The sequence below is a fragment of the Scyliorhinus canicula genome, chromosome 13 (assembly GCF_902713615.1).
Source record: "Scyliorhinus canicula chromosome 13, sScyCan1.1, whole genome shotgun sequence".
In the NCBI taxonomy this organism is placed as follows: domain Eukaryota; kingdom Metazoa; phylum Chordata; class Chondrichthyes; order Carcharhiniformes; family Scyliorhinidae; genus Scyliorhinus; species Scyliorhinus canicula.
Genome location: NC_052158.1, coordinates 11,205,761 through 11,327,656, shown reverse-complemented (window position 1 = coordinate 11,327,656; position 121,896 = coordinate 11,205,761). Strand labels below are relative to the sequence as shown.

At 48.1% G+C, this 121,896-nt stretch overlaps 3 protein-coding genes, 2 long non-coding RNA genes and 1 pseudogene across 6 annotated transcripts; 4 read left to right on the top strand and 2 right to left on the bottom strand.

The window, feature by feature from the left end:
• Positions 1 to 525: 525 nt before the first annotated feature.
• Positions 526 to 8,857, top strand: LOC119975751. Its single transcript, XR_005462793.1, has 2 exons — positions 526 to 686; positions 8,734 to 8,857. It is a non-coding gene; the product is annotated as an uncharacterized LOC119975751 (long non-coding RNA).
• Positions 8,858 to 12,505: 3,648 nt separating this feature from the next.
• LOC119976477 lies at positions 12,506 to 45,503 on the top strand (annotated as a pseudogene).
• Positions 45,504 to 46,370: 867 nt separating this feature from the next.
• On the top strand, positions 46,371 to 52,465 carry LOC119975747. The gene is made up of 2 exons (XR_005462788.1): positions 46,371 to 46,601; positions 52,112 to 52,465. It is a non-coding gene; the product is annotated as an uncharacterized LOC119975747 (long non-coding RNA).
• Positions 52,466 to 60,629: 8,164 nt separating this feature from the next.
• LOC119975739 (zinc-binding protein A33-like) lies at positions 60,630 to 69,673 on the top strand. The gene is made up of 6 exons (XM_038815567.1): positions 60,630 to 62,077; positions 62,164 to 62,259; positions 62,353 to 62,586; positions 63,639 to 63,661; positions 64,968 to 65,083; positions 68,889 to 69,673. Exons 1-6 carry the CDS (start codon positions 61,670 to 61,672, stop codon positions 69,437 to 69,439), a joined length of 1,428 nt encoding a protein of 475 aa, XP_038671495.1. The 5' UTR covers positions 60,630 to 61,669; the 3' UTR covers positions 69,440 to 69,673.
• Positions 69,674 to 96,112: 26,439 nt separating this feature from the next.
• LOC119975731 (zinc-binding protein A33-like) lies at positions 96,113 to 100,525 on the bottom strand. 2 transcript variants are annotated; one of them, XM_038815557.1, is made up of 6 exons: positions 100,087 to 100,525; positions 99,303 to 99,398; positions 98,978 to 99,211; positions 97,741 to 97,763; positions 97,528 to 97,643; positions 96,113 to 96,870 (listed from the first exon to the last, which is right to left on the bottom strand). In XM_038815557.1, exons 1-6 carry the CDS (start codon positions 100,492 to 100,494, stop codon positions 96,311 to 96,313), a joined length of 1,437 nt encoding a protein of 478 aa, XP_038671485.1. In that variant the 5' UTR covers positions 100,495 to 100,525; the 3' UTR covers positions 96,113 to 96,310. The 2 variants fall into 2 exon arrangements, with proteins under 2 accessions (XP_038671485.1, XP_038671486.1); XM_038815558.1 differs by lacking the exon at positions 99,303 to 99,398.
• An 11,002-nt stretch (positions 100,526 to 111,527) lies between these two features.
• LOC119975738 (zinc-binding protein A33-like) lies at positions 111,528 to 117,965 on the bottom strand. Its single transcript, XM_038815566.1, has 6 exons — positions 117,352 to 117,965; positions 117,169 to 117,264; positions 116,842 to 117,075; positions 114,671 to 114,693; positions 113,542 to 113,657; positions 111,528 to 112,201 (listed from the first exon to the last, which is right to left on the bottom strand). Exons 1-6 carry the CDS (start codon positions 117,757 to 117,759, stop codon positions 111,651 to 111,653), a joined length of 1,428 nt encoding a protein of 475 aa, XP_038671494.1. The 5' UTR covers positions 117,760 to 117,965; the 3' UTR covers positions 111,528 to 111,650.
• Between the last annotated feature and the right edge of the window lie 3,931 nt (positions 117,966 to 121,896).

Genomic DNA, 121,896 nt, shown 5'->3' with positions numbered 1-121,896 from the left:
CCAAGAAGCAGAAATACAACATGTTGTTTGTCTGTCACTGAGTCAGGGAGGCGGGTTTCCGGGGAATCTGGAAGCGGATTGGCCAGTGTCCCTGTCACTCAGAGTGATGGAGGCCGGTTTCCGGGCACTATGGAAGCGGATTAGTTGGAGCTCCTGTCACTCAGTAAGTGAGGAGGGTTTCTGCGGATATGAGAAGCCCATTGGTCGCCCGTCCTGTCACTCAGAGTGAGGGAGGCGAGTTTCCCTGTAGTGCGGAAGTGGATTGGTCAAAGTGCCACTCAATGAGGGACCGAGAACCGAGCGTGGTATCGGAAGTGGATTGGTCAGTTAGTCGATCACTCACAATAGGGGAGGAGGGTTTCTTGGAATGTTAATAGCTGATTGGTCAAACGGCCTGTCGCTCAGAGGGAGGGACGCGGGCCGATGATTGAGGAAGTGGATTGGCCGGAGCTCCTGTCACCCAGCGTGAAGAGGCGGGTTTCCGGTGAATGAGGAGCGGATTGGCCGGAACTCCTGTCACTCAGAGTGACGACGCCCTGTTCCTGGCAGTAGAAGTCAGTGAGGTCAGTGAAAGTCAGACTTCACCACAGCCTGAAGCCCCCACCCAGCAAGAGCGGTTACTGGGAGATCAGATTGGGAGTCGACAATGGGAGAAGGAGGAATTGTCCACCCGGTAACAGGCCCAGGTAAGAGGGGCTTCCTTTTCATTGAGGCTGGGTAGGGGTGGGGAAGGGAGAATGTCTTTCTCACAAGACCTGAATCATAAAGAACACATTCTTTAGGAGTTTTCACTGCCCTGAACTGTATAGAATATTGTGTCAGAACAATTCTGTGTCTTTTGCACTCATGGAGCTTTTTAAAAACAAATGAAGAAATACAATAGACAGAATCAGCCTGAGAAAGTGGACTCACATTTTTTGCTGTTGGTTGTTCAACCTCCACTAAAGGCTCTATGTCTGTGACATGAAACAGACTGGAACTCAAATTAAACAACACGTTTGATTTGTGCCCCTAGTTTAAGTTGTCCTCAGTGACCCTAATTTGGAACCTTTAGCCAGGATCCCCACTCCAAATAGTGATCCAGTGTCTTGCTGTCAAGTGCACTGTTATGGATTTAAAGTCATTTAAGGTTATGGATTTAAAGGATTTAAAGGATTTAAAGTGAAAGCTTGGTGTTCAGAAAGAGCGCCCCACCTCCCCACAGCACTAACGTTGCAGCCAGCACATGCTCTCTCTGTGCATGGAAGCCCAAAATATCAACTGTAGCTTCTTCCTTCAAGCCTGCAATTCTGGTGTCTGATTGATCGAGAATTGACGGTCCACCTCTAACATGATGGTCCACCTCTAACATGACATCTGCCAATGACTGCTATCCTCCACCTTAAAGGCGATAACCTCCCCTCTAACGATCATTCAGTGTGTCCCATAGCGTAGATGGGGGAAATCGCTTCACTCCTATTAAAGCTCAGATATTCCTCGGTGACAGGGAAAACAGAGAGTTGTGATCAAGAGCTTTTTTAAGGTTTGGAGGAAGGTTTGTTTTGTGGAGATCTCCAGGGATCTGTGTTGGGACCCTTGCTCTTTCTGATATATATGTTAACGACCAAGACACAAGTGTCCAAGGCTTGATTTCATAATTGAGAGATGAAACAAACATTTGAATCATTGCCGACTGTGATGAGGATAGTCTTGAACTTCAAAAGGAACATTGACACGTTGGATTGGGCAGACAAGTGGCAAATTAAGTTCAATTCAGAGAAGTGTGAAGTGATTCACCAATGAACTGGTGAACTGGTCCATGTAAGTAAGTGATTGAACCTGCCAGGACATGTTTGAAAGAGCAGTTCAGAACTGATTTTGAAATTAAGAAGTTCTAAACTGGGGGCATGCCGACTTTAATAAGATCAGAAATGATTTGGTCAGAGTGGATTTGGACTGGACACATGTGGCGCTAGGGTGGCGGCCGTCATGGAGAGCACCAGGGCCTTTGCGGCCGCGAGGTCGAGGGCGACCCCTTCCAGCAGTCGTTGCCGGATGGGGTCCGATGCAATGCCTGTAACGAAGGCATCGCGCATGAGTAAATCAGAATGTTCCGCGGCTGTGAGGGCCCGGCAGTCGCAGTCTCGTACCAGAGGTATAAGGGCCCTCCAGAAGTCCTCAATCGACTCACCCGGCTGCTGGACGCGAGTAGAAAGTTGATGCCTCGCAAACAGGGTGTTCGTCGATGGTGCATAATTCTCCTTGAGCAGTTCCATAGCTGCGGTGTAGTCGGTCGCATCTCGAATGAGCGGAAAGACGCTGGAGCTAAGTCTGGAGTACAGGAGTTGCTTTTTCTGAGCCTCCGTCGGGGGAGGGTCCGCTGAAGAGATGTAGGCCTCGAAGACTGCGAGCCAGTGATCAAAGTCTTTTCTGGCGTGAGGCGAATGTGGATCCAGCTGCAGATGGTCAGGCTTGACTCTGATGTCCATGGTGACTGGGAAATCGTACAGCAATAAATTGTGGCGCTAACAATTATACTCAAAGCCGAGAGACTAGTACAATAGAGGCTTTATTGCTGTACGATGTTGTCCCTCCATCCGCAACTGTAGACTGAGGGTCTGAGCAGCTCTCATACATTTATACATAAGCTCCCTGTGGGCGGAGCTAGCCGGCAGGGGCTGACCGGAGGAACCTGTATTACAGGTACAGGCATACATCCCCCTACTGCAGTACACATAACTACAGTGGTTATCTCACCACAACACATTTAGATTAATCTGTGACTGAACAGCGGAATACATTCAAGAAGGAAATAGGGAGAGTGCAGGGCCAACATGTTCCAACAAAGAAAAAGGGTGGAACCAACAAATCCAGTGAATAATTGTACCAGATTGACAAATCCAGTGAACGCTGGATCTCGAGGGATGTACGGCTTTGGGTAAAAAGAAAAAGGGAGGCTTATGGTAGGTAGCGAGGGCTCAGAACAGCAGAAGTCCTCAAGACATGTAGAATGTGCAAGAGGGAACTTTATAAGTGAGAGAATATGAAAGGATAGTGGCAGGTTAAAAAAAAAAGGAAAATCATTAGTTGCTTACAACTCCATTAAGGATACAAGGGTAAATCGGGCCTATTAAGGACCAGAATGGTAATTTGGGTGTGGAGCGGGAGGACATAGGTAGGGTTCTAAATGAAAACTTTGTGTCAGTGTTTGCCAGTGAAAGTGACATTGTGGGTACAGAAATCAGGGAGAACGACTGTGATTAAAATCAAAGAAGTTGACATAGATTCTGAGTGGTCTGGCAGACTTATAAATTGGCAAATATCCAGAGCCAGATGAAATGTATCCCAGACTTTTGAATGAGGCAAGGGAGGAAATAGGGTCGCTGGCAATAATTTTCAATTCTGCTCTGGCAACAGGAGAGGTGCCAGAGGACTGGAGGGTAGTCAATGTGGTCCCATTATTCACCAAGGGAGGAATGGATAAACCAGGAAACTACAGACCAGCCAGTCTAACGTATTGGAGGTAATCCTTGAGAGACAGAATCAATCTGTATTTGGAGAGGTAGGAATTAATCAAGAAAGTCAGCATGGTTTTGTTAAGGGGAGTTCATGTCTGACCAATTTGACAGAAATTTTCATAGAGGGCAATACATTTGATGTAATCTACTTGGACTTCAGCAAGGACTTTGATAAGATTCCACATGGGAGACTGATCCCGAAGGTAAGAACCCATGGGATCCAAGGAAATTTGGCAATTTTAATCCAGAATTGGCTGAGTGGCAGGAAGCAGAGGATGATGGGCGAGGGGTATTTTCCTGACTGGAAGCCTGTGTCCAGTAGGGTCTGAAGGGATCAGTGTTGGGCCGTTGCTGTTTGTGGTTTGCATATACATTGAGACTTGAATGTAGGAGGGTTGATCAGTAAGTTTGCGGATGATACGGAAATTAGTGAGGCAGTAATTAGTGAGAAGGACAGCCTTAGATTACAGGAGGATATAGATGGACTGGTCAGATGGGCTGATCAGTGGCAAATGGAGTTCAATCCGGATAAGTGTGAGGTGATGCACTTGGGGAGAACAAACAAGGCTACAGGATAAATGGCAGGACCCTGGGAAGTACTGAGGATCAGAAGGCCCTTGGTGTGCATGTACACCAGTTTCTTAAGGTAGGTGGATACAGTGGTTAAGAAGGCATATGGTATATTTGCCTTTATTAGCTGAGGTGTAGAGCAGCGTTTTTCAAACTTTTTTTCCCGAGGACCCATTTTTACCAACCGGCCAACCTTCGCGACCCATGCCGGCTGACCTTCGCGACCCACCATTTTCTCTTCTCTTTCATGCGAGAAGTGAGCCTGCTCGGTCTCATTTACTTGTTTACTGCTGACAAAATGGAGGAATTGCGCTCAAAGCATGTGACATCGACGTTCGGTGGGGGGGTGACCTGCTGTCTGCCTCCCTTCAGGCATGAAGATTACATTGAATTGAAAAAAAATTCTTCTCCTGCGTCTCACTGTAGGCACAGTGGTTAGCATTGCTGCCTCACAGCTCGGGCTCAATTTCCCCCTTGGGTGACTGTCTATCTGGAGTTTGCCCTTTCTCCCTGAGTCTGCATGGGTTTCCTCCGGGTGCTCCGGTTTCCTCCCACAGTCCAAAGAGGTGCAGGTTAGGTGGATTGGCCATGATAAATTGCCCTTAGTGTCCAAAGATTAGTTGCGGTTATGGGAATAGAGCGGGTGCTTGGGTTTAAGATTACGTGGGGTGCTGTTTCCAAGGGCCGGTGCAGACTCGATATGCCGAATGGCCTCCTTACGCACTGTAAATTCAGTGGAATGTGAAGATACAAAATGATTCAAACGTGTTTTACGAAGAGATGATGGATCAGGTGAAGGGAGATTGAGGAACAGGTTCTCGTATCTCATTACATGCTGCAGAAACCCGTGTGACATAGGAAATATCTGTGAACAGGCTGCAAAATCTTGACTGTTAGATAAGCAGATATATGCCCATTTACGTTTTGGCACACTTGATTTGAATTCTAAAGCTCGTTGTTCCAAATATTAACCTCTAATTTTTCAAACATGGTAATGGAAGAAATCCAAGGGAGAGATAGGATTTATCTCCTGCCTCATTGTTCAAGTTTTCAATTGATATTGATCATACTGATAATGATTAAAACAATATTGGCTCCAGCTTAATTTACTTTCCACATTTACAATATTAATAGCCCGTGTCCAACAATCCAAAAATCCAGGATAAGGGCCGGATTCTCCGACCCCACTCCCCCCGCTGAGACACAGAATCCCCAGGGCGGGGGGGGGGGGGGGGGGGGGGGGGTCGCGAATCCCACCCTGATGCCGGCTGCCTTATTCTCCGGCGCTGTTTTTTGAGCAGCGGCGGAATTCCCACCATGCCGTTCGGGGGCTGTTGACAGTATCCCCGTCCAGCGATTCTCCCGGCCCCGATGGACCGAGTGGCCGTGTAGTTTTGGCCGGTCCCACTGGCGTGAATTCCTCACCTCACGCACGGCGGGACCTGGCAGGTGAGCATGCGAGGGCGGTCCTGGGGGGATCCGACCCGGGGGGAGGGGGCCCCCACGGTCGCCTTGCCTGCGATCGGAGCCTACCGATCCTGCGGGCAGACTGTTTCCGTGGGGGCCGCCTTTCCTCCATGCCGGCCCCCAGGCAATATGGCAGAGCCCTACAGGGGCCCGGCGCGGAGAAGAGAACCCCTGCGTATGCGCGGAAATACTTTGGCTGACTTTCGCATGTGCGGAAATACGTCGGCCGATCTGCGCATGCGCAGAAATACGCCAACCGGTCTGCGCATGCGCAGAAATACGACAACCGGTCTGCGCATGCACAGAAATACGCCGGCCGTTCCGCGCTTGCGCGAGATCATGCCTGCACTTCGGCAGTGGCTGGAGCAGCGGGGATGACTCTGGCAGCAACCTAGCCCCCTAGAAAGGTGAGAATTCCTCACCTTGGGGGGCCATTGACACTGGAGTCATTGGCGCCGGTTTTCCCGCCGACGTGGGGACATAGCCCCATTTTCACAGAATCCCGCCCAAGGTGTGTAAAACAGTTCTGGTCACTGTTCCGCACAGCAGACTCGCAGCAGATCCATTTAGAAACATCTTTGCCAAAACTGTGGGTGTGCTCCGTGGGCAATAACTACAGCCTTGAGTCAGCAACTTAATGTCCATCCAGGACTGCGATACAATCTATTTTAACAATAACGGCACTCTATTTGTTGAACTCGAATTTGAATTCCAGTCTGCTATGTCTGCACAAAAGCCGCAATGGAACATTTTAAAACTGCCCCAGTGAGTCCGTTTTCATTGTGTGTTTCATTATAAATACTGGTGACACATTTGAAGTATCTGTTAATCAGATGCAAGATACTCGAAATATGTCTCTGCTGTGATTATAGTTGGAAAGCTAATTCCCTATTTTTTTCTTCATATATTTAGAGTGCCCAATTCATTTTTTTCCAACTAAGGGGCAATTTAGCTTGGCCATTCCACCTTGCCTGCACATCTTTGGGTGGTTTGGGGGCGAAACCCACGCAAACATGGGGAGAATGTGGAAACTCCACATAGACAGTGACCCACACTGGTCCCGAACCCGAAATGGACCGACCCGAAACCACCTGCGGGTCGCCACCCCGACTTTGAAAATACCTGGTGGAGAGTTTAAGAGCAGGGAGGTTATGCTGGAACTGTATAAAACGTTGATTAGGCCACAGTTCGAGTATTGTGTGCAGTTCTGGAATCCACATTGCAGAAGGGATGTGATTGCACTGGAAAGGGTGCAGAGGAGATTTACCAGCCTGTTGCCTGGGCTGGAGAGTTTTAGCTATGAAGAGAGATTGGGTAGACTGGGGTTGTTTTCCTTGGAATGGAGGGGACTGAGGGGGAATGTAACTGAGATGTATAAAATTATGAAGGGGATGGGTGGAGTGGACAGGAAGTAACTTTTTCCCTTGGTTGAGAGATCAATGACCAGGGGGCAGAGCTTTAAGGTAATTGGCAGAAGGTTCAAAGGGGATGTGAGGAAAACCTTTCCACCCAGAGGGTGGTGCGAGTCTGGAACTCACTGCCTTAAAACGTGGTGGAGACAGAGACCCTCATAACATTGAAAAAGTATTTAGATGTGCAGTTGTGATGCCAACAGCAATGTCGACACAAGGAGAACACTCAGGACCCTGTTAACCGTGTTCACGTCAGTGGTGAGCTGTTAACTGAGCTTCTTGAAGTTGTAGCTTATAAAATCCATTAGTGATTGACTGTGGGAGAGGACAGACTATCTTCACTGGTCATCCTGATGGTGGGAAATGATGTGACTCCAGTATCTTGGTGAACAAGGTTTTATTTTTATCATTATCGTTATTTATTAGTTCAGTGTTTACTGTTTAGATTATTTCCCACTTAGCTGCAATATTATTCTTATTCTTTATAATTTAGATAAACTTCTGAGATTAGTTTTATTTCTGAAACATTCACTAAATATTCCTACAAACGTCAAAATAAAAATTTCTCCTGAAAGAACAGCAGCGGGAGGTATTTAACCCTCAAACCTGTTCTGTCTTTCAATGAGACATTGGCTGAGCTACGATCTAACTCCAGATACTCACCTTTCCCATTAACCTTTGCTTGACAAACATCTCTCTATCTCGGATTTGAAACTCAATTCGATCCAGCATCAGTTGCCATCTGGGGAAGGGAGTTGCAGACTTCGACCACCCTCTTTAACTTGAAATATTTCCTCATTTCACTCCTGTGAGGTCTGGCTCTCATTTCCAGAATAATCTCCATCATTTCTTACTTTAAGAATTCTAACAACACCAGGTTAAAGTCCAACAGGTTTGTTTCAAATCACTCGGAGCACTGCTGCTGGGAGCACTGTTCCAAAAGCTAGTGATTTGAATCAAACCTTTTGGACTTTAACCTGATGTTGTAAGACTTCTTACTGTGCTCACCGCAGTCCAATGCTGGCATCTCCACATCATTTCTTACTTTGTCATTTACTCCTTCCTGCTCCTCCAGTACCTTTTGTCATTTATCTTCAATGTGCACAGACCTGTCTTCAGGTAACTAACTCCATCATCATTCCCACACATCACTACCCAGAGCCAGAATCAGCCTGCACCTTCCCAACTCCATCTTTATCCTAACCACGTTCTCTGGGATCTGAATTCCACCTTCTCTGTGACTGGGTCTCTGCATTGGCTATCAGTGTTTGATTTAATGCAATTATGGGACAGGCTCAAGGGGCTGAATGGCCTCCTGAAAGTTCCTGTACACATTACTGTGCCTTTATCACTGGCTTTACAAGTGTTCTTCCTGGTGTCAGTACATCCTCTATTATTTTCTGTGTTTGGTTTTCCCCAGCACTTATTTCTGTTTCTTGCTGACCCTGTGCCTGTCGGTAAAAATCCCTGTCACAGTTCTCCAGTGATTCACCCTCAATATTGAGCACCAGCCCGTCCACTTCACTGAACCTTTACTCGATTATTCCCGTGTTATTTACTCGCCTTTTCTAATTAGCTTTTCAATCGCTTCCTTCCATTAATTCACATCCACTCCTGTCTTAAGACCCAAAACTTTCCCTTCAGCTTCTTAGCAACTGAGATCAGCAATTTGCTGAACATTTTACGATTGACTCTCTTTCACGCTACAAAGTGAAGGATTTTTTACTCTATTTGTGGACGGCCATCAGTTTACTGTGTGTTAACATTTGTGTTTTTGTTTATTTCAGCAGAGTACATCTGACGGCACGTTCTCCAAAAATAACTGAGCAATATTATAAAGTAACAGATTGAAGTGTTTGTTTTATTTTCTGTTATTAAATATGCTGGAGCTGTGAGGCCAGAATTTCTCCATCAGTCTGATGTCTGTGGCTGACTGATATATTTTCACCAATAGGAAGGATTCCGGTGTCACAGGTTTGGTTTAGGGAAATCCATCCTATCACACAGACAAAATCTTTAGAGGGGAGGGAAATGTGAGATTCGGTTTCGTCTGCTGGGAAGCAAAGAACAAAGTTTCTTTCACCGCTCCTGGGGTCGCTGAGCTGATTTGAGATCAGTGAGATCCCTCCAATTCCGGTTCTGTGCTGAAGTGTGGAGTGGGATCGATCCCACTTTCTTCTCACTCAGTGATAAGGCCGCTGCCGCTGAACCACAACTGACACCGACCACTGGAGCCCAGGCGGTGTCCCACCGGTTTCTGGAATGTTTTTCTGCCCAGCAGGACTGGGGAGATGATGCGATGGATTTCCTGTTGTGGCCAGTTCCTCCCAGACAATTCCATAACAAAGGAAGAAGAGTAAAAGACTGCGGGAGCTGGGAATCTGAAATAAAAACAAAAATGCTGGAAATACTCAGCAAGTCAGGCAGCATCTGTGGAGACAAATAGAATTAATGTTTCAGCTTTCAGAACTCTGATGAAGGGTCATGTTGAAAAATGTGGCATTTTTTCCATCCGCAGCCTGTGGATGCTGGGACAATTGGAGCTTCCCAGAGTATCAAGGGTTATGGAGCTGAGGTGGGCAAATGGAGTTGGGATAAACTCAATCATAATTCACATTAAAGGTGGAAATAAATTGAGGGACAGAACGGCCCACTTTGTTCCTATCTGTCTCTGACCAGCTCAGTCCTTCTGGTGAGATATTAAACCAAGGCTGCGTCTGCCTCGAGTGGGTGCTTCAGATTCCATGGTTAGGAGGAGCAGGGGAGTTCTGGTGTCCTCGACAACAGTCTTCCCTCAACCACCATCACAGCACCAGGGACCCGGGTTCGATTCCCAGCTTGGGACACTGTGTGGAGTTTGCACGTTCTCCCGGTGTCTATGTGGGCTTCCTCCGGGTGCTCTGGCTTCCTCCTACAAGTTCCGAAATACGTGCTTGTTTGTTGAATTGGACATTCTGAATTCTCCTTCAGTTTGGCGCTTAGGAAATTTTCACAGTAACTTTGTTGCAGTGTTGATGTAAGCCTAATACTAATAAAGATTAATTAAAAAGAGGTGTTGACTTCTCATTTATCTGGTTATCGGTCTGTGGGATCTTGCTGTGTATAAAGTTGCTGCTGCATTTTCCTATTTATTGGCGGCTCCCGTACTTGTGAGTAATTCATTGCAGGTGTCGTAATTTTCAGGGATGTGTAAGAAACTCTGAGCTCAAGTCTTTCCTTATTACAGAGAGCACCGCTGCCACCTGCTGACAGAATGTCGGTGCTGCAGGAAATAATTCCCCATTAAAAACAGCCCGAGAAATGGGGAGTGTCTTTGAAGGTTCACAGACACGATGGGCCGAATGGTCTCTTTCCATTGTGATATCACATTGTGATTGTTGCGTCGCAGATTCGGATCGGATCAAATCCACATTTTCAGTTGATTTCAGCTGCAGAGAACAGAGCGCGAGGAGCCCGAGACAGAGCGCGGGAAGAAGCGCGCCTCTGATTGGAGGATCAGAAAGCGTCATTGGGGGGGCGGGCTCTACTCAGCACTGCATCACGTGGTGGGAAGCGGGCGCGCGAGTGGGGGAGGGGAGCGCGGGAAAGGCCTCGGAGCCCCGGGCTGCAGAAAGTGACAATGTCCCAAATTCAGCTGATTCAGGTTTCTCACCACATTCTGTCATCCTGAGTCCCACTGATTCACCAGCTCCATTCAAACATTACACACACTGATACACACCCACCCTGCAATATTGCATTGTGCTCTTCATCTTCTTATTCCTCACATCATTCCTGCCCAAAACACACAGGAAACATCTGCAAATTATCACCAAGTTTAGTTATCAGGCGGCTGTTTTACGGCCCGAAAGTTGACCATTAAAGACACAAAAACGAAAAAATACTGGAAAACCTCAGCAGGTTTAACAGCCTCTGTGGAGAGAGAAGAGAGCTAACGTTTCGAGTCTGGGTGACTGTCAAAGCTGGAGAGAACTGGAAATAGGGTCAGATTTATACAGTTGTGAGTGTGGCGGTGTGGGACTGGATAGAGGGCCTGTGATAGAATCATAGAATTTACAGTGCAGAAGGAGGCCATTCAGCCCATCGAGTCTGCACCGGCTCTTGGAAAGAGCACTCTATCCCAGTAACCCCACCTAACCATTTTGAACATGAAGGGCAATTTAGCATGTCCAATCCACCTAACCTGCACATGTTTGGACTGTGGTAGGAAACCAGAACACCCGGAGAAACCCACGCAAACGGGGAGAACGTGCAGGCTCCGTACAGACCCAAGTCAGGAATCGAACCTGGGACACGAGCTGTGAAGCAACTGTGCTTGCTACTGTGCTGCCCCGAGGTGGAGATTGAAAACGATGCTGTGGACAGGAAGTCAAAGATAATGTAAATGGAGGTGATCGAGGCTAAGAAGGACTGATAGTGGCACAGAAAGAGATTAGAATGTGTTAGTTCCAGAACAAAGGTGAGCAGTGTGTCAAAGACCAACTGGGAACCGGGAACAGATGGCCCAAGTGCGGTGGGGAGAGAGGGGGACAATGATGAGGGATAAACTGATGAATAGAAGAAATGAAAATAAATGGATAGAAATAAAAATGGGGTAAAGGAGAGAAATTACAACCTGAAGTTGTTGAACTCAACATTAAGTCCGGAAGGCTGTGCAGAGGGAGTACAATTGACCAGCTATTCGACTGCAGAATACTTCACCTTCATTCTCTTGAGAGACCAGACAAAGACTTTGGAGTTAATAAAAAGACTTTATTTTTCAAGCAATAGCGAGGATTTTCGGCATTCCCATTCGGACACCAAAAGCCCTAATTTAATGATAGTACTAATCATTTGTTACTATTTATCTATGTTGAATTATGACTCGATTAAGGTTAGATGGTGCAGAGTATATAAAAATAATTAAGCAATCATATTCAAGGTCCACATACTTAATTAAACTATCCAATCATTACAAAGGCACGATGTTGTCTCGAAATGAGTAAATATCGGGAGTCCATTATCTGGGGTGTTGCCATCATTCATGTTTTCTCCCTATTGCTACCAGCAGACATACTGGGCCATCACAATGGTTCTTTGTTACACATTGCAGAATAGAGCTTGAATTGTAACAGGCAGTTTCTCTGCCTGAAACTGACCTCTCAATGATACATTGTGTGCTTGTAATATCTGTTACACTTTTCAGACACAGTCTGATTTGAAGAATTCAGCTTCCTCAGTATTGAGGATCTGTGCATCCCGTTAAACGCCTCCTTCATTGGTTGGATGTCAACGGTTAATTTGCTGTTGTGTGGAGGCTCTAAGCTGTGACAAGCACTCACTGTATAATGTTCCGATTCTGAGCAGCATTCTGCAGTGCTTACATATGTGAGGCCCTCCTTCAGGGTTATGTATTCTGTAGACCCGGCTCGGTAAACCCAGCCCCATTTCTCTGTCCCCATTGATTCAAATCTATAACTGTCCTCAAAGATCCCGTTAGCTGCGCCTTCCTGTGGAACAGTCATGATGAATTTTATAGCTCCTTTCTCTGTGCCCCACCTGGCCGAGTGACCACAATTCATGTCTGTATCGGTGGATGGTAAGAAAATGTAATTTGTCCAGGGAGACAAATAAATATCGGGGAATAGTCCCGAATCTGAAATCCTCGATGTGTGAACGAACCCCCACAGCAGGTCTCAGGCCAGGCCTGTGTCTCCACAGCTTTAACTACCCTGGAGCTGTTTGGTTCAGTGTCTGTAAGAGCTTCACCCTGGAAATCTATGGCGGTCAGTGCGGACTCGGTCCCATAAGGTCCAAACCATAGCCCCTTCCTGACTTCTCGAGACCCCCTAGAGGAGGAGCTGTTCAGTTTGAATAATTGGACTGAGTTGATGACCGAGTCTGCACTTCCAAATATTCCCCAATATCTCCCAGGGTGATTATTGTATGATTTATTTGGGATTCCGGTGCAGTCCGGCAGGTGTAACCCTCAATGAGTCCCTGGATCTGGACTGTATCCATTCTATAGCTTTGGGGTGGTCGCTGCATTTGGAATGTAACATTTCCAAAAACCCAGAAACATCTACCCATAAGGACAGCATTGTCACATCATGTAGTAAACTTTTAGCCTTCCCAATCCTTGCTAACCCAACTGGGGGAAGCTCGACCATTTCTGGACATTGGGTAGGTTTTTGATCGCCACACGTGCTAAGATTATAACATTTAACATCAATACAATCCAGTCGATCTATTACCTGAGGACATCATTCCTGACAATAAAGACCATCTAGTCCGGCTTCCCACACAAAAGGGAGAAGATGGCTCCATCCGGCCGTTATGTTTAATCGAGGATCGACCAACAAATATGATCCATCCGATTCCGGGACATCACATGAATATGTCCATAAGCCTAGTCCTATTTGAGTCAGATATTCCTTTAAGACCAAAGTTACAAAGAGCACAGCTGCCACCTGCTGACCGAATGTCGGTGCTGCAGGAAAGAATTCCCCATTAAAAACAGCCCGAGAAATGGGGAGTGTCTTTGAAGGTTCACACACACGATGGGCCGAATACTCTCTTTCCATTGTGACATCATATTGTGATTGTTGCGTCACTGAGAATCGGATCAGATCCACATTTTCAAAGTTGATTTCAGCTAAAGTGAACCTTTCAGCGAGGAGCCCGAGACAGACAGATCGCAGGAAGAAGCGAGACTCTGATTGGAGGCTCAGAAAGCGTGAGAGGGGGAGGGGCTCAACTGAGCACAGCGTCACGTGGTGGGAAGCGCGCGCGAGTGGGGGATTGAAGCGCGGGAAAGGCCTCGGAGCCCCGGCTTCAGAAAGTGACAATGTCACAAATTCAGCTGATTCAGGTTTCTCACCACATTCTGTCATCCTGAGTCCCACTGATTCACCAGCTCCATTAAAACATTACACACACTGATTGACACCCACACTGCAACATTACATTGTGCTCTTCATCTTCTTATTCCTCTGTTCACATCATTCCTGCCCAAAACACACAGGAAACATCTACAAATTATCACCAAGTTTAGTTCACAGGCGGCTGACAAAAATACTGGACAATCTCAGCAGGTTTGACTGCATTTGTGGAGAGATAAGGGAGCAAATGTTTCGAGTTTGAATGAGATTTGTCAAAGCTGGAGAACTGGAAATAGGGTCAGATTTATACTGTTGTCGTGGTGGTGCGGCGGGGGGGGGGGGGGGGGGGGTGATGTGAGGATTGACAAAGATTTTTGGACAGAAAGCCTAAGGGAATGTGAATGGGGGTGATCAGGGTAAGAAGGGTTCTGATATTGACACATAAAGAGCTTCGAATGTTTTAATGGCCGAACAAATGTAAGCAGTGTGTCAAAGGACAACTTGGAACAGGGACCAGATGGCCGAAGTGGCGTGGGGGTGGGGGAAAGGGGGACAATGGTGAGGGAAAAACAGATCAATGGAAGAAATGAAAATAAATCAATAAAAATGTGGTAAAGGTGGAGGAGAGAGTTCACAGTCTGAAGTTGTTGAACTCAATGTTAAGTCCAGAGTGCTGTAACGTGCCTAATCCACAAGAACCATCTTCCCAGGAATCAGCTGACAACATTCCTTGTAGTCACCCGAAGGGTCATATCTCCTTCCTTCAATAAGGAGACCAGAACTGTACACGTATTTCAGGTGTAGTGTGGGCTCTCTATATTTGCGGACAGATTCCCGTTGTAAATATTCACCCAGAAGCAGCGACAAACCAGGACTGCAGCAGACTTTCCCAAAGCAGAGATTTGATACCAAGACTGCGAGCGATCCGATCCGATTCCTGGGTTCCCCAATCACTTGTTTTCTCCCATTCCTGTACTTAAATCGTTCTGTTGGTGCAAAAATGCCCAGAGGTCAATCAGATTGATTTTTCGTAGCGCAATCCAGAAACAGCTTCGGCATTTATCAACTCTGACACAGGAATAGGTGATCCTAATGAATAGACATTTGTCACAACATTCTGTATATTAAGGTGACAGTTTATAACTGATCTTTCTCAATGATGGTCATCAAACATACAATCAAATCATGGGATTGAATTGAGTCAGCATTGAAAATGTGGATTTGATCCGATCCGAATCTCAGTGACGCAACAATCACAATATGATGTCACAATGGAAAGAGACCATTCGGCCCATCGTGTCTGTGAACCTTCAAAGACACTCCCCATTTCTCGGGCTGTTTTTAATGGGGAATTCTTTCCTGCAGCACCGACATTCTGTCAGCAGGTGGCAGCCGTGCTCTTTATAACTGTGGAAGATTTGAGTTTATATGAAAACGCAGCAAATATTTTACTCACATAAACAACACACAAAGTAATAATGACACGAATGACCAGTCAGTCTCTCTTCGGTGGTGCTTGCTGAAAGTTGGAGTGAAGGGAAGGGGGTGGTTGGTGGGGGAATGTGGGGTGGTTGCTGGTGTAGTCCAGGAGACCGGGAAAAGTCAGAACAGAATATTGTCGTGGCTGGAAATCCGAAATAAACACAGAAAATGCTGGAAATGCAGGTCAGGCAGCATCGGTAGAGAAAGAAACAGAGTTAGAGTTTCAGGTAGTTTATTACTTAGTTACACCCAACACATACAGAACATTTCATTACAAACACAGACGGTGTAAAACCTGATCTTTAACCTCCACCATTCTCACGGTGTAAAGTTCCAAACACTCCTTCCAAATTAAACACTGATTAATTTATATTTATTTCAATTAAATATCCTGTATTTGCTGCTCAGGACGTGTCTCCTCTACCCTGGGGAAATTAAACAAAGCCTGGGTGAGTGTTTCACAGACACCTCCATTCAGACTGTAAGTATGATCGTGAGATCCCACTCACCAGTGATTTTAATTCTCTACCTTCCACCCACTCTGACCGTTCTGTCCTTGGCCAGCTGCAGTGTTCCAATAAAGTTCTGATGTGGAGATGCCGGCGTTGGACTGGGGTGAGCACAGTAAGAAGTCTTACAACACCAGGTTAAAGTCCAACAGGTTTGTTTCAAACACGAGCTTTCGGAGCACGGCTCCTTCTTCAGGTGATTCCAATAAAGTTCAACACAAACTCAAGGAACAGAACCTCATCTTCCCACTGGGCACTTTACAGCCTTCTGAGTTCAACAATTTTAGATCACAATCTCTGCTCCCATTCTCCATTTGTTCATTTAGTTGGTTTATTTACTTTTCACCTGTTTTCTAAATTACTTTACTTTGTATTCGTGAGGCTGCTAATGTGTCCTTTACACCCTCTCTCGTCACATCTTTTATTTTCTCACTTGTCCTTTACCACTCCCTCTGGCCTTTCACTGTGAAACCTTTAGGGCGCGATTCTCCGCACCCGCGAAAAATCGCGAAACTGTCGTAAAAAACTGGCGCGTTTTACGACGGTCGGGAAGGGTCCATTTCCCGACGTATTCACTTCCGGGAAATGGGCTAGTAACGCGGCCGCGTCAATCACGTGCGCGATGACGACGGAACGCGGCGACGACACGATCACGCCCACGTGACGCCGCCCGACGCCGTAAAAAGGCGTGGGTGAGCACAGAATCTGTCGGCCATGATGTCGGAGTCCAGGAGAGCTGCACCTCGTTTTGTGGAGGCCGATGTCGAGACTCTGCTCGATGCCGTCGAGCAGAGGAGGGGCATCATCCGCCCGCGGAGAGGGCATCGCCAACCTGCCAGTGCGGTACGCCAGGCCTGGCGTGAGGTGGCCGCTGCCGTCAGTGCTGTGGGGCAGACCCCTCGCTCTGCAGAGCAGTGCCGGAAAAAGCTACACGACCTCACCAGGGCTGCCAGGGTAAGTGCCAAGAAGGTGCCCCCTGGTCACAACCATCCCTCCCCCCCCCCCCCCCTTTACCTAATCACCCACCTCCCCCCCCCCCCCGGCACGGGGGGTGGAGGGGGATTGGGCCAGAGTTATTTGAGGATGGTTCACAAAGTTGTCACAGACCCAGCGCTCTGGCCCCGTGGAGAGATGCAATCGTCTTATGACAACTTGACCCCCAAACTGTGCCAGTATCTGAACGGCCTGCTGATACCTGCCGTATTGTAATGATCTACCTATGTACCCTCCCCCAACAGGCCAGGTCCGCTCACAACAACCGTGAGCGGCACAAGACTGGAGGGGGTTCGCCCAACCTGCACCCCCTCACCACCTTTGAGCAGAGGGCACTGGACCTTGTTGGGGGGTCTGCCACCCGGGATGTCGTGCTATGCGAGGTTGGCAGATCTGCAGCAAGTGAGACAACCCTCCTTGACAAACACCCACCCCTCCCCCATCCTCTGTCCCTTCACACACCCTGCCCACTGGGATACGTCCCCCATCCTCTGTCCCTTCACACGCTGCCCACTGGGACCGTCCAGCGGCCTGCCGAGCAAATCTAAATAACCCGTCTCATTCTCTTCCCTAGGACGTGATGCCGAATGACCAGGGCCGTCTGGCTGCAGACGGACACAGGCATCTGCCGCCACCTCACCCGGAGCCGCACAACAGAGGGTGCCCGATCAGCGGGCAGCCCCATCCTCCCCAACCCAATCTGCGGATCAGGACGCCCAGAGGGTGGCGAGAACACAACCCCCGGAAATGGCCAGGGATAACCCTCCGGACTCTGAGCGGCCCCACACCATTGAGGAGGCGCTAAATTGCGACAACATCGGGCTTGCGGCACTGCTATCTCCCACAACATCCATCATCCCAGAGACACTCACCCAGGCGGGCCTATTTAGTGATGAGTCTCCTGGGTCACAGTCTGGTTCGCACATCACAGCTGAGCAGGTACAGCAGGTGGAGGTCGGAGCAACCGAGGGCCCGGACTCGCGGAGGCCAGACCAGGCCCAGGATGCAGCTGGCTCCCAGACGTTTTCGGAGTTCCTGGAGTTTCTCAACCCACCCGCACAGCCGATGCCTCAAGAAACCCAGGGAAACAACGACGGGATGAGGGCTTCCTTCCAGACTCTGCAGACGCTGTTAGAGGAGTCGAACAGCGTCCATGAGCAGGGAGTGGTGCCGCTCATGGCAGAAACCCAGTCCGACACGCACGGATGGCATCCGCGGTGGAGGCAATGGGTCAGGTTATGCAAGGCATTGGGGTTAATATGCACGCGTCATCCTCGGCCCTGGACAGGGTTGCCCTCTCACAGGCAGCAATGTGCCAGAGGCAAAACGACATTGCCGGCGCCCTGCATGCCTTGGCCCAGTCTCACCAGGTCATTGGCCAGTCGCAGCAGTCAGTCGCCGAGAGCATCAACCGCCTGACACATGTGCTGGATGGCGTCGTGCACACACAGGTTGAGATCGCACAGTCCCTGGCGGGAATGTCTAACTCCCTGGACTCCGTCTCTGCAAACCTTCGGATCCTGGTGGATACCGTTGCAGGCCTCCAGGACTGGCAGCGCCAGATGTCGGTGGTGCGACGGGGCACCTCCCCGCTCGCACCTCTGTCCCAAAGTGAGGCCCGGGGGCCACCGGGCTCCCCGAGGGAGGAGGAGGTTTCGGGGCCCATCCCATTAAGTCCATCACGGGACGTCCCGGAATTCTCGGCCTCCCCCCGTCCCATCCCTGGTGCATCGGGTGGGCAGCAGGCAGAGCAGGGTGACACAATGTCACCCGAGACACCCGCAGAGCAGCCTGGCCCATCAAGGCCGGGTCGCCCCAGGAAACGCTTGGCCAAGGAGAAACGAGTCGAGGATGGCGATTCGCAGCAATCCTCATCCACTCCTGCTGTATCATCTGGGGAATCACGTAGATGTAGTGGTAGGGCCCGTAAGGCAACTAAGATAGACACTGAGTAAGTTGGCACGGGTGAAGGGCACAGTTTAGTTGTAGGGGCTAGGGCACCTGTAAATAATTGTTAACATTAAACGCACTGTTCCACCTTACTTGTAATACCGTGTGATTGTTCCACAGCCACAGGATTTGTGATGGTGACCAAGTGTCGCTGGGGTTGACGAGTGGTGAAACTTCGGTGCCGGGTGTGCAGTCCCTGCCCCCCCCCCCCCCCCAACACCTCCCACAGCTAGCCCACGCGGGCACGTGATGGAGTGTCAGTGACGATCTCAGCGGCCACCAAGGTGGATGGTTCAGCTATTGCCATGGGTCAGACTCTCTCTAATGATTCTGAGCTCACAGCTCATCGCAGAGCGAGCTGTCATCATTCCACATGGCACTGATCACACCCACTGACACAGCCATCAATGTTGTGCCATATCGTCTGGACCCAGTGGAAAGGGTGATGTCGAAGTGGAGCAGGGTACACTGAGAGGGGGTGGGGGGGTTGTGGTGGTGGAAGTTGTGTGTTGACCCTCTGCACGACTAGCAGGTGGTGGTTTGGTGTTCAGCGGGGACGTCACATGCGATGCGTGAACCGTGCTGCCACCAAAGCGTCGCGTGCCCGCCGTCCTCGCCGGGTCTGTCGTGCCGCCTCCTGGACATCACCAGCACCTGGGTCGTGTCTGCGTGCTGCGCCCGCCACTCCACCAGCCTCCTCCTCCTCCCTCTCCTCCTCCTCCTCCTCCTCCTCCTCTGTGCTGGCACCACTGCCACTGGATTCTCCCTCCGCCTCCTGCAGCAGGTCATCTCCCCTCTGCATCGCGATGTTGTGCAGCGCACAGCAGACCACTACAATGCGAGCGACCCTTTCGGCCTGGTACTGCAGGGCCCCTCCGGAGCGGCCCAGGCACCTGAATCTCATCTTCAGGAGGCCAAGGCAGCGCTCCACCACACCCCTGGTTGCTGCATGGGCCTCATTGTATCGTGTTTCCACATTGGTCTGAGGCCTCCGTATAGGCGTCATCAGCCAAGACCTCAGTGGTAACCCCTGTCGCCTAGCAACCAGCCCCTCAGCCGGGGGGGGACGTCCCTCAAACATCGCAGGGATGAACGACTGCGCCAGTATGTAGGAGTCATGCACACGCCCTGGGAACCTTGCAGAGACGTTCATGATCCTCATGTGGGGGGTCGCATACCACCTGGATATTCATGGAGTATGTCCCCCTCCTGTTTGTGAACACATCCCTGTCCCCTGCAGGCGGGCGCATGGGGACGTGAACACAATCGATTGCCCCCTGCACCCTAGGTATCCCGGCCACGCTGGCAAATCCATGAGCTCGTGAGTCTTGACTTGCTTGGTCCTCGGGAAAGGTGATGTAGCGGTCCGCGATGGCGTCGGTCACATCCCGGATACACCTGTGGACCGATGACTGGGAGATCCCGGAGACACCCCCGCTCGGAGACTGGAAGGAGCCGGTAGCATAGAAGTTAAGAGCGACCGGCACCTTGATGGCAACCGGGATCGCGTGTCCTCCCCCCGTTCCACGTGGGGCGAGGTGCGACAGGAGTTAGCAGATATGTATCACCGTCTGCCTACTCAGCCGGAGTCTCCTCCTGCAGATGATGTCCGTCATTGTTAGGAAAGAGACCCGGACACGGTACACCCTCGGCCTTGGTCGTCGCCTCTGGCGCCGTGGCTGCACCCTCACTCTCTCCTCTTCCTCTGCCTCCTCCTCCTCCTCCTCCCCATGATGCTCGACGACTGGCAACTCCTCGGCCCTTCCCTCTGCTGCTGCAGCTGGCCCTGCATCCACTGCGGGTTGTGGCTGTGGATGCTGCTGCATCGCCAAATGCAGTACAGCGGCCCCAACCACTGCGCAGAACATAGGCGTTCTGTTCACATACATTGTGCTAACCTACAGAAGGGTGGTGGGGGCAGAGAAACGGGACATGTTAGACGGAGGTTAGTCGACACCTCGGTAGCTGCCTGCCACGGGATACCTGTGTGTCCCGGTGGCCTGGTCGCGCTGCTGACACGCGGGCAGCCTAACCCCTGGTCACTTTCTGCATCCAACGGCCAGTAAACTATGTCCTCCTCACGGGTGCGTCAGTGGCCTGTGGCCGTAAGCCACAGGGCAACCAGCGGCCGTGTCCTCGTGACCGGCAAGCCATGGCATGGTGGCAGACATTTTGTTACGGGGTTGGACGGCTCACTCGCTCACTCTCTACCTAACACCCCCCACTCCCACTGCCCCCCCATCTCCCCCGCTCCTCCCCCGTCTCCCCCACTCCCCCCCCACTCCCCCCCTCCCCCCCACTGCCCCTCCATCCCCCCCCACTCCCCCCGTCCCCCCCACTCCCCCCCGTACCCCCCCCACTGAACCCCCGTCCCCCCCACTCCCCCCCGTCCCCCCCACTTCCCCCCGTTCCCCCCCACTGACCCCCCGTCTCCCCACTCCCCCCTCTGTCTCCCCCACTGCCCCTCCCGTCTCCCCCACTGCCCCCTCCGTCTCCCCCACTCCCCCCCCCCCCGTCTCCCCCACTGCCCCCTCCGTCTCCCCCACTGACCCCGCTCTGGACCTCCCCTCCCGTTCTCAGGGATGTCTTCTCCGTTGTGACCAGACTCGAGCGGTGCGCTGAGCGGTGCGCTGAGCGGTGTGCTGAGCGGTGCGCTGAGCGGTGCGCTGAGCGGTGCGCTGAGCGGTCCGCTCACCTCCTCCAAGCTGTCGTCAGCCAGCCCGACTGGTTGACGAACTTAAATAGCAGGTGTGTTTCACGCCGTGCAAACAGGGCGCGATGATGTCGGGACTTCGGCCCATCCGGGCCGGTGAATAGCGGGGGGGGGGGCTATTAGTGGCGAATCTGGTCGTGTCGGGGGCGGGAAGGAGGCGTTTGTCGGGAATGGCGACTCCGAGATTTTGCGGGGTTCGAAGAATAGCGGGAGGGCGTCGGAACAGCGTCGCCGTAAAAATTTGCGATGCCCGCTATTCTCCGAACCGTCGTGAGTCCGGAGAATCGCGCCCACAATCTGTCCTGTTCTCCACCCTATTACAGACGTTCCCTTTTGTACTTTCCATCCTCCCCCTTTCACTTTCTCAACATCTATAAGATTACCATCTACCCTCACCCTAACAGTAACTCCCTTCACTTCCTCAAAATATCTGACATTGTCATGTAATCTTCATCCTCACCCTAACCCTCATCCTCACTCTGGCCCGAAACCTAATCCTCACCCTGACACTAGTCCCAATATCTCTAACTTTTCTCCTTTTCTCTGATGAAAGGTCCCAGTCTGAAACATAAACTCTGTTTCTCTCTCCACAGATGCTGCCGGATCTGCTGAGTATTTACAGTATTTTCTGTTCTTGTTTCAGATTTCCAGCATCCACCGTGTTTGATTTTTGTTCTCCCTCCCTCTCCCCCACTGACATATGCCCACGAAACTTCCCTCTTCAACTACTTCCCTCTGAACATTAAACCTGTTTGTCCTTTGTGCTCCTGTAAGTGTATCAAAACTGAGGTTTATGAGTTTATGTTTTAAGACTGTGTCTTTAATTTAGGGCAAGGTGAAGGGGGTCATACAACCTATTCTGAAGTGTCTTTGACACCAGCCCTGGGTGAGGTGTCCTTAATGATTAATGTGAGCCCAGAATTGTTTAGTTAGGAAACAGCTGGAGGTAATTTCAGCAGCGCCTGTGTTTACAGCTGTTAGACTGTCAGCCATAGAACATAGAACATTACAGCGAGGTACAGGCCCTTCGGTCCTCGATGTTGCGCCGTCCTGTGAACCCCCTCTAAAGTCCCTCTACACTATTCCCTTATCGTCCATATGCCTATCCAATGACCATTTGAATGCGTTTAGTGTTGGCGAGTCCACTAAAGTTGCAGGCAGGGCATTCCACGCCCTTACTACTCTCTGAGTAAATAACCTACCTCTGACATCTGTCCTATATCTATCTCCCCTCAATTGAAAGCTATGTCCCCGGTATTGAGAATATCAGGTTGTAAACAGCGATACTTTAAGCTGTTCACTTAATTCCAAAATGAACAGAGAAAGAACATTTCTAAGGACATGTTGATCAGCATCTATTCTTGGATACAAGGCTAGTGTGATTCATGTTGCCATGGTTAGACAGTGGGAGAGGGAGATTCCAAAGGAAACCATTCTGGGATCTGCTTGCCTGGCTTTAGTAAATTTCAGTGAATCCCACAGACAGTGGAGTCTGTCGGGATCTGGGTGATCGGGAGCAGCGTGAAAAGTCCATCTGGTTAAACACAGGAATGTTGGTGGGAATTCGGAGTCGGATTGAAATTCATATGGATTTGAAACGAGGCTGGAGAGAATCTCTCTGTCTCGCACAAAGGTGCTCCCTGTGAAAGGCAGTTCTGGGATTAAAAAGTACACAAATGGGAAAGGGAAAATAAGGGGAAAAACCCTCAGGATCTAAGGATAATTTGGAATATTCCAGGAGAATTCAACGTTTATCTCAGGGACAGTGTAAAGTCCAATCAGTAAGTCAGATATTCAGTTCTGTTCAAATTAAGAGGGGAAAGTTCTTCTGTGATTTAAAATAAAAGTTGCGCACAATAGTCAAAGTTAAAAAACAGTCGACAGGATATAGAGCGGTATATTTTAGTAAATACAAAAAAATTCTCAGATACAATCTCCTGATCACTCGGTGAAGTTGTTCAGGCGAGTCAGCAGCACAATAACATTGAAACTGAAAGCAGTTTGAATCAGGAAGTGCTGAGTGTGAACATGGCTCTCAGACAGCAGGTCCAGAGTTTGACCGAGGAGACAATTTGTCCCATTTGTCTCGATTTCTTCACTGATCCGGTAACACTGGATTGTGGACACAACTTCTGTCGCTCTTGTATCACCCGGTTTTGGAAAAATAAGGAGGTAAACCCCTGCCCGGAGTGTAGGGAGGAGTTTCCGCAAAGAAACCTCAGGATAAATCGGGCCTTAGGGAATTTGGCCGAGACAGCTCGAAAATTAAAGCTGAATCCGAAAGAGAAGGAAAGTTAACTTCACTGTGAGGAACATCAGGAAGAACTGAAGCTGTTTTGTGAAACTGACAAGAAATTGATCTGTCTGATTTGTAGAGATTCGCGGGTCCACAAATCTCACAACTTCCTGCCGATAAAAGAAGCTGTTGAAATCTACAAGGTAAAAGGGAAAACAATTTGTAAGTTGATAGTTTTGTCCCACTTCTTGCTCTAAAACTTTAATTCTGTGGATTTTCTCTCCCAATCCCAGGATCGGCTGAAATCTTCCTCAGATTCTCTCACAGAGAAGAAATCGGCGGTTCTACAAACGGAACTGAAACAGAAAGGGAAGATTTCTGAAGTTAGGGTAAGGTCTCCCTGTGCTGATTTTCTGGGATCTCGGTTAGTTTTATTCCCTTTATCGCTGGACATTAATTATGTTTCACATTTCATTTGGTAGGAACAGTCGAGCAGTCTGCAGACCCACATCACATCCGAGTTCAGTAAAATGCACCAGATTCTCACTGAGAAAGAGCAGCGTTTACTCAGAGATCTCAGGGGAGAAGAGGAGAGGATTCTAGAAACAATGGAGAAAAACCTTCGAGAGATTCAGAAGAATTTAAATTCTATTGAGGAGAAACTCTCAAAGCTGCAGAAACAGATGGAGCAAAAAGACGAGCTGATATTTCTGAAGGTGAGGGAATATATTGCGGGTCAGTTCAGTGAAACGTCAGTCACAAAATAACTGAAAACTGTGAAATAAATATAAAATTTACTGAAAGAAATACAGAATTAAACTGAAATTGTTTCCCACCCTGAACGGTTCTGCTGTTGTCCCTAAACGAACGGCTCCCACACGTTGTGCAGATTCCCGGGAATAACTGTAGTCTCCTGAGAATGAATTTTCTTGATTTTCACGCTTCCTTTGTTTTGCCCAAATTTAATTGTTTACTGGAACTCCCATTGTAATCCGATTCCAGTTCCATGCTGTGAGTGTGTGGGTGTGTCTGGTTCGGTGTGTGAGTCACTGTGTCTGTGAGCGGGACTGATGCTCTGTTCCAGTTTATTTGACTCTCCACAATCTTCCTTCCAAGATCCATCACTTTCCACTTCCGTGTGAAATCCCATCTGCTCTGAGTCTGCTCATTTCACCAGTCTGCCTAACTCCTCCTGAAATCTGTTACTGTCATCCTCACTGTTCCTTGTTCATTTCTTTCAGGAGGAAGCTTGTCGGAAGAGAAGGTAGGACATATTCTTGACTGATACTCTGCAGAGCTGTCTTTTAAAAAGCCTCAGAATGAGTTCATATTTTTTATTATTTACTGAAACTGCAGTTTGGTAAAATAACTCAGTAAAGTGTTCTTATGGTTTTATTTATTGATTGTTGTCACAACTTTAAATGGTCGCCCATCGGGCCATGAAAACTCGGCCTATAGTTCACTGACGAGTATTTTATAACTATCTTTATGGCCGTGATTAAACAGTATTAGATTTTCTGTAACTGTTCTACAATATTATATCAATGACAAGATGTACAAATTATTATTATTATTGTGCAAAATTAAAGCACATGGGATTGGGGGAAATATATTGAGGTGGATTGAAAACTGGTTGGCAAAGAGGAGACAAAAGGTAGGAATTAATGGGTCCTTTTCAAATTAGCAGGCAGTAACTAGTGGGGTGTGTCATGAGAATGTCACTTTAAGAAATGTCTGTCTGCTCATGTTACTGCAGTGATGTCAGAGTGTGGGTGGAGCTGAGCTCTGGCTCTACTTTTTAGTTTCACTTTGAGAAAAGCTTGTGTCTGTGTTTATTTGGTTTCATTTTTCGGTGTTGGAGCTGAAGCCAGACAAAGCAGGTGTACTGCTGTTCTTTCTGCCATGAAAATACTATCTCTTGATCTTTGGTGAATTCAGAATTATAAATGTTCTCAGTAGTGAATGTAAACCTGATGTGTTAAAGGGTGTTTCTTTTGTCTTCTGGATGTTGCTTGGGAAGTTATTAAGGATTACTCAGTGTTGTATTCTTTGGGGATTGTATTTAAATTGATGGTTGCTAAGATGTTCACTGTATGTTTTAAAACGTTTAACTTGAGTTCATAGAATAAACATTGCTTTGCTTTTAAAAAATACTTTTCAATTTCTGCTGCAGCACACCTGTAGAGTGGGCCGTGTGTGCTCCCCATACCACAATCTATTAAAAGTTGTGGGTCAGTTGTGAACTCCATGATACACTTTGGGGTTCTCTAAACCCTGGCCCATAATAGGTGCCACATCGATCGGTGCTGGGACCCCAGATATTCACAATATATATTAATGATTTGGATGGGGGAACAAAATGAAACATCTCAAAGTTTGCAGATGATACCAAGTTAGGTGGGAGAGTATTTAGAACATAGAACAGTACAGAACAGGCCCTTCGGCCCTCGATGTTGTGCCGAGCAATGATCACCCTACTTAAACCCACGTAACCCGTATACCCGTAACCCAACAATCCCCCCCATTAACCTTACACTACGGGCAATTTATCACGGCCAATCCACCTAACCCGCACATCTTTGGACAGTGGGAGGAAACCGGAGCACCCGGAGGAAACCCACGCACACACGGGGAGGACGTGCGGACTCCACACAGACAGTGACCCAGCCGGGAATCGAACCTGGGACCCTGGAGCTGTGAAGCATTGATGCTAACCACCATGCTACCGTGAGGCCCCTTTTTTTTTATACCCGTAACCCAACAGCCCCCCCCCCTTAACCTTAGAGTGAACTGTGATAAGGATGCAGGGATCCAACAGCATGATCTGGACATAATTTGAATACCTGTGATGTTATTCAGCTTGGAAGCAAAACAGGAAGGCAGATTACTACCTGAATGGTTGTAAATTGGGAGAGGGGAGTGTGCAGTGGGATTTGGGTGTCCTTGTGCACCAGTCGCTGAAGGTAAGCATGCAGGTGCAGCAGGCGGTAAAGAAGGCTAATGGCTCCTACAGGCCGATATCCTTACTGAATGTGGACACCAAACTGCTGGCCAAAATTTTGTCCTCCAGGGTTGAGGATTGTGTTCCGGATGTTACTGGAGAGGACCAGACGGGGTTTGTTAAGGGTAGGCAGTTGGTGGCCAATATAAGAAGGTGATGAAACGTGATCATGATGCCCCAAAAGGTAGGAAGGTGGAAGTAGTGATTGCAATGGATGTAGAGAAGGCTTTTGATCGGGCAGAATGGGATTATCTGTGGGAGGCACTGGGAAGGTTCGGATTTGGGCGGGGCTTTATTGACTGGGTCAGGTTTCTGTATCAGGCGCCTGTGGCAACTGTACGGACGGATAGGACAACATTGGACTATTTTAGACTGCACCATTCTGTTGTTTACGCTAGCCATAGAGCCCCTGGCAATTGCACTGTGGGGCTCAAGGGGCTGGCAGGGGTTGGTCTGGGGAGGGTGGGGGGCGAGGGGGGGGGGGGTGCGTGGAGCACAGAGCTCTATACAGACGACCTGCTTCTGTATGTATCGGACCCAATAGAGGGATGGAAGAACTCATGAGGATTCCAGGGGAATTTGGCCGGTTTTTGGGGTATAAGCTAAATATGGGGAAAGTGATATGTTTGCGGTCCAGGCGAGTGGACAGGAGAAGCGATTAGGGGAGCTGCCGTTTAGATTAGTTTGGGGAAGCATTCGGTATCTAGGCATTCAAGTGGCGCGGGAATGGGACCGGCTGCATAAATTAAATCTGGCCCGACTAATACACCAAATTAAGGACAAATTTCGGAGATGGGACGGGTTTCTGTTGTCACGAGCTGTGAAGGTGCAGACGGTGAAGATGACGGTCCTCCCAAGATTCCTGTTTGTGTTTCAGTGTCTCCCCATCTTTATTCCGCGATCCTTTTTTAAACGGGTCAACAAAGTGATCTCTGGCTTTGTCTGGGCGGGTGAGACCCCGCGAGTAAGGAAGGTAATGCTTGAGCGGAGTCGGGGGGAGGGCGGGCTGGTGCTGCCAAATTTTAGTAACTAATCCTGGGCGGTGAATATAGCCATGATCAGGAAGTGGGTGGTGGGAGGCTCGGCATGGGAGCGTATGGAGGAGGCTTCATGCAAGGGCACCAGTCTGGGAACTGTGCCCCTGCTGTTCAGGCCGGCACGGTACTCCACCAGCCACGTGGTGGTAGCGCCCCTGAGAGTCTGGGGGCAATGGAGGGGACACGTGGGAGCAGATGGAGCATCAGTCTGCTCCCGAATCTGTAATAATCACCGGTTTGCTCCAGGAAGTATGGATGGAGGGTTCCGGATATGGCAGAGAGCATTGAGAGGATGGGGGATATGTTTATGGAGGGGATGTTTCCATGTGTGAGGGCGCTGGAGGAGAAGTTTGGGTTGGCGAGGGGAAACAAATTCAGGTACGGGACTTCCTACATAGACAGGTGTCAATCTTCCCACTCCTACCACCAAGGGGGATTCAGGACAGGGTAGTTTCCAGAGGGTGGGTAGGAGAAGGGAGCATCTCTGACATTTACAAGGAATTTATGGGGCCAGAGGAGACGCAGACCGAGGAGCTGAAGTGCAAGTGGGAGGAGGAGCTGGGAGGAGAAATAGAGGATGGTCTATGGGCGGATGCTTTGAGTAGAGTCAACGCATCCACAACATGTGCCAGGCTCAGCCTGATACAATTCAAGGTCGTTCACCGGAGTCACATGACAGTGGCCCAGATGAGCAGATTCTTTGGGGTGGAAGACAGGTGTGAAAAGTGTGTGGGAGGACCAGCGAACCATGTCCACATGTTCTGGGCATGTCCGAAGCTTAGGGGAATTTGGCAGGGGTTTGCAGATGTCATGTCCACAGTGTTAAAAACAAGGGTGGCACCAAGTCCAGAGGTGGCGATTTTCAGGGTGTCTGAAGACCCAGGAATCCAGGAGAAGAAAGAGGCAGGCGTTCTGGCCTTTGCTTCCCTGGTAGCCCAGAGATGGATACTATTAGCTTGGAGGGACTCAAAGTCCCCGAAGTCGGAGACCTGGCTATCGAACATGGCTAGCTTTCTCAGTTTGGAGAAAAGCAAGTTTGCCTTGAGAGGGTCACTGTTAGGGTTCGCCCGGAGGTGGCAGCCGTTCGTCAAGTTCATAGTGGAAAACTAATCATCAGCAGAGGGAGCGGGGTGTTTGGTTTATCTTAGAGTAGGGGGTTAATAAAGGATGGACATGCAAAGGAGCGAGACGGCTTTTGCACTGTATTTATAGTTTCATATACATTGTTTATTTTGTTGTTGTCATACCAAAAATACCTCAATTAAATGTTTATTTTTAAAAAAGAAGGTAAATGGTATGTTGGCCTTCATTGCGAGAGGTTTCGAGTATAGAGGCAGGGATGTGTTGCAATTATACAGGGCCTTGGTGAGGCAACACCCAGAGTATTGTGTGCAGTTTTAGTCTCCTTTGCTGAGGAAGGATGTTGTTGCTCTCGAGGGAGTGCAGCGAAGGTTTACCAGACTGATTCCAGGGATGGCGGGACTCTCATATGAGGAGAGATTGACTAGGTTGGGATTGTTCTGACTGGAGTTTAGAAGAATTACGGGTATCTCAGAGAGACTTCTAAAATTCTAACAGGACTAGACAGGGTTGATGCAGGGAAGATGTTACCAACGATGAGTGTGTCCAGAACCAGGGGTCACAGTCTGAGGATTCAGGGTAAACTATTTTGGAGAGAGATGAGAAGACATTTCTATACCCAAAGGGTAGTGAGCCTGTGGAATTCATTACCACAGGAAGTAGTTGATGCTAAATCATTGAATATGTTCAAGAAGCTGCTAGATATAGCACTCGGGGAGAATGGGATCAAAGGCTATGGGGAGAAGCAGGATTAGGCTATTGAGTTGGATGACCAGCCATGATCGTGATGATTGGCGGAGCAGGCTCGAAGGGTCCAAAGGCCTCCTCCTGCTCCTACCTTCTATGTATCTATGTCAGGCAAATAATACAACCCGGTTCCCAGGCTGGAAGTGATCACTTGCCTGATGTTGATTGTTAGTGTTTGTGACCTTCCGACTGACCCTGAGAGAGCCGCACGGTCCATGTATCCAAGGAGTCATCCATGTCCCTGCATGGAGCCTGAGCAACCCAAGAAAGTCAGACGTTAAAGTGGGAACGAGTTCTATTTTTATTCTATAACATAAACTGACTCTGTGTCCTTAACAACCACAACAGCAAAGACCTGTCTTTATATAGCGCCTTTAATGTGATGCAAAGTCTAAAGGAGGTTCACAGGAGCGTTAACAAGCACAAATTGACACAGAGACACAGGAACTATTAATACAGATGGCAGATTTTAGAGAGAGTGTTGTTGTATCTTTCCAATTCAGATACTTCAACCAGCTCCTTAATTAAAGTTTACCCAGATGTCTTCATTTATGAGCAGAACAAAGTATGGACATGGATATAATGCAACACACTTTATTAAATAAACTGTAAATTACCTACTGTACATACAAGAAACACCCAGGATACGACTAATTACCCGCAAAGGTGGTTTGGTAAGTTGTAGATCCGATCCCTGAGTCCCTCTGATTCCTCTTTGCAAAGGTGATTCTCGCTGGCTGTTTCTTGCTTCCTTTTGGTCTGGTCAGGGTCACCTCACACACCGAGTCTTTGCTTCGAGTCTTTGCTTCGAGTCTTTGCTTCGAGTCTTTGCTTTGAGTCTTTGCTTCGAGTCTTTGCTTCGAGTCTTTGCTTTGAGTCTTTGCGTCGAGTCTTTGCTGCTAGTCTTTTGCTTCTGGTGTCTCTGCGATGCCTACTTTTAACCCTCTCCCTGCCTTTCTAGAAACTTCTCTGGCTTCCGGCCAATGAGGTCTCGGGAGGGGGTACCAACAGCCAATGGTCCGGTTGATGATCTTTTGACAGGTCACTTGAGCACATCCCAGGTGTCCCATCTCTGGTGGTGTGGACTGCACTTGACCATTTCCATATGAGATAACAGTGGATACTCTCTAGATATAGTATAAACAGAAAGTCTAGCTAGATCTAGACTTCGAACAACAGACTTCCTGAGGTTTAGATATAGAATTTACAGTGCAGAAGGAGGCCATTCGGCCCATCGAGTCTGCACCGGCTCTTGGAAAGAGCACCCTACCCCCTATCAACACCTCCACCCTATCCCCATAATTCAGTAACCCCACCCAAGACTAACGGCAATTTTGGACACTAAGGGTAATTTATCATGGCCAATCCACCTAACCCGCACATCTTTGGACTGTGGGAGGAAACCGGAGAACCCGGAGGAAACCCACGCACACACGGGGAGTATATGCAGACTCCGCACAGACAGTGACCCAAGCCGGAATCGAACCTGGGACCCTGGAGCTGTGAAGCGATTGTGCTATCCACAATGCTACCGTGCTGCCCCGTCTGACTGCAGTATGTTTTTAAAATGACCACATTCCCGCCTCTTGATCCAGTGAGCGTCAGCGAACCGGATTACACAATCCTTACAAACCATCTGAATGAGCATGTCCCCTGAATCCGGGTTTTACAGTATTATCCCTAATCCACAATAATCACAACAAATTGAAATGAGCTAAAATAATTTTCAAAATTAAGAAACAACACATCAATGTTTCTTGATTGTCGAGTCTTTCCTGATGTCGGATGGTCCTTGCCGAATCCAGGTGTTGTAGGAATGCCTTCTTCCACCGGACATATTCAGACGATGGGATACACTATCATAAGTATGAGTTCTGTAACGTCCAGCTGTGACAGAATGTGGTTCTGGGGGATCAAGTTAACACCGGTTAATTCTTATTAATATCTGATTCTCTTTTCCCTTTTATTTAATAGAATGTCGGATGACCCTTTTGGTTTTTAAAAATAACCAAAGAAATGAGTAAATTAATAATAAAGGCCCAATAATCATATGAAGTGTTAGTCAGTAATCAGGACCATTACATTTTTCACCCCACAACCAAACTGTGGTGCGTTTGGAGATCATGGAAACAATACAATGTGGGCGGATAAAAGCACTTTCCAATTGGCTGATGCGTGGAGTGGGCGGATAAAACTATTTACAATTTGGATCGTGATGTCCTGATTCCTCCTCAGCGGAGGGAACCTACATGGGTCGACTTCGGCTGCCGGGTACCCGCTGCGTTATCACCTCTGGTAGTGAGTGCAGGGTCAAGCGGTTCTGTGGGTCTCTGTACCAGGGACGCCATAGCATGTGACCTTTCCTGGTTTCCCGGAGTCCTTTTGGTTGAGATCCCCTCAAACGAGGCCTTCTTCCTGACGTCCGGTGAATCGGAGCTGGGACCGGGCGAGTCGGAATCTATTTTGGAGGTATTGGGTGGAAGTTCGATTCCTGGAGTACAGGGTGTGGGTTAAGAGGTTCTGGGGGCTCGAAGATCCCCTCTAGTGTGACGTGGTGTTGGTGGAAGTTCTGCTGCGAGCCAAGTGCCTTCATCTGGTTGATATGATACCATCCGGCTTTCTTGGGGCCCACCAATCCTTCATTTCCAGAGGGGCTGGCTTCATCTGTCACCGGATAGGGTCCAACGTATCTGGGGGATAAGAAGGTGCCTGGTTGGAAAACTCGGAGCATTGCCTTTTGTCCCACCTTGTACTCAACAGAATTTACTTTCCCATCGAAGTAGGCCTTGCTCTGCTGATTCCGTTTGCCCACCTAAATCCCTGCTGCCTGTTTTGCTGTCTGTAACTTTTGTATTATCCCTTTGATGGCATTCTTCTGGGTGAGGGCCCTGACTTCGGGCCCTGATAAATCCAACCCCAATAGAGGTTCAATTCCCCGCATCGGTCGACCGGTCATTAAGACGTGGGAAGTGAAACCGGTGGAACTAGACACAGTGTTTCTCACTGTCATGAGGACAAATAACAGGACTTTTATTCCAGGAATGGTTGTTCTACTAAACGGTCTTGCGGATCTTTCAGAGTGCGGTTCATTCTCTCTACGATGCCACTGGATTGGGGGCAGTATGCTATGTGGAATTGCTGATTTACTCCAAATAGTCCCATCACCCGCTGCATTACCTGGGCTGGAAGTGAGTGCCCTGGTCGGAGTCAATGCTGCGGGGCAGACTCCACCTAATGAATATGTGATGCTCTAGGATGTCAGCCATGACCTTGGCAGTGTTGGTGCGGGTTGGAAAAGCCTCTACCCACTTGCTAAATGTACCCACAATGACCAGGATGTACCTGTCCGCCCCTGTACTGGGTGGTAGAGGACCGATGTAGTCAATTAGGAGGTTTGTCCAGGGCCTCTCTACTGGGCGGGTGTGCCTGAGTTCTGCCTTTTGGGCATATTTATCAGGGTTAATTTGGGCGCAGATGATACAATTGTTGACAGAATGTCGCACATCCTGTTCTAGCGCCGGCCACCAGCACAATCCTAGGATTTGTTCGCTTGTGGCCCCCCACTCGCTGATGACCCTGGACATCATGATTTTGGAAAATAATTTGATTTTCTGGTGGGAACCGCGTATCTGCCATCCTTGAGGACTGGCCCGTCCTGGACGGTGATGGCGCTCCTCCATTTGTCAAAGGGGGTGGGATATACCTCTTCCTGAATCTATTTCAGGCCCAAGTCACTGCTTTGGGCCTGTTTCAGGTCTTCGACCTTGGTCTGACTGACACTAACAGCTTCAGTTTGGCTGATCCACCGCTCTGACATTCCCAACTGGGAGGTGCAGTGGTGGGCCTTGACTTTTATTATTCCATACTGTCTGCCTTGGGTGGTCTGGAGAATGAATCTCAATAGTGGGGCTGATGGCAGAGGCTTTCCATCCGCCGAGATAAATCCCCTTGCTGCCCAGAGGGACATAAAATCCCTTAAACTGTTGCAGACATACACACTATCTGAATGTATGCCTGCTGGCGTGGGAAACAGGTCGGGGTGGCTGACTATGTAAGCTGTTGCTGAGAGCTCTGCAGCCTGGGTACCCATGTGTGCAGGAAGTTTTCAGGCTATCTCCCTCAGGGGCTTGCTTTTGTGGTCTCCACATAGATGCTGCATCCCGTTTTCCTGTTTCCGTCCTCCACCATGGAGGATCCATCGACATAAATCTTTAAGCTGTTCTGAGTCTGTGTGGCTTCCCTGCTTCCTCCACCCATTTACTGCAGGAATCAGGTATTTGTGAGGCTCCCCCTCTATACGCTATGTTGTCTGCCAGGAAGGTGGAGGTGCCGGTATGTTTCACTACAATGTCCTGGCCTTGGAGGATAAGTGTCCACCTTGCTATCCTGTTCTGGCTGACTGCCCCGTCCTTTACCCGCCTGTTCAGCAGCAATTGTATCGGGGTATGTTCAGTGAGGATGGTGAGGGGATTTAGGGTGACTATGTAATTAAACGATGTCCTGCCCAAAAGACCGATAGTCAGTGTTTCTCACATATTGTGAAGCTGTGTTCCCCCGATGTTAACATGCGGGGAGCGGAGGTTACTGGGCCCAGTCGTCCGTGCAGTTTTTGGAGGAGCACGGTGGCTAGTGTGCTGTCAGTGGGCCCTACTTCAAGAGCAAAGGGGAGTTCAGGGTTGGGTATCTGTAAGGCAGGGGTTTGTGCAAGGGATTGTTTGAGGTCTGAGACTGCTTGTGTGTGTCGCACAGTCCAGACCCATGGGGTGATTTTTCATTAGAGTTGGGACAGGGGAGCGGCTTTAGTGGCGAAACCGTTGATATAGTTTCGGCAGTACCCACCAAGCCTAAAAACGGGCGTAGCGAGCTCATGTCCTTTGGTAAGGGAAGGTGTGTTACAGACTTGATTCGCTTCCTTTCTACCTCATGCTTTCCCTCAGTCACTGCTGTACCCAAGTAAGAGACCTGTGGTCTCATGATCTGGGCATTCTTGGGATTTACCTTCAACCCTAATGTAGTGAGGAGGTTCAGCAGTTCCTCCAATAATCCGAGATGTTCCCCTCTTGTTTCAGTCTGTTAGAGGAGATCATCTACGTATTGTACCAATCATTCTGGTTTGGAGAATCCCTCCAAGCCCTTTGCTAAGTGCTGGTGAAATATGAAGGGGGAGTTATGAAAACCTTGTGGTGACAGGTCCAGGTGTACTGTTGTCCCTGGAATGTACCCAATTATTTTTTATTTTCCAATTAAGGGGCAATTTAGCGTGGCCAATCCACCTAACCTGCACATCTTTGGGTTGTGGGGGTGAAACCCACGCAGACACGGGGAGAATGTGCAAACTCCACACAGACAGTGACCCAGGGCCGGGATTCGAACCCAGGTCCTCAGCGCCGTAGGCAGCAATGCTAACCACTGTGCCACCGTGCCGCCCTTGTCCCTGGAATGTGGAGGCAAATTTGTATTGACAGTGTTGATCTAAGGGAATTGACCAGAAGCCATTACTGATGTCCAAAACTGTGAAAAATTGAGCGTGTGGGGCTTGTTTCATCATGGCTTCTGGACTGGTCGCCACTGTGGAGGCTGAGATGGGGGCGTTCTGATTTAGGGCTTGATAATCAATGGTGAGCCTCCAGGAACCGTCCGGTTTCCTTCCTGGCAATATGAGGGAATTGTTAATGGAAGCAACAGGGCGCAGGACTCCTTGTGTTAACAAACTGTTAATGACCTTGGCCACTTCCCCTTCGACTTGCTTTGGGGTTTAGGGTCAGGACCTTCTATGATTACTTCCCCTGTTATTCGGCCGCAGTCATGTCTGTGACTGGCGAATGCCTGTGTGTGTTTGGCTAATATACCCTGTGCTTCAGGGTCCTCCGTCATTGCTGTGGGGCTGATCTATAATTCTCCAAAAGATTTGGTCGATGTATCTGTCGGTGGCCACCTTGACTGTGGACCGCGGGTAGCCGGCATGCGCCATATACAAGAATTTGTCGGGTCGAATGATAAACTGCATTTTCTCATCAGATCAGATCCCAGTATATGTTCAGCTTCGGGCTGGAGTTTCACTAAGATGGCGGGATGGTGACGTACCAGGTTTCCTGATCGAAATTCTAGCAGATCAATTTCCGCACCCTCCTGTGGGTGGCCTGTAAAACTGTTTAATATGATTGTATTCCAGATATGCCATGTGCAGTTGAGGTCTCGGGATGTGTTTAGAGCAGTGCAGGATCCACTCTGTGTCCCAAAGGAACTCAGCGAGGTGGACTCCAACCTCTCCTTGTACTAGGGGTCTCCCTACACTATCCCATTTGGTGTTACACACCCAAGTGGGTGAGGCCGGGCACCGTCATGCTTCAGGTCCGTGTTCTAATTGGGGATAAAGGTTAAAGGGGATGTTGCAGTTTTCCAGCGAGGTTATGGTGGCTTGTCGGGCCAGTCCTTCGAGGGGCAAGGGTTGGGGTCCATCATTGGGGAATCACTGAGACGGTCGTGTGGGATCAGGGGTTACGGGGAGAAGGCAGGAGAATGGGGATGAGAAAATATCAGACATGATTGAATGGCGGAGCAAACTCGATGGGCCGAATGGCCTAATTCTGCTCTGATGTCTAATGGTCTTATGGTAGTTGGTTGGTGCCCTACAGTCACGGGCGAAATGGTTGGGTTGCCCACAGTTGTAACAATGTACTTGTGGGCCTCTGGGCTCAGCTGTATATGGTACCCTGCATCTGGGGTTGGGCGTATGTCCTGTGTGGGCTTGTGGTTCCCTGTGTCGGTGATCAGCAGGGTATATGGCGGCGGGTAGTTGTGGTTTACTGGTCCCCTGATTCTACCTCACCCCACATTTCGCTACACCGGGCTGGGATTTCAGTTGGGGCAGATGGGATTCATTTTTAATTTTGGGGTGTTCATCTATTTGACTCCCAAGCGCGAGTCATTTTCCGGATAGCCCAGGTCTCATTGTGTGGATCGTCTTCAGGGTCGTAATTCTCGCATGCTTTGCGACTGGTGTGCGTGGCATGGGCTATCAAGGTCCGGATCCATGTGGATGGGTGATGTGGATCTAATTAGGCTCTGTTTAGTGAACCGGAAACCCCAATAAACTGGTTCCACAGCCGAATTGCAAACGCTGTCGGATGTTCCCCTTGCTTTTGCTGACAATTGTTGAGGCCGTTCGCTCGGTCGTCTCTATTGCATCCTATGGCAGTCAGAACAGCCGCCTTCATTTGGGGCAAGGTTCCCCCTGCTACATTTTGGGGATTGGGTCGGGCAGAGCGGATTGCGGGACTTAGGCACAGGAGGATGAGCTTGACCTCCTCTGCCTCGTCTGACCCATTTAGGACACGGTATTGGCCGATGTTCTCGAAAGGAGCGTTTGTGTCCCCGGTGGGTTCGAACACCCTAATCGCTTTTGCAATGTCAGTGAGCTGAGTCACCGTGTAGGGCGCTATGTAGGTGACATTGGGGTTCTGTCCGTCCTGTCTGCGGGTGGTGACTGGATTCATTGGGATGGGGGTCGTTTCCGGGGCCTGTTCAGGAGGTGCGGTTGGTTCTACCTCTTGGAACGCGGAAGGGGCCCCCCAGTCGGCAGTGGGCCTTGCCGACGCATAGTCAGAGGCATCCTCTTCTAGTTGCTGCCATTCTACCCCTGGGTCACTGTCCCTGGAATTTGTGGTGAAGGTGCACATTACTCCTGTAACTGCCAATTGGGACTGTAATCTGCCTATCCCACACAGGCATTTGGTATGGTCCACAGCGCGGCTCCTGTTTTCTTTCCCTGTTCGGTGTAAGACTTTTACTGCAGCCTGCGGGTCGCTGCATTTTAATTTCAGTTCCTCTCATTGGGTAATCGCGGCATCTTTCTCACCGATAGCGCGCTGTGTTTATTGATGGGCCTTGTCACACTGGGCCTGGTATTCACTCATATGTATGAGGTTGACACGGTTCTGCTCCTCTCTCATTGCTACATCGGCTTCTAGCTGGTGGATGCATCCAGCAGTGCCCACTAGGTCCTGCTGTAATCTTATTATTTGGCTATCCTTGTGTTCTTTAATTTGATTAAATTTACGACGACCGACCACAACAGTGGCCATCACCAGCAACAACCCCAAAGAAGGAAGGAAGAGCAGAAGCTGAGTATGACTCCAGCAATATTCTCCTTAGGATCCCAGATCTGGTTTAGGGGTTTCTCCCCACTGTACCCATTTGGGCCATTTACTGTTTTTATATGCATGGAGGACATCAACCAACTCGGCACGACTGGCCATCACTATTCTGCTAGAATTTGGTGGGGGTGGAGGGAGAAAACAATCGGGATAAGGGTCTGGTTTCCATTAAATTCCCGCCCACAAAGTTCTTTCAAGTCCCGCAACTATCCTAGATCTTTTCCAAAGTTTGTACTCCTCACGTTCCAGACTCCTGGTTTATGGCCCAATCAGCTGGTCGAAACTGTATTAGTCCTTCACTCTCTTACGACTGGCCATTAGGTGGGACAATCTGTCCTCTTATTTCAGGCTCAGACAGAGTGTTGGAGAATACTGGGTTGAAGGTGACTTTGGAGCAACGTATCGCTTCTTATCGAAGGACTGTCTGAGGTGCCATAATGTCCAATTCAGAAACTTCAACCAGCTCTTTAATTAAAGTTTACCCAGATGTCTTCATTTATGACTGGAACAAAGTACGGACATGGATATAATGCAACACACTTTATTAAATAAACCATAAATTACCCACTGTACAAACAAGAAACACCCAGGATTCGACTATATTACCCGAAAAGGTGGTTTGGTAAGTTGTAGATCCGATCCCTGAGTCCCTCTGGTTCCTCTTTGCAAAGGTGATTCTCGCTGGCTGTTTCTTGCTTCCTTTTGGCCTGGTCAGGGTCACCTCACACACCCAGTCTTTGCTTCGACTCTTTGCTCTGAGTCTTTGCTTCGAGTCTTTGCTGCTAGTCCTTTGCTTCTGGTGTCTCTGAGATGCCTACTTTTATTCCCCTCCCTGCCTTTCCAGAAACTTTTCTGGCTTCGAGCCAATGAGATCTCGGGAGCGGGTCCCAGCAGCCAATGGGCCGCTTGATGACTGTTTGATAGGCCACCTGAGCCCGCCCCAGGTGTCCCATCTCTGGTGGTGTGGGCTGCACATGACCTGCTCCCATATAAGGTAACAGTGGATACTCTCGGTATCGGAAAGACTGGCTCGATCTGGGCTACGAACAACAGACTTCCTGAGGTTTGACTGCAGTATGAGTTTAAAATGACCACAGTGTTTAAGGAACAAAGAGAGACAGAGAGACGGAGAGGATCAGGGAGGGAATTCTAGAGCTCAGGACCTCGGCAGCTGAAGGTCCAGCTCCCAATGGGGGAGTGACTAAAATCAGAGATATTCAAGATGCCAGTAGAGGAGAGCAGGATTCTCGGCGGGTTGGGGGCTCAGTTATTAAGGGTTGAACATTAAGTTCCAGATATTTTAAACCTTTGTCTTTGTTCCACAAACTTTGTTTGTAAAACAGCAAGTGGACAGGCTAAATGTTTCTCTTCTCCTGTGATTTGTGATATCCCGGTAACTAATCTGTTATCAGACTGTGAACCTTTTTCAGGACATGGGGGTTTCCATTCTCTGCCTTTGAATTTCCAAGTTATCCCTTTCTCAGTTATAGAAACGTGATTAATATTTCACTTTCTACATTTTCTCGACCATCAAAAATGCTGAAAACAATTACATACATTGTAAAATCTTCTAACAGAGAAATTTATTGCATTTTTTTAACATACAGGATTAGTGAGGACTCTCTCTCACTCTCAGTATCTGCTGCCGCCCTGTCTATCGGAAAGTTCAAAGGCCCTTTACAGTACACAGCCTGGAGAGAAATGATCAACTCCATTAACCCCGGTAAAACTCTCCTATTCATTTTCCTGATTTTAAATCCAGTTGTGAAGGGACTAAAGGGTCTCCAAGGTCCCAGATTAAATATTCACTTTGCCGGTTGTTAATCCTCAGGAGCCTCTCCATTCTCATATTTTACTCTCTGTGGGTTCCTCTGGGTGAGTGTCTGAAGCCATCAGCACCGTGTGTCAAAGCAGTGAAGGGATCTGTATAACCAGAGGAATAGAGCACCAATCTCAGGATGGGAAACCCAATTTGTAGAGGAGACTGGACTGGTCCCGTCTGTCATTCTGGGGAACATTTTTTATCATTGTTTATCGGGAAGACATTCAGACATTAGAGAGCAAGTGTTAAACGGCAGAGAATCTGGTTGGTGGATTTGGACACCTTCATCAAGAGGAGGGGCTGCAGAAACTGTGAGTCTGCACTGGATAAGGGAGGGAGTGTGGTGATCTTATTGAAATGTTCAAGGTTCAAAACAGAAGGGAGAATGTAAAAATGTAAGAGTCCAGATCAAAGTAGGTATAGTTTTAAATCTAGAATAGGGAGTTTGGATTGAGTGAGGTTGATTTATTGAGTGACTCCATTGATGGAGCAGGTAGTGAACCAGTGAACGCTGGCCGCCCAGTGGGACATGGCGGACTTGCACCTCGGAGTGGCACCAGAAATGAAGGAACTCCTGAGATCGCGCAGGCCCGCGGGTCCATGACGCACGGTCGCTCCCCTGGCCGTCCATGAAGGCCCACGGTGAACGATCCCCCCGCCCCCCACCAGGGCGGCTGTGGACTGAGTCCGCAGCCACCACCGGACGTTCCCCTCGGCCGATAGGTGGTTAGAACCACGCTGTTGGGCACTCGGCCAATTTTTCACGGAGAATCGTGGTGGGGCCTCTGTCAATGGCCTCCTACCCGCGCTGCGTAGTTCGCACGCGAGAGACTCCCGAGCGATTGTCCAGGGACCGGAGAATCGTGGAACCTGAGCCGGTGCCGATTTCAGTGTTAACGGCCATTCTGCTCCCCGCGCCGATCACGATTTCGTCGTAGAGGCTCAGAGAATCCCACCCATGAGGTTGGATTCTCCGCAACACCGCTCCGAAATTGCGAAAAGCGATCGGCCGGTGAATTGCCTCTGATACCTAAACCGGCTTTGATGCTGGTTTGGCGTCGATTTCCGATTCTCCGGTCACCCCAAAATGACGGATTCGCAATAGGTGCCTCGACAACCGATTCTCCGGGGCCTGAGCGATTCTGCGGCCTGGATGGGCCGAAGTCCCGACGGCGTGGTTCTAACCACGTGTAAAAAATCACAATGCCGGCGTGCTGGCTGATGCGGCGGTGGGAGGAGGTAGGAGTTGGCGCGGGGGGACTGCGAGCTCCCGTAACGGGCACCGGCCGTGATTCCTGCAGGGGCAGAGGGGAAGGGGGAGGAAAACAGGCCAAGCAGTCGGGGAGCCTCCGACATGACAGGGTGGTGTTCACGCAACGGGCGCCATTATGGCGGCCATCCTGGTGCCCACCCACCCTGGTGCCCCTGGGTTAACGCAGAGTTAACGGCCGTATGGGTAGGTGCCCACCCCCTCCCTGGCCACCCAACCCAACCCAACCGGCGACACCCACAGGGGGACCACCCCGGGCCACACCGACGGCAGCCCCCAGTGAGGCAGTGCCATCAAACAGTGGCCCTGGCAGCGGGGATGGGCACCAGCAGCGGGCACCGACGGGGCCGGGGTGGGGGACATGTGTGGCTAGGCTGCGCGGTGCCAACCGGGGCCACCATGTAGCCCAAGGTACCTGGCTGTGCATGGGTGTATGGCCATGGTAACATTGTGTCCCCTCACCCCCTGCAGATCAGAATGTTCGGGCACCACCCAGCGACGCTGGCCGCCGTGGCGGGGCCGCTGCCCTGCATGCAGCCCTGTGGCAGCGTCAGCCCAGGCGGCTCAGAGAGGTGGCGGAGGCCACAGCAGAGGAGCGGGCTGCAGTGGGGCTGGTACCAGCCACTCAGGCTGGAGGACCGCCTGCCCGACAGGCCGAGGAGGAACAGGACGAGGGGGAGGAGGAGGAGGGGATGGGGCGATGGGTAGGAGGGGGAGGAACGGGACGAGGGGGAGGAGGAGGAGGAACGGGACGAGGGGGAGGAGGAGGAGGAACGGGAGGAGGGGGAGGAACAGGACGAGGGGGAGGAGGGGGAGGAGGAGGAACGGGACGAGGGGGAGGAGGAGGAGGAACAGGATGAGGGGGAGGAGGAGGAGGAACGGGATGAGGGGAAGGAGGAGGAGGAACGGGACGAAGGGGAGGAAGAGGAATGGGACGAGGGGGAGGAGGAGGAGGAACGGGACAAGGGGGAGGAGGAGGAGGAACGGGATGAGGGGGAGGAGGAGGAGGAGTTGGTGGTGACCTGCACCCGTGCCAACTTAACTGGTGTCTATTTTTCTGGCCTTGCGGGCCCTAACACTATGTCCAGGTGAACTGGGTCCCCGTTGGCCGGCGTCTTCTGGACAAACCGGACCTGGATGGGCCCGGCCCCTGCTCAGGTGTCCCAGGTGGCATGGTACCGCCAGGTTCTGCCCGCTGCCCACCAGATACGCCAGGGACAGGAGGGGGGAGTCCGAGGTGCTATTGTGATCAGGCACCTCCCCTGCAGGAGTCACCAGCACGGGCCTCATCACCTCCTCCTCCCTCGGGGTGCCCAATGGCCCCTGGGCTTCTCTCTGGGACTGAGGGGGCAAGGGGAGCTACCCCCTGAAGCTCCCCCGCCACCTGGCACTGCCACTCCTGGAGGCCCGCTCTGGTCTCGACCATGTCTGCATGCTGGAGGCCAAGGAGCACAGGGAGTGGACCATCTCCCTCTGGGACTGGGCCACCTCCCTCTGTGTCTCTGCCATGTTGGTCAGTGCCTGGGCAATGCTGCTGACGTTCCCAGCCATGGCCTGCTGTGACTGGGCCATGCTCAGGAACGCCGCTGCAATTTCCAGGTGGCTCTGGGACATGGTCATCTGTGGGGCAGCAAACCCTGTCCTGGGCCTTGGCCAGCGCCTGCACAGAATGCCCCAGGCCTTGGGCATCGCCGATCCATAGTCCAAACCATCGCCCCAATGCCTCCACTGCGGACGCCACCCATGGAGTGTTGGCCGGGGTGACAGGCATGGTCGGCACCACCTCCTGCTCCTGCACGCGGTTGGACTCCTCCACCTGCGCCTGCAGGTGTTGGATGCTCACCGACATCCCCTCATGTAGTCCCTGGCTCTGTGACTGCATCTCCACTATCAATGGGACTGTCTGTTCCAGAAGCCCCAGACCAGACTGGACGGCAGCTCGCCCCTGGGGTCGGCCCTCCGACCGTCCTCCCCCCTCGGTTGCTCCGACCTCCACCTGCTGTACCGGGTCAGCTGCGTGCTGAGCACCAGAGAGTGTCCCAGGAGCCTCTTCACTAACATGGCCAACCGAGGTGAGTGTCTCTGGGATGGTGGAGGGTGTTGGAGACGCTGTGACGGAAGTCAGTGTCATCCTCCGACCCGACCTCCTAAACTTTCTTTCTCATCCCATCTTGTACATTCTCTCCCCCACTCTCTCTCTTACCCTCCCATTTCCCTCCCACCTTCCTACTGTTGCCAACACCCCCTCTCTCTTTTTCACACTTTCCAACTTTTGCATTCATTCCTCTGCACTCTCTCTCTCACCCTCACACTCTCCCTGCTAACCTGCTGTCTCTACTCCTCCACCTCAGTCTCTCACACCCTCCTACACTCCCTGTCACTTCCTGTTCTCCCTGCCACACCCTCTATTTCTCAACCCTCTCCCAATCTCTCTGTAATCCGGCTTCCACACTCTCAAACCCTCCAGCTTTCCGTCACCCACTTCTGCCTCACTTTCACTCCATTCTCACACTCCCTCTCTCCTTTCCTGCTCTCTCCCGTCACCCACTCCCTGGCTCTGCTGCTCTGATTTCTCTCCTCTGACCCCTCCCCCTCCCTCACTATCCTCTCCCTCACCTACCCCGTTTGCCCCTCTCTACCCCTCCCTCTCTCTTCCCTCCCCCTCCCTCTCTAAATCACTGACTGTGTTATTTTAACTTTCCCCCAGCTCCAGCCTCTCTGACTCTGGATCTGAACACAGCGAATCCCGGGCTCATCCTGCCTGAGGACCGGACCAGTGTGAGACTCGGAGACAAACGGCAGCCGCTCCCTGACACCCCGGAGAGGTTTGATATCTGGGAATGTGTCCTGGGATCAGAGGGATTCACATCAGGGAGACATTACTGGGAGGTGGGGGTCGGGGGGAAGACTCAGTGGTGGCTGGGAGTGGCCCGAGAGTCTGTGAACAGGAAATGGGGAATCTCCCTGAACCCTGAGTCTGGATTCTGGATTTTGTGGCTGATTCCCGGATCTGGTTATTTTGCCGCCACCTCCCCCTCACTGACCCCCCTCACCCTGAGTGTGAATCCCGGGAAGATCGGGGTTTTCCTGGACTATGAGGGGGGACAGGTGTCATTTTACAATGCGGACAACATGTCCCATCTCCACACTTTCACCCACACTTTCACTGAGAGAATCTTTCCCATCTTCTTTCCGGGATTGAATAATGCCGGGAAAAACTCGGCCCCGCTGACAATCTGCGGGATTAAAGGTCACTAACAGATCCATCCCATAATTTCACACAATCTCCCTGCCTCCTGCCAGCTGCAAACTGCTGGGTGTGGGTCTCAGTCACAGGGGGTGCGGATGGTTCAAATGGTTCCTGAGCTCAGGGTGATTACAGCTGAGTGACAATAATGTTTTGGTCATTTTGTTTTTTGTTTCCTTTCTCGGTGAGGATCAACAAACACGCGGTAACTTTTCCAGTGAATCCTGAAAAATTGATTAAAATCCCCAAGATAATGGAGAATAATCAAAGCGCAGAGACAATGGAGAATTAAAACACAGACAGAAATAAACTCAGGGTCTCAGAGACCCAGGTGGGAAATTGAACGTTAAGAGGGGCAGGGAAGAGGAACTCGGGTGAGATTGATCACCAATGGCAAGGAAATGACAAAGAGAAAATCCAAGAGCAGGAAAATTAAATAATACCCAGGGAAGTACAAAGGAAAATTCAAAATCAAATAGAAGCAAAATCAATCGGGAACAGGCAGGAGAATCAGAAACACTCACAAACCAGGGGTTGGAAATGAACAAAACATTCGACAACCTGAAGTGTTTAAAGGTGTGGAGGGAGAAACCAGGTTAACATTCCGGGTATAAACCCTGTATGGGAACTGGGAACTGAAAGATCAGCAAGGACCTCTGTAGAGCTGGGGGAAAGAAGGAGGGAGAGAGAAGAAACAAATAGCAGCTCAATTGTAGAGAGGAACTTACTGGGAAGAATGAGCTGTGAACTGCAGGAAGCCGGTGACCTTCCTGCCTGTAATGTTGCTCCACAGGCGGAAGGTGGCGATAGATCACCGTGTTTGAGATGAATCAGTTCAGTGATTCTCAAACTGGGGTCGGGGAGTCTTTCCAGGGGATCCAGGAAATAATTTCTCCAGAGAGAAAGGGAGAGAGTGATAGAGAAACACAAGAGAGGAAATGAAATGAAACAATCTTAACTATTGCACTTTGTCTAAATTCCGAGGAGTTAGTGTTCGTTCTGCATTGAGCAGCTGTCAATATTTCCACCCCAAGCCTCCCGAATCCTCTCCCTTCTTCACGGTGATGGACATTTCACTGTCATGGTTTCCAGCGGTGAGTCTCACATTGACTTTCAGTAGGAGGGGAGGGGAGGGGAGGTGGGAGACCAGCTGCTGCTGTGATACTCGCTGTCTTCAGTTTGGGCTCAGGCAGTGAGTAAGTGCCGTGATCGAGCTGCCCGGCCTGCTGAGTATTTCCATCATTCTCTGTTTATATTAATCTCCAGTTGGTTTGTTTCTTGTAATTGTGATAAATCTGTCAGTTTGACTCACTTCAAACTCTCACCGTGTTTCAATAATGCAGCTTCCTTGTGTGATTAAATAACACTGACAAACTGGACTGGGTTTGTACAGGTCTGTAAATATTGTCCAGAATGTCATGTTCCAATGGGTAATCTGTAATAAAATTGGAATATAGGAAAATCGTGTTTCTGGGAGTTTTTATTTTACATTAAAACAGGAAGCTGCCTTGAGACAGTTTAAAGATGTAAATGATGTGACACTGCTGTGAACACGGATTCGACAGTCTGTCTGTATTGAACATGATGTGTGAATTGATGGGGTTTGTGAGACATTAACAGATTATGTTTAACCAGATGAAAAGCAGTTCAGTTGCTGCACTAGAATGTTAGTGGAGTCTCAGTTATCATTTATCTCTGGTTTGTCGGCTGTCTCATCACTGTCCACATCAGAGAAATAATCCTGATATCACTACGTAGTATGTAATTATTTGTTTTATTAAAACATTATTAATGTTTTCTGTAAATGGAACCTGTTCATATTGTGGTTATTATATAGAATTATAATTTGTAAAATGATTCTTTAAACAACACAAAACAATCTGAGAACCACTGGAATAGAAACAGTTTTTCTCAAAGTTTACACAGTTCATCATTAAATCCAAGAAGCAGAAACTCAACATGTTGTTTCTGTCGTCACTGAGCGTCCAGAGAATAGGTAAGCGGATTGGCCGGTGGGCCTGTCACTCAGAGTGAGGGAGGCGGGTTTCCGGGCACTAGGAATGCTGATTGGGTAACTTCCAGTCACTCAGCAGGTGAGGCGGGTTTATTTGGATTGGAGAAGCGCATTGGTTGCACGTCCTGTCACTCACAGTGACGGAGGCGGGTTTCCGGATTATGCGGAAGTGGATTGGTCACAATGCCACTCACACAGTTAAACTGAGCGTGGTACCGGAAGTGGATCGCTCAGTCATTCTGCCGCTTATAATGAGGGAGGAGGGTTTTCTGGCAACGTAGAAGTCCATTGGCTAACCGACCTGTCACTCAGAGCGCGGAAGGCGGGTTCCAGGCAGATGGGGAAACGAATTGGTCGGAGCTCCTGTCACTCAGAGTGATGACGCCCTGTTGCTGGCAGTAGAGGTCAGTGTGAGGTCAGTGAAAGTCAGACCTCACCACAGCCTGAAGGACCCACCCAGCAAGAGCGGTTACTGGGCGATCAGATTGGGAGCCGACAATGGGAGAAGGAGGAATTGTCCACCCGGTCACAGGCCCAGGTAAGAGGGGCTTCCTTTTCATTGAGGCTGTGTGGGGTTTGGGGGGTGGGGGAATGTCTTTCTCACAACACCTGAATCAAAAAGAACACATTCTTTAGGAGTTTTCACTGCCCTGAACTGTGCAGAATATTGTGTCAGAACAATTCAGTGTCTTTTACACTCATGAAGTTTGAGGCAAAATTCTCCTTGAAACGAAATTAAGAAATACAGTGGACAGAATTAGCCTGAGAATGTGGATTCAAATTATTTTCTGTTGTTTTTTGTTCCACCTCCACTAAAGGCTCAATGTCTGTGACATGAAACAGACTGATTGCAACTCGGGAAACCCAAATATGATTTTTCCTGAGCTGATGTAATACAGTTAGACTCAGTATCACTCGTTTGAGATTGGGAACATTTTGCCATGATCCCTGCTCCTAATAGTGATTCAGTGCCTTGCTGTCAAGTGCCCTGTAATGGACTTAAAAAACATGGTGTTCATGAAGAGCACCCCTCCTGCCCCCTACCGCGAGCATTAATGTTGCAGCCAGCGCACTGCCCTCGCTGTGCAGAGAAGCCCAAACTCCCTTCTTGCTCCTTGCCAGCAATTCTGGTGTCTGATTGATTGAGTATTGGCGGTCCACCTCTAAGGTGGTGTCCGCCAGCCTCCACCTCCCTGTACCTTACCCTCTAACGATTAGCTTCAGTGTCCCATAGCGTAGAAAGGGAAATCTCTTCACTTCTTTTAAAGCTTAAATATTCCTCGATTACAGTGAAAGCAGAGAGTTGTGATCAATGTCTTTTTTATGTTTGGAGGAATGTTTTTAGTGGAGTTCTTCAGGGGTGGTGGGACCCTTGCTATTTCTGATATATATGTTAATGACTGAGACACTAGTGTCCAGGGCTTGATTTCATAATTTAGAGATAAAACAAAGATTTGAATCATTGCTGACTGTGGTGAGGATAGTCTTAACCTTCAAAAGGAACATTGATATATTTGATTGGGCAGACTAAGTGGCAAATTAAGTTCAATTCCGAAAAGTATGAAGTAAATCATTTTGTTAAGAATCATCATAGAATTTACAGTGCAGAAGGAGGCCATTCGGCCCATCGAATCCGCACCGGCCCTTCGAAAGAGCAGCCTACCTAAGGCCATACCTCCATGCTATCCCCACACCTCCACCCTATCCCACCTGTCCTTTTTTAGACACCAAGGGCAATTTAGCATAGCCAATCCATCTGACCTTCACATCTTTGGACTGTGGGAGGAAACCGGAGCACCGGGAGGAAACCCACAAATATAGAGACACAGTCTAAACCAAAGGGAGAAACTGTGAAGGAGGTATAGGAACAAAGGGTCCTTGGTGTCCATGTAAGTGAGTGGTTGAAGCTGCCAGGACATGTTTGAAAGAGCAGTTAAGAAATTATTTTGAAATCAAAGTTCTAAACTGGGGACAGGCCAACTTTAATAAGATCAGAAATGATTTGTTCAGAGTGGACTTGGACTGGACATGTTTAGATTAATCTGTGACTGAACAGTGGGACACATTCAAGAAGGAAATAGGGAGAGTGCAGGGCCAACATGTTCTAACAATGAAAAAGGGTAAACCCTGGATCTCGAGGGACATAGAATTAATCTGTATTTGGAGAGGCCTTGGGTAAAAAAAAAAAGGGAGGCTTATGACAGATAGTGAGAGCTCAGAACAGCAGCACCGTCAAGGTGTACAGAATGTGCAAAAAGGATCTTTATAGGTGAAAGAATATGAAAGGATAGTCGCAGGTAAAATAAAGGAGAAGTCTGAGTTGCTTGACAAGTCCATTTAAGGGTAAAAGGGTAACTAGGGAAAGAATTAAGGCCCAGAATGGTAATTTGTGTGTGGAGCGGGAGGACATAGGGAGGGTTCTAAATGAAAACTTTGTGTCAGTGAAAGTGGTACTGAAATCAGGGAGAACGACTATGATTAAAATCAAAGAAGTTAACATTGATTCTGAGTGGTCTGGCAGACTTATAAATTGGCAAATATCCGGAGCCAGATGAAATGTATCCCAGACTTTTGAATGAGGCAAAAGAGGAAATACCGGCACTGGCAATAATTTTCAATTCTGCTCTGGCAACAGGAGAGGTGCCAGAGGACTGGAGGATAGTCAATGTGGTACCATTATTCACCAAGGGAGGAATGGATAAACCAGGAAACTACAGACCAGCCAGTCTAACATATTGGAGGTAATTCTGAGAGGCAGAATTAATCTGTATTTGGAGAGGTAGGAATTAATCAAGAAAGTCAGCATGGTTTTGTTAAGGGGAGGTCATGTCTGACCAACTTGATTGAATTTTTCAAAGAGGGCAATACATCTGACGTAATCGACTTGGACTTCAGCGAGGACTTTGATAAGATTCCAGATGGGCGACTGGTAATAAAGACAGCACAGGAATAGGCCCTTCGGCCCTCCAAGCTGTGCCGACCATGGTACCTGCCTAAACTAAAACTTAGGGAGTCCGTATCCTTCCATTCCCACCCTTTCATATATTTGTCTCAATGTCCCTTAAATGCCACTATCGTACCTGCTCTCACCACCTCCCCAGGCAGCGCATTCCATGTATTAACCACCCTCTGTGTAAAAAAAACTTGCCTCGGACATTTGATCTAAACTTTTCCCCACGCACTTTAAAACCTGTGTCCCCGAGTACTTGACTCTCCTACCCCAGAAAAGAGCATCTGACTATCCACTCTGACCATGCCACTCATAATCTTGTCGACATCTATCAGGTCGCCTCTCAACCTCCGTCATTCCAGTGAGAGCAGACCGAGTTCATCTAACCTCTCCTCATACCTAATGCGCTCCATACCAGGCAACATCCTAGTAAACCGCTTCTGTGCCTTCTCCAAAGCATCCACATCCTTCTGGTAGTGTGGCGACCAGAATTGTCCACAATATTCCAAGTGAGGCCTAACTAAGGTCCTGTACAGCTACAACATGACTTGCCAATTTTTATATTGAAAGCCCCGACCAATGAAGGCCAGCATGCCGTATGCCTTCTTCACCACTTTATCCACGTGCGTTGGCACTTCCAGTGATCGCTGGACATGCACGCCCGGATCTCTCTGCCTGTCAGTACTCGCAAGAGTTCTACCATTTATTGTGTAAGAACCCATGAGATACAAGGACATTTTGCAAATTTAATCCAGAATTGGCTGAGTGGCAGGAAGCAGAGGATGATGGGCGAGGGGTATTTTCCTGACTGGAAGCCTGTGTCCAGTAGGGTCTGAAGGGATCAGTGTTGCGGCCGTTGCTGTTTGTGGTTTACAGATAGATTTAGACTTGAATGTAGGAGGGTTGATCAGTAAGTTTGCGGATGATACGGAAATTAGTGGGGCAGTAATTAGTGAGAAGGATAGCCTTAGATTACAAGAGGATATAGATGGACTGGTTAGATGGGCTGATCAGTGGCAAATGGAGTTTAATCCGGATAACTGTGAGGTGATGCACTTGGGCAGAACAAACAAGGCCACTGAATACAGGATGAATGGCAGGACCCTGGGATGTACTGAGGATCAGAGGGCCCTTGGTCTGCATGTACACCAGTTTCGTAAGGTAGGAGGGCAGGTGGATACAGTGGTTAAGAAGGCATATGGTATATTTGCCTTTATCTGGCGAAGTTTAGAGTTTAATTGGCAGGGACACCATGCTGGAACTGTATAAAATGTTGATTAGGCCACAGTTAGAGTATTATCTGCAGTTCTGAAATCCACATTGTAGAAGGGATGTGATCACACTGGAAAGCATGCAGAGGAGATTTGCCAGCCTGTTGCCTGGGCTGGGGAGTTTCAGCTATGAAGAGAGATTGGATAGACTGGGGTTGTTTTCCTTGGAATAGAGGGAACTCGGGGGGGGGGGGGGGGGGGGGGGGGGGACGTAATTGAGATGTATAAAATAATGAAGGGGATGGCTGGATTGGACAGGAGCACCTTTTTCCCTTGGTTGAGGGATCAATGACCAGGGGGCAGAGCTTTAAGGTAATTGGCAGAAGGTTCAAAGGGGATGTGAGGAAAACCTTTCCACCCAGAGGATGGTGAGAGTATGGAACTCACTGCCTGAAAATGTGGTGGAGACAGAGACCCTCATAACATTGAAAAAGTATTTAGATGTGCAGTTGTGATGCCAACAGCAATGTCGACACAAGGGGAACACTCAGGACCCTGTTAACTGTATTCACGTCAGTGGTGAGCTGTTAACGGAGCTTCTTGAAGTTGTAGCTGATAAAATTCATCAGTGATCGACTGTGGGAGAGGACAGACTATCTTCACTGCTCTTCCTGTCTGTGGAAAATGATGTGACTCCAGTATCTTGGCGAACAAGGTTTCATTTTTATCATTATCGTTATTTATTAGTTCAGTGTTTACTGTTTAGATTATTTGCCACTGAGCTGCAATGTTATTCTTATGAGTCTTTCGAATTTAAATAATAAACTTCTGAGATTAGTTTTATGTCTGAAACTTTCCCTAAATATTCCTACAAACAACTCAAAGGGCATCAAAATACAAATTTCTCCTGAAAGAACACAAGAACAGCAGCGGGAGGTATTTAACCCTCAAACCTGTTCTGTCTTTCAGTGAGACATTGGCTGAACTACGATCTAACTCCAGATACTCGCCTTTCCCATTAACCTTTGCTTGACAAACATCTCTCTATCTCGGATTTGAAACTCAATTTGGTCCAGCATCAGATGCCATCTGGGGAAGGGAGTTGCAGATTTCTACCACCCTCTTTAACTTGAAATATTTCCTCATTTCTCTCCTGTGGTCTGGCTCTCATTTCCAGAATAATTCCCATCATTTCTTCCTTTGTCATTTACTCGTTCAGCTGTACAGGACCTTAGTACCTTTTGTCATTTATCTTCAATCACGACCCACAGCCGGAATCTCCCTGCACTTCCCAACTCCACCTTTATCCTAACCACATTCTCTGGGTTCTGAACTATCACCTTCTCCACGACTGGGTCTCTTGATTTAATGGAGTTATGGGACAGGCTCAAGGGGCTGAATGGCCTCCTCCTGTTCCTGTAGTTTCACATTGTTGTGCCTTTCTCACTGTCTTTACAAGTGTTCTTCCTGGTGTCAGTACATCCTCTATTATTTTCTGTGTTTGGTTTTCCCCGGCATCTATTTCTGTTTCTTGCTGACCCTGTGCCTGTCGGTAAAAATCCCTGTCACAGTTCTCCAGTGATTCACCCTCAATATCGAGCACCAGCCCATCCACTTCACTGAACCTTTACTCGATTATTCCTGTATTAGTCACTCACCTTTTCTAATTAGCTTTCCAATCGCTTCCTTCCATTAATTCACATCCACTCCTGTCCAAGACCCAAAACTTTCCCTTCAGGTTCGTGGCAGCTGAGATCAGTAATTTCCTGAACATTTTACTGTTGACTCTCGTCTTCTTTCACGCTGGAAAGTCGAGGATTTTTTACTCCATTTGTGGACGGCCATCAGTTTACTGTGTGTTAACATTTGTGTTTTTGTTTATTTCAGTAGAGTACATCCGACGGCACGTTCTCCAAAAATATCTGAGCAACATTATTAAGTAACAGATTGAAGTATTTGTTTTATTTTGTTATTAAATATTTCATATCTACATAATTAGTGAAGAAGACTACCAGCCAATCCCAGCAGAAGGCAGTCTGTCTCTGGGAACATTTAAAGGATGCACCCAGGATGGAGAATGGAGACGTGTCAGAGACCTTCTCAAACCCGGTACCGAGATCTTTTCCTGTTTTCTTATTTCACCCAGAAACTCAAGTGTCTGCATCTATTGAATATCAGACAAGAATGTAAATATTATTCCTACTAACTTAAAATGAGAAATAAATGAAATGGTGGCTTTTATTTATCTGATTCATGGATTTGAATGTAAATAATAATGAAAAATGTTTCAGAAAGAAGAGAGGAAAGAAACATTTTGCTCTCGGCGATCAATCAGTCAGCACAGTGAAGGTTCACTCGATTGGTTCCTGCTCTGAGACGGTTGTCCTGTGATAATAGGCTGAGTAAATTGGGCCGAAACTCTCTGGAGTTTAGAAGAATGAGAGATGATCTCACTGAAACATACAGGATTCTGGGCTGGGAATCTCGATCATTGGGAAACAGTCTCAGGATAAGGGGAAAGTCATTTAGGATTGAGATGTGGAACAGAAAAACATACAAATCAGGAGTCGGCCATTCAGCCCCTCAAACCTGTTCTGTCATTCGATGAGATTGTGACTGATCTGATTGTGGCCTTAACTCCACATTCCTGCCTGTGTCCGATTATCCTTTTGCTCCCTTGTCTATCTATTTCTGTCTTTAAAATATTCAATGTCTCTGCTTCCACTGCTCTCTCGGGAAGAGAGTTTCAAAGACGAGCGACCCTCTGAGAAAATGTTTCTCCTCGTCTCAGTCCAAAATGGAAGACCCCTTATTTTTAAACTGTCCAGAGTGAAAGTCGCTCCCCTGAGTGTAAACATCTTTTCACCATCCTCCTCGTTATGTCCCCTCAGGATCTTATCTTATTCAATAGGTTCACCTCTCAATCTTCTCATTTTCAGTGGATACAGGTCGAACCTCCACAGAATCCCTACAGTGCAGAAGGAGGCCATTTGGCCCAGCGCGCTTGCACCAAACGTCCGAAAGAGCAGCTAACCTCGGCCCATTCCTCTGCCCCATCCCTGTAACCCCACCTAACCTGCACATTGTCAGACACTTAGCACAGCAAATCCACCTAACCACATCGTCAGACACTTAACACAGCAAATCCACCTAACCTGCACATCATCAGATGCTGAACATAGCAAATCCACCAAACCTGTACATCTTTGAAATGTGGCAGGAACCCGGAGGAAACCCCCGCAGCCACTGGGTGAACGTGCAAACTCCACACACAGTCACCAAAGGCTGGAATGGAACCTGGGTCCCTGGTGTTGTGAGGCAACAGTGCTAACCACTGTGCCAAGATGCCTCCTTGTTTATCCTTTCCTCCCAAGATATCCACCTGGCCCCGCAAATCACAACCAACCCAATCCCACGTAGCCGTCCACCACAACACACTTGTATTACTAAAGAGTAAGAAATGGATTTGAAGGGTGTGTAACATGAGAAAAGTTGAAAACATTTGATAACTAATTGAAGTAAATCAGACAGGAATGATTCACCTGTGGAATGTGTTTATAAAACCTACAGGAGAGAGAGAGATGAGAGATACGAGGACAGAATTTCTCCAACAATCTGATCTCAGTGGTTGACTGATACATTTTCACCAAAAGGAAGGATTATGGTGTTGAGTGCTCAGTGGTGGAGTTTCCCCACCGCCTGTCCTTTCCCACCGTTAGGTCCTGGTGAGGCTTCTGGGATGTGATTACACATCAAACCCTCTTTTCAGAGTAAATGCTGCTTCTGTTTTATACTTTAATAATGGGGCTCGGCAGTAAAGGTGTTTGCACTGATTCATCTCAAACACGGTGATTATCCACTTCCTTCCGACTGTGGAACAACATTACAGGACCCTTTGTACATCAATGTTTCCCAATCTGTCACCATTTCAATAATTATCTGCCATTCCGTTTTTCCTACTGAAGTGGATAGCTTCACACTTATCCACATTATACTGCAGCTGCCATGTATTTGCCCACTCACTCAACTTGTCCAAATCGCCTTGAAGCCTCTTAACATCCTCCTCACCACTCACATTCCCACCATGTTCTGTGTTGTCAACAAACATGGAAATATCACATTTGGTTCTTCATTGGGCTGACCTAAAGAAATGCATCATAGACGTCAACGCTTGGGAGCTTTGCTCAGGCGACTTGGAGGAAGCTTCTGATTGACGGGAAACAATTCTTCGAGAACACCCAACGCCAAGAGGGGACCTGGAAGAGGAGCCGGAGAAAGGAATACCACCGATCTAGAGTCCAAGGACTGATACCACTTCCTGGAAACACCTGCTAATTGTAGTTGAAGATGCGGCTCCAGGATCGGGCTCTTCAGCCACTCAAGGACCCACAGAACCGATGACCAGTAACACAAAGAGTTTCTTAGGTGGATAATCATATTCGTTACCGAGTAATTACTTAAGATATATTGTGAATATCTGGGTCCAAGCACTGATCCCTGTGCCACCTCACAGTCACCGCCTGTCACTCCAAAAAAAGACCCATTTATTTCTGCTCTCTGTTTGCTGTCTGCTGACCCATTCTCAATTCATGTCAATGTTAACCCGAATCCCATGTCCTTTAATTTTGCACATTAACCTCTTATGCGGGACTAGATCAAAAACTTTCTGAGAAGCCAAATTCACCACATCCACTGGTTCTCCTTCACCTATTCTGCAGGTTACATCCTCAACAAATCCAGGAGGTTTGTCAAATATTATTTCCTTTTCAGATATCCATCTGTCGAATTTCGTTGATATTTTCGAAGTGTCCTGTTACATCCTTTATAATAGACTCGAGCATTTTACCTGCTGCTTTCGTACAGCAGCAACTCCAGTTGCGTGATTTCCCAATGAATTTCACTGCAATATTTGGGGAATTATAGCAATAACTAATCTGATTAAATAATTTGAGTGTCTCACACAGGAACATAAACCTAGCACAGTGTGAGAGGGAAACAGTGTTTGCGAAAAGAGGAACTGAACCCAATCGGGGCGGGCTGAGCTCCAAGAAATGTTGACAGTGGAGAGAGACAGACAGACAGAGGGAGGAGGTGGGGATGGGCGGGATTGAGATTCCATTCCATTTTTCTCCGGTCTAAACTTGCTGCCGATTACAAACCCTCTGGGAAACTCGGTGTGAAATCCAGGTGCAGAAACTGAATTGGGTTCATGACAGCAGCCGCTCACATTAAAACACAAAGTACTATAAATGTCAAGGAGATATTTTAGATTACTGGGACTGAGACGATGTTGGAGGGATTTAACCTGTGAGCTTCGAACTTATTTACGAGTCAGAAACATTTGCATTTGGGAGCACCTTACACCACTCTCTGACGTTCCAAAGTGCACGAAGGACCAGGTCTGATGTGTAGTCACAGGTTAGATTTCGGGAAATCAGCCATGATCTGATTGAATGGCGGGGCAGGCTCGAAGGTCTGAATTGCCGACTTATTCTCCTAATTCCTGTGTTCTTACGTTCTGATGAAATATTCATGTCTCACAGACAAAATCTTTAGAGGGGAGGGAATTGTGAGATTCGGTTTTATCTGCTGGGAAGGAAAAAACAAACCGCTTCTGGGGTCGCTGAGCTGATTTGAGATCAGCGAGATCCCTCCAATTCCGGTTATGTGCTGAAGTGTGGAGTGGGATCGATCCCACTCTCTTCTCACTCAGCAATAAGGGCGCTGCCTCTGAACTACAACTGACACCCACCACTGGAACCCAGGCAATTTCCCACCTGGTTTCTGAAATGTTTCACTGCCCAGCAGGACTGGGGAGATGATGTGATGGTGGCACAGTGGTTGGCTCCAGAGACCCGGGTTCTATTCCAGCCACAGGTGACAATGGGTTTCCTCCCGGTGCTCCGGTTTCCTCCCACAGTCCAGAGATGTGCAGGTTAGGTGGATTAGCTGTGATAAATTACCGCTGAGTGTCTAAAGGGTGAGGTGGGGTTGCTGTGTTATGGGGATAGGGTGGAGGCTTTGATTTAAGTTGGTTGCACTGTCCAAGGGCCAATGCAGCCTCGATGGACCGAATGGCCTCCTTCTGCACATAGGGATTCTATGACAACTCTATAACACAGGAACAAGAAGGTTGCGGCATAGTGATATTGTCACTGGACTAGTAAACCAGAGACCCAGAATAATGCTCTGGGGACCCGGGTTCAAATCCTGCCATTGTAGATGATAACAATATGGAATTTAAAAAGTCTAATGATGACCATAAAACCATTGTCGATTGTCAGAAGAACTCATCTGGTTTACTCATCTGGCGTCCTTACCTGGTCTGGTCGACATATGACTCCAGACCCACAGCAATGTGGTTGACTATTAACTGCCCCTTCAAGGGCAATTAGGGATGGGCAATAAATGCTGAAATGGCCAGCGACACCCACGTCCCATGAACGAATGAAAAGTAAATTGCTGCGGGAGCTGGAAATCTGAAATAAAAACAAAAATGCTGGAAATACTCAGCAGGTCAGGCAACACCTGTGGAGAGAAATAGAATTAATGTTTCAGGTTTCAGAAAAAGGTCATCTCGACTTTTAGTATAGGGAAAATGTGGAACTCTCTCCACTCCCAGTCTGTGGATGCTGGGACAATTGGAGCTTCCCAGAGTAACAACGGTTATGGAGCTAATGAGGGTAAATGGAGTTGGGATAAATTCAACTATGATCTACTCTAAAGGTGCAAAAGAATCGAGGGGCTGAATGGCCCACTCCTGTTCCTATCGTCCTCTCACCAACTCGGTCCTTTAGGTAAGATAGTAATCCAAGGGCACTTCTGGCTCAAGTGGGCATTTCAGATTCCACGTGAAAAGTGAGTTCTCCCGATGTCTTGGACAACATTCCTCTCTCAACCAGCATAACCAAAGAGGGGTTCACTTTTTATGTATCTGTTTGTCGCTCTGTGGGATATTGCTGTGTATAAAGTTGCACCTGCATTTTCTTGTCTGTTGGCGGCTCCTGTACTTGTGAGTAATTCATTGCGGCTGCAGTAAGTTTCTGGGATGTGTTGCGACTTGCGAACTCAAGTATTTCATCGTTACAAAGAGCACCGCTGCCACCTGCTGACGGAATGTCGGTGCTGCAGGAAAGAATTCCCCATTAAAAACAGTCCGAGAAATGGGGAGTGTCTTTGAAGGTTCACAGACACGATGGGTCGAATGGTCTCTTTCCATTGTGACATCACATTGTGATTGTTGCGTCACTGAGATTCGGATCGGATCAAATCCACATTTTCAAAGTTGATTTCAGCTGAAAATTGTTCCCTAAGAGAATGAATAGATTCAACATTTGTTCCCCGGAGTTCAAATAAAACACTTTAACTTCTTACGGGGTTTGACCCAGGGTAGGTGCTGGAAGGATGGATCCTCTGGCTGGAGTTTCCAGAACTAGGGACTTTAGCAGCTTGATGGTAATGTTCCTGGAGAAATAATCCAGACTCTAACCAATGGAGAGTTTCCCCCTGATTGCCATTGAGTTGGGTTTTGCTGGGGCTCCTTGATGCCGCACTGGGTGAAATGCTGCCTTGATGTTCAGGGCAGCCACTCTCACTCCACCTCTGGAATTCAGCTCTTTGCTCCGGCTCGGGCAGATGTTCAGTTTGGCTTCCTCCAGGAGCACCGGGCTCCAGACCTCATTGCATCCTTGGTGCAAACTCTCAGGAGGCCATGGGATGGAGTCAAACTGGACATCCCATTAGAAACTGTTGGCCTCAAATAAAAGGAAGAGTTCAATTAGCGCCCAGGATGCGGCTCCGGGCGGCTGAGCGGGGAAAGCGCCGGCCGCGCGCTGACCTCCAAGCCCAAGGTCAGAGCATGAGCGGCCCGAAACAGAGAGAGCGCGGGAAGAAGCGCGGCTCTGATTGGAGGATCAGACAGCGTCAGCGGGGATGGGGGAGGGGGGGGGGGCGTACTCAGCACAGCATCACATGGTGGGAAGCGCGCGCGCGAGTGGGGGAGGGGAGCGCGGGAAGGGCCTCGGAGCCCCGGGCCTCAGAAAGTGACAATGTCCCAAATTCAGCTGATTCAGGTTTCTCACCACATTCTGTCATCCTGAGTCCCACTGATTCACCAGCTCCATTCAAACATTACACACACTGATACACACCCACACTGCTACATTACATTGTGCTCTTCATCTTCTTATTCCTCTGTTCACATCATTCCTGTCCAAAACACACAGGAACCTTCTCCAAATTATCACCAAGTTTAGTTGTCAGGCGGGTTTTAGAAGCAGAACCAGGGGTTCCTGAAAGGCATTTAAACAGACATTAATGGAAAAGCAGAACATGTCTGGTAGCAACTGTGGAGAGAGAAAGGGATTAACTGCGTGGAATTCATTTTACGGGATGTACGTGTGGATGCATTGGCACATTGCTAATTACCCTTGAGAAGGTGATGGTGAACGGACCTGTTGAACCACTGCAGTCCATGTGGTGTGTGTAGAGAGGACGTTCCAGGGTTTTGACCCAGCAACACTGAAGTAACGAATATATACCCCCAAGTGATGATGGTGAATGATTTGAACGGGAAATTCCAGATGGTGGTGTAACCATGTGTTAGCTTTGGAGTGGTCGTGGATTCTGTCTACGTAGAGCTAGTGAATTTATTCAGTGCATGGTGTCGATGGTGCAAGGAAGGAATGTTAATGCAAGGGATAACAATCAAGCAAACTGCTTTGCACAGGGTCCAACATCTTGAGAGTTATTGGAGTTGCATCCTGCATGTGCAGAACATTCAATCATGGTCCTGAACTGTGTCTTGGAGATTGTGAACAGGTTTTGGGCAATTGGGAGGTAGGTTATTCATTTCTAACCTGTGACCTGCTCGTGTAGCCACAGTATTGATGTGGCTGGTCCAGTTCAGTTCCTCGTCAATTATGTTACCCAGGGGTTGATAGAGAGGGATTCAGCGATGGTAATGCCATTGAATGTCAAGGTGTGATGGTTAGATTCTCTCTTGTTGGAGATGGGCATTGCCTGGTACTTTTGTGTCATGTTACTTGACATTTGTCAGCCCAAGCCTGGAAATTCTCCTGGTCGTGTTGTATTTGAAGATGAACGGCTGAACATTCAGCAGTGAACATCCCCACTTCCGACCTTCTGATGGAAGGAAGGTCATTGATAAAGCAGCTGAAGATAGTTGGGTCTGTGATACTACCCTGAGGACTCCCTGCAGATATGTCCTGGAATTCGATGATTGGCCCCCAACATCACAACCATCTTCCTTTGAGTTGGTGTGACTCGAAACAATTGAAGGTTTTCCTCCTATTTCCAGTGACTCCAGTTTTGCAAGGTTGATGGCACACTTGGTTAAATGTTTCCTGGATGTTAAGGGCAGTCACTCTCACCTTTGGAATTGAGCACTTTTGTCCATGTTTGAACCAAGGCTGGAATGAGGTTCGGTGCTGAGTGGTGCTGGCGGAACCCAGAAACAGCGTCAGTAGCTGCTCATTGCTTAGCAAGTGCATCTTGATAAGTGCTGTTGATGACCCCTTCCATCTCTTCACTGATGATGAACAGACCATGTGGCCGATAAATGGTTTGGTTGGATTTGTCCTGCATTTTATGTACAGGACATACTCTGACAATTTTCCATATTGCCGGGTTGATTCCAATGTTGTGGCTGTACTGGAGCAGCTTGGCTCGGGACACACAAATCCGCAGTAATTCTGGTGCCCAAACCCTCGGTAATTTTGCTGCAATAGTGGAAGGGCCTCTGCAGTTTCCTGTGCCTTTACCCTTTTTTTGATGAAATAAAATGAATGAAAATCGCTTATTGTCACGAGTAGGCTTCAATGAAGTTACTGTGAAAAGCCCCTAGTCGCCACATTCCGGCGCCTGTCCGGGGAGGGTGGTACGGGAATCGAACCGTGCTGCTTTAAAAGCCAGCGATTTAGCCTGGTGAGCTAAACCAGCCCCATGATGTCGCATGGACTGACTCGAGCCACATATTTCCTGATCCTGATATGGACAGAGAGCTGTGATATGGACAGAGAGCTGTGATATGGACAGAGAGCTGTGATATGGACAGAGCTGTGATATGGACAGAGAGCTGTGGTATGGACAGAGAGCTGTGATATGGACAGAGAGCTGTGGTATGGACAGAGCTGTGATATGGACAGAGAGCTGCGATATTGGCAGAGAGCTGTGATATGGACAGAGAGCTGTGATATGGACAGAGCGCTGTGATATGGACAGAGAGCTGTGATATGGACAGAGAGCTGTGGTATGGAAGAGAGCTGTGATGTGGACAGAGAGCTGTGATATGGATAGAGAGCTGTGATGTGGATAGAGAGCTGTGATATGGACAGAGCGCTGTGATATGGACAGAGAGCTGTGAAATGGACAGAGAGCTGTGATATGGATAGAGAGCTGTGATATGGACAGAGAGCTGTGGTATGGAAGAGAGCTGTGATATGGAAGAGAGCTGTGATATGGACAGAGAGCTGTGTTATGGACAGAGCGCTGTGATATGGACAGAGAGCTGTGATATGGACAGAGAGCTGTGATATGGACAGAGCGCTGTGATATGGACAGAGAGCTGTGATATGGACAGAGCGCTGTGATATGGACAGAGAGCTGTGATGTGGACATATGCACATATGTGCAGGCTGGAGACTGCGAACAATGAAGCAGGCGCATCCCACCCTCTCCAAATGCTTTCTGTAGCTCTGGGAGGACCCGGCCTCGGCAGAAAATCAGCTGCATCATTTCTCCTCTGTAAACACACATTCCAGAAACAAGGAGACGACCGTCTCTCCCTCAGGGCTCCATGTCAGCTGTGACACATTGGGTAGTGCTCTCACATCGGAGTCAGGAAGTGGCGGGATCCAGTCTCGGTACTTCATGTATATTGAGGCGCGATGGGACGGCCCGGATTGGTGGAATGCGTTATAAAAAAGAGCTTTACTTTCCAGCAAATAAAACGAACCTCCCAGGTCCAGCCCCTTTAAAGATCTCCCTGTGGTTGTCATCCAAAATAACACATTGACATTTGTATTGTTTTGTGTTTTAGGGCGAACGCCACAGTCATTAACATTCTGAATTGTTTCACCAGAGGTTTTGTAATCGGCAGCGAGTTCAGACTGGAGGAAAATGCATGGGATTCTTGATCCCGCCCATCTCCGCCTCCTCCCTCTCGCCACTGTCAACATTCCCTGCATCCCAACTCGCCCCCGACAGTGTTCAATTATTTCACTCCGGACTCTAACCCTGTTTATGTTCACACAGCGCTAGGTTTAATCAATCCGTGTGAATGACATGAGGACAGAGATTACTTTATAATAATAGTTCCTGAATATTGCCGTGAACGTCATCGGGAAATCGCGGAACTGAAGATGTTCAGGGATCAGTAACATCCAAAGTTAAACGTCTTTGAATCAGGAAGTGCTGAGTGTGAACATGGCTCTCAGGCAGCAGGTCCAGAGTTTGACAGAGGAGACAATTTGTCCCATTTGCCTTGATTTCTTCATCGAGCCGGTTTCACTGGATTGTGGACACAGCTTCTGCCGCTCCTGTATCTCCCAGTGTTGGGAAAGGGAGATAAACTCCTGTCCGGAATGTAGAGAGGAGTTTCCGGAAAAAAACCTCAGGATAAATCGGGCCTTAGCGAATCTGACCGAGAAAGCACGAAAGTTAACCATTAATCCGAAAGAGAAGGAAAGTAAACTTCACTGTGAGGAACATCAGGAAGAACTGAAGCTGTTTTGTGAAACTGACAAGAAATTGATCTGTCTGATTTGTAGAGATTCGCGGGAACACAGAGAGCACCGCTTCCTGCCGATTAAAGAAGCTGCTGAAATCTACAAGGTAAAAAAGGAAATATAGCCTGATAGTTTAATAACATTATCATAGGCTAACACTTACGTTCTGTGATTTTTCTCTCCCAATCCCAGGATCAGCTGAAATCTTCCTTAGATTCTCTCACAGTGAAGAAATCGGCGGTTCTACAAACGGAACAGAAACAGAAAGGAAAGATTTCTGAAATTAGGGTAAGGTCTCCCTGTGCTGATTTTCTGGGATCTCGGTTAGTTTTGTTCCCTTTATCGCGGGAGATTAATTATGTTTCACATTTCATTTGGTAGGAACAGTCGAGCAGTCTGCAGACCCACATCACATCCGAGTTCAGTAAAATGCACCAGATTCTCACTGAGAAAGAGCAGCGTTTACTCAGAGATCTCAGGGAGGAAGAGGAGAGGATTCTAGAACCAATGGAGAAAAACCTTCGAGAGATTCAGGAGAATTTAAATTCTATTGAGGAGAAACTCTCAAAGTTGCAGAAACAGATGGAGCAAAAAGACGAGCTGATATTTCTGAAGGTGAGGGAATATATTGCGGGTCAGTTCAGTGAAACTTCAGTCACAACGTAACTGACGATAATTGTGAAATAAACGCAGAATTTACTGATAAATTAGAGAGAGGATGGAGCATCTCCATCTCTGTTCCGTGGAATTTTCCCGTGTTACTGAAATAATCTGCTTCCACCCTGTCTGCAGATTCCCGGGAATACCTGCCACCTCCTGGGAGTTAATTTTCTTGATCTTGACGCTTGGTTTGTGATTATTTTTGTGTTTCTCAAGTGTAATTTTCTCCTGGAACTCCCATTGTAATCCAGTTCCATTTTGTGAGGGTGTGGGTGGGTCTGGTACGGTGTGTGAGAGTCACTGTGTCTGTGAGCGGGACTGATGCTCAGTTCCAGTTTATTTGACTCTCCACAATCTTCCTTCCAAAATCCATCACTTTCCACTTCCGTGTGAAATCTCATCTGCTCTGAGTCTGCTCATTTCACCAGCCTGTCTAACTCCTCCTGAAATGTGTGCAGTGCTGGTCACCTCATTACAGAGAGGATGTAATTGGATCAGAGAGGGTGGAAAGGAGATTTACGAGGAAGTTGCCAAGACTGGGAAATTCCAGCTGTGAGGAAAAATTGGATAGGCTGGGCTTGTTCTCCCTGGATCAAAGGAGGCCGAGGACAGATTTGGTTGAGATGTAAAAAACTGTGAGGGGCCTGGATAGAGTGGCTGGGAAGGGCAGGGAGGGTGAATGATTCGGGGAATAGATTTAAAGTGATTGGTACAAAGTTGGGAGATGAGGAAAAGCGTTTTCGCCCAGAGGGCTTTGGTGATGTGGAACTCACTACCTGAAAGGGGAGGAGAGGCAGAAACCCTCAACTCATTTAAAAGGGGTCTGGATATTCACCTCAAGGTGCCGGAAGCTGAGGGCTACGGACCAAATGCTGGAAAGTGGGGTGAGGCCGGGTGGCTCCATTCTCGGACAGGATGGACCGAGTGGCCTCTTTCTGTGCAGTAAACTTTCTCTGATTCTAAATCTGTTCCTATAAACCTCAATGTTCTGGATTTCTTTCTTTCAGGGGGAAGTTTGTTGGAAGAGAAGGTAGGACATGTTCTTTACTGAAATTCTGCACGGTTTGTTAAAATAACTCAGAAGGTTTGTTCTGGATTTCTTGTCCAGTTACTGTCACAACATTGAAGGATTATTCATCGAGAGGCAGTAACTCGGCTTCTGGTTTAACTCATGTTTTAGTTTGATGACAAACTTTATAGCAACCACTCGATTAAATTTGTGTTCAATTGCAAGATGCCATGCAGTCCTGAGATGCTCACTTGCAGGTTGCTGTTAGTGTGGCTGTGACCTTCCGACTGACCCTGAGAGATTCACACCATCCATGTTTCCATAGTGTCGACCATCCGTGTCCCTGCAAGACTCTTCACCAACCCGAGACAGTCAGATGTTAAAGGGGGAGTGGGTTTTGTTTTAATCCCAGTCTAGAATCTTGATCCGTATTCTTAACAACACAACAGCAACATTTTATGAAAATTTTTATATAAACTAAAATCTTCACGCAAGGAGGTATCATAATAATAATCTTTATTATTGTCATGAGTAGGCTTACATTACCTGCAATGAAGTTACTGTGAAAATCCCCTAGTCACCACACTCCGACGCATGTTTGGGGACACAGAGGGAGAATTTAGAATGTCAAAATTACATAACAGCACGTCTTTTGGGAATTGTAGGAGGAAGCCGGAGCACCCACAAAGGCATGGAAAGAACGTGCTGACTGCACACAGACCCAAGTCGAGAATTGAACCCGGGTCCCTGGTGCTGTGAAGCAACAGTGCTAACCACTGTCCGACTGTCATATTGATATCAATGACATGGGAACGTTGAAAAACATCTGAAAAGAGGAAAGAGGGATAGAGGCAGAAAGGTTGAGGGAGGGAATTCTAGAGCTCAGGATCTTGGCAGCTGAATGTCCAGTTTCCAGAGGTGGAGCGACTAAAATCAGGAATATTCCTGATGCCAAAAGTAGAGGAGAGCAGACTCCTGGAGAGTTGTGGTGTTCCCGGCAATTTTTTAGATGTTTCAGCTTTTGTCTTTGTTCTCTAAACTTGTTTGTCAAACAGCAAGTGGACAGGCTAAATGTTTGTCTTCTCCTGTGATTTGTGATATCCCGGTAACTAATCTGTTATCAGACTGTGAACCTTTTTCAGGACATGGGGGTTTCCATTCTCTGCCTTTGAATTTCCAAGTTTAATTTGCTGAGTTACAAATTATAGAATCAAGTTTCACTTTCTACCATGTCCTGTCTCAGGGCAAAATACTGAAATACATTAAATCTCTTCTGAACGGTTCTAATAAGGACGAATTAATAACTTCAGCTGTTTAATTCTTATAGGATTAGTGATGACGTGCTGATATTTTCAGCGGAAGATGCTGCCCTGTCTATCGGAAAGTTCAAAGGCCCTTTACAGTACACAGCGTGGAGAGAAATGATAGACTCCATTAACCCCGGTAAAACTCTTTTATTCATTTTCCTGATTTTAAATCCACTTGTGACGGAACTAAAGGGTCTCCCAGGTTCCAGATTAAATATTTACTTTGCCGGTTGTTATTCCTCGGGAGCCGCTCCATTCTCATATTTTACTCTCTGTGGGTTCCTCTGGGTGAGGTTGAATTGGACTCCTTGGTCACGGGGAGGTGACTCTGTCCTGGAAAACGGAGGGCTCCAGAGGACTTATCAAAATATCCAAGATTCAAACTGTACAGAGAACATAAACATTCATAGTTTCCACACAGTAACAGAGTTTGCAACAATGAAGGAATAAACATGAAATTTAGAAAAGAGTGAGTGACAGCAGCTTGGATTGGGTGAGGTTAATTTTTTGAGTCACCTCATTGATGAAGCAGATATTGAACCAGTGAACTCACTGTTCACGCTATAAATTTGCTCAGAGGCCTAGTCCATTCTGAGGCTTGAGCTACAGGGCAACTTTCCTGGACAATTTTTCACGTGATTCTTGTGTAGAAAAGTGCTGGGTGGACTTTGTTGCGTGGTTATGGTGGGTGGGTGGGAGGGATGGTGGTGGTTGTAGACAGAAAATCTGATGATCCTCCATTGACGGGTTGCGGTAGCATGGTCATCATGAGATTATAAGAAATAGAAGCAGAAGTAGGCCATTCGACCCAATGAACCAACCTTTCCAATGGATAAGATCTAACTATCTAACTGTCGCCTGAAATCCAACTTTTTCTTGTCCCCTATAACCCTTAACTCTCTTGTCAATGAAAAATCCAGCTGACTCAGACTGACTATTTACAATTAACTTGTCTCGACTGCTCTCTGTGGAAGAGAATTCCAAAGGTTAACATTGCTCTGAGAGAAGGAATTCCTACCCAGCTTTGTGTTAAAAGAGTCAGACTCCTAATTTATAAACTACGTCTCCTGGTTCTAGATTCCCCACAAGAGGAAATATCCTCCCAGCATTTATCTGACAAGCTCTCTCCATATATGTAACCCAAGGCCAGGATTGAACCCGGATGCTCTGAGCTGTGACTCAGAATAGATCATAAATATTTCAGGCCCAAGTATGGACCTTGCTGCACTCCACTACATACAGTTTACAAACCTGAAAATAACGTATTTATCCTAACTGTCTGTTTCCTGTTAATTAACCAAAATACCATCAATGCCATTATATCATCCCCAACACCATAACCTCTTATTTTCTGCAGTAACGTTTTAGGTGACACTGTGGGCATAATTTACTGAAATACGGACAGAGTCCCATAGCGAGCAGATTTAGCCATCTGTTTCCCAGTGGTTGCAACACCGAAAACCATCCCGCTAACCAACACCCATCCGATTTATAGCCAATGGCCATATGGGTAAATACGGGGCCTCAGCAGGGAACACGCGGCCGAGGCCCCAGTAAAGCCCGCTTGCTGCACTGATGAGCTCCACTCACTGGAATTCTCATGGTGTCCCACTCTCTCGAGCTCCTGATACAACCCCCAATCCCCAACTCACTGTAAGGGGGTCTCCTGGGCCCCTGCCCCCCCCCCCCCCCCCCCGCACCTGCACAGTGCACCCAAACCCTGTGGGCCAATCACTGTCGTGTGAAGTACCAGCTTGTCACTGCCCATGTCCCTGTCAGTTGGCAGTGCAGCCTGGACACCACAGCAGTGGCAGGCTTCTACCCAGGTGGCACTGTCAGGATGCCAGGCTGGCAGTGCCAGTGTGCCATCCTGGCCAGAGGGCAAGCACCTGGGAGCTTCCGATCCCCTGGGAGACCTCCCACAGTGCCTTTCCATTCGTTCCCCAGTTGTGGAGACTGAACAGCGCTCACCTGAAGTCTCCCAGGTGAAGGAGATAGATCCCAATCTCTTGGTTACCTTGGGGAACCGCATAATAGTGAAACTATCTGGCTTGCCCTAATGTACAGATTTGCCAAAAATTGATCTCACCCACAATGCGCGGGCTTCATATTGCAATGTCTTGCGAGATCCTATTGGACCTCGTGAGGTGTACGGAGTTGTGTAAACTCGGGAACAAGGCCAGTTGGCAAATATTGGCTCATTGTGCAGTGGGGCTCGGCTTTATTGGTACAGCGTGGCTGGTAGATCGCGATCTTTGTCAAATCCCTTTTAGAAATCAAGATACACTACATTTACTGGTTTTACATTTTCCATTCTCTTGATACATCATCAAAGGTCTCTAATAAATTAGTCAATCAAAGTCTCCCTTTCACAAAACCATGTTGTCTCTGCCTGATAGAATTATGATATTTTAAATGTCCTACCAATACCATTCAAATAATGATTCCCAGCATTTTCCCAATGACAAAGGTCAGACTTTAGTTTACTGATTTCTGCCTCCCTCCTTTCTTGGACATTCATTTGTGGCTTTCCAATCTGCCGACACCTTTCCAGAATCTGGGGAATTTTGGAAAATGGCAAAAAATTCATCCACTATCTCTGCAGCTTTTCCAGTTAGACCCTCGGAACCCAGGTCACCAGGTGGCAAAGTGGTTAGCACTGCTGCCTCACAGCGCCAGGGACCCGGGATTGATTCTGGCTTTGGGTGAATCACTGTATGGAGTTTGCATGTTCTCCCCGTATCTGTGTGGGTTTTCTTCTGGTGCTGCAGTTTCTTTTCACAGTCCAAAGATATGCAGGCTAGATGGATTAACGATGCTATGTTGCTGCTTCATGTCTAAACACATAAACGCAGCACGGTAGCATAATTGTTTCACAGCTCCACAGTCCCAGGATCGATTCCCGGCAGGTTCACTGTCTGTGTGGAGTCTGCATGTTCTCCCCGTGTGTGCGTGGGTTTCCTCTGGGTGCTCCTGTTTCCTCCCACAGTCCAAAGATGTGCAGGTTAGGTGGATTGGCAATGCTAAATTGACCTTAAGTGTCCAAAAAGGTTAAGTGGGGGTTACGGGAATAGGGTAGATAAATGGGCTTGAGTAGGGTGCTCTTTGTAAGGGCCACTGCAGACTTGATGGGCCGAATGGCCTCCTTCTGCATTGTAAATTCTATGTCATTCTATGTAACACGTGCAGGTTAGTTGGAAAGGTGATGATCGACGTGCTGGACTAGGGGGATCGGGCGAGGAAGGTCGATGCAGATTCAATGGGCCGAATGGCTTTCTTCTGCACTGTAAGGATTCTATGAAGGTTCATATCAGCCTTTACTCCCTTGAGTTTTCCTATGACTTTTTCTTTCGTGATGGTAGTTGTTTCAAATTCCTCTCTCATTTTCCACCGTTACATTCTTACTGTTCTTGGGTTTTATTTGTGCATTTCACTGTGAAGAATACTTCTGGATTTGTTTATTGTAACGTGTACCAAGGTAAAGCGAAAAGTATTTTTCTGTGAGCAGCTCAACTTGTTCCAAGCTTCTGCCATTTCATGGTTTCCCATTATTAAACCCCCAGTGTTACCCTTTAAGCACTTACTTTTTTAGATTGCTTTCAAGTTTTCGCTCACACCCTTAATTTCCCCCTCCTTTTTTAAAGTCATCACTGGCTGGTTTCTAAATGTTTCCAAATGTTCTGGCTCACCATTAATCTTTGTGCATTGTACATCTTGCCCTTAAATGTTTAACCCCCTTAGGTGGAGCACTTTGCTTATTGAGTCTTTCTTTCTCAATGGGATAGATCATTGTGGAATGGTGTGAAATGCCGCTGTTTCTCTACCATTTTACCTCTAACTTATTTTTCCAGTCCACGTTGGCTTCATTTAAGTTTAAGGCATTAATATCACCCCAAACCTGCCTCTCTAAATATTGAATGTGTTTGTTTAACTTTTCCCAGCTCCAGCCTCTCTGACTCTGGATCCGAACACAGCGAATCCCCGGCTCATCCTGTCTGAGAACCTGGCCAGTGTGAGACTCAGAAACAAACGGCAGCTGCTACCTGTCACCCCGGAGAGGTTTGATCCCTCTGGTTGTGTCCTGGGATCAGAGGGATTCACATCAGGGAGACATTACTGGGAGGTGAAGGTGGTGAAGAAGACTCGGTGGGGTCTGGGAGTGGCCCGAGAATCTGTGGACAGGAAAAGGAGAATCTATCCAAGCCCAAAGTTTGGATTCTGGATTGTGGGGCTGATTCCTGGAATTGGTTACTTAGCCTCCACCTCCCCCTCTGAGACCCCCCTCAACCTGAATGTCAATCCCCGGAAGATCGGGGTTTTCCTGGACTATGAGGGGGGACAGGTGTCATTTTACAATGCGGACAACATGTCCCATCTCCATACTTTCATCGACACTTTCACTGAGAGAATCTTTCCCTTCTTCAGTCCAGGATTGAATGACGACAGGAAAAACTCCACCCCGCTGACTATCTGCGGGATTAAAGGTCATTGACAGATCCATCCCATAATTTCACACCATCTCTCTGCCTTCTACCAGCTGTAACCTGTTCATATTCTGGTTATTATATAGAGTTATAATTTACATTGGAGGCTCCATGATTACATTTGTGAAATGATTTTTCAAACAAAACAATCTGAGAACCACTGGAATAGAAACAGTTTTTCTCAAAGTTTACACAGTTCATCATTAAATCCAAGAAGCAGAAACTTAATATGTTGTTTGTGTCATCACTGAGTGAGGGGGCGGGTGTCCGGCGAATGGGGAAGGGGATTGGCCCGAGAATCTCTCACAGACTGTGGGAGGCAGGTTTCCGGTGAATGAGGAAGGGGATTGGTTGGAGCTCCTGTCACTCAGAGTGATGACGCCCTTTTACTGCAGCAGAGGTCAGTGTGAGGTCAGTGAAAGTGAGACCTCACCACAGCCTGAAGGCCCCACCCAGCAAGAGCGGTTACTGGGAGATCAGATTGGGAGCCGACACTGGGAGAAGGAGGAATTGTCCACCCGGTAACAGGCCCAGGTAAGAGGGGCTTCCTTTTCATTGAGGGTGTGTGGGGGTGGGGAAGGGGGAATGTCTTTCTCACAAGACCTGAATCATAAAGAACACATTAGATGTTTGCACTGCAGCATCACTGCGCCATCGCCTTCAGCCTTGGTTGGAGTTTGCCCAATCTCCGGGTGCCCTAGTTTCCTCCCGTCTGCAGATTTGATGGATTGGCCATGCTAAATTGTCCCTTAGTGTCTGAAAGGTTAGGTGGGGTTACTGGGTTGGTGCAGATTGTAGTGATTCTATGATTCTTTATAATATTTATGTTTATTGTCACAAGTAGGCTTACATTAACATTACAATGAAGTTACTGTGAAAAGCCCCTCGTCACCACACTCCAGCATCTGTTCAGGTACACTGAGGGAGAATTCAGAATGTCCAAATTACCTAACAGCATGTCTTTCAGGACTTGTGGGAGGAAACCGGAGCAGCTGGAAGAAATCCACATAGACACAGGGAGAACATGCAAACTCTGCACAGTGACCCAAGCCAGGAATTGAACCTGGGACCCAGGCGCTGTGAAGCAACAGTACTACCCATCGTGTAACCTTTGACTGCCCTGAGCCATGTAGAATATTGTTCCAGAACAATTCAGTTTGAGACAAAAAGTCTCCTTGAAAATCAATAAAGAAATACAATGGATAGAATCAACCCAAGAATGTGGAATACAATTCTTTGCTATTGTTTGTTGTTCCATCTCCAATAAAAGTTCAATGTCTGTGTCATGAAACCAGAACGATTGCAACTGGAATGACCAAAGTTGGATTTGCCCAGAATTACCCTGAGCTGATGTACTACTGCTATTTTCAATGTCCCTAGTTTAAGAATGGCAACATTTAGCCAGGATCCCTACTCCTTGTTGTGAAGTACACTGGCCTGGAATTAAAGGTACATAGAACATAGAACAGTACAGCACAGAACAGGCCCTTCGGCCCTCAATGTTGTGCCGAGCCATGATCACCCTATTCAAACCCACATATCCACCCTATACCCGTAACCCAACAACCGCCCCTTAACCTTACTTTTATTAGGACACTACGGGCAATTTAGCATGGCCAATCCACCTAACCCGCACATCTTTGGACTGTGGGAGGAAAACGGAGCACCCGGAGGAAACCCACGCACACAGGGGGAGGACGTGCAGACTCCACACAGCATGGGGTTAGATACACAGTAAAGCCGCAATTGAAATAAACAAATAATTCTTAGAAAGTATCTGAACTACAGGCACCAGAGGCGAAATTCTCCGACCCCCAGCAGGTTCGGAGAATCGCCCGGGGCCGCCCAAAATCCCGCCCCCGCCGTCGCAGAAATTCTCCGCCACCCGGGAATTGGCGGGGGCGGGAATCATGCCCCGCCAATCAGCGTGATGTCCGCTCCGATCGGCGAGGCCCCTGAGGCGATATTCCGGCCCGGGATGGGCCGAAGTCCCGCTGCTGGGAGGCCTCTCCCGCCGGCGAGGTTTGAACCACCTCTGGTGGCAGCGGGACCGGTGATGTGAGCGGGCCCCCGGGGTCCTGGGGGGGGGGGGGGGGGGCGCGGGGCGATTGGACACCGGGGGGGTGCCCCCACGGTGGCCAGGCCCACGATCGGTGCCCACCGATCGGAAGGCGGGCCAGTGCCGTGGGGGCACTCTTTCTCTGCCGCCACCGCCATGGCCTCCGCCATGGCAGAGGCAGAAGAGAATCCCCCGGCGTATGCGTGAACCAGCGAAGGCCTTTCGGCCAGCCCCGGCGCCAGGCGGCGGGCCTGAAAGGCCACTGGTGCCGGTTTTGGCACCAGTCGACGTGGTGCCAACCACTCCAGCGCGGGCCTTGCCCCCAAAAACGACGCCGGAGTTGTTGCCGCCACTCCCCTTTGCCGGGAACCCCCGCCCCGCCGGGTAGGGGAGAATGCCGCCCCAGATTTGTAATTTTAAAGACAATTATTTTTATTAATAACAACAATAATTAAATATACAAGAACAACTATTATCAAATTCCTAACCACCCTTCTTCAAGTTGCCCCTCCTACACAGTGTGTAGTGTGTGGAACAAATTTGATAAAACTGAGTGACTTGATAGGAAACGTGTCTGTGCATTTAAGAGACAACCACTGAATTTGGAGTGTGATGTAAATTCTCCTCTAGCATGGATAACCGTGGCTCCAACAACGCTCCCACTACAGCAGCTAATGAAGGCAGCTCACTACCACCTCCTTAGGGCTGTTTAGCACAGGGCTAAATCACTGTGAAAACAGACCAAGCAGGCCAGCAGCAAGGTTCGATTCCCGTAACAGCCTCCCCGAACAGGTGCCGGAATATGGTGACTAGGGGATTTTCACAGTAACTTAATTTGAAGCCTATTTGTGACAATAAGCGATTTTCATTTTTTTTTCGTGGGAAATCAGGGCAGGCCAATAAATGTCGGCCAAGCTAGTGATTTACACGTCACATGAATGAATTTAAAACATTGAATTACATGTCTGACCACTTTTATAAAAATATTCAATTTCCCAGCACATCTCTCAGTTGCAGCAACTTATTATTCCCAAGAGTTATTAAAATGATCATGTTCTCTGATTTGTGGGGGTTTAAATTAAACATGTGCAATCCCTGTTTTAGATAATATTGTTCTCTCAAATAGTAAATGGGGTAATGCTGTGTGTTTTTCAATGATTGGAATTAATGTTACTCAGTCCAGAATGGAGATATCTCTGCTTCTTGTTCGTGAGGGTAACATGAAGATAACTGATTTCAACCATCCTCCCACAAATGTCTTTTTCAGTCGCACAACATACTTTACCCAATTCCCCAAATAAATGCACATCCCAATCCAACAGTTTAATCCCTCTCCATTCCATCATTACGTTCACTGTAAGGACCCTTGCTGTTGATTCCATTATTTCCCATTTCTTTTACTTTGCAGTTTTTATTCATGGATATTTAATGGACCTTTAAGTCAAGCAAAGGATGTGAGCAACTCAAAAGTTGCAAAATGGTACACTGTGCTATGGAGGATTAGCTTCTAAACAGAAACAGACATTTTGGCACCCCAGAGATCGGAGGGATTCAGTTCAATCCATTAGAGACTGAAAACAAAAATCTCCAACCTAGATTGAAGAAAGATGGGCTAGACTTGTCCACCTGGATCAAAGACTCTTATCCTTATACTTGCATCATTATTTTTCACCCCTCTGTGTTTGTCTGCCTTGTGTGCACTACAAAGTTTTAAAAATGGAATTAAAACTGACAGACCACCTGGCATCGACCAAGACACGAGAATTGACAATGGGAATCCCAGCCCTGTCGACCATCCAGAGTCCTTTACCAACAATTGGGGGGTTGTCTGTAATTGGGAGATTTGTTCCACACACTAGTCCAATAACAACCTGACATAATCATCGTCACGGATGAGTACAGTTCCAACAATATTCAAGAAGCTGATACAATCCAGCACAAAGCAGCCCACTTGATTTGCAAACCATTCATAAACATTCAATCCCTCCAACAGCAACGCACAGTGGAAGGAATATGTACTGTCTACAAGATGTACCAAAGTTCCTGAAACAACGCCTTCGAAAGCCACAACCACTGCCATTTGGAAATACAAGGGCAGCAGACATATTGGGAACACGACCACCATGGAGGTTGCCATCCAAGTCACTCACCATCCTGACTGAGGAATATATCACCTTCCTTCACTGTCGCTGGGTCAAAGTCCTGGAAATACCTCCCTAACGGCAGTCTGTGTGTCCCTCACCTATACCACATGCACTACAGAAGTTCAAGAAAACAGATCACCACCATCTTCTCAACGACAATGAGGGATCGATAATAAATGGTGGCCTAACGAGCAGGAACCACATCCCTACGAATTAATTTTTTTAAATCCTTGGCTGTCATGGTTTTCAGCGGTGAGTCTCGCATTGACTTTCAGTAGGAGGGGAGGGGAGGGGAGGTGGGAGACCAGCTGCTGCTGTGATACTCGCTGTCTTCGATTTGGCCTCAGGCATTGAGTAAGTACCGTTATCCAGCTGCCCGGCCTGCAGAGTATTTCCATCATTCTCTGTTTATATTAATCTCCAGTTGGTTTGTTTTTTTGTAATCGTAATAAAGCTGACAGTTTGGTTTACTTAAAACCATCCTTGTGTGATTACATAACACTGACCAACCATTTGTTGACTGTGATAATCAGTGAGTTGACTGTGACTCACTGAGAACCCAAAGGCCATTGACAAACTGACCAATTATGTAGCAGCAGCAAAATAGACATCCAGTGTTCCCACACTCAACATAAGGAGAAGACTCATTGGTTATGCAAACTGGCGACATTTGATGTATTTAATAAAATCTTGATCTTCCATTGGATGCTGATGTATGAACTGTCAAGCCCCACCCAGAGGAATTGTCTACAAAACGGTCTAACCACTGGTCTCAAAGGGACAACTGGAAACCACACCGGAGGTGAGGAGGGATATGTTCCCTCTGTTTCCTGCGCAATACTTATACTGCAAACAATATCATCAAAACAGAAAACTTCATCATCATCACAATGCTGTTTCTATGATCTTGCTTCTCGCCAGTTGGTTTTCTCATTGCCGATATTAAACCAGTGACTATTCCTCAACAATATTCCACTGGTTCCTAAGCATTTGGGGCCACACTGGGGGGGGGGGGGGGGGGGGGGGGGGGGATGAAGGCAGCATTTAAATGCAAGGTTGTTTAAAATATCTTTGTAAATGATTTCTCTGTGAGCAGGAAGCAATTGAATTTTTCTTCCTGCTGCTCGCCGTTCTGCTTCCCACATTATGAATCCTGTGGTCAGCAACATTGCATTACAGCTCAACCCTCAGAATGGATTTTGTCTCTGACTAAACACATAGAGCAAGCAATGGTTCACTGTCTACCTGATTAATGGGGGGTCATGTGAAAAATCAAACTTGCTCAATCTAAACTGCCATGTCAACCTCCTTTTATAAGTTTAAGGATCTCCATACTTTATTGTAGAGCCTGCAACCATGTCAACCGTATGCATCTTAATCTTCTCTCTACTATTTTGAATCGTTAATACTTCAATACGATCAGCACACTCCCCTCCCCCCTCCTTTATCCAGTGCAGAGTTGTAGCTCCTTTTCTCAATTAAGGTGACTATTCGACCGAACACAATGTTAGCCTGTTAACACATTTTCTCTAATTTTTACATGTCTCCCTGATAATACAATGGTCAAAATGTTACCCAGAACTCCAGGCATGACCAGCCAAGTTTCCTCTCCAAATTTTGTTTCACATCCTGACATTGGTGCTCAATTCCTCTGGTTATACAGATCTCTTTATTGCTTCACTGCTTATTGCTTCAGACACTTACACATTGTGCAATCATCAGCGCACATGCCCACCCTGACCTTTTGATGGAAGTAATGTAATTGATGTAGGAGCTGAAGATGCTTGGGTCCAGATCTCTACTCCGAGGACCGTCTGCAATGGTACCCTGGAACTGAAATGATTGCTTTCCAAATACGACAACCATCTTCCATTGTGATATGTGTGATTCAAACCAGCGGATAGGTTTCCCATTTATTCCCGTTTTGCTGTGGCTCCTTGATACCATCCTCAGTCAAATACTTCATGTCAAACCCAGACACCTACACCTGATTTGATAAAGAAAAATTCAGGTGTGTTCAATAAATTAACATTTCATAATTTTAATTTCATAATTTCATAACATTAATAAGCTTCAAATTCCTAGGTGTGCACATCACCGATAATCTGTCCGGATCAACCCACGTTGATGCTATGACCAAGGAAGCGCAACTGTACCTATATTTCCTCAGGAAACTAAGGAAAATCAGCATGTCCACATGTCCGCAATAAATTAATAACTTAATAACAATACAAAAAAGAAGAAAATAGCAAACACACCATCGCAAAAACAAACCCCCTTAACAAACCCCGAACCCCCCCCCCCAGGGGTTGCTGCTGAGATTGACCACCCTCTGCCAGAAAATCGAGAAAGGGCTGCCACCGCCGGAAGAACCCTTGTACCGACCCCCTCAGGGCAAACTTAACCTTCTCTAGCCTGATGAACCCGGCCATGTCATTGATCTAGCCCTCCAGGCTCGGGGGCTTCACATCCCTCCACTGTAAGAGAATCCTACGCCGAGCTACTAGAGACGCAAAGGCCAGGGCACTGGCCTCACTCGCCTCCTGCACTCCCGACTCCGACGCCACCCCAAAGGTCGCGAGCCTCCAGCCCGGCTCCACACTGGACCTGACCACCTTGGAGAAAGTCCCCGCCACCCCCTTCCAAAACACCTCCAATGCCGGACATGCCCAGAACATGTGGGTGTGGTTCGCCGGGCCTCCCAAATACCCCCCACACCTGTCCTCTCCCCCAAAGAACCGGCACAGCCTGGCCCCAGTCATGTGCGCCCTATGCAGCACCTTCAGCTGAATTAAGCTGAGCCTTGTGCAAGAAGAGGATGAGTTCACCGTCTCCAGGGCATCCGCCCACGTCCCATCGTCGATCTCTTCCCCCCAGCTCTTCCTCCCACTTCACTTTCAGCTCTTCCACCAAGGCCTCCTCCTCTTCCTGCATCATCTGATAAATTGCCGAGATCCTACCCTCACCGACCCACGTCCCCGAGAGCACCCTATCCTGCACCCCCCTAGGCGGCAGCAGCGGAAACTCCGCCACCTGCCGCTTAACAAACGCCCTAACCTGCATATACCTGAAAGCATTCCCAGGGTGGAGGCCCCACTTCCGCTCCAACTCCTCTACAGTCGCAAACTTCCCATCGAGGAAAAGGTCCCCCATCCGCCTGATGCCTGCCTTATGCCAACTCAAAAACCCGCCATCTATTCTCCCTGGTGCAAACCGGTGATTGCCCCATATCGGGGCCCACACTGAGGCCTTCAATTCCCCCCTATGCCGCCTCCACTACCCCCAAATTTTGAGGGGCTCGTAAAGTACCTTGCCGGGGGGAGTGGGAGCGGGGCCATCACCAATGCCTCCAAACTCGTACCCACACAGGACGCCACCTTCAAACTCTTCCATGCGGCACCCTCCCCCTCCATCACCCACCTGCGAATCATTGCCACGTTCGCAGCCCAGTAATACCCACACAAGTTGGGCAACGCCAAGATGCCTACCTCCCTTCCTCGCTCCAGGAATAGACTCCTCACTCTCGGGGTCTTCCGCATCCACACGAACCCCAGAATACTCTTATTAACCCTCTTTAAAAAAGCCTTCGGAATCAATATGGGGAGGCAAAGAAACAAAAACCTCGGGAGCACCGTCATCTTAACTGACTGGACCCTACCCGCAAAAGAGAGTGACAGCATGTTCCACCCCCTGAACTCCTCCTCCATCTGTTCCACAAGCCTTGAAAAGTTTAGCCTGTGCAGGGCCCCCCAGCTCCTAGCTATCTGGACCCCAAGATATCTAAAGCGCCTCGCCGCCCTCTTCAACAGGAGCTCTCCTATCTCCCTCTCCTGATCCCCCAGGTGCAGCACAAACAGCTCACTCTTCCCCACATTGAGCTTGTAGCCCGAAAAATCCCCAAGTATCTTCAACTCTGGCATCCCCCCCCCCCCCGCCCCCCCAGCCAGATCCGCGATTTACAACAGTAAATCATCTGCGTACAGCGACAATCGGTGCTCATCCCCACCACACAATCCCCCTCCAGTTCTTCAAATCCCTCAGCGCCATGGCCAAGGGCTCAATCGCTAACGCGGGAAAGCCGAAAGTCCTCTGACCTCCTCCCATTCGTCACCACACTCGCTACCGGGGAACTATACAGCAACCTCACCCAGCTGATGAATCCCTCACCAAACTCAAACCTCCTCAGCACTTCCCACAGGTAGCTCCACTCCACCCTGTCAAAAGCTTTCTCCGCATCCATCGATGCTACTATTTCCACCTCCCCAGCCGACCCTATCATCATAACAGTGAGAAGCCGCCGTACACTGACCGGAAACCCATCAGGTCCCAGTGCTTTCCCTGTCTGCATGCTCCCCAGCGCCTCCACCAGCTCCTCCAACTCGATTGGGGCCCCCCAGACCCGCTTATCCTCTACTCTTGGGAACTCCAGCTTATCCAGAAAGCGGTCCATCCCACCCATTTCCCTAGGGGGCACCGCCCGGTACAGCCGCTCGTAAAAGGATCTGAACACCACATTAATGTCCCTGCCACTCCGCACCAAGTTCCCTCCTGCATCTGTAACTCCCCCTATCTCTCTCGCTGCCTCCCGCTTCCGGAGTTGGTGGGCCAGCATCCAACTTGCCTTCTCCCCATACTCATATACCGCCCTCTGCGCCCTCCTCCACTGCGCCTCAGCCTTCCGGGTGGTCAGTATATCAAACTCCGCTTGGAGACTGCAACGCTTCCTCAAAAGCCCCTCCTCCGGGACATCCGCATACCTCCTGTCCACCCTTACCATTTCTTCCACCAGCCTCTCCCTCTCAACCCTCTCCCCCTCTCCATGTGCGCCTGAATGGATATCAGCTCCCCTCTACCCACTGCCTTGAGCGCTTCCCAAACTACCCCAACTTGCACCTCCCCATTATCGTTGGCTTCCAAATACCCCTACGGACCCGCCCACATACTTCCTCCTCTGCCAGAAGTCCCACATCTAACCTCCACAGCGGGCGCTGATCCTTCCCCTCCCCCAGCTCCAGGTCCACCGAATGCGGAGCATGTCTATCGCCGAATACCCTGCCCCCACCACTCTCGGGATTAGCGCCCTGCTGAGAACAAAAAAGTCAATCCGGGAATAAGCCTTGTGGACATGGGAGAAAAAGGAGAACTCCCTCCCCCACCCCAGCTTCAAAAACCTCCAAGGGTCTACCACTCCCATCTGATCCATGAACCCGCTCAGCACCGAGGCCGCCGCCGGCCTCTTACCCGTCCTAGACTTCGAACGATCCAGAGCCAATTTTCATAGATGCACCATAGAAAGCAACCTATCTAACTGCATCACAGCCTGGTACGGCAACTGCCTGGTCCAAGACCGTAAGACACTACAGAGAGTCGTGACACGGCCTAGTCCAACACGCAAACCCACCTCCCATCCACTGACTCGCTCCGACTCTGTTTACACCTTTGGTGACTTGGGAAAGTGGGCAGCATAATCAAAGATATCCAGCAGAGGGCAGCAGAGCAGAGCTACTGATCAGCTGTTCTGGGGAAATTTGCATACGTGCAGTGCGGTCAGCCTAAGTTGAAGGTGAATCTGCGAAGGGGACCCGAGGAGTTTGAGTGAAGGCAATCATCCAGCAGAGGGCAGCAGAGCAGAGCTACTGATCAGCTGTTCTGGGGAAATTTGCATACGTGCAGTGCGGTCAGCCTAAGTTGAAGGTGAATCTGCGAAGGGGACCCGAGGAGTTTGAGTGAAGGCAATCATCCAGCAGAGGGCAGCAGAGCAGAGCTACTGATCAGCTGTTCTGGGGAAATTTGCATACGTGCAGTGCGGTCAGCCTAAGTTGAAGGTGAATCTGCGAAGGGGACCCGAGGAGTTTGAGTGAAGGCAATCATCCAGCAGAGGGCAGCAGAGCAGAGCTACTGATCAGCTGTTCTGGGGAAATTTGCATACGTGCAGTGCGGTCAGCCTAAGTTGAAGGTGAATCTGCGAAGGGGACCCGAGGAGTTTGAGTGAAGGCAATCATCCAGCAGAGGGCAGCAGAGCAGAGCTACTGATCAGCTGTTCTGGGGAAATTTGCATACGTGCAGTGCGGTCAGCCTAAGTTGAAGGTGGTTTGTGGAGAGGCTGTTGGCAAGTGACAGTTAAACCCGAAACACTTCGTGAGTGTTTCCCACCCTACCTCCTCCTCTAACCAACCCCCCCACCCCACGGTGGTTGGGAAGCGGGAGCAGGGGCCTGTCGTGAAGGTGAGTGAGTGCCTTTAAATTTGCTTACCTTTGAGCGGGAGCAGGGTTTGAGGTAATATCAGGTAAGCTCTTCCTTTCTTTTTCTTTTTCTTGTTATTTTTTAAATCTAGAGGTGATGTCAGGGAAGGCAGTACAATGCTCCTCCTGCAGAATGTTTGAGGTGAGGGACGCCGTCAGTGTCCCTGCTGATTTCATCTGTGGGAAGTGCACCCAACTCCAGCTCCTCAAAAACCGTGTTAGGGACCTGGAGCTTGAGCTGGATGAACTTCGGATCATTCGGGAGGCAGAGGGGGTCATAGATAGGAGCTTCAGGGAAATAGTTACACCAAAGACTGGAGATAGATGGGTAACTGTAAGAGGGACTGGGAAGAATCAGTCAGTGCAGGGACCCCCTGCGGTCGTTCCCCTGAGTAACAAGTATACCGTTTTGGATACTTGTGGGGGGGGACGACTTACCAGGGGTAAGCCATGGGGTACGGGCCTCTGGCACGGAGTCTGTCCCTGTTGCTCAGAAGGGAAGGGGGGAAAGGAGTAGAACATTAGTAATTGGGGACTCAATAGTCAGGGGCACAGATAGGAGATTTTGTGGGAGCGAGAGAGACTCACGTTTGGTATGTTGCCTCCCAGGTGCAAGGGTACGTGATGTCTCGGATCGTGTTTTCCGGGTCCTTAAGGGGGAGGGGGAGCAGCCCCAAGTCGTAGTCCACATTGGCACTAACGACATAGGTAGGAAAGGGGACAAGGATGTCAGGCAGGCCTTTAAGGAGCTAGGATGGAAGCTCAGAGCGAGAACAAACAGAGTTGTTATCTCTGGGTTGTTGCCCGTGCCACGTGATAGTGAGATGAGGAATAGGGAGAGAGAGCAATTAAACACGTGGCTACAGGGATGGTGCAGGCGGGAGGGATTCAGATTTCTGGATAACTGGGGCTCTTTCTGGGGAAGGTGGGACCTCTATAGACAGGATGGTCTACATCTGAACCTGAGGGGCACCAATATCCTGGGGGGGAGATTTGTTAGTGCTCTTTGGGGGGGTTTAAACTAATTCAGCAGGGGCATGGGAACCTGGATTGTAGTTTTAGGGTACGGGAGATTGAGAGTATAGAGGTCAGGAGCACAGATTTGACTTCGCAGGAGGGTGCCAGTGTTCAGGTAGGTGGTTTGAAGTGTGTCTACTTCAATGCCAGGAGTATACGAAATAAGGTAGGGGAACTGGCAGCATGGGTTGATACCTGGGACTTCGATGTTGTGGCCATTTCAGAGACATGGATAGAGCAGGGACAGGAATGGTTGTTGCAGGTTCCGGGGTTTAGGTGTTTTAGTAAGTTCAGAGAAGGGGGCAAAAGAGGGGGAGGTGTGGCGCTGCTAGTCAAGGACAGTATTACGGTGGCGGAAAGGATGCTAGATGGGGACTCTTCTTCTGAGGTAGTATGGGCTGAGGTTAGAAACAGGAAAGGAGAGGTCACCCTGTTGGGAGTTTTCTATAGGCCACCTAATAGTTCTAGGGATGTAGAGGAAAGGATGGCGAAGATGATTCTGGAAAAGAGCGAAAGTAACAGGGTAGTTGTTATGGGAGACTTTAACTTTCCAAATATTGACTGGAAAAGATATAGTTCGAGTACATTAGATGGGTCGTTCTTTGTACAATGTGTGCAGGAGGGTTTCCTGACACAATATGTTGACAGGCCAACAAGAGGCGAGGCCACATTGGATTTGGTTTTGGGTAATGAACCAGGCCAGGTGTTAGATCTGGAGGTAGGTGAGCACTTTGGAAACAGTGACCACAATTCGGTGACCTTTACGTTAGTGATGGAAAGGGATAAGTATACCCCGCAGGGCAAGAGTTATAGCTGGGGGAAGGGCAATTATGATGCCATTAGACATGACTTAGGATGTGTTGGTTGGAGAAGTAGGCTGCAAGGGTTGGGCACACTGGATATGTGGAGCTTGTTCAAGGAACAGCTATTGCATGTTCTTGATAAGTACGTACCAGTCAGGCAGGGAGGAAGGGGTCGAGCGAGGGAACCGTGGTTTACCAAAGAAGTGGAATCTCTTGTTAAGAGGAAGAAGGAGGCCTATGTGAAGATGAGGCGTGAAGTTTCAGTTGGGGCGCTTGATATTTACAAGGAAGCGAGGAAGGATCTAAAGAGAGAGCTGAGACGAGCAAGGAGGGGACATGAGAAGTCTTTGGCAGGTAGGATCAAGGAAAACCCAAAAGCTTTCTATAGGTATGTCAGGAATAAAAGAATGACTAGGGTAAGAGTAGGGCCAGTCAAGGACAGTGGTGGGAAGTTGTGTGTGGAGGCTGAGGAGATAAGCGAGATACTAAATGAATACTTTTCGTCAGTATTTACTCAAGAAAAAGATAATATTGTGGAGGAGAATGCTGAGACCCAGGCTATTAGAATAGATGGCATTGAGGTGCGTAGGGAAGAAGTGTTGGCAATTCTGGACAAGGTGAAAATAGATAAGTCCCCGGGGCCGGATGGGATTTATCCTAGGATTCTCTGGGAAGCCAGGGAAGAGATTGCTGAGCCTTTGGCTTTGATTTTTAGGTCATCATTGGCTACAGGAATAGTGCCAGAGGACTGGAGGATAGCAAATGTGGTCCCTTTGTTCAAGAAGGGGAGTAGAGATAACCCCGGTAACTATAGGCCGGTGAGCCTAACGTCTGTGGTGGGTAAAGTCTTGGAGAGGATTATAAAAGATACGATTTATAATCATCTAGATAGGAATAATATGATTAGGGACAGTCAGCATGGTTTTGTGAAGGGTAGGTCATGCCTCACAAACCTTATCGAGTTCTTTGAGAAGGTGACTGAACAGGTAGACGAGGGTAGAGCAGTTGATGTGGTGTATATGGATTTCAGTAAAGCGTTTGATAAGGTTCCCCACGGTCGTCTATTGCAGAAAATACGGAGGCTGGGGATTGAGGGTGATTTAGAGATGTGGATCAGAAATTGGCTAGTTGAAAGAAGACAGAGAGTGGTAGTTGATGGGAAATGTTCAGAATGGAGTTCAGTTACGAGTGGCGTACCACAAGGATCTGTTCTGGGGCCGTTGCTGTTTGTCATTTTTATAAATGACCTAGAGGAGGGCGCAGAAGGATGGGTGAGTAAATTTGCAGACGACACTAAAGTCGGTGGAGTTGTAGACAGTGCGGAAGGATGTTGCAGGTTACAGAGGGACATAGATAAGCTGCAGAGCTGGGCTGAGAGGTGGCAAATGGAGTTTAATGTGGAGAAGTGTGAGGTGATTCACTTTGGAAAGAATAACAGAAATGCGGAATATTTGGCTAATGGTAAAATTCTTGGTAGTGTGGATGAGCAGAGGGATCTCGGTGTCCATGTACATAGATCCCTGAAAGTTGCCACCCAGGTTGATAGGGTTGTGAAGAAGGCCTATGGTGTGTTGGCCTTTATTGGTAGAGGGATTGAGTTCCGGAGCCATGAGGTCATGTTGCAGTTGTACAAAACTCTAGTACGGCCGCATTTGGAGTATTGCGTACAGTTCTGGTCGCCTCATTATAGGAAGGACGTGGAAGCTTTGGAACGGGTGCAGAGGAGATTTACCAGGATGTTGCCTGGTATGGAGGGAAAATCTTATGAGGAAAGGCTGATGGACTTGAGGTTGTTTTCGTTAGAGAGAAGAAGGTTAAGAGGTGACTTAATAGAGGCATACAAAATGATCAGAGGGTTAGATAGGGTGGACAGCGAGAGCCTTCTCCCGCGGATGGAGGTGGCTAGCACGAGGGGACATAGCCTTAAATTGAGGGGTAATAGATATAGGACAGAGGTCAGAGGTGGGTTTTTTACGCAAAGAGTGGTGAGGCCGTGGAATGCCCTACCTGCAACAGTAGTGAACATGCCAACATTGAGGGCATTTAAAAATTTATTGGATAAGCATATGGATGATAAGGGCATAGTGTAGGTTAGATGGCCTTTAGATTTTTTCCATGTCGGTGCAACATCGAGGGCCGAAGGGCCTGTACTGCGCTGTATCGTTCTATGTTCTATGTTCTATGACTCCCACCCGGGTTGTTCTCTCTTCCAACCACTTCCATCAGGCAGGAGATACAAAAGTCTGATAACACAGACTAACAGATTCAAAAACAGCTTCCCTACTGTTTCCAGACTCCTGAATGACCCTCTTATATGTATTTACATTGTGTATTTATCCTATGTCCTATGTTTATCATGAATGAAACGATCGGCCTGGACTGTCCGCAGAACAATACTTTTCACTTGGTACACGTGACAATAAATCTAAATTAAAAAAACAATAATTTTTGCAACACTTTCACCCTACTGTCAAAGGGGAATAAATAAATCTAGCGAACATAATACTATGTTTTATACATGTATAATATTGTTGATAATGTGTGAACTCTTCTCCAAGCTCCTCTCCAATCAATGGCGGATGTTAATGCCCAGAATGCTCCACATTCAGGAATAAGGTCAATCTGGACAGAATTGCAGAGACGCGATTGCGCAGTGTGGCTCCGGGTAGGGCGGAGTCTCAGCAATGCAGCGTGCGGCTATCAGGATCCGATTCTGATACACTGGGGCCGGGGCACGGGTGGTGAGGGCCTCGGGGCCACAGCATTCCAGCCGCTCCCGAGCATGCGCACTGTCAGCTCAGGGAATGAGCGCCTTGGATAGAGCGGTTTCTACCGTGCAGGGCATTGTGGGAGTTCAGGTCGCCATTCTTCGTCTGGTTAGCTCGTTGCTAAAAGGTTAGCGAGCGGGAACGTTAACTGTGCGAAGTCTGTACGAGTCTGCGTGGGTTTCCTCCAGCAGCTCCGGTTTCCTCCCACGGTACAAAAATGTGCAGGTTAGGTGGATTGACCATGCTAAATTGCCCTTGGTGCCCAAAAAGGTTAAGTCTGGGTTACAGGGACACGTGGGCTTGAATTGGGTGCTCTTTGTTAGGGCCGGTAGAGATTCGATGGGCCAATTGCCCTCCTTCTTCACTGTAAATTCTAAAATTCTGTTGTGTGCCATTCAATAACGTCCTATTTGCGACTGTCATAAAATGTAAATTGTGGGAGGTAATGGCTAGATTAGATTGCTCGAGCTGACCACCTCCACACAATACTGAGCAAGAATATTGAGTAAATTGGAGGATAATTTGTAGGAGTACAGTACTCTGCAATAGTATTCTCTGACACGCTCCACACTACATGTATGTGAAGTTGGAGACTGGCTGGGCTCAACAGCACCCCTCCCCCCCCCCCCCCCCCATGAAGGTTAGACACACCCTTTCTGAAAGATAAGACATTTTGTGAATGGATATCATAAGCCATAGGCGGGTGCGTTACCAACAACCAGAATGGGGAGGTCTCAGCCTCCACGTTTGGGAGCTGTTGAAGGATGTGATAAGGGGGGCAATTTTGCTTATAAAACGTGCAGAAATAAGAAAGAGAGGTTGGCTAGGCAACGACTGGCGGACTCCATCCTGGAAGTGGGCTGGCGGTACTCCATGACTCCGGCTACTGCTGCAGAGGAAGGAACTACAAATGAATTTGACCTGAACGCCGCGGGGAAAGCAGTGCACCAGCTCCGCCAGACATGGGGGACCTTTTACAAACATGGAGACAAAGCCTTCTTTGGCTCACCAGCTGAGGAAGTAGGCAGCCATGAGGGAAATAGTGCAGATTAGGGATGACAACAGCAGCCTCGTCATCATGCCAGAAAAGATCAACGAGGCCTTCGAGACCTTCTGCTGGGGATTGTACACCTCTGAGCCCCCCCAAGGGGGACTTGGGAATGAAGCAGTTCCTTGAGTGATTGTACATGCCGGTCATGGGGAAAGAGGCAGGACCTGGAAGCACCATTAGAACTGGGAGAAGTCATGGAGAGAGGAAGGCGCCGGAACCACATGGATTCTCTGTGGATATCTAAAAAAAAATTACAACAGCACTGCACTTGTGGGAGATGTTCGCAGATGCGCTGGTAAGGAGCTCCCTTCCACCAACACTTGCACAAGCCTCAATATTGTTGATTCCCAAAAAAGAAAAAGACCCGACTGGATGTGGGTCCTACAGGCCCATGCCGCTACTCAATGTATATGCAAAAACGCTGAATAAGCAGCTAAAACGTTGCATGCCAGAGGTGGTCCTGGAAGACCAGACGGCTTTGTGAAGGGCAACCGTCTAACATCAAACATCAAGTGCCTGCTGAATGTGATAATGACCCCATCTGGGGAGTGACCACCAGAAATGATCATCTCCCTGGACTCAGAAAATGCCTTTGACAGAATCGAGTGGAAGTAATGCATTTGAGGGTCTAAAACAGGTGGGAAATATACAGTAAATGGCAGTATCCCAAAGAGTATTGATAGGTGGGGCGGCACGTGGTGGAGTGGTTAGCACTGGGGCTGCGCCGCTGAGGACCCGGGTTCGAATACTGGCCCTGGGTCACTGTCCGTGTGGAGTTTGCATTTTCTTCCCATGTCTGCGTGGGTTTTACCTCCACAGCGCAAAGATATGCAGGTTAGGGATGATTGGCCATGCTAAATTGCCCCTTGATTGGAAAAAAGTAATTGGTTACTCCAAATTAAAAATATATATATATTGGTAGGCACAGGGATCTGGGTGTACTGAAAGTGACAATGCAGGTGGCGAAGGTAGTCAAGAAGGCATACAGCATGCTTAGCTTTATCGGCTGTGGCATTGAGTATAAAAATTGGCAAGTCATGCTGCAGCTGTATAGAACCTTAGTTGGGCCACAATTGGAATATAGTGTTCAATTCTGGTTGCCACATGAACAGAAGGATGTGGGGGCTTTGCAGAGGCTGCAGAAGAGCTTTACCAGGATGTTGTGTGGTATGGAGGGCATTAGCTATGAGGAGAGATCGGATGAACTCGGTTTGTTCTCACTAGAACGACAGAGGTTGACCTGATAGGACTCCATAAAATTATGTGGGGCATGGACAGAATGGATAGTCAGAATATTTTTCCCAGGATGGAAGAGTCAATTACTAATGGAAAAATAGGTTTACTGTGCGAGGGGCAAAGTTCAGAGGAGATGTGCGAGGGGAGTCTTTTTCCACAGAATGTAATGGGTGCCTGGAACTTGCTGTCAGAGGAGGTGATAGAAGCAGGTGTGATAGTGACATTCAAGACTTGTCTCGACAAATACATGGATAGAATGGGAATAGAGGGATATGGACTCTGGAAGTGCAGAAGGTTTTAGGTTATTGGGGCAGCGTGGTCGGCACAGGCTTGGAGGCCAAAGGTGCTGTTCCTGTGTTGTAGGTTTCTTTGCTGTTTGCTCTACCTCATAACAGTTGTGGAATGGTTTGGGTTCGTGCCTGGGTTCACCTCCTGGGTGAAACTACTGTACAGCGATCCCATGGCAAGCGTACAGACTAACATCACCAGCTCTAAATACTTCCAGCTGCACAGAGGCACAAGACAGGGATGCATGTTGTCCCTGCTGCTGTTTGCTCTGGCAATTAAGCCACTGGCAATCACCCTCAGAATGATGAAGCAGTGGAGAGGTACCAGAGGGGAGGCAGAGAGCATAGAGTCTTACTCCATGTGGATGACGTGCTCCTCTCCATCTCAAAATGGCAGGCCAGCATGGAAGGGATCATGAAGCTCAAAAGCGTTCAGAGCATTCTTGAGCTATTAACTCAACCTGAGCGAAAGTGAAATCTTCCCAGTGAACCTGCAGGAAGGAGGGGCCGAGCTGGAGGGACTACCATTCAAACAAGCCCAAACCAAATTCCACTACCTGGAGATCCAAATAGCCTAAGATTGGAAATAGATCCACAAATGGAACACGAGGAGTCTGGTGGAGAAAGTCAAAAGGAATCTGAAAAGGTGTGGCACACACCCACTGTCCCTGGCAGAGAGAGTGGAGATGATCAAAATGACTGTTTTGCCCAAGTTCCTCTTCTTGTTCAGATTCCTCTCAATCTACATTGTGAGGGCCTTCTTCAACATGTTAGACAAACTAATCATGGTGTTTGTCGGTGTGTCGGGGAGGGGGGTGTTGGGGGGGGGGGGGGGGGGGGGGAAGAAAGGAGAAGAAACGTTGAAGGCCTGGCCCTCCCAAACCTTCACTTCTACCACTGGGCGGCCACAGCAGAAAATGAGGGAATGGGTGAAGGAACCTGAAGTGAAATAAGTGAAGATGGAGGAGAGTTCCTGCATAGGGACATCCCTCCGAGCCCTAATCGCAACTATTTTTATCCCCCCTCCCAACCAATTACTCAAGAAGCTCAGTTGTGGTAGCCATGCTCCAAACGTGGTATCAGATGAGACAGAACTTCAGCCCAGCGAAGATGTCGACCATGGCCCCCATCAGTCACAACCACAGGTTTACTCCCGCAACAATGGATGTCACCTTCAAAAGGTAGAGTCAGGACGAGGGTTAGGAACATGAACGTGAATGACAGAGTAGTGATGCTGGAGGAACTCAGAGAGAGATTCCAACTGCTAAAGGGCTATGAGCTAAGACACATACAGGTCAAAAGCCTCCTCCATAAGGAAACAATGATGTACCTGCAGATGCAAGGACAATTGCTGGACATGAGCGACTCATGGAGAGGGAACTGTGGGAAATGTACCGGTGAATGTTGGAGGAGATACCCTCCCCTCTGGATGAGAGGAGGAAAAAATGGGAGGAAGAACTAGGCATAGAGTAGGGCGAGGATTCTGGATCAAAGCACTGCACAGGGCGAGTTCCACCTCCACATCGTTGGGCTGAGCCTAATGCAGCCAAAAGTGGTTCACACAAAGAGCACCTAACCAGAATCTGAATAAAACAAAGAAAAGCACAGCACAGGAACAGGTCCTTCGGCCCTCCAAGCCTGCGCCGACCATGCTGCCCGTCTGAACTAAAATCTTCTGCACTTCCGGGGTCCGTATCCCTCTATTCCCATCCTATTCATGTATTTGTCAAGATGCCCCCTAAACGTCACAATCATCCCTGCTTCCACCATCTCCTCTGGCAGTGAGTTCCAGGCACCCACTACCCTCTGTATAAAAAAAACTTACCTCGTACATCTCCTCTAAATCTTGCCCCTTGCACCTTAAACCTATACCCCCTAGTAATTGACCCCTCTACCCTGGGAAAAAAGTCTCTGACATTCCACTCTGTCTATGCCCCTCATAATTTTGTGGACCTTTTATCAGGTCGCCGCTCAACTCCTTTGTTCAAGTGAGAACAAACTAAGTTTATTCAACCTCTCCTCATAGCTAATGCCCTCCATACCAGGCAACATCCTGGTAAATCTCTTCTGCACCCTCTCTAAAAACTCCACATCCTTCTGGTAGTGTGGCGACCAGAATTGAACACTATACTCCAAGTGTGGCCTAACTAAGGTTCTATACAGCTGCAAATGAATGAGTAGGTTCTTTCTGGAGGTGGAGGCAAATGCAAACGGGGCCAGGGTGGCCCAACCAATGACACTCATGTTCTGGGCCTGCCCCAGATTTGTCAGTATCTGGATTACCTTCTTTGAGGCAATGTCCAAGGTTTTTGGGGTGAGGGTGGAGCCATGTCCAAAAGTGGCGGTCCTCATGGTTTCAGAGCAGCCAGAACTCCTTATGGAGAGGAGGGCCGATGCCCTCACCTTTGCCTCCCTGATCGCCCGCCGAAGAATTCAGCTCATCTGCCGATTGGCTGCGATATCCAAAGCTGCAGACTAGCTGTCCGACCTGGCGGCATTTCTCAGGCTGGAGAAAATACCATTTGCCATCAGGGCGGGGGGGGGGGGGGTGGTTCGAAAGAGTGTTTCTACAGGACATGGAAGCCACGCACCTACTTGTTCCAAGAGTTGTTCGTAGCCGGCAGCCTGTGGAGTATGGGGCAGAGAGGAGGGGGAGTGACACAGAAGAGTCACAGAACATAGAGGAAAAGGAAAGCGGAGAGAGGGAAGAGGGTGGAGGGGGGGGGGGGGGGGGGGGGCGGCGGCACACAAAAAGATGCCACAGGGGATGGGCCCAAGAACATCCTGAAAACCAAAATAAACAATAAAAACGGACCTGTAAATACACGATCGGGCCACGCAGGGGAGTAAAACAGAGCGAGAATAATTAAAGTGCGTCTGCGTTGCTTCTATTGTCTAGTTCAATAACATCTCAATAAGAAAGCACAACAGTGCCTATACTTCCTCAGGAAATTCGGTATGTCCACTTTGACTCTTACCCATTTTTACAGATGCACCATAGAAAGCATCCTACCTGGCTGCATCACAGCCTAGTATGGCAACTGCTCAGCCCAATAACCTTGAACACAGTCCAGTGCATCACACAAACCTGTCTCCCATCCATTGACTCTATCTACACCTCGCTGCCTGGAGAAAGTGGGCAGCCTATTCAAAGACCCCTCCCACCTGGCTTACTCACTCTTCCAACTTCTTCCATCGGGCAGGAGATACAAAAGCCTGAAAACACACACTAACATTCAAAAACAGCTTCTTCCCCACTGTTACCAGAATCCTAAACGACCCTTTTATGGACTGATGGACTGATCTGATGTCTTCACACATCTTCACCTGATGCCTGTGTATGTATTTACATTGTGTGATTTATGTTTGTCCTAGTGTGTATTTTCTTTTCATGTACGGAATGAAGTGTTTCAGCTGCACACAGAACAATACTTTTCACTGTACCTCGGTACACGTGACAATAAACCAAACCAATCCAATCCCACTGTCAGCAGTAGAGGAGTTGCACTAATTCTCTCAAACACTGTGATCTATCGCCATCTTCCGCCTGTGGAGCAACATTACAGGCAGGAAGATGACCGGCTTCCTGCAGTTCACAGCTCATTCTACCCAGTAAGTTCCTCTCTATAATTTTTTTTCTGCCCTCCTTTTAACCAAGCCTGGACATTGCTGATCATTCTCGACATTAGATCCCGCAGTGTCTGCATTCTCCTTCCCATATGGCCCATGCCAGGGGCTTATTACGGGACAGGGTTTGGAGAACACCAAAGTATATTATGAAGTTCACCTGACCCACAACTTTTAATAGATTTTAGTTATGGGGAGCACAAGGGCCCTCTTTACAGGTGTGATGCAACAGAGATCTAAAAGTATTTTAAATCAAAAATAATGTTTATTCTATGAATCCAATTAACATTTTATAAACCCACAGTAAACATCTTACCAACTACCAACACTGATAACCCCTCAAAAAGATACAGTACTCTATAGATAACCCTTAATAACTTTCCAAACAATATCCATAAGTCAAAATACCCTTTTTAACATGTAGGTTTGCATTCCTTGCAGAAACAGGTGTTACTTTGAAATCATCAAGTGATCTGGAGACATTCTTTAGATTGCAGAGAGATGAATACACACATTTGCTTGGTTTGAATGCAGCTCTCTAACTGAAAGCGAAACTAAACACGGAGCCAAAAACAGCACCCAGCTCAAAGCGAAAGAAAAAAGCAGAGGAGAGCTCAGCTCCACCCACACAATGACATCACTGCAGCCATTTGATAAAGCACACTTTTCTTAAAGGGACAGTCACATGACAGGCTTAACTTAACCATTGTCTGTCTGAGGAGACATTGAATTTCAAGTGTCTTTTTTGAATCCTCTGGAGGTCAGCACAGACTGGTCCACATCTGGATGGTACTGGTTGAATGCACAGGAAAAGTCCAGAGAAGAGTTACTATGTAGAGAGTATGAGGATCTAGGAAGTGAATTCAAAAGAAGAACGTAATGGTAATATGTGGATTTGTTTTGTTAGCCACTTTAGGAGTGCTTCCTTTGCAGAGCTTTTGTGCATGAAAAGACAAGTGAGTTCCAGCTCGTGTGTTACTGGCATCAGTGCAGGGTAAAAGTGGCGACTGTATGGTTGGGATGGATTTCAGCTGAATTGTGCTGGGACCAGTTTTCTAGCGAGCCGTATAACTAGGGAGGTTGGGAGGGTTTTAAACTAAATAGTGGGTGGAAGACATCACATGGGGAAGATTGTGTAAATTAAAAGGAAATTACTCAAGGTAATGATAATCAGTTTAGGAGGAAAGGACAGTCATTGCAGAGTGAGCCAGAAGATAGGACTATAGTTTGTAAAAAAAAAAACAGATAAAACAAACGGAATTAAGCTATCTGTATCTGAATGGATGCAACATCCACAAGAAAACACCTTAAATAGAAATGCACATGTATGACCTGATAACTATCACAAAGATGTACCTGTAAGGAAACCAAAGCTGTGACTTGAATATCCAAAGGTACGTGATTTTCAAAGAGGACAGGAAGTTGAGAAAAGGTGGTGGATAACCAAGAAATAGTAAGGGGCAGGAAACATTGGTGGAAGATTGTTTTATAGGCTATCTAACAGCAATAGTAACATAAATCAGGAAATTATAAATGCATGTCAACGAGGTAATACAGTAGTCACATTGGATTTAAATCTGTATAGTGACTGGGGAAAGCGTAATTTGTATTAACGTGGCAGAGTAATCGTTGAAATGCATGCGAGATGGTTTTCTGGAGCAGCATTTTGAGGAAACAACTCGGTATACACTACTTTAGATCTACTATCCTGCAATGAAAAATGCTACTTAATTTGTAAAGGAGTCTTTTGGAAAGAGTGACCATATTATGATAGAATTATGCATTAAGTTTGAAAGCAACTCACTTCAATTATAAACTATGGTCTTAAATCTAAGCAAATGAAACCATGAAGGAATGAAATAGAACTTGGCGAGAGTGAGTTGGGAAACTTAGACACGACAGTAAAACATAGAACATACAGTGCAGATGGAGGCCATTCAGCCCATCGAATCTGCACCGACCCACTTAAGCCCTCACTTCCACCCTAACCCATAACCCAATAACCCCTCCTAAACTTTTTGGACGCGAAGGGCAATTTAGCATAGCCAATCCACCTAACCTGCACGTCTTTGGACTGTGGGAGGAAACTGGAGGAAACCCACGCAGACATGGGAAGAACATGCAGACTCCAGCGGGGAATCGAACCTGGGACCCTGGCACTGTGAAGCCACAGTACTATCCACTTGTGCTACCGTGTTGCCCAATATAATAATCGTTTATTGTCACAAGTAGGCTTCAATTAAGTTACTGTGAAAAATCCCTAGTCGCCACATTCAGGGAGGCCAGTACGGGAAATGAACCTGCGCTGCTGGCCTTGTTCTGCATTACAAGTCAGCTGTTTAGCCCACTGTGCTAAACCAGCCCCCTGGTTTAGGCAATAGTGAACATTCAAATGTTCAATAGTGAACATTCAAACTATACATAGTTTGCAACAAAAATACATTTCTTTAATTCACAAGAACTCAGCAAGGAAAGTGTTGCAACTATGGCCACTAGAATAAATCAGGATTGAATTAAATCAAAAGAGGAAGAAAAGTTGCAAAAAAAATGGTAAACATGAGGATTGGGGTCATTTTAGAATTCTGCAAAGGAGGACGAAGGGAAGTGTTTTGAAAGGTACATTAGAAAGATAATAAACTAACAGAAAACATTAACGTTTCTAGCGCTATGTAAAAATAAAAGTATTAGCACAAACAAATGTTGGTCCATTACAAGCGGAGTCAGGAGAATGTATAATGGGAATAAGGACGCAGCGGAAAATAAACTAAATACTGTGTGTCTGTCATCATGCCGAAAAATACTAAAGTTGCCAGAAATAATAGAGAATCAAGGGACTAGTGCGAACGACAAACTGCAAGATATTGTAGCCACCTAAGATGGACACTGGGCTACCAAAATGGAGAACTGCTAAGGCTGCAGGGAGAAAACAGTTTTCGCCAGGACAAGCAGTTTGCAAAAGGCTAATTAGCATTCTGCACGTATCGAAACCAGTTTATGGCCAGGTGCAAGATCTCAACCAAAGGTGTAAATGGCAACAACGCTTTGCATAGTAATGAGGTGATCCAGATCTGGGCCCACACAATAGAAACATTTGGGTTTGAATGGATACTTTGAGTGGACGCCCAGACGAAACGGCACCAGAAGTATCCATCACAAAAGACCCTAGAGACCGCCCCACCCATCGAGAAGAAACCCTCAGATTGGGGGATTTGTAAGATATCGATTGGGAAATGACCCAATCGATACATGGCAGGTAAAGGTCCGAAGAGGCACGGACATTGGGGGACCTATAAAAGGTAGACCCCGCACATGGTTCTGTCTGTTTTTGTGCTCCGGCTTGGACTGCTGTTTTGACTCCGACTCCAGCCTCCAGATCCTGTCTTTCATCACCGGCCGTTGAGCACCAGCCATCGTTCAGTAAGTGCCAAAACGACGCTCGCTACGTGAACCCGGCATCGCTTATACTCTATCCGACTATTAGTGAACAGAAGGTGCAGTCCAGAAAGGAACAAAGGCCTTGTCCCCTGACCTTGCTGGTTCCTACTTAGATAAGTATTTAGTCGTTTAATAGTAGAAATAAGTATTAGTCTTTAGCGTATGCATGCGTATTTATTATATTTGTATAATAAATATCAATCGTTTGAACTTACTAATCGGTGTATAGTTTTATTACTTTGAACCTGACCTTGATATACTGGTGAGGTGTCTAAATACGGCACCTGGCGATTCCGAGCTGAAATTACATACACAGAGCTGTAGTAGTGTTAAGCACACGGCCTTTAAACGGAGGCGTGTTAATACACTCCAATAAATGCGTAATACACTCAAGTAAAACGTGCAACAATATTAACGTTAGTAACCAAATATTACTAAGAAATTAATGGGACATAAAGTAAATAAAGTCCCTGGACATGATGATGTACATCCCAAAGTGTTGAAAGAGGTGGCTGCAGAGAAAACAAATGTATTGGTGGTCAACTTCTAAAACTGTATAGACTCTGGAATAGTTGTTTCAGATCAGGACGTGGAAAATGTACCTCCACTGTTTAAGAAAGGGGAGAGAAAGTAGAGGGAATTGTAGACCTGGAACCTAACATCCAGAGTAAGGAAAATGCTAGAATCTTTTATAAAGGATGTGTTGATGGGACACAAAAAATAATAGCAGGATTTGGCCCAAGTCAGTATGAATCTATGAACTAAACTGTTTGGAGCTTTTGGAGATGTAATTCACAGAATAGAGAAAGGACGAAACAGGTGGATATGACTCTGTAGTTTCAGAAAGTTTTTTTTAATAAGATCCCACACAAGAGGTTTTGTAAACAAAATTCGAGGAAGCAGATTGGGGGAACTTAAAGGCATGGATTGAGAACTGGTTAACTGACAGAAAAGAGAGAGTGTTTGAATGAACAGATTACTTTCAGGGTAGCAGGCTGTGACTCGTGGGTTATGGCAAACATAAGTGCTTGGGACCTCAGCGATTCACAATCTCAATAAATTGGATATGGTAGCTAAATGTAATATTTTTTCCGATGACACAATACTAGATAGGAATATGAATTGTCAGGAGATGCTTCTGAGAGACTGGAGAGGCTAAGTGAGCAGACAAAATGTGGCAGAAGGAATCCAATGTGGAGAAATATAAGGATATCAACTTTGGTTGGAGAAACAGAAATATAAAGTATTCCTTGAATGGTGAGAGGCTGGGAAGTGTTGAACTTTAAAGGGACCCTGGGTGCCGGGGCTCATGAGCCACTGAAAGCTAACATGCCGGTACATCAAGATATTAGCAAGGTAAGTGGTATGTTGGTCCTTATTACAAGAGGATTTGAGGTCAGGATAGATCTGTCTCACTATAGTTATATAGAATCTTGGAGACGACATCCTAGAAAGAGTGCACTAAGGTTCACCAAATAAATGTCTAGGAGGTCAGAATCAAACTTGTGATTCTGACGCTGTGAGGCAGCAGTGCTAACCACTGTGCAACCGTGCTACCAGTGCAGGATGGTTGTTTCCCCTGTTGGAGGTGGGTGGGGTGGAGGGGTTGGCGAGGGGGATCTAGAACCAGAATATGGGCCAGGTTAGTTTGGACTGAGAGGAGGAGGAATTTCGTCACTCAGAGGGTGATGAATCTTTGGAATTCTCTGCCTCAGAGGCTCTGGAGGCACTGAGTATGTTCAAGACAGATCAATAGATTTCTATATGTATAAACATCAATGAATGGGGGATAGTGCAAGAAAATTGTTGTTAAAGTAGATTAGTCATGGCGGAGCGGGCTGGAACGGCTGAATGGCCTATTCCTATTTTATTGAGTTGTGTGGCCTCTCCACTGACCATGTTGATTTGTAATCAATTTTTTTATAAACCTGTAATCTCCACAACTTTCTAAAAATCGATGCAGCATCTGTGTACATCATGATATCTCTCTGAGCTCTGATAAATTTCGATTTTTAAAAAAAATGTCTTTACTTAAGTTTACCACAGTTTCTGCAACACTTGTCATTAGTTTGTTCCACTGCACAGATTAATGAAACAAATATCACCAACAATACATTGTCTCTCGCTTGTATTCACTTAGGTGACATTTAAACCACTGAATGGCACACAAAAGATTGCAGCTGGCAGGAAGAAGGCAGACGGTGTGAAATTATGGGATGGATCGGTTCGTAGCTCCACAAATTTTCAGCTGTCCAGAATTTTTTCCATCGAAATTCCATCCTGGATTAAAGATTGGAAAGATTTTCTCACAGAACGTGTGGGTAAAAGAGAAGAGGTGGGACATGTTGTCCAAATTATAAAAGGATACCTGTCCACCCTCATAGTCCAGATAAACCCCAACCTTCCGGGGATTCACACTTGGAGTGAGGCGGAGATATGATGGGGAGCTCAGAGCAAAATAGCCCCTTCTGGAGATAAGCCCCACAACCCAGTATCCAATTTCAGGTCTCGGTTCCATTTCCCCCTTCCTCTCAGCAGACTCACGAACCACACCGACACCCCACTCAATTTTGTTCCCCACCTCCACCTCCCAGTAATGTCTTCCTGACGTGAAACCTTCCGATCCCTGGACAAAGGCCCAAGAATCAAACCTCTCCGGATTGTCACGGTGCAGCTGCCGCTTGTTCCTATGCATCACACTGGTCCGGTCCTCAGATAGGATGAGCTGTGGATGGGCTGTGTTCGGATCCAGAGTTGGAGAGGCTGATGCTGAGGACAAGTTAAAATAACAGTCGGTGATATGGTTTCTTGATGAGATTTATTCAGACACTTTCCTTTTCAAAATCCACTACAGGCACTGGTTTGTTTTCATAGGAGCTGCTGCCACTGGACTCAGCACTGCAGGCTTGACCTCCACCCCCCCCCCCCCCCCCCACACATTCCGCACACGCAAAACGTGCCCAGATTCAACAGCGTCCACAGGGAATCACCGGATTTCCTGTCTCTCACATCCCCCACCATGGATCACCGAGTGCATTCCCAAAGTCCAAAACCAAATATTGTACTGAATCCCAACACTGTGATTGGAGATGGGGAACTGAGAAACAAGCTCATGGAATGAGCAATAGCCTGGCTGGGTTATTGTCCGCACGGACAATGGGGTCACTCAAATATCAAGCTCGTTCACTTACAACTGTCTTTTCACACTCCCTTTTCTTGGTTTCAGACTATCGCTGCTGTGTTACAGACCCTATGACCAGGTTACAATGATGGATTATTATGTTCTCCAACCTGGTTACGATCTTAAATACTTCATTACCATAATTCCAAGCATTTGTTTATTGGGTGCAAGAAATGCTAATCTGATTTAGGTACCCCCTACCCACATTGAGAATAATAAAGGAAAATGAAGAAAAAAGTTTTTACCAGGTTTAATGAAGTCAATCATTTCTCTCCACGCTGTGCACAGTAAAGGGCCTTTGAACTTTCCGATAGGTAAGACGGCAGCTTTAATTGTCAGCTTTTGACTGTTGTCACAAATACTGTAGGTTTTCAACAGATGATGATATAACTTGAACATAATCACTTTTCAGAATGTTTATTAAATTGTGCATAATTTCAGTTTTAAAAAAAACCTACCTCGTTTTACGACTAGCCTGGTCCTGAAAAAGATCAAACAGGAGGATGATATAACAAACTGCAGAAGGATATTAGAAATAATGAGACATGTGGTAAATGAAACTTAGCATGGATAAATGTGAAATGAGCCAATATTAGAAAGAGACCCAGGTATAGAGAACACAGAGATTATACATGTTTTTGGCAAAAAATGAAATATTTGCAACAATGAATCAAATTGGACTCAAAACATTAATTCTGGTTCCTTCTCGACAGATGCTGCCAGACCTGCTGAGTATTAACAATGCCTGCTTTTATTTCAGGTTTTCTACGTCCCAAGTGCTTTGCTTCAATATCTTCAACGGTTTATTTTTGGCTGCAATGTATTAACTGGCATGATGAGAGAGGCAATATCCAGAATAATTTACAAAGAGGAGTTGCATTAACATTTGAAAATTAAACAAATATACAGCTGTGAGGGAAGAGAAAGGCTCTAACTCCCTCATAGGAACAGGACAGTTGTCCTCAGGGGCAGCACGGTAGCACAGTGGGTAGCACTGTTGCTTCACAGCTCTACGGTCCCAGGTTCAATTCCCGGCTTGGGTCACTGTCTGTGTGGAGTCTGCACGTTCTCCCCGTGTCTGCGTGGGTTTCTTCCGGGTGCTCCGGTTTCCTCCCATAGTCCAAAGCTGTGCAGGTTAGGTGCATTAGCTATGCTAAATTCCCCTTAGTGTCCAAAAAGGGTCGGTGGGATTAGTGGGTTACTTAAGTGAGGTGCTATTTCCAAGGGTCGGTGTAGGCTCGAGGGGCTGAATGGCCTCCTTCTGCACTGTACATTCTGATTCTTCCACATTGTAGCATTTTTAATTTATTTTCATTGATTTATGTGCCAGATACTGAAGATAGAGAACAATCTGATTCACGGCCACAGTAAATCTCACCCTCACTGAACTGCACACACAAAATCCGCAAAAACACGCATGCAACAGAGAATTGGAAAATTCATTGCAATGTGACCTCCGGAAAATGTTAAACTCGTAAAACACAAAGTTATAAACCAGTATCAGGATCACAGCAATTCATTCCTGGAGTTCTGTAGACACTGACAACGGATTCATTGTGACTAACAGCCTCGCCCGTAATAGACAAAATATAGGTTTTCATCCGTTTTGCATCTTTCAACAAAAGTTGTGTTTATTTCACAATTATTTTGTGACTGTGAAGTTTCACTGAACTGACCTGCAATATATTCACTCACCTTCAGAAATATCAGCTCGTCTTTTTGCTCCATCTGTTTCTGCAACTTTGAGAGTTTCTCCTCAATAGAATTTAAATTCTCCTGAATCTCCCGAAGGTTTTTCTCCATTGATTCTAGAATCTTCTCCTCTTCTTCCCTGAGATCTCTGAGTAAACGCTGCTCTTTCTCAGTGAGAATCTGGTGCATTTTACTGAACTCGGATGTGATGTGGGTCTGCAGACTGCTCGACTGTTTCTACCAAATGAAATGTGAAACATAATTAATGCCCCACGATAAAGGGAACAAAACTAACTGATCCCAGAAAATCAGCACAGGGAGACCTTACCCTAACTTCAGAAATCTTCCGTGTCTGTTTCAGTTCAATTTCTAGAAATGTCATTTTATTCTCTGTGAGAGAATCTAAAGAAGATTTCAGCTGATCCTGAAATAAAAAGGTAAAAATCGCGAAATGAAAGTGCTGGTCGATGAAGGGGAGGAATTAGTGGGGCAGTGGTATAGTTGTTGGCCTTATAACTCATGGACGCAGGCAAATATTCTGGGGACAAAGGTGCAAATCCCACCAAGGCATCTGGTGGAATTTAAATCTAATTAACCTGGAATTGAAAAGCCAGTCTCAGTAATCATGACCATCAAACAACTGTCAATTGTCGTAGAGATCCATTTGCCTTTCAGGAAAGAAATCTTCCATCCTTACCTGGTCTGGCCTACAAGTGACTCCAGATCCACAGCAATGTGGTGGACATTGAAATGCCTTTGAAATAAAACAACAGAGGAGCTGAATCTGGCCATTCAACTCCATCGAGTCTTCTTCGCCATTCAATCATGGCTGATATGTTTCTCATCCCCATTCTCCTGCATCCTTCTCATAACCCCTGATCCCTTATTAATAATGATGTGGAGATGCCGGCGTTGGACTGGGGTGTGCACAGTAAGAATACACCAGGTTAAAGTCCAACATGTTTGTTTCAAATCACTAGCTTTCAGAGCACTAGGTGAATGTTGAGGAAGGAGCTGTACCTTATTAATAAAGAATGATTTGGAAAGGCACACAGTTCAAAGACGATGAAAGAATACATTTCCAAAACCTATCAGGTAATCAAATATTTTACCTTGTAGATTTCAACGGCTTCTTTAATCGGCATGAAGTCGTGAGATTTGTGTTGCCGCGAATCTCTGCAAGTGTAACAGAGCAATTTCTTGTCAGTTTCACAAAACAGCTTCAGTTCTTCCTGATGTTCCTCACAGCGAAGTTTACTTTCCTTCTCTTCCGGATTCAACTTTAATTTTCGTGCTTTCTCGGCTAGATTCGCTAAGGCCCGATTTATCCTGAGGTTTCTTTCCGGAAACTCCTCTCTACATTCCGGGCAGGAGTTTATCTCCTTTTCCCAACACTGGGAGATACAGGAGCGGCAGAAATTGTGTCCACAATCCAGTAAAACAGGATCCGTGAAGAAATCATGACAAATGGAACAAATTGTCTCCTCCGTCCAGCTTTCGCCCAGCTGCCTGGAGGCCATGTTCACAGTCAGCACTTCCTGATTCAACTCGTTTCAGCTTTACTGTTTCTGTTGCTGCCGAACTCTCAGTTCCGGGATTCCCCGATCACGCGCCCTGCAATGCTGCACATCTCCCGCCAAAGGCAGTACCCTCCGCTCTCTAACTGCTCCTAGTCTCAGCATCCTGGAGATAAACCGATGGGGCTTATATCTAATATTAACATAATTAATCTTTTCTTCATGAGAACGGCAAAGGGGGGAGGGGAAGAGAAGGAGTTGATAGTAAAGAATGATTTTAATAGGCTCCTTGGCGGGGGATTGAAGGTCCATCAATTGGAGAGAGGAGACAGGAAGTGGGAGGAGGGCCCAGATTCCGTTGTCATTCGCCCAGGACAGAACTCACTGCTGACTATAAACTCTCCGGTGTAACACCGTGTAAGGTCTCGCTGCAATTAGATTAATATATTAGCATAAGAAATAGGACAGTAGGAATGGACCACCCATCGAGGTTTCTCCGCCATTCAATAAAATCATGGCAGAATTCCTACTTCCACTCTCTTTCCCAACAGCTCCTCATATCCTTGGATTCCCCGATCCAGCAACAAGTCTGCACTCCGCAACGGAGCATCCTTAACCCTGTGGCGTCGGGAATTCTAAAGGTTCACGTCCAGACTGTGCACTTACCTTCTGTCCAGCCAGCGGAAACTGCCTCTCAGTGTCTGCCATGTCAAGTACCTTCAAAATGTTACATTATTCAACAATATTCCCGCACATTCTTCTACATTCTAGACCATATTGATTCAGCCTCTCATCACAAGATGTCCGGGAACCAATCCAGTGAAGGTTCAGGGAATGCTCGCCAAGGTAAGGATGCGTACAAAAGACGAGCTGTGGCCTTGTTAATGCCTAACGCAGTTGAAGCAAGTCCACCTCGACCTTATTGCTCCCCGTCCTTTGTATCAAAGGTCCACTCGGTTTCCTGATTGCTCGCTCTATCTGCATGCTGACATTGTGTTTCTTTTGGAAGTACACCCAGGTTTCTCTTGTAATTAACATTCTTAACGTTTTTAAATCTATTTTTATATTGCTGAGAATAAAGTGAACAAATTCATCACATCTCCACTTGATACACTACCGGCATCTTGCTCGCGTAACCTGTCTACATCTCTTTACTGTCTCTTTGTGTCCTCCTTACATCTCCACATAGCTTCCTGTGATCAGCAAACTCTCTGTCTGTCTGGATAAATCACTGAGATGGTTTGTAAATTGATTATGTAGTGCAAGACCCTGGGACAGAAAGGAACACGTTCTCCGGGTTGGACAAGAACTTGCAGGAGGGGCAGGCTCCCGTTGTCAAAATTCAACCACATTACATCCACTGGTTATCCCTTGTGTGTTGTCAAGTAACATCCTCAAAAACTCCAATAGGTTTGTCAAACATGGTTTCCCTTTCATTAAACCATGTTCGCTTTGTCTATTCCCATTGATATAAGAACATAAGAACTAGGAGCAGGAGTAGGCCATCTGGCCCCTCGAGCCTGCTCCGCCATTCAATTAGATCATGGCTGATCTTTTGTGGACTCAGCTCCACTTTCCGGCCCGAACACCATAACCCTTAATCCCTTTATTCTTCAAAAAACTATCTATCTTTACCTTAAAAACATGCAATGAAGGAGCCTCAACTGCTTCACTGGGCAAGGAATTCCATAGATTCACAACCCTTTGGGTGAAGAAGTTCCTCCTAAACTCAGTCCTAAATCTACTTCCCCTTATTTTGAGGCTATGCCCCCTAGTTCTGCTGTCACCCACCAGTGGAAACAACCTGCCCGCATCTATCCTATCTATTCCCTTCATAATTTTAAATGTTTCTATAAGATCCCCCCTCATCCTTCTAAATTCCAATGAGTACAGTCCCAGTCTACTCAACCTCTCCTCATAATCCAACCCCTTCAGCTCTGGGATTAACCTAGTGAATCTCCTCTGCACACCCTCCAGCGCCAGTACGTCCTTTCTCAAGTAAGGAGACCAAAACTGAACACAATACTCCAGGTGTGGCCGCACTAACACCTTATACAATTGCAACATAACCTCCCTAGTCTTAAACTCCATCCCTCTAGCAATGAAGGACAAAATTCCATTTGCCTTCTTAATCACCTGTTGCACTTGTAAACCAACTTTCTGTGACTCATGCACTAGCACACCCAAGTCTCTCTGAACAGCGGCATACTTTAATATTTTATCGTTTAAATAATAATCCCGTTTGCTGTTATTCCTACCAAAATGGATAACCTCACATTTGTCAACATTGTATTCCATCTGCCAGACCCGAGCCCATTCACTTAACCTATCCAAATCCCTCTGCAGACTTCCAGTATCCTCTGCACTTTTCGCTTTACCACTCATCTTAGTGTCATCTGCAAACTTGGACACATTGCCCTTGGTCCCCAACTCCAAATCATCAATGTAAATTGTGAACAATTGTGGGCCCAACACGGATCCCTGAGGGACACCACTAGCTACTGATTGCCAACCAGAGAAACACCCATTTATCCCAACTCTTTGCTTTCTATTAATTAACCAATCCTCTATCCATGCTACTACTTTACCCTTAATGCCATGCATCTTTATCTTATGCAGCAACCTTTTGTGTGGCACCTTGTCAAAGGCTTTCTGGAAATCCAGATATACCACATCCATCGGCTCCCCGTTATCTACTGCACTGGTAATGTCCTCAAAAAATTCCACTAAATTAGTTAGGCATGACCTGCCTTTTACGAACCCATGCTGCGTCTGCCCAATGGGACAATTTCTATCCAGATGCCTCGCAATTTCTTCCTTGATGATAGATTCCAGCATCTTCCCTATTACCGAAGTTAAACTCACTGGCCTATAATTTCCTGCTTTCTGCCTACCTCCTTTTTTAAACAGTGGCGTCACGTTTGCTAATTTCCAATCCACCGGGACCACCCCAGAGTCTAGTGAATTTCGGTAAATTATCACTAGTGCATCTGCAATTTCCCTAGCCACCTCTTTTAGCACTCTGGGATGCATTCCATCAGGGCCAGGAGACTTGTCTACCTTTAGCCCCATTAGCTTGCCCATCACTCCCTCCTTAGTGATAACAATCCTCTCAAGGTCCTCACCTGTCAGAGCCTCATTTCTATCAGTCGCTGGCATGTTATTTGTGTCTTCCACTGTGAAGACCGACCCAAAAAACCTGTTCAGTTCCTCAGCCATTTCCTCATTTCCCATTATTAAAACTCCCTTCTCATCCTCTAAAGGACCAATATTTACCTTAGCCACTCTTTTTTGTTTTATATATTTGTAAAAACTTTTACTGTCTGTTTTTATATTCTGAGCAAGTTTACTCTCATACTCTATCTTACTCTTCTTTATGGCTTTTTTAGTAGCTTTCTGTTGACCCCTAAAGATTTCCCAGTCCTCTAATCTCCCAGCAATCTTTGCCACTTTATATGCTTTTTCCTTCAATTTGATACTCTCCCTTATTTCCTTAGATATCCACGGTCGATTTTCCCTCTTTCTTCCGTCCTTCCTTTTTGTTGGTATAAACCTTTGCTGAGCACTGTGAAAAATCGCTTGGAAGGTTCTCCACTGTTCCTCAACTGTTCCACCATAAAGTCTTAGCTCCCAGTCTACCTTAGCTAGTTCTTCTCTCATCCCCTTGTAATCTCCTTTGTTTAAACACAAAACACTAGTATTTGATTTTACTTTCTCACCCTCCATCTGTATTTTACCATATTGTGATCGCTCCTTCCGAGAGGATCCCTAACTATGAGATCATGAATAAATCCTGTCTCATTACACAGGACAAGATCTAGGACCGCTTGTTCCCTCGTAGGTTCCATTACATACTGTTCTGGGAAACTATCGCGGTATGTCCTAAGTGCCCTGTAATCAGATCCTTTATAATAGACTCGAGCATATTCCCTACTACTGATATCCAGTCTGAATTCCCTGTTTTCTCCAGGGGGGTCTCTGCTTGGGTTATCTGTAATGGGGTTCAGGTTGGGGTCTATCACATGGGGGTCTCTGGTGGGCTCTCTCTTTTGGGGGTCTCTCACGCTGGTTTGGAGTGGTAAGTAGGTACTGGTGAGTATCTATTCTACTGTTTGACAGTATAGTAAGAATAAGATAAGATAAATTGTTTAGAAAACTAATGGGGTTAAAGCCTGACACGTTCACTGGACCTGACGGTTTGCTCCTCAGGATTTTAAAGGAGTTTGCTACAGAAATTGTGTAATCTAAAAAAAAAGAAAAAAAACTCTGCTCTTCAAAAAATGTAAGTATTAATCAGAAAGTGTTCATTTTCATTGTGTCAGGAACTTGTTTTTGAACCCGACAATAAGATCAATCCAGCACAGGATTACTCATAATCATTTAAAATACCCTAGATTCCAATTAACCCTATAAAACTAAAACTATCTCATTCTGCCGTGCGTAAATTTGTATTCAGACTAAAATGACCACATGCTGATATAAAATTTCCTGGTCATATGATTCCAGCCTGGAATCATGATTCCAGGTTCATAATTTGAAAACAATATACTTCATTCTTGTTAGCGTTTGATTTAAACCACGGAAACTGCTATCAGAGAATCACAAATCAGACAGGAAAACATCAACATTTGAAGCAAACGACACACAAATAGCATCCATATACAAATATAACACGTGCTTTCAAACAAACAATGACCAAGTTCATTACGTTAGCGTTCTTGTGGTTCTGTTGTTAAATTTCCAAAATACCTGTAATTAAAAAATCAGGAAAAGGTTTGTCTTTCTGGAGAATTAACCTGAACGAGTGTAGCCCAAAACAATGAGAAAACCAGTCCCCGAACATCTCCGTTCAACAAACGAACCGCACCGATTCTCACTGCTGGTAAATTGAAAACATGAATTCTCAGCATTCTCTCGCAGCTATAGCTTCTTACAGAGACAGAGCAGGACAAACTCACCATTCCTTGATTCAAATTTAAAAACAAGATTCTCCATACAACTTCATTATAATAACTTATTTTTAAAAAATTTAATTTAAGCCAATTTCCAATGCCTAATTTTATAGACATCGCCTATTCTTTGTTGATTCAAAATCTCAAATGCATTCTTTCCGGAACGCATTACCACCTGCAAAATTCATTATGTGACAACAGGATAAAAATTCTCACTTATTCTAAATTCCTCCAGACTAAGTTTAAAAACCTTTAACTGGCCACTGAGTCCCCACAAATCAACAATTAAACCTTTTAGAAATTAACGTACATAACCACAGACACGCTTTCAGAATTCCAGATACGCTGAGAATGATCAACTCCTGTAGCGAGGTAATCTCAAAGGCATCGCCAGATCGTGAACCCCAGGGAAGTGGAGAATAGCACTGTTTCCGGGAGGTTTAAAAACAAATCAACTGTTTCCTGAAAAGTTGTGCAGAATCGGAGTGGCGGGTCTAAACATTATTGGATTTACCCAGCTGCACAGCTCCACATAACTTTTATTTAACAAATTCTAAACATTACATTCAACTCCATTTTCACAGGTAACCTACTTTGCTCTCCCAGTCGAATTTGTGTATCACAGAGGTCTGGGGGGGTCTCCCCCCCCCCCCCCCCCCCCTGCACCCGTCCGCAACTACCCTCACCGACAGTCTTCGCCAGCGAAACACCCTCCACTTTTATCACAGACAGCTTTTATCATACCCCTTCAATGTCCGCTCTCCCCTCGGTTCCCATCCGGATGCTCACCGCCCAGTCCTGCAGCTCCCTCCAAGATCTGCCCTGGCACTTGTGGGCATTGCCATGTTGGCACTGGCAGGTTGGAAATGCTAGGTTGGCAGTGAAAGGGCTCCTACCTTACCTTACCTCTGGACTGCCTCACGTGTGGCCAAATCTGTTGTAAATCGATGTTGTGCCGAGCAATGATCACCCTACTCAAACCCTACTATACCCAACAACCCCCCCCCCCCCCACCTCTTTTAACCTTACGTTTTAGGACTACGGGCAATTTATCATGGCCAATCCACCTAACCCGCACATCTTTGGACTGTGGGAAGAAATCGGAGCACCCGGTGGAAACCCAGGCACACACGGGGAGGATGTGCAGACTCCGCACAGACAGTGACCGAGCGGGGAACCGAACATGGGACCCTGGAGCTGTGAAGGGGGGGGGGGGGGATATTCTAAACCCCAACCACGTCGGAGAGAATCGCGCTTTCCAATTCTCTCTGGAGTTTGAATTTCCGCCGAGTTTCTCGCGGGCTCAAACTCGCCCCTTCTAATTCATTTCCGAGGGATCTAGACACATTTCCACTATTTTTGTTTGAGGTGGGTAACTCCTGGGAAGCACTCCTCTCTCTGCGGCAGGAAAAGAGTCTTCAGCCCCCCCCCCCCCCCCCGATGTTGGTCGCGACGCGCTGAGCTTTCACCACCGGTTATAAGGCGTGGGGATCAGAGGTGGGGGGGGGGGGGGCTGGTGGGTGTGTGAGAGGATGTGGGGGTGATGGGGGCTGAGGGTGTGGGGGTGAGGAGGGCTGAGGGGCTGCGGTGTTTGTGGGGTGAGGGGTGGGGGTGAGAGAGGGGGTGGGGAGGGTAAGGGGGTGAAGGGTGGGGGGTGAGAGAGGGGGTGAGGGGAGGGGGGTGAGGGGAGGGGGTGAGGGGTGAGGGTGAGGGGGTCAGGGGTGGGGGTTGAGGAGGGGGGGTGAGGGGTGAGGGAGGGTGAGGGGTGTGGGTGTGTGAGTGGGGTGAGGGGGAGGGGGTGATGAGAGGAGGGGGAGAGAGGGGGTGAGGTGTGGGGGAGGGTGAGGGGTGGGGGTCAGAGAGGAGGGGATGGGAGGTGATGCAGGGTGTGGGTTGGGGAGGGGGTCAGGGGGTGAGGGGGAGGGGGTGAGGAGTGGGGAGATGAGGGGAGGGGAGAGAGGGGGTGGGGGAGGGGAGGAGGGCTGAGGGGTGGGGTGGGAGGGGATGGGGTGAGGGCTGGGGGTGGTGAGGGGGGTCAGGGGTGGATGGTGAGGAGGGGTGGTGGTGAGGGAGGGTGAGGGGTGTGGGTATGGGAGCCAGTGAGGGGAAGGGGATCAGCGCATCCATTGTGTGGAGGTCACTGTCTGCATTTTTCAATTCTCTCTTTGCTCTTTCTCCTCGGCTGCCTTTCCCTCTCAGTGGGAGCTGTTTCTGGGAGGAATCGGGGAGCTGTGCCGACCTGCACCACAGCGAGGAGCTGCCGTCCACATATACTTCTGAATGAGCTTTGCTGGCTGTGAGTAAAAGCTCGAGTTAAGCACAGTGACTGACTCAGTCTTTATCACTTTGAGCTTCGAACACTATTTATCGAAACCGCACCTGTCTTGGCATTTTCCCAACTAGATGCCGATATCCTTGGGCAGTGCGGAGGGCCATCGGCGCTTCCCGCCCCCATTCTGCAGTGAATTCCAATTCTGCCTTTTCGGCACCCGACTTACAGGCATTAAACACCAGTCTCTCCGACCGTCCTCGGGGCGCCCCCCCCCCCCCCCCCCCCCCCAACCCCCAACACAGGACTATTTCCAGGAAACTAGCACTCCATTTACTCCAGCCACAGACTCTTAACATCATCCAGATTCATTTGCATTGGGCTCTGTAATGTTCCAGACTCTGGAGCAATTTGCAAATGAAACAGTTTCTGCTCCGTGCATTTAATGATGATCGGAGTCATTTTTGACAAACAAAAACTATCTATTCCAGTGGTTCTCGCGTTTTTGGGTTGAAAATCCATTTTACAAATGTTAATATGGACCACCCGCAATATAAATTCTAACGCATTATTGTAGCTGTAAATTATTAGGTTACATGCATTGAAATATAGTCGTGATTTCAGGATTATTTCTCTGGACAGTGATGAGACAGAGCAGACAAACGAGAGATAAATGATAGCCGTGACTCCACTAACATTCTAGTGCAGCAACTGAACTGCTTTTCATCTGGTTAAACATTATCTGTTAATGTCATACAAACCCCATCAATTCACACATCATGTTCAATGCAGACAGACGGTCACATCAGTATTCACAGCAGTGTCACATCATTTACATCTTTAAACTGTCTCAAGGCAGCTTCTTGTTTTAATGCAAAATAAAAGCTCCCAGAAACACACAAGTTTCCTTCCCTCAAATTTTATTACAGAACACACGCGTTAGTGTTACACTTCGGGCAATATTTACAGACCTGTACTAACCCAGTCCAGTTTGTCAGTGTTATTTAATCACACAAGCAAGTTACATTATTGAAACACGGTGAGAGTTTGAAGTGAGTCAAACTGACAGATTTATCACAATTACAAGAAACAAACCAACTGGAGATTAATATAAACAGAGAATGATGGAAATACTCTGCAGGCCGGGCAGCTGGATAACGGCACTTACTCACTGCCTGAGCCCAAACTGAAGACAGCGAGTATCACAGCAGCAGCTGGTCCCCCGCCTCCCCTCCCCTCCCATCATGTTTTCAAGAAGCAGTTCGCTATAGCACTCCAGACGAAGGGGATCAAGGATATGGGGGGAAGAGGGGGTCAGGCTATTGAGTTGGATGATCAGCCGAGAGCATCACGCATGGCGGAGCGAGCTCGAAGGGTTGAATAGCCTCCTCCTGCTCCTATTTCCCATGTTTCTATGTTTTACCAAATGTAATTGTGAGACTCACCGCTGAAAGCAATCACATCCAAAATGTCTATCACTGTGAAGAGAGAGAATTTGGGATGTTTGCACTAGAAGTATTGTGCAGCAAGTTCATGCAGGACTAACATGTGCCCGAGGAAATTTAGACAAAGCGGAACCTGAGTTACTTTATGCACTTCACTTGCCCAGCCCTTGAGCTATTTCCCACCCGTTCATTCATCTCAAACACGGTGATCTATCGCCACCTTCCGCCTGTGGAGCAACATTACAGGCAGGAAGGTCACCGGCTTCCTGCAGTTCACAGCTCATTCTACCCAGTAAGTTCCTCTCTCCAATTGAGCTTCTATTTGTTTCTTCTCTCTCCCTCCTTCTTTCCCCCAGCCCTACAGAGGTCCTTGCTGATCTTTCAGTTCCCAGTTCCCAGACAGGGTTTATTCAAAGTTTTTTTTAAAATTTAGAGTACCCAAATATTTTTTTTCCAATGAAGGGGCAATTTAGTGTGGCCAATCCACCTAACCTGCACATCTTTAGGTTGTGGGGTGAAGCCCATGTGGACACGGGGAGAATCTCCAAACTCAACACGAACAGTGACCCAAGGCCGGGATTCAAACCCGGGTCCTCAGCGATCATAGAATCATAGAATTTACAGTACAGCAGGAGGCCATTCGGCACATTGAGTCTGCACCGGCTCTTGGAAAGAGCACCCTACCCAAGGTCAACACCTCCACCCTATCCCCATAACTCAGTAACCCCACCCAACACTAAGGGCAATTTTGGACACTAAGGGCAATTTATCATGGCCAATCCACCTAACCTGCACATCTTTGGACTGTGGGAAGAAATCGGAGCACCCGGAGGAAACCCAGGCACACACGGGGAGGACGTGCAGACTCCGCACAGACAGTGACCGAGCGGGGAACCGAACATGGAACCCTGGAGCTGTGAAGGGGGGGGGGGATATTCTAAACCCCAACCACGCCGGAGAGAATCGCGCTTTCCAATTCTCTCTGGAGTTTGAATTTCCACCGAGTTTCTCGCGGGCTCAAACTCGCCCCTTCTAATTCATTTCCGAGGGATCGAGACACATTTCCACTATTTTTGTTTGAGGTGGGTAACTCCTGGGAAGCACTCCTCTCTCTGCGGCAGGAAAAGAGTCTTCAGCCCCCCGATGTTGGTCGCGACGCGCTGAGCTTTCACCACCGGTTATAAGGCGTGGGGATCAGAGGTGGGGGGGGGGCTGGTGGGTGTGTGAGAGGATGTGGGGGTGATGGGGGCTGAGGGTGTGGGGGTGAGGAGGGCTGAGGGGCTGCGGTGTTTGGGGGGTGAGGGGTGGGGATGAGAGAGGGGGTGGGGAGGGTAAGGGGTGAAGGGTGGGGGGTGAGAGAGGGGGTGAGGGGAGGGGGTGAGGGGAGGGGTGAGGGGTGAGGGTGTCAGGGGTGGGGGTTGAGGAGGGGGGTGAGGGGTGAGAGAGGGTGAGGGGTGTGGGTGTGTGAGTGGGGTGAGGGGGAGGGGGTGATGAGAGGAGGGGGAGAGGGGGTGAGGTGTGGGGGAGGGTGAGGGGTGGGGGTCAGAGAGGAGGGGATGGGAGTGGGGGATGATGCAGCGTGTGGGTTGGGGAGGGGGTCAGGGGGTGAGGTGGAGGGGGTGAGGAGTGGGGAGATGAGGGGAGGGGAGAGAGGGGGTGGGGGAGGGGAGTGAGGGCTGAGGGGTGGGGTGGGAGGGGATGGGGTGAGGGCTGGGGGTGGTGAGGGGGGTCAGGGGTGGATGGTGAGGAGGGGTGGTGGTGAGGGAGGGTGAGGGGTGTGGGTATGGGAGCCAGTGAGGGGAAGGGGATCAGCGCATCCATTGTGTGGAGGTCACTCAGTAACCCCACCCAACACTAAGGGCAATTTTGGACACTAAGGGCAATTTATCATGGCCAATCCACCTAACCTGCACATCTTTGGACTGTGGGAGGAAACCGGAGCACCCGGAGGAAACCCACGCACACACGGGGAGGATGTGCAGATTCCGCACAGACAGTGACCCAGCCGGGAATCGAATCTGGGACCCTGGAGCTGTGAAACAATTGCGCTATCCACAATGCTACTGTGCTGCCATAGTTAAAAGCCCGAAGTCGCCACATTCCAGCACCTGTTTGGGAAGGCTGGTACGGGAATTGAACCCATGCTGCTGGCATTGTTTTGCAGTACAAGACAGCTGTTTAGCCCACTGTGCAAAACCACCCCCTTAAAAAATGAAGTTACTGTGAAAAGCCCCTCGTCACCATATTCCAGCGCCTGTTCGGGGAGGCTGGTACGGGAATTGAACCGTGTTGTTGTACTGCCCTGGTCTGCTTTAAAAGACAGCGATTTAGCCCAATGTGCTAAACCAGTCCCAGTGCTAACCACTGCGCAACGTGCCACCCTATTCTATTCCTGGAATGTTAATATGGTTCCTCTCTCCACCTGTGGCTGAGACCCACACCTATCAGTTTACAGCTGGTAGGGGGATGTTGTGAAATTATGGGATGGATCTGTTAGTGACCTTTAATCCCGCAGATTATCAGTGGCATGGAGTTTTTTCCGTCAATATTGAGACCTGGATTGAAGAAGGGAAAGATTCTCTCAGTGAAAGTGTGGGTGAAAGTGTGGAGATGGGACATGTTGTCCGCATTGTAAAATGACACCTGTCCCCCCTCATAGTCTAGGAAAATCCCGATCTTCCGGGGTTTCACACTTGGGATGAGGGGGGTTGGTGAAGGGGTGGTGGCTGCAAAATAGCCACTTCCGGGAATCAACCCCATTGCCCACTTTCCTGCTTCAGGGCTCAAGATTTTTATTGTTTTCCTCTCCACAGACTCTCGGACCACTCCCAGACCCCACTCAGTCTTCTCCCCCACCTCCACTTCCCAGTAATGTCTTCCAAACGTGAATCCCTCCAGTCCAAGGACGAGAGGCAAAGGATCAAATCTCTCTGGAGTGTTCGGAAGTGGCTGTCGTTTGTCTCCGAGTCTCACACTGGTCCGGTCCTCAGACAGGATGAGCCAGAGATTCGCTGTGTTCTGATCCAGAGTCAGAGAGGCTGGAGCTTGGGAGGTTGGGGGAAGTAAACATGACACAATCAGTTATTTAGACAGAGGGGTAGGGAAAGTGCAAGAGTGGGAGGGGGCGGTGTGGCATTGGGATGTTTGGGTGGCTGGTTGCCAAGGAATGAAGAGAATAAGTGGCAAGAGAGAGAGAGAGAGGGAGAGGGGAGTGACACTAGGCAGTGAGGCAGGAGAGGAGGAACAAATGAGTGCAGCAGTGCAGCAAGAAAGAGGATTGGAGAGTGAGGAGAGGGACTGTGAGAGTGAGCAGAATGACCAAATGAGAGAAGGGGATTAGGGGCATGTAGACTAACCAGTAGAGAGAGACAGAGAGCAGGGTAGGGAAGGTACGCCCTGGGGGTGAGAGGGTGAAATGCGAATGTGAGAGGTGAGAACTAATGCGACTGTGAAAGGAGAGCAAGCAGATGGAGAGACAAACTAACATCTTGTCTACAATTACTATAGGGGTGCAGACGCAGAGGGATGTTGTCTATATGTGCATAGATCATTGGAGGAGGCAGGTCAGATGGACCTCTGCTGGAATGTTGTGTACAGTTCTGGGTGCCAACCCATAGGAAAGACGGTAACATATTAGAGAGGGTGAAGAAAGATGACATGGTGGAGCAGTCATTAGCACTGCTGTCTCTGACCCCGGGGACCCGTGTTCAATCCCGGCCCTGGGTCACTGTCCGTGTGCAGTTTGGACATTCTCACCATGTCTGCGTGGGTCTCACCCCCACAACTCAATGATGTGCAGGGTAAGTGAATTGGCCGCACTAATTTGCCCCTTAACTGGAAGAAGAAAAGAATTGGATCCACCAAATTTATTTTGATAAAAAGAGATGATGAAGAGGAGAGAAAAATGTGACTGAGAGAGGGGGGAATGAAAATGTGAGAGAGGCGAGGGAAAGATTGTGAGAGACAATGTGAATATAAATGGAGAGAGAGAATGTGAATGTGGGTTGAGAGCGAGAATGTGAATTTGAGAGGAGAGAGAGAATGCAATTGTGAGGGGAGAGATAGAATGTGAATGTGGGGAGAGAGATAATGTGAATATGAGGGGAGAGATAGAATGTGAATGTGAGTGGAGAAAAAGAGAAAATTTGAATGTGAATAGAGAGAATGTGAATGGAAGAGAAGAGGGAATATGAATGTGAATGGAGAGAGAGAATGTAAATGTGAGAGGAGAGAGTATGTAGATGTGACAGTAGAGAGAGAATGTGAATATGAGAGAGAGAACACAGAATATAAGACTAAACAACTGACAATATGAGCATTAGAGCTCCATGAGTCGCTGAACAACTGGATTCATACTCAAGAGAAATTAATGTAAGAGTTTTACCGGGATTAATGTTCTTCATCATTTCTCTCCATGTTGTGTACTGTAGAGGGCCTTTGAATTTTCCGATAGACTGGACGGCATCTGCTACTGAGGCCATGTGCCGCTCATCACCAATCCTGCAAGAATTAAACAGCTGATGTGAAAAATCGATACATTTAAAATAATGTAAATAGTCACTCTTCTCCACCATTCCTATCTTTCAGCATGTTTAAACAGGAAATAAATCCACACCAACACTTTGCTGAATCTGTAAGAAGGTAGACATGGTTTCAAGTGATCTTCGGTTCTGTTGTTGGATATCAGAAATCAATTATAGATTTAATCGAGTTTAATTTAGTGTTCTTCTGTGAGAATGTGTTAAGTTCTAGTTAGATTTGTGCTAAACAAAGAATGTATGGTGGGAGGGTGGTTTCCTTTCAAGGCTTATCTGTATTTTGGACAAGGACCTGTAAACACAATCTTGGATAAAAAATGAACTGTTGCAGAGCATCCAGTTTGAAAGCTCCTGCTTTTTTGAGGTAAAGGAATATTGAATGGAGAGTTGGAAAGCCTGGATGCAGATTCTTGCTGAAACCAGCTGAGGGAACGCATTTTTTTGGAAGAAAATTCTCAGGCATGTCTGTTCGGTCATGGAGTTTGAAACACTGAGGTGCCTCATAGTCCAGTCAGATCAGTTGTCTCACAAAGGGAGGGAGGGGGAGATTTGAGCAGAAATCTAGACAATCGATTCAGTGGCATTTGCCACTCAATACTTTGAGGGGGTGTTGTCTGACCTCTGTTAGCCTGTTGGGTTACAGAGACCAAGTATTTACAGAACACCGTAAAGTGCAAGATATATTTTATGACTCGCGTTATCCTTATCTGTGTACACTTGTGAAGAGAAGTGTGAGTGAAGCAGTGCTGTATTGTAGTCAAACCTTTCATTTTTAATACATGTATTTTCATTGTTAAAAGCTAATTGGTAGTCCTGTGAATCTGTTCCTCCACATTTTCCAACATAAAAGTAAATGTCTCACTCTTTTGAGCCAAGATTACAATCTGGCATTTTCCCCTCTGGTAGTAAAATCCACTGGGGTCATAACGGATTCATTTATCGAACTGAAGAGTTTCAGTAAAGAACATGTCCTACCTTCCCATCCGACAAGCTTCCCCCTGAAAAAAATCAAACACATGTGAAAGGGTTAATAAGAGATTTCAGGAGGAGTTAGACAGGCTGGTGAAATGAGCAGACTCAGAGCAGGTGAGTTTAACACAGAAAAGAGATGCATTTTGGACAGAAGGTTGTGAAGAGTCAAATAAACTGTAACTGAATAGTGTAAATTGAGAGAGGTGGATACTCGGCGAGACCTTGCTGTTCCCATGCATCAGTCACTGAAAGTAAGCGCGCTGGTAAAGAAGGCAACTTCTTCCTCACGAGAGGATTTGAGTAAAGGATCAGGGATACTTTACTGCAATTGGATAGGGCATTTAGACAGGGTAGATCATAAAGAACTATTGGTCAGAGTATGAGGATAAGGGACCTTTTAGGACTGAGGTGAGAAGAATTGTCTTCACCCAGATAGTGGTTTATCTGTGGAATTCACTACAACAGAAAGTAGTTGAGGCCAAAACGTTGTGTAATTTCAAGAGGGAATTGGATATAGCTCTTGGGACTAAAGGAATCAAGAGTACTGGGGGGAGGTGGGATCAGGATATTGAATGTGATAGCTATGATCATAATGAATGATGGAGCAGGCTTGAAGAGTCGGGTGGCCTCCACCTACTTCTATTTTCTATGTATGTTTCGATGTATGAACATCAGTCCCGCTCACTGGGCTAAATCGTTGGCTTTGAAAGCAGACCAAGACAGGCCAGCAGCATGGTTCAACTCCCGTACCAGCCTCCCCGAACAGGTGCAGGAATGTGGCGACTAGGGGCTTTTCACAGTAACTTCATTTGAAGCCAACTTGTGACAATAAACGATTTTCATTTCATTTGTTTCATTTCACACCGTAGCAGACACATGCACACTGACAACATGGAACTGGAACTGGTTACAATGGGAGTTCCAGGAGAAAATTAAACATGGGAAACATGGGAATGATTATAAAACAATCGTGAAGATGATGAAAACTTTTCGTCAGGAGGTTAGAGATATTCCCGAGAACCTGCAGGGAGTGCGGGATCGGCCCTAAACATAACATCAATTTATTTAGTTCTGTTGGTGTATTTTCAGTAAATGCTGCATTTATATAGTTCCCAGAACTATATTTGTCACAAGTAGGCTTCAAATGAAGTAGAAAGAGTCGAGAGCTTCAAGTTTTTAGGTGTACAGATCACCAACAGCCTGTCTTGGTTCCCCCATGTCGACACTATAGTTAAGAAAGGCCACCTTTCTATAGGCACATGGGGCACACCAGAATTACAGGGATTGGGATAGCTTGATCTTGGTTTCGGACAAGGCTTGGCACAACATTGAGGGTGGTAGGGCCTGTTCTGTGCTGTACTGTTCTATGTTCTAAGACTGAGGAAATTTGGCATGTCAGCTACGACCCTCACCACCTTCTACAGATGCACCCCAGAAAGCATTATTTCTGGTTGTATCACAGCTTGGTATGGAGCCTGATCTACCCAAGACTGCAGGAAACTACAAAAGGTTGTGAATGTAGCCCAGTCCATCATGCAAACCAGCCACCCACCCATAGACTCTATCTATAATTCCCGCTGCCTCAGAAAGGCAGCCAGCATAATTAAGGACCCCACGCACCCCGGACATACTCGCTTCCACCTTCTTCCGTCAGGAAAAAGATACCAAAGTTTTTTTTTATAAATTTAGAGTACCCAATTCATTTTTCCAATTAAGGGGCAATTTAGCATGGCCAATCCACCTAGCCTGCACATCTTTGGGTTGTGGGGGCAAAACCCACGCAAACACGGAGAGAATGTGCAAACTCCACATTGACAGTGACCCAGAGCCGGGATCGAACCTGGGACCTCGGCGCCGTAAGGCAGCAGTGCTACTCACTGCGCCACCGTGCTGTCCCGATACCAAAGTTTGAGGTCACGTACCAACCGACTCAAGAACAGCTTCTTCCCCACTGCCATCAGACTTTTGAATGGACCTACCTCGTATTAAGTTGATCTTTTCTCTACACCTTGCTTTAACTGTGACATTATATTCTGCAGTCTCTCCTTCCTTATGTATGGTATGCATTATTTGTACAGCATGCAAGAAACAATACTTTTCACTGTATACTAATAAATGTGAAAATAATAAAACACATCAAGAGGCTGCGGAAGCTTAACTGGCCCAATCCTCACCTTCAGAAATATTAGTTCGTCTTTTTGTTCCATCTGTTTCTGCAACTTGGAGAGTTTCTCCTCAATAGAATTTAAATTCTCCTGAATCTCTCGAAGATTTTTCTCCATTGTTTCTAGAATCCTCTCCTCTTCTTCCCTGAGGTCTCTGAGTAAACGCTGCTCTTTCTCAGTGAGAATCTGGTGCATTTTACTGAACTCGGATGTGATGTGGGTCTGCAGACTGCTCGACTGTTCCTACCAAATGAAATGTGAAACATAATTAATGTCCCGCGGTAAAGGGAACAAAACTAACCGAGATCCCAGAAAATCAGCACAGGGAGACCTTACCCTAACTTCAGAAATCTTCCCTTTCTGTTTCTGTTCCGCTTGTAGAACCGCCGATTTCTTCTCTGTGAGAGAATCTAAGGAAGATTTCAGCTGATCCTGGGGTTGGGGGGAAACTCGCAAAATTAAAATGTTCGATCATGCAAACGTGATAAAACTATCAGCTTATTACATTTCCCCCTTTACCTTGTAGATTTCAGCAGCTTCTTTAACCGGTAGGAAGCGGTGCTCTCTGTGTTCCCGCGAATCTCTACAAATCAGACAGATCAATTTCTTGTCAGTTTCACAAAACAGCTTCAGTTCTTCCTGATGTTCCTCACAGTGAAGTTTACTTTCCATCTCTTCCGGATTCAGCTTTAATTTTCGAGCTTTCTCGGCCAGTTTTGCTAAGGCTCGATTTACCCTGAGGTTTCTTTCCGGAAACTCCTCTCTACATTCCGGACAGGAGTTTATCTCCTTTTCCCAACACTGGGAGATACAGGAGCGGCAGAAGTTGTGTCCACACTCTAGTGAAACCGGGTCGGTGAATAAATCAAGACAAATGGGACAAATTGTCTCCTCGGTCCAACTCTCCACACGTTGTCTGGAAGCCATGTTCACAATCAGCCCTGCCTGTTTCAGGTTGAATGTTCCTGCCCTGTCGAAAACCTTCAGTTCCGCGATTTCCTGATTATGTTCACAGCAGGATTCAGAAAAGTGTTATTATAAACTGATCTGTGTCTCCTCGACTTGCGCCCGGATTGATAAAACCTCGCGCAGTGTGAAGGACAAACAGCAGGAGAGCACCGAGAGGAATAATTGAACCTATTGGGGACGGGTTGGGCTCCAGGGAACTGTGGACAGAGGGAGGGACGGGGAGGAGGTGGAGATGGGCGGATTACTATTCTCCAGTCTGAACTTGCTGCCAATGACAAAAACTGCTCAAATCAGTGAAATGCGTTAAAGATTCATGTAGCGTTTGCACTGAAGCAGGAAGTGTTCTAAATCTCACCCAGTCACCTTGATGTCCGGTACAGAGAATGTTTTAAAGGGTTCAGCCCTTTAGGATCGCCTTCATTTTCTACAAAGTCAAACTCAGCGATTTGACCGCGCGTTCAAACATCCCGGGCGGTCTCAAAGTATCTTAAAAACGATGAACTATATTGCAAACGTGGTGATTATGGTGAAATAGGGAAATGCATCAGTCAGCTTGAGAACAGCGAGTGCAGTGCCAGTCTGGGCGAGGGAACAGCAAGCACAGTGCCAGTCTGGGCTGGAGAACAGCAAGCACAATGCCAGTCTGGGCGAGGGAACAGTGAGCGCCGTGCCAGTCTGGGCGAGGGAACAGCAAGCGCAGTGCCAGTCTGGGCTGGAGAACAGCAAGCACAGTGCCAGTCTGGGTGGGAGAACAGCAAGCGCAGTGCCAGTCTGGGCTGGAGAACAGCAAGCGCAGTGCCAGTCTGGGCTGGAGAACAGCGAGCGCATTGCCAGTCTGGGCTGGAGAACAACAAGCGCAGTGCCAGTCTGGGCTGGAGAACAGTGTGGGCAGTGCCAGTCTGGGCTGGAGAACAGCAAGCGCAGTGCCAGTCTGGGCTGGAGAACAGCGAGGGCATTGCCAGTCTGGCGAGGGAACACCGAGCGCAGTGACAGTCTGGGTAGGGAACAGCAAGCGCAGTGCCAGTCTGGGGGGAGAACACGCGAGTGGCAGTGCAGTCTGTGGGGGAGAACAGCAAGCGCAGTGCGTCCAGTCTGGCTGGAGAACAGCAAGCACAGTGCCAGTCTGGGGTGAGAACAGCAAGCGCAGTGCCAGTCTGGGCGAGGGAACAGCAAGCGCAGTGCCAGTCTGGGCTGGAGAACAGCAAGCACAGTGCCAGTCTGGGTGGGAGAACAGCAAGCGCAGTGCCAGTCTGGGCTGGAGAACAGCAAGCGCAGTGCCAGTCTGGGCTGGAGAACAGCGAGCGTATTGCCAGTCTGGGCTGGAGAACAACAAGCGCAGTGCCAGTCTGGGCTGGAGAACAGCAAGCGCAGTGCCAGTCTGGGCTGGAGAACAGGGCCATTGCCAGTCTGGCGAGGGAACACAGCGCAGTGCCAGTCTGGGCGGAGGGAACAGCAAGCACAGTGCCAGTCTGGGCGAGGAACGCAAGCAGGGCATTGCCAGTCTGGGCGGGGAACAGCAAGCCAGTGCCAGTCTGGGCGAGGGAACGCAAGCACAGTGCCAGTCTGGGGCTGAGAACAGCGAGGGCAGTGCCAGTTCTGGGCGGGAGAAAAGCAAGCGCAGTGGCCAGGGCCTGGGCAGGAGAACAGCAAGCGCAGTGCTAGTCTGGGCGGGGGAACAGGGCGAGGAGCGGTGCGAGTGCCAGTCCAGGAAGGAAAACAGCAAGCACAATGCCAGTCTGGGCTGGAGAACAGAAAGGCGCAGTGCCAGTCTGGGGGGCGAGAGAACAGCAAGCCCAGTGCCAGTCCTGGGTGGGAGGAACAGCAAGCACAGTGGCTAGTCTGGGCGAGAAACAGCAAGCGCAGTGCCAGTCTGGGCAGGTGAACAGCAAGCACAGTGCCAGTCCGGGAGGGAGAGGAGCGAGTGCAGTGCCAGTCTGGGCGGGAGAACAGCAAGTGCAGTGCCAGTCTGGGCAGGAGAACAGCAAGCGCAGTGCCAGTCTGGGCGGGAGAACAGCAAGCGCAGTGCCAGTCTGGGTAAGGGAACAGCAAGCGCAGTGCCTGTCTGGGTGAGGGAACAGCGAGCGCAGTGCCAGTCTGGGTAAGGGAACAGCAAGCGCAGTGCCAGTCTGGGCTTGAGAACAGCAAGCGCAGTGCCAGTCTGGGTGAGGGAACAGCAAGCGCAGTGCCAGTCTGGGCGGGAGAACAGCAAGCGCAGTGCTAGTCTGGGCTTAAGAACAGCAAGTGCAGTGCCAGTCTGGGTAAGGGAACAGCAAGCGCAGTGCCAGTCTGGGTGAGGGAACAGCGAGCGCAGTGCCAGTCTGGGTAAGGGAATAGCAAGCGCAGTGCCAGTCTGGGTGAGGGAACAGCGAGCGCAGTGCCAGTCTGGGCGAGGGAACAGCAAGTGCAGTGCCAGTCTGGGTCAGGGAACAGCGAGCGCAGTGCCAGTCTGGGTAAGGGAACAGCGAGCGCAGTGCCAGTCTGGGCAGGAGAACAGCGAGCGCAGTGCCAGTCTGGGCTGGGGAACAGCCAGCTCAGTGCCAGTCTGGGAGAGGGAACAGTAAGCGCAGTGCCAGTCTGGGCGAGGGAACAGCGAGCGCAGTGCCAGTCTGGGCAGGAGAACAGCAAGCGCAGTGCCAGTCTGGGCTGGAGAACAGCAAGCGCAGTGCCAGTCTGGGCTCGGGAACAGCAAGCTCAGTGCCAGTCTGGGCTGGAGAACAGCGCGGGCATTGCCAGTCTGGGCTGGAGAACAGCAAGCTCAGTGCCAGTCTGGGCGAGGGAACACCAAGCGCAGTGCCAGTCTGGGTGAGGGAACAGCAAGCGCAGTGCCAGACTGGGTGGGAGAACAGCGAGTGCAGTGCCAGTCTGGGGGGAGAACAGCGAGAGCAGTCCCAGTCTGGGCGAGTGAACAGAAAGCTCAGTGCCAGTCCGGGCAGGCGAACAGCGAGCGCAATGCCAGTGTGGGCGAAGGAACAGCGAGCGCAGTGCCAGTCTGAGCGAGAGAACAGCAAGCACAGTGCCAGTCTGGGCTTGAGAACAGCGAGGGCAGTGCCAGTCTGGGCGGGAGAACAGCAAGCGCAGTGCCAGTCTGGGCGAGGGAACAGTAAGCGCAGTGCCAGTCTGGGCATGAGAACAGCAAGCGCAGAGCCAGCCTGGGCGAGGGAACAGCAAACGCAGTGCCAGACTGGGCAGGAGAACAGCGAGTGCAGTGCCAGTCTGGGCGAGGGAACAGCAAGCACAGTGCCAGACTGGGCAGGAGAACAGCGAGCGCAGTGCCAGTCTGGGTAAGGAAACAGCAAGCGCAGTGCCAGTCTGGGTGAGGGAACAGCAAGCGCAGTGCCAGTCTGGGCAGGGGAACAGCAAGCGCCGTGCCAGTCTGGGCAGGGGAACAGCAAGCGCAGTGCCAGTCTGGGCAGGAGAACAGGAAGCACAGAGCCAATCTGGGCAAGGGAACAGCCAGCTCAGTGCCAGTCTGGGCGGGAAGCGCAGTGCCACTCTGGAGGGAGAACAGCGAGCGCAGTGCCAGTCTGTGCGGGAGAAGAGCAAGCGCAGTGCCAGTCTGGGCTTGAGAACAGCGAGCGCAGTGCCAGTCTGGGCTGGAGAACAGCGAGGGCATTGCCAGTCTGGGCGAAGGAACACCGAGCGCAGTGCCAGTCTGGGTGAGGGAACAGCAAGCGCAGTGCCAGTCTGGGTGAGGGAACAGCAAGCACAGTGCCAGTCTGGGGGGAGAACAGCGAGAGCAGTCCCAGTCTGGGCGAGTGAACAGCAAAGGCAGTGCCAGTCCGGGCAGGCGAACAGCGAGCACAGAGCCAGTCTGGGCGAGGGAACAGCGAGCGCAGTGCCAGTGTGGGCGAGGGAACAGCGAGCGCAGTGCCAGTCTGGGCGGGATAAAAGCAAGCACAGTGCCAGTCTGGGCGGGATAAAAGCAAGCACAGTGCCAGACTGGGCGAGGGAACAGCAAGCGCAGTGCCAGTCTGGGCAGGAGAAAAGCAAGCGCAGTGCCAGTCTGGGCGAGGGAACAGTAAGCGCAGTGCCAGTCTGGGCGAGGGAACAGTAAGCGCAGTGCCAGTCTGGGCATGAGAACAGAAAGCGCAGTGC

What these genes read in the sequence shown, in the direction of transcription:
- LOC119975731 (XM_038815557.1), bottom strand. Translation starts at nt 100,494, where the DNA reads ATGGCCTCCAGGCAGCTGGGCGAAAGCTGGACGGAGGAGACAATTTGT. An exon ending in AAGCCGTTGAAATCTACAAG is followed by an intron (nt 99,399 to 100,086) that starts GTAAAATATTTG and finishes TTTTTATTTCAG; the next exon opens with GATCAGCTGAAATCTTCTTT. An exon ending in GGAAGATTTCTGAAGTTAGG is followed by an intron (nt 99,212 to 99,302) that starts GTAAGGTCTCCC and finishes TTCATTTGGTAG; the next exon opens with AAACAGTCGAGCAGTCTGCA.
- LOC119975738 (XM_038815566.1), bottom strand. Translation starts at nt 117,759, where the DNA reads ATGGCTTCCAGACAACGTGTGGAGAGTTGGACCGAGGAGACAATTTGT. An exon ending in GGAAGATTTCTGAAGTTAGG is followed by an intron (nt 117,076 to 117,168) that starts GTAAGGTCTCCC and finishes TTCATTTGGTAG; the next exon opens with GAACAGTCGAGCAGTCTGCA. An exon ending in GATGAAGAACATTAATCCCG is followed by an intron (nt 112,202 to 113,541) that starts GTAAAACTCTTA and finishes CAACCTCCCAAG; the next exon opens with CTCCAGCCTCTCTGACTCTG.
- LOC119975739 (XM_038815567.1), top strand. Translation starts at nt 61,670, where the DNA reads ATGGCTCTCAGGCAGCAGGTCCAGAGTTTGACAGAGGAGACAATTTGT. An exon ending in AAGCTGCTGAAATCTACAAG is followed by an intron (nt 62,078 to 62,163) that starts GTAAAAAAGGAA and finishes TCCCAATCCCAG; the next exon opens with GATCAGCTGAAATCTTCCTT. An exon ending in GAAAGATTTCTGAAATTAGG is followed by an intron (nt 62,260 to 62,352) that starts GTAAGGTCTCCC and finishes TTCATTTGGTAG; the next exon opens with GAACAGTCGAGCAGTCTGCA.